This window comes from Triturus cristatus, chromosome 11 (assembly GCF_964204655.1).
Source record: "Triturus cristatus chromosome 11, aTriCri1.1, whole genome shotgun sequence".
In the NCBI taxonomy this organism is placed as follows: domain Eukaryota; kingdom Metazoa; phylum Chordata; class Amphibia; order Caudata; family Salamandridae; genus Triturus; species Triturus cristatus.
In genome coordinates this window covers 408,046,010-408,190,188 of record NC_140594.1, presented here as the reverse complement: position 1 = coordinate 408,190,188, position 144,179 = coordinate 408,046,010, and the positions used below count along the sequence as shown (strand labels likewise).

General features: G+C 46.2%; 2 protein-coding genes across 2 annotated transcripts; both read left to right on the top strand.

Annotated features, from left to right (window-relative positions):
* Window positions 1-15,405: 15,405 nt before the first annotated feature.
* On the top strand, window positions 15,406-20,133 carry LOC146784323 (peptidyl-prolyl cis-trans isomerase A-like). Its single transcript, XM_085636041.1, has 5 exons — window positions 15,406-15,746; window positions 17,247-17,277; window positions 17,531-17,619; window positions 17,982-18,154; window positions 19,795-20,133. The coding sequence occupies exons 1-5, from the start codon at window positions 15,681-15,683 to the stop codon at window positions 19,925-19,927; spliced, it is 492 nt and encodes a 163-aa protein (XP_085492167.1). The 5' UTR covers window positions 15,406-15,680; the 3' UTR covers window positions 19,928-20,133.
* Window positions 20,134-25,661: 5,528 nt separating this feature from the next.
* Window positions 25,662-108,014, top strand: LOC146784322 (peptidyl-prolyl cis-trans isomerase F, mitochondrial-like). Its single transcript, XM_085636039.1, has 5 exons — window positions 25,662-25,787; window positions 73,331-73,361; window positions 92,213-92,301; window positions 105,062-105,234; window positions 107,576-108,014. The coding sequence occupies exons 1-5, from the start codon at window positions 25,719-25,721 to the stop codon at window positions 107,709-107,711; spliced, it is 498 nt and encodes a 165-aa protein (XP_085492165.1). The 5' UTR covers window positions 25,662-25,718; the 3' UTR covers window positions 107,712-108,014.
* Window positions 108,015-144,179: the final 36,165 nt, after the last annotated feature.

Here is a 144,179-nt window from a genome sequence, read left to right as displayed (position 1 = left end):
AGCAGCGGAGTGGCGAAAGGTACAGATATATGTTTGGTAGACCGTGTGGACAAGAGAATCATGATGATAGAATGAGGAGATGGTGAAGTGCAAATATGACTGATGGATTGTTTCCTATGAGAAATCTTGAAGAGACTATTAGTAGAAAATGTACAAAAAAGAGAAATAATACAGGATCAGAAGGTTATAAGTATGGTGTGCATGAGTCGGAGGATGATGTACTTGAGGACATGTTTTATATAAATCCACCCCGTATCAACCAAATTCCACATTATTGACACCAAGTGCCCCAGTAAAAGAATCACCACAGAATATAAAATTTGAAACAGTACCACATGAGGTAGGAAGAAATAATCCTTTAAGAGAAACAGAAAATACTCAAACTAGTAAAATGGCAAATGAAAATTCAGCTGAATTAGCCAGAACTACTTTAGAGTTAACTGAGAAGATTAGGGAATTAACTAAAAATAAGCAAGCTGTAACTGTTCCTGTAACAATAGGACCTGTAAAGCCGATTTTTGATAAACAAAAGGATAGTGAGCATTGCCTGACGATTCCTTATAACAGTAACAGAGAAAATGAAATACAAAGAAGAGATACAAAAGACAATTTATGGGGAAAAACAGTAGGAATTTCTGAACAAAGTACTCCTAAAATTTTGGCAGTAAATCAGAGTTTTAAAAGTCGCTATATGCTAGGAAAATACTAACACATAAAGGGATTAGTGAGGGTATAACATTAGAATCATCATTTCTTTGTATTAATTATTCTTTTGTGTTTGTTTCGCTTAAGTTAGCATTTGGGCCTACCACAAAATGGAGTCGAAAATCGAGTTCAGAAGTGGCCACCGTCTCGTGAGCGCGACACCTACTGTGCAGACTCGCGTGTGTCCATGAACTTCCTGAAGACCCGAGCACCCAATGTCCTCGGTCAAGGATACATTGTAACATAAGGGCTATGTCATCTACGGAAGTGAACCAGCAAAATCCATGAGAACTTAAATAAGTAAAAATCGGACGTTTTCGATCAGCCAATCACAGACTTTCTCCGCCTAAAAATGTTTCATGTTATCCCGAAATTTATTATAAAAAGAGTAGTAGAATAGGGAGGGGTTGGCTGTTGTTCCTGAGTTGTTCCGGATTGTTCCAATTTCCTGACGTTTATGCTGGCGATGACAGATGCTTGCACGATTTCTGGTCCTATGGAGATCTTTGGGACTGTAACGTGCTGAGCAAAGAACTTTCGGACTTTGAGCTTTGGCCTGCTTTATTGGTACAATTTAACGGCTAATTCGATTATGCACAGCAAATGAATTAGAGAAAACCCAGATAGCAAGAATAGGTAAATATTATGACCTGCGATTTGAATTAATTGATCTAGAAATTCTAAAACTTTGATGAAACAAATGCTAATATTAATTACAAACAAAATTTAGATAAACAAATATTGATTAACAGAAATTATGAGAGTTTGTGGTTTTTCGTTAAGAGAATAAAGAATTCTGAGTCTTAAATGTGTTTTAGCTGGTTCAAAATTACCATCAACCAATCCAACTAATTGGTCCGTTGACCAAGTGGGTGGAGTGCCTTGATGTTCGGGATTAGGAATCTGTAGGTGGTGAATGTTAATGTATATTCTGTAAAATAACTTTTTTCTTCCCTATAGGTTATAAGGTACCCCCCCCACATGTCCAGCGCGATATCATCATCCCACCTGTGTGCAGATTCGTGAGTGGAGACGTGTGAGTGTTGGTGTTATGGGGACCACCAATGACTGCATGTGTGAATGAGCTAGTGTGAAGTTGGGTCTGCGATGCAGGGAGGATAGTTGTGTATACATATAAATTCCTCTTTTTCTCCGGTCTCGTGCTGGATCATTCTATACAAGGAAGCCGTAGATGTTGCTTATTCATTCTATGCAACTAATAACTACTGACAAAGCCAATAGTACTGGCTTGTTGTAGTATAATGTTACTTGATGTATTATTTATCTGGAGGCAATGAATGAAACAGCAAAATAACAGTCAGGCGGCACGCTATGCTATGCACAGATTTATATAGCTTACATGTTTTTAAGCCACGGCCTCAATTACGTCAGCCATGCCCCTTTGAAAGACCCCCCCAGTTTTTTCATCCCACTTAAAACCCTGCTGTCAGGTCAGTATGTAGGCTGTTTTTTTGGCTAGTTATTGACCTGCTTTCTGGTCAGATGAGCCGGTTTTTATTGTTGATTTTTATGGTATTAAAGCAAACATTGCGTGCAGAAAATTCATATCAATGCAGTCTTCCATACCTTACAAAAAACGTATACAGCATGTCTTTACAAGTTGAAAACTGCCCTAGTTTGCAAATATGGGGCACTTTTCTAGCTAACTAATCACTAATGGGGCCCCTATTATTTTGGAACATGGGCCTATTTTATGTCCCAGTCTGATGCCGCATGTTAGGCAGGGCCACTGGAATTATGCGATTGCGCAGTGGCATCAATTTCTACATAATTATGCATTTGCCACTAATCCATCATCTGCTGCATAATCTACTGATTTTAACAACAAAATTGCTTTCTATCTCGGTTCAAAAGTTACTAAAAATGCAGCGACACGTCTTGCCGCATAGGGGATGGCCCTTTCAAAAGCTGAAATAGTCAACTTTCTGTTCCCACTGCTACATTTGGGTGTTAAATTGGTACTAATGGGGTGCACCAATGCCCAAACAGTGTTATCAAGTTTAAAAATGGCAAAATAATGAAGTAATACTATTTCAAAATGTGCCGCATTATGCCGCATAATTTGCCTTTTCTTGCCACATAATTTACTCACCCTGCCACATAATTTAGCCCACTCCTGCCGCATAATTCCAGTAGTCCTGATGTTAGGGTCATTCATGGCAGTGGCTTTGTTCCTGTTTATATTTCACATGATTTATTAATCTTGCATTCCCCAAGAGTGCTAGCTGTTTCCCGGATGTGTGTTTCTGTATTTCATTTCACAGCATATTACTCTTGGATGATGTAAACCTTGTACTAAATCGCCTCCAGGTGTTCATAACAGGCTGCATTTGAGCACTATGGAGTTGAGGCTGCAGGCAGTACAAATTTCACACTGTGCCTGTCTGTGGATCAAAAAGGTGTTCAGAGTACATGATCATTCAAAATATGGCCTCTCTGCAGAGCACAAAGAGCAATGGTCCTGCATTCCAGTTGTGATTCTATGCAAATGTGTGTGAAGGAGCTACTTATTGGTCAAAACAACAAGGTGAAAGTGAGATCATTTTATTGTTGTCACTCATTTAGCTTAAAAAGCTAACAACCATTGGCAAAACTAATACTCCTGGCTGTTTAAGGTGTATGTCAGTTGTTGTGTTATATTTCTGGATTCAATCATAGAAAGCACAGCGAGGAACCAAAGTCTCAGTCAGATGGAACACTATGGGAATCACAGAAATTTAAATTATGTGTTAAAGCTACGCCCTTAATTACACAGTCCACCCCCCTTTTAGAGACCCATCCATTTTTTTGAGCCCATTTAAAGCCCTGGGCTCGTGGAAAGGGAGACTGGGAGAAGAGAAGAGATAGATGTAATGTGCAGAATCAATGCAAACAAGGTGGTGGAGAGATGAGGTGAAGGGCATTGCATGCAAAAGACAATGATGTAAGAGGAACAGAATCCACGCAAAAAAAGTATGAGGCAGGGAGACTGGTGAACTTTGAAATGCAAAAGTCCCTAATAAAACATCAAATAATTTGTGTTGTGCCAGGCGACCTTTACCCTTCACAGTGGTTTGGGGGATTCACCCTCCCCAAGAATACTTTGAAAAGTGGCAGAAGATAGTATTTGTGGCTCAGTTTCCATAAAAAGTGCTCATGAGGGCACATGTGTGATCTATTCTAGCCAGTCTGAATTGCACTCCTGTATTTTCCCTTCTTCCGTCTGTAATCCCCACTTTCCCATGTGCTCCATTTTACCTTTTCAATCAATACACTTTCCTGTCTGCAACATTCTCCCCGAGTAATCACCTCTCCTCATTGTGTACTGTTCTTTAGTGCGCAACCTTCTGCTCTTTAAGCTCCTTTCTCTTTGGTACACCATTATAACTCCATGTGTGCCCTACCTGAATTGTCTCCTATTTTCCTAGAGGACAAAACCAGAGCAAGAGCCATTTGCTTGCGGGTCCTAATGTAAACATTACTGCTAAATCGGGAGAAAATTATTTTTGCAACTATTTTTGCCATACCTGGGTCAAAATTACTTTGATCAAAGAGGATGCTAAAATTTATCTCCGTCTGGACTCAAAGTATATTTTCTACGTTAGACAGTGAAACCATCCAGGAATTCGACATTTCAACTTACATCAGGATGCGGATTTGTGTGGGGGATGAATCATATTTAAATTTAAATTGCAATGGTCAGCAGGTCACAAGTTTTCAGTGGCTTTCAACAAAACATATTTACAGAGCTTAGTACTGGTAAATGTATGCTATTAAACGCTATATAAAAAAGTTATTGTTCCATTTACTTTTCCTTTCAATTGATGTATTCCTACCCCTTGATATGTGTTCCTACTCAAGGGTAGACATTGCCATTCTAAAATAGTTCAATCAAATTAATATATGTCAGATTTACACCAAGGGCTCTCACTGTTTTGCACAAATTATAAGTTTATGTTGAAACTCGGAAATAAGAAATACTGCAGCACAGGAGGTACATGGGAGAATAGTGCCAACACACCACACTGATCCACTGTCCTAGCTTTTAAAATAAACTCAATGTACAATCATGGTTACTACTAAGAGAATACACCTTTATGTTCATGTGCAATAATACTGTTATTGAACACTCAAAAAGCTAACATGCTGTGACTGTCTTTTCAGGAATGTGACACCGCATGATCATAGGTGATTCCCGGCTCAAAGATTTTTGTGTGATCGTAGGCTAAGAAAGCTGATAAAATGGGAACAAAAACCTGGCCAGTGGAGAGCAAAACGGTCAGAAGAAACCACGAGCAGTGGGCAGTCCAACTTACTAACTGGCACGGAGACAGGTTTATACGTACCAGCTCTTCTCTTCTGGTTCACTTAGTCCTAGAGTCTGTGTCTCTGCACATGAGCTTGCTGACAGCCCTATCAGAAGACAGTATAGGATCAGGGGCTGACCCATCTACAGCCCCATTCTATCATGGCTTCTGACAGGGCTTTGAGGGACACAGCTACAAATGCATCACCACCCAAGCATACTCCTATATTTCACAGGGGTTCGTTTCAGGGAGCATACACTGTTTCTCTTTGGCTTGTGAATGTGTGAAGGGTGCAGAAGGAGCGTAGCACTGGTGAAACAAAACAGCCAACTGGCTGTTAGTTTGGGTGTTTATACTTTTTGACTTTCAAAGCTGTTCAAGTAGCTTCTTTTTGTGCCCGTCGATACTTTGCAGCGATGCTCTAGCGCCCTCAGGCACCAGCCGTAACTGGTAAAAGGATTGTGGAGACTGGGACGGTGGAAAGGTAGAGGTGGATGTAAAGGAGGAGAACAAACAAAACAAGATAAGAGACTGGGGAGAAAAATGGCAAAGATCAGCACATGGAGAGGAGAGGTAAATGTCATAGGGTCAGATTCAGTAAGAGGAGGGCAAAGGTGAGAGAGAGATGAAACATGAGTAGAACATGGAGGTGGATCTAAAGAGTGCCGAGACAGCGAAAAAAAGTTGAGGCTGGAAGGAAAGGTAAAAGGTGCAAGATAATTCATAAATGGCCACAGCAGATATAAAAGAAGCAGAATCATGAGGAGAACTTAAGTGGCGGGTAGAGGGAAGGGTGAGAGGTGGATGTAAGAGGTCAGAATCACCAATAGCAGGTAAGATGCTGTGTGGGGATGCAGAGGAGAAGTAGCTGTTACAGGGGCAAAACCAGTGAGAAAAATGTAGAGGTTGGGGAGAGATGAGTCATTAAGGGCCATATGTAGGTAAGTGAAATTTACCGATTCCTAAACACCGAATTTTACCGAATCGGTATTTAGAAATCGGTATTCCGTATGTACCTAATTTTTCGGTAAAGATTACCGATTCGGTAAAATTCGGAAAATGGTTACCGATTCCACAATACCGACCGGTATTCCTGAATCGGTATTTACCGAATCGGTATATACCGAATCGGTATTTACCAAATCGGAATTTACCGATTCGGAATTTCAAAAACACATCAATTGAGGAATCAGCCAATCATGTGCAACCAACACCCCTCCCAACCAGGAAGTGGCCACACCCAGGCAGGTTCACACAATCAGAACCCTCTGAAGAGGCTGGGAGTGCTGAGGAGTGCAACAGAGCCAGTGCCTGAACATTGTTAACTGATCCTGCACAATGGCCAGCCAGGACACAGATGGAGGTGAAAGGAAGAGGAAAGAAATTCAGCCAGAAGGAACTGCAGGTACTTGTGGAGGAGGTGGTGAAGCAGCACAATAAGCTTTTTGGAAAGCAGTCCCTGCAAGTTGCAGAGTCTGAAAAAAGAAGGATCTGGCAAGGAATCCAGTCGCAGGTAAATGCCATTGGAGTGACCCCCCGGGACATTGATGTGCTGAAGAAGCGGTGGTATGACATCCGGATCATCACCAAGAGGAAGATGGCTGATCTTAAAAAACAGGCCAGCCAGACAGGAGGAGGAAGGAACAGGGCACCTGCCCTGACAGACCTGGAGCAGCTCGTGGAGTCCACGATAGAGCCTGAAAGTGTCGTTGGGATTGGTGATGCAGACTGCTCAGCCAGAGCTGCTACCAAAAAAGGTAAGAAGCATGCGCAGCATTGTGCCCCCCTTCCCCTATCCCAAATCCCCAATTGGGCAATGTGATTCCCACTCCAGTACAGGTTTTTGTTCAGACCAGCAATGCATTATGGGTGATGTAGTCAGGGAAACCCCTATCATGACAGGAATCGCACCGAACAACAAGGCATGTGACACACATCTGCGATAATCAGTCACAGGACAATGAGATAGTGTTGCAGAAATGTATTATGATGCGAGCAATGCAGGGCTGCAGGTACACTGAGCTAATGTAAAGTTTCTGTCCACAGGCGACACATCGCGCAGGACTGCTCAGGAGAAGGGAGAGAGGGCACCCCGGAAGCACATCACTGAGAAGGCCACCACGAGTGCAGGGCACACAACACCACCAATGCCAGCCTCACCGCCACAGCCAGCCTCACCACCACAGCCAGCCACGCCACCACAGCCAGCATCGCCACTACTGCTAGCCTCACCAGCATCAACACCACCTGCAGTGGTGAGACCTAGGAGGCGTGCTGTTGCCAGACTGCATGTGTCCGAGTCCTCCTCAGACGACTCGAGGGGGGATGAATCAACCACTGTGCCACTGGATGATAGCAATGCTGGGGTGCTGTCCACCGTTGAGGGAGCACACACAGGTGCCAGACGACGCCGCAGGGCTCGTGTGAGCAGTCCGCCTCCACAGGGTGAGAGCCATAGTGTCTTCGGAGGGCTGGAGGCAACCATGGTGAAGGTGCAGTGCCTACAAGGCAGGGCAATACAGTCGGTAAGACGACAAATGAAGTGCCTCAATGATAAAATGAGCAACATTGACAGGGGCATTTCCTCAATGGCTGAGGGCATGAGGGAGATGGCTGCGGGCATGCGGGACATGTCTCAGTCTGTGATGCTGCTGTGCAGTAAAATGGAGGAGGACAGAGCAACACGGCGAAGGGAGAGGCAGAAAATGGAGCACCATACGAGGGCAGTGAACCGACTAGCTACTGCCACTTCTCTGCTCTGCAGGCGCTCCGTGGCCATGCAGGAGGGGCTTGCGCACTGCAGCGCTGATGTATCTAGGGGGCTGGTTAAGGTGACCACTGCTCTTGAGGTGCTGCTGACGAGCCAGTCTGTCAATACTGGTGCTGTGGATGTTGTGGACAGCGAGGACACGACTAGTCGGAGCAGCATTACCCCCCCTGTCACAGACACACGGAGGAGCAGCAGACGGCATGGGGCTGCCACTGGTCCCACAGCCAGTGAGGACAGTCAGTCACTGGCATCCCACACTGTAGTGCGTGGCCGCAGACGCTGATGCAGGCCACACTGCCAGGACAGAGTTGGGTGAAGTAACCCATGACTTCCTACAATGGATGTCACAAATTTGAAAGCCCAGTTTGGCTGTTTGTGTTGTGGCGTAGTGCCCACAAATTAAAACTACTTCATTGCATCCAACAACTGGCTGTGTCTCCTTACTTACTTAGAAATAGTGGCATGTGATCTCTTCCCGTCTCTCTCTCCCATCTGTTGCTGCTGGCACTCCTGTTGCGTTGGGCTCTGGCTGTGCAAAATCATCATCATCCTCCTCAAAATCTGTTATTTCCACTTCTGTACCTTTCTTTGTGGCAAGGTTGTGCAGCATTGCACAAGTAGCAATGATCTTGCAGCAGATGATGGGTGTGTACTGGCGTGCACCTCCGCTCTTGTGGAGGCAGCGGAACCTGCTTTTCAATAGTCCAAACATGCGCTCCATCACGTTGCGTGTTGATTTGTGTGCCACATTGTATCGTCTCTCACTCAGGGTTGATGGGTGTAGGTAGGGAGTGAGGATGAATGACCGCATGGCATATGCACTATCGCCTAGTTGAGAAAGAGGGTGCTATTAGTCACATACACCAATACACATTCATCTGCGGTAAGTATAAGGGAGTGTCACAGTGATTTACCTAGCAGGTATCCTTCTCCAAATTCTCCCGCAACCAGGCGTGTGTAGATCCCACTGTTCTGGAAGATGTAGGAGTCGTGGGTGCTCCCAGGAAATTTGGCTACGATGTCAGTAATTATGTTGGCAGCATCGCAGATTACCTGCACATTTATGGAGTGGGTGGACTTTCTGTTCCTGTAGATATACTCAGTGGCTGCTGGTGGGCAGATTGGAATGTGTGTGCCATCGATGCAGCCTATGACATGCGGGAACTGTGCCATCTGGTAGAAGTCTGTCTTGGTTTTCAGCAGTTCAGCTTGTGTGTTTAGGAAGCTAATGTAGTGTTGCATTCTCTGCATCATGGCATCCAGGAACTTCCTGAAGAAACGGGACAGGCAACTCTGGGATACCCCGACTACCGCAGCTATCACCCCCTGGTAACTGCCAGATGCGAGTAGATGGAGGCTACACAGCACCTGCACATGTGGTGGTATGGCGTGCGCCCTTGTTGTTGGATGGTCCAGGAGTGGGTGCAAGTCCCTTATCAGGTCCATGATGGTTTGGGGGTGTAGCCTGTACCTTTCATGTATGTCAGCCTCAGTCTGTTGGAAGAGTGTGATGCGCTGTCTGTAAATGCGCTCCTCCCGTCTCCAGATCCTCATTCCTGCTGCCTGTAGACGTAGGCGCCTTGCAATGACATAGAGAGCCGCCATGGTGATCACGCTGTTGCATTTTGGGATTGCCTATATGCACTGTAGCTGATTACCACCTGCTTTCACTCAGTGTTAAATACCGACTCTTAAATACTGAATTTCATGCAATTCGGTAATACCGAATTTATCTACATCTCTTTTCTCGTTTTACCATTTCCTATTTACCGATTCGGTAAATAAGAATTCGGTAATTCCGATTCGGTAATTTAGAATTCGGTAAAGATGAATCGGTATTTACCGATTCATAATTACCGAATCCTGCTTTTTGGCCTCCTACATCTCAATCGCCGAAATACCGGTCGGTAACGTGATATTTACCGATTTTCGGCCTTTGCCGGACGGTATTTAGCTACCTACATATGGCCCTAAGTGTGCAACAGGGAGGAGAGAGGGGGTGAAAGAGGAGCAGAATCAGTGAGAAAATCAGAGTCGGGAAGGATGAAGTGAAGTGTAGAGCATGGAAGAGGGAGATGGATGTAAGAGATTCAGAAACAGCGAGGCAAAGTAAGAGGCTGGAGGTGAAAGAAGGGAGGTGGATTTAAAGGGGAGAGGTGGATTTAAAGAGGACATATGAGCAAAAAAGGTACAAGGCTGGAGTGAGAGATGAGATGTGAAGGGTAGCACATGGATGTGAGTTATTCAGAGAGGCAGATCCAGCTGAGAACGTAAGTGAAGGGGGGGAGAGAGAGGGACTAGTGAGAGGTGCATGTCAGAGGGGCAGAATCAATGGGTACTCTAAGAGTCAGGCAGAGAGATGAAGTGAAGTGTAAAGCATTGAGCAGAGAGATTGCTTTATTGTTTAAAGTTTACATAAAACTACATACAAGAATTACGTTACACAAAATGCACCACTAAACACTGATTAAAAAGCACCATTAAAAATCGACGCATTTAAAAAAAAAGTAAATACTAAGTTACGTTGTTTTTCTCCCAGAGCTTAACTTTCTGTGTCACGAACTTCACAAGGTTTCTCACCACTTTTACAGAACCACATTTAAAGCACAACAATACACCCTCTGGTATTGTTCTTATGCCCTCAGCATTAAACATTGGCTTTGAATATTTTTTTGGCATGTCTAGTAGGGCTGGGCATAGGCACATTCTCTGTTGATTGAACTCTTCAACTAACTTGCATTTCCTACATGACCTGTGCTTGCTGCCTTTTAGTTTCCATGAACCATCAAAAGCCTTAAAAGCCTTAAAAAGGTGATAAAAAAAACTGAATCTCAGAAACATGGCCTTGTTCTGAGGCCACAAATTAAAATCATGGTAATGTTGCCTTAAGCTAGAAAAGGTGTCTAAAATATATCTGCTATGCTTATATCTGTCCCTACTCAAGGTTTGGCTTTTGTATACCTTTTTTACCACTAATTTGTGTGCTGATATAGGCATGGATGCCAGTGTCGCTATCGAGGGGAGCTTATATTCTTCCAGTAGTTCTTCTGTGGATATAAGGGACAGAACCAGTAGGAAACAGGACAATCCTGGGGCATAGGAGAGATGGATGTAAGAGGGACAGAAAACAGAAGGTAAGGTTAGAGTCTGAGGGAAAGATGAGAAAAAAAGCAAAGTAGAGCATTGAGGGGGAGGTGGATTAAAGAGGGCAAGAATCAAAAAGAAAAGATAAGATGCTCTGGGAGGATGGGAGGGGAGAGATGGATGTAAATGAAGCAGAGCAAGGAAAGAAGTTATGAGGCTGGGGAAGAGTTGAGCATTGAAGGGGAGCGAATGGATAAGATGTGTGGATAGAACCAGCAAGGGAACATGAGCAGAGTGGAGAGAGGAGTAATGATGAGAGGAGGTTAGAAGAAAGCAGAACCACCTAAAGATGGTAAGAGGTTGGGCGGAGAGATACCGGAGGGGAGAGGAGGAAGTTAGATAGGCAGAACCAGCAAGAGAACGTTGAAGCAATAAAGTAAGTAGAGTCTGAAGGGAAGGTAAAAATGCTCTAAAAATCTTCACCTGGCTTAAATCTTACAAGCATCTTTGGGCATATGTTGTTGCACCTTTCTCAAAAATGCTAGAAAAAAGAACTCAACTCCAAAAATGTTTTCATAAAAAGTAATTTACTAATTGACATTGTGCCGGTTACCTTCTGACAACTTTAGGAGATTGAAGTAGCATTTGGTGCTGAGTCAGATGATTTCTGGCTGACTCTTGATCATGGAGTTAGAGCAGCCTTAATATTAATAAACCGTAGTGTCATATTTGGCACTGGTTCCAGCCAGTGCTTATAAATCAACTAGTACAACCTGGAATGTAAGGTATTCTCCTGGAGTGGCTTACCTCTATCCTATCTAGGAAATCTGAAACAATCTACATGCCACCTATTTCTGTTATATACTAAACCTCTGGCTTGTGGATTTTATTGGGTCTTTAGCATTCCCAGTTAGCCTTACTCATACAGCCCTTTGGTTTCTTGCTGATATCTTGCGCATATTGATACCCAAACATGATTTTCCTCAGTGACAATCATGTCTCTGCCGAAGAATATGTTTGTACATGCATGCCAGCAGTTGATTTCTGAATGAAGATGCTCCAGCCGAAAAGGGCAAATTTACATATCCTCCCTGCGTCACAGACCCGTCATCACACTTACTCATTCACACACGCATTAATTGGTGGGGCCCATAACACCAACACTCACACTCACACGTCTCACTTGAGTCTGCACACCAGAGGAAAAGAAGCGCTGGACATGTGGGGGTACCTTGTTACCTATCGGGAGAAATTTCTTTACATTATATACATTATATACATCAGTACATATAGAATCCTAACTTTAACATCAAGGCACTCCACCACTTGGTCGATGGACCAATTAGTTGGACTGGTTGATGGTGATTTAGAACCAGCTAAAACACATTTAAAGCTTTGGAACCCTTTGGTTAACTCTCAATACCTTATTAAAGAAGCACAAACTCATTTCTTATTAATCAAAGTTTAGTTTATCTAAATTAGTTCACTCTGTGTTGGCATAGTCAGGATTCCAGTTCAAATCATATTTCTATTGAGCGATTTCCAATCTTTGATCTTGAACATAAATTGACATAACATTTATATTTACCTAAATTTGAATATTGGCGACCACTTCCAGGAGAACCCGTCAACCCACAGCAATAATCAAATTCCTTCAGATGGAATCGTCCTTTTATAATCAAAGGAAACCCAGGTAAGTCCAGGAAATCTCCTTCAGCACGACGCAGTCCCCACGATTTAGTCAAGGGACCAGGCGATCGCGCCAACGAACCAACAATCCAGCAAATCGACTCTCCACACCAACAGCCTCCCACAGCGAAAATGATAATACCACCCCCTCTTCCAAATCCCCCTTCTTTTATATTCTTTTTCCTCCTTACTTTTAGGACAATGCACAACAATTTAGGGGTAGAAAGGGTTCTGATTGGCTAAACCCTCTGAAAATTGCAAATCTCTTCAATATTCCCATGTTTGCCTGTTTCCCATGAGACCGGGCATGACATTTCTCAATTGTATTCTTTTTGGTAGTTTCACAGCAAAAGTTCCGAAGTAACAACATGTAAGCTTTCTTGTACAGGTCTTTCATTGTCCATCGGTCATTCACACTAGTTCTTATATTGGCAGTCCTCCATGTTCCTATCCTTGACAAGGAACATATTGGTTCTCGTCGGAGGTCGCTTGGCGATCTTTAGAGCCATCCGAGTCTGCGCAGTAGACATCGCGCTCACATGACGGTGGCCACTTCCGAACTCCATTTTAAGTACTGCAGCCTAGTAGTCCCGAATGCCAACTTAAGCAAAAACAAACATAACAGTAATTAATATGTAGAAATGAAGATTCTATTGTTAAACCCGCACTAATCCCAATATATATTAGTATTTTCAGAGCTTGTAGCAACATTTAAAGCAATAATACTTACCACTCTGCAACACTTAAAGCACAAACCATCACAAAAGCAACATGAATCATGCAATTCTCTATTTCACCACATTCTAAAGTTAATTTGCGTACCACAGTTAATCATTTAATTAGTTGCCATGCAATTAGCATTTTAGTCCCACGTGTATCTCGTGTTTATTAAGGTGCACTTGTTGATTAACTATACCACTCCACACAATTAGTACAAGTTAATATTTAGAATGATTACGTAATTAATATATCATGCAAAAATAGAGGAGGTATACAAAATTTTGCTTTACCTGCTCCATCAAAGACAAATTCATTAAAACCTTATAGTGACAAATCAAGGTGTTCTCTTTGGTGGCTGGTGGAAGTAAGTCAATCGCCCACATTGGCAGAGCCAGCAAAAAATCTTGGATTCATTTTCCAGCATCTTCTCTTGTTTTCAGAATATAATAACCATTTTTCATCCACTTGCCTTTGCTACATCCATAAGCAACACAAAATCATCCCTTTTCTGCCCTCTCACTACCGTGAGGCTGTTGTACAGTCAATTATCTTCTCACTAAATTAAGCAAATGTCGTTTTTCTGGGGCTTTATGCCTTCTTGCGTTCAGTACCCTTCAAATCATTCAGAACTGTGCTAGGCTCCTCATCTGAGATGGCTGCATTGCTATGCCATTTCTTCTCACCTTTCTGCTGGGTTTTTGGTCCGAAACCCTCTATCTGCAAGGCACTATCCATTTGTCGCTGTACACTGCTTTAAAAAGGATCTGTCTTTATACAGTACTCCTTACGTTCAGTCCAGAACCCCATACTCTGTGCCAACCAAACTCCTGTGCCATCCTAAACTTTAGATGGCCCTGATGGGAGGCAGATCCTTCTCCTTTCTAGTTGTGCAGGACTGGAACTATCTCACTCGTGAGCTATTGTGTAACTCTAGTCTTTTGGAAAAACACTCAAAACTGTATTTTCTTCACAATAGTAAAGTCTGCACCTCTCCTTGGACATCTCTTAGTGCCTGAATCAGAATGACCGGTTAGCATATTATTTTAAATCATCAGATTCAATAGAACATTAGCCAAGTTTAATTCATTTAAACTACATTTAAACTTAATTCAATCTACTTAATAGCGATTTGATATCTATGTACGTATTTTATTAGGATTATTAATGCTATTTTAGTCATGTTACTGATATCAAAACTAGGTAAGTAGCTTCTTGCAAAGCGGCTTCAGTAATGCCATATAAATAATGGCCAATTGATATTACTTCCTATGATCTCACTTCCTGTGAGGTTAAATCTTATGCAAATTATAGGGGCCTCGCATGTTCTTATTCTGCCCGGGGCCCCACATACCCTAGGACCGGCCCTGCCGCTTAGCATTCACTTGAGCTCAATGTTGTAAAAATGTATTCTATACTTGTACTAACCTAATTTTGCCACCTCTTGTTTTTACTTTTTTAACCATCCTGATTGTATTTGTAACTTGTTTCAGTATGTAAATCTCCTAATAAAACCTACTTGGTTCAATTGTAAAGCGATCTGACACCTTTAAGTTGGGCTATATAAAACTGCCTTAATTAAATAAATACATTGTGAAGCAATGCAGCTCTGAAATGACTGTTTTGCTCTATGGGGTGTCAGGACATTTAGTAAAGATGGTAGTGGTATTTCTATAGGTCAGTGCCAAAGGGTGTAAATGGATGGTTTTCTGGTAGGATTAGGGAGATAGTTGGTATAGAGAGTGGATTTGAGTTGGAAACTTGTTCAATACCAACGTGACAGAGTATTCAGAAATCCATTTCCCTATCAAGTATATAGGATAATACGCCCCTGGGTTGGCATACCAACAAAGCCAGAACAAAGTCCATTTTCTTCATGACACTGTAGCTTCTTTTTAGTATCTAAAATGGCGGCCATGTCTATCAGTCAATAGACCAACTACACCCCTCAAGAAAGCGATCAGCAAGTAGGCGCCGTTCTTAGGGGGTAGCTCCTTGGAAATGACTGGCGGGCACTGTTCACCCGGATAGAATTTTAAACGTTAGGGAAAGCTTGCGAGTAACAGTGACAGCCATGTTAGAATCAGGCAGAAGGTGGGACTAGCGCCCAACACCCTCCCCTATAAGCAGACTAGAACTACCGCGGACATCAGCGCACCGCCCCGACATCCTCTTTCTTCTACGCCAATTGGCCAATAGGAGTCGTCAATCTTTAATGTTCTACAGCTTCACTAAAGCGTCTAGCAGGTTTCCGATTAAAATTAGGCGGAGTCGTGCCATCGCGCGCGTTATTAGAGGGGTAGCACTTCCGCTCTGTGGTTCTTTCTCTTCGCGCTCTCAACCAGGCAGGAGCTTCGAAGCAGACGAGCAGTCACCGCCTACACTGTTCAACCCATATAATCGCCACCATGGTTTATAGGGTTTTCTTTGATGTCACGGCTGATGGCGCCCCCTTGGGACGCATCGAAATTGAGGTGAGCGTGAAGTCTATACCTACGAAGTCCTTCGGTACTGGGATGGTGGGCTCCTAAACGTGGTTAGTTTTTCCTGTTCGTGTGAATGTGAACGCATGGGTTCCTTGGTGTGAGTGCGGGACAGCGTGGAGCGTTTACTGCAGTAATTGTTATAGAATTCATATTTTACCGGTCCCATGTTATCGTTAAATAGCCCAATTAAGTGTAAAGTGCGCCTAATAAGTACTCGTTTCTTAAATATAGTGTTCGTTGTCCTTGCTGCTCGCACGCCATTGGTCTTTAGTATTTTAGTTTAGCGCTCGTATTTTTAAGCCTCCTGTAAAGATCATTTTCGATCGTTGGACTTGGCGTTTGCTTTTGTGTATACCCTCGTGGGCGCCATTTTAGGCTCGTTTCAAACACCCATCGCTGTGTGATTCCTCTCCCTTATGTTGCTGGAACACTCTAGGCAGGGCATTGTCTAGTTCGCTGCTTTGCTCTTTTTGGTAGGCGTCTCATGTTGGGCAGGCTTGGACTACATGTGCAATAGGAGGGCCTCCTGGAAACGTTAACAGGGCGGTGACCCGTCGTACTCTGGGAGTGGTGTCCAACCTAAGGTTGGAGCGTTCAGCAGTACCTGAATAGAAGTGACAACCTGGTTAAAATGTGCCACCCCCTCTTTTTCATTTTTAACTGCAGAAAATGATTTACAGGTTGTACTATAAGGCGCGTGTAACTGACCGTTAACCTCAAGCCTTGGTACATTATCCGATCGCAATGCATTTCCTATTGTGTGCTGCATTAATCTGCCACTATCCAATTGTAAAAAAAGAAAATATTTACCCGTAGTTATCGGCACCTTTATTTTTTAAATCCTGCATGGGTTGCGAGGTTCTGTGGTAGTTGATGTAACACTTCCACGAAGCCGGTGATCTGAACTGCTTGCATTAAAATCTGTTGTGGGCGTGACTTTAAATCTAGGTAGTTAATGCTTAGTTGTATTAGCATCCATCCGACCAGCGGTGTTTGTTGTCTGTGGTAGCCATGGTAGGCCTTCCCTTGCTGACTTACCGTTTAACACTGAAGTATGTTAACTGATCCACCCATCGCTCAATGCGCATTGTCCACGCCTGTCTACAATAAATAATGCACCGGGCCTTGTATCATTAGCCCGCGTTATCCTGTTAAGTACATAAAATAAAATGCCCCTTAAATCATCTCTGCACGTTTAATTGTCGGTGTGCCATGCTGAATTAGCAGCTGGCGCTATGAGCCACCTATACGCTAGTCTAGCTGTTTACATTCCTCCCAGGTTATTGTGCTATTGAAGTTTCCCTTGTAACGCATCTACTGGTTTGATTACAGCAATCGGATTTTGTTTTACCGTTCAAGCCATTCAATGTTCAGTTTTTGCTTTACTTGTATTTCAAACTGATTTTAAAACGGTGTAAGTAGTTTGTTAATGCAACGACAACCGATGTTATACTGTAATAAATACAAATTTTATTTTTACACCTGCAGCTCCGGGATGATGTCGTGCCAAAGACAGCCGGTTAGTATTTTTTCCTTTTTCCAAGGACGTCATGCCTACCTCGTTTCCCTTTATATCCAGTGCGGTCACACAGTTATTGGTATATCGCCAAGCTCCGAAGATTGAATTCAAGCCTGTTCATTTTCTGCCCTGGCCATACTATTAAAGTCCGTGGGCTTTTATGAAACCTCAGATTGTGGGAAGGGTTGTGTCATAAAGCAATCATGCCGTCAGCTGCACGCTTAACCTTTATTTCTATTGAATTTTCTTACAGAAAACTTCAGAGCCCTATGCACAATGGAAAAAGGGTTTGGTTTCAAGGGATCGTGCTTCCACAGAATCATTCCCGAGTTCATGTGTCAGGTAAATTGGACTCCTCTACGAATGTACAGTGCACACGCAACTTGTTTGGCTAATGTATTTTGCGCTTTAATTTCCTGAGCAAAATTGTGGCTGAGCCCCCACCCCATTTGCCTATTCTGGCTTTGGGGTGTGGCTGCATGTCTTCCCCGGTGTTGTAACAAATGCCGTCTCCACGTGGACTTTCATTGCGGTTCTTAACATGTGATTTACCTCGCTGGTTGATCTTGGCTCCGCCCCCGAACGAGTTTTCTCATCATGGATTGTATATTTCCGTTCAACATGAACTGCGTTTCTACAACTATAGTATGTTAAATATTGTATCCACGAGTACTGAATCTTAACTAGTCTGTTCTTCTACTTAGGGCGGTGACTTCACGAACCACAATGGAACTGGTGGAAAATCAATCTATGGTGCCAAGTTTGCTGACGAGAACTTCACACTCAAACATACTGGCGCCGGAATTCTGTCCATGGCTAATGCTGGGCCCAACACGAACGGTTCTCAGTTCTTCATCTGCACTGCCAAGACCACGTGGTGAGTAGGACTACGAACTTATTCCAGCGCCTGTCATCGGGTGCGATAGTAGCTCTAGTTTAAAGGCAGGTGTACACTCCAAAGCCAGTAGACATCCAGAATTATCACTTTCCATAGATTTTTTTTTTTCAAGCTATGCATCACGCCTGCCCCACGGATCAGATCTGCTTTCCTCCTTGCATGGCTCTTTACAACGGGAGTCCTGCGTTTCGCCGTACGAATCACTGCTATGGCTCACGTTTTGGTGAGATTGACAAGTGACTGCTCCTTGGTATGTTGCCCCAGGAAACAATGATTTTGTAAAGCACTCGCCTCAGGTGAGCCCATCCAACTCTAGTTTGCCGCAGTTGTGCACTGACAAGACCAACGTTGCAGCGTGCGCTTGTTAAGGCCTCAAACAAGTTGGTGTTGCTGCAGCTCTTGCACGTGGTGCATGACTAAAGCCTTGTAATGTGGAGCATTGGGTGGCCCTTTAGGGGAGCACTCCCATTACATTCCACTGTTCTCATTTGCCACCCATCACTACCCACCGCCTTCACCGTGTAGATATATTGCCATGTACTGATCTTCTACACAACTTAATCCCTTCTGGCAACGCATTTAAATAACCTCTGTTCCTGGTGACCTGTACCGATGCTTCATGAACTTTTTGATCTTTTCGCGACTCTCAATAGACGTGAGGCAGCCTTTTTGTAATTTAGTTAGCTCATAGTATGGTAGCGTATTGTCGTTTAGGCGGCATATTTTCCATAACATTGCCACAATTTTCAGACCTAGTTAGTGAACTATTGCTCACACGTGCGAAATTTGAATCCTGTTTCTATCATTTGTGCATCACAAAGTGAAGTGTCTTGTTTTGCTCCTGTTAAAATCGGTTCCATCAAGTTTCAAATGTACTGAAGTGCCTAACTTTTGCTTTCCTGTCTGCTGAAGGTGTATCGTTCATTTGCCTGTATTTGCATTTTGTGGTCATCCTAAAAAATCCTGCAGCCTTTGATTTCACACGTATACATACCTCGGCAAGATTTTCGAATATTTCACTGCACTTTCTCGGTCTACAAAGAGAAGCGTTTGAAAACAAACCCCATATTAAATCTGCAGTTTGTCTTTTGGAGCCTGACATTTGACATTGGCCCATAAAGCACAGCAAATGTGACGGATAAATACAGAATTTAAAGTCCTCTTTGTTGCTTGGACTCCACCAAAAATGGGCTCGCGAGTCACGTCCCCCAGTTCAGGAGTTCATTCGAGGTCTCAGAATGCTAAGGGCATACAGCTAACTCGGACACAGTGAAGAGCGCTAGAGACCATGTGAACACTGCAAACGGCCATTGGCAGTAGGCCAAAGTACATGACTTGTACTGTGTCCACTAGTTTATGTACTTTATTTAATGATTTTATATAGCGCGATCTTTACCCAAAGGTGTCAGAGTGCTTCACAATAGAACCACGTAAGTTCCGTGAGGAAATTTACATACTTCCACGTCAGATGCTGAAAGCTAGTGGTTTCCATTACTTGGTGTTGCTCAAAGTAGCTCAGATCGGTAATTTGTGGCTAGTAGCTGATCTTCCCGCGTGCCATAATCTGATTGTTTGCCTGTTTTTTTACATGGTGGTTAATGCACTGTTTTTCTTTGCAGGTTGGATGGCAAGCACGTCGTATTTGGCTCCGTCGTAAAAGGCATGGATGTTGTATGCGCAATGGAGAAATTTGGCTCCAGCTCCGGGAAGACGTCGAAAAAGATAGTGATTGCTGACTGCGGGATGCTGTAGTTTGTTTTCTGGCTTACCTCCGATCATTCCTTGTGTAGCTGGTGAAAAGACCACCCATGCCACTTGGTTTAGTTTTCAGTCTTACTTGTGCTCTCCAATGAACTGCATCTGTTGGATTTCTCTGGCTTCCCCCTCATTTCCCCCCCCCCTTTCCGTACATCAATGTAGCCTGCAGAATTACATGAAAATAAAGAGATTAAACAGTTTGTCTCGGAGCTGGTGATTTTGCATGCCAGTAACCTTATTTCAAATCGCTTTGAGGCCAAACTTGTACAGAGAAGCAACGTATGGTTGGCACTACCCCTTTAGCAACTTATCTTCCTGTGGGCAAAACTTGACCTATTGCTAACTCTGAATACTAAGTGGCAGGCTGACCTTTGCTGTGATACTGTGCCCCTTCACGTGGCACTTAGAGTGACGCAGGCAGTTTACTTTAAATCATTTTGGTGCATTGTGGCAAGAGGCTTCGTCTATAGTGGGGGACTATGGATGGTTAGTTTAATTTTGCTAGCCCTGCTTTGTACAGATCGATATACGTGATCACCTCCCAGTGCTCAATGTGACCACGAGGCCACAACTTGAATGCTATTTGGTGGTGGGAGTTGAACCTTGCAACCACCGACGATAGTGGTTGAACTGGAGGAAACTAAGAATATTGGCATGGGTGTCTCATCCGTTACTGCCCCGACCTCTGGATGTTGTGCTGTTTTAGCGCGCAGTTCCTGGTGTGTATGGGGCAGGCCAGTGCGACATATTTGCTGCTAATCCGAAATTCCGATTTCTAACGAGCGGGTGAAGCCTTGCCCAGTGGCTCCCCCTGCCACCCGTACATGTCAGCTATTTTTGAGATGGGCTAATGGGTAGGACTACTACTACATTGCTGCGTGTCTGGTTCCTTAGAAGCTGCCCTGCCCGGGCAGCTGTTACTGAACTGGATACGGTCTCGGTGCCCTAAAACACCACCACTGACTATTGCAGTGACTCAACAGTGGAGGGCTTGTGGGTGGGGGACGTACTATTCTACCGGAAACTAGCTCGAAATTCAGCCAACTGAATTGTCCTCGCTTGAACCCAGAGTTGGCCATTTAGTAGCTCAGTGAGCTCAGCTGTATTGGCTGGTCGGCTCTGCCCCATTAAGTAATCCCTTTGCCAACCTAAGTGTTTTGCTCGCGTCACTTGAACACAGCCCTAGAAAAGATCCCTCTGTTACATGAAAGCAACGTTAAATCCTAGGTCTTTTCCATAGATTTCACCTTTGTGTTAATCATTTCACTGGCCAGTTTTCCTGGATGTAACCAGGGCCACTGGAAGTATGCGATTGTGCGGCCGCAGTTTGTCAATCAGATTGGCCACACATTCCACCATCTGTTGCATATTCTGCAGACATTCACTATTTCTAGCTCGAACGATTCAAAGGCTACTTAAAGTGCGGCAAGATGTGTTGTGCAGAGAGGCTCTTTGCAAAGATTCCCTGACCCTTTTATTGCCTATTAAATTTGCGTAATCTGGAACAAATTGGGTGCGTCCAATTCGCAGACCGTGTTAAGTGTAAAAATGACTAACTTAATACGATCCCAAAATGTGCGGCATAAAGATGCATAATTACCTCAACCTAGCTACACTTTGACCCTCCCCTGCTGCGTAACGTCAGCAGCCCTGAGTAAATTACCTTCGGGGGGGGGGGGGGGAGGGTGTACTCAGCAAAGTTCTAGCACCTATCCCTTTGTGTATTAGTGACTTTATGTTCTATATAGAAACATGACACTTGGTGCTCTGGCTCGGTTTTGAGTATTTCGTTTCCAGCTCCTGCCACCAACTAGAAGGTGCCTCGAATGATACATTTTGCGGGTGCCCCAAAGGGAGTAACCTGGTTATCAAAGTTGAGTACTACCTTGTCTGGATTGGGACATTAGGAGAACTACTCGCAGGGTGCCAAGGAATGGCTTTGCTCTGTCCAAATTTATACATGTGATCCCAGCCCCCGTGAGATCGTCCCTGAGAAGCATTGCTTTACACAAATGCACTAAACCCTGTTCTCGTCCATTTTCATCAGATGGAAAGGGTGGTATGTCTGTAGCAGACATTTAGAATGCAATCCTATTCCATCAATTTTTGGGAAAATGAAACCATATTTAATTACTCATGGCGGTGTACAGTGGTTCTCGTGGGCTATTCTATTGCTACATGTACATGTGGTCTCATTCTCTGCAATATTCATAACCAGCATTGGTGGCACAGGAGATCTAGCTTTAAATGACTTGTATGTTAATATGAAGTGTTACACGTAATAGAATGGCAATAGAGCTGGTTCGTGTGGAAGCAAAGAGATGTAGCATGTTGGTGTAGGTTAAAAAGTCTGGTGGTTTGTATTGCCTAGCAAGACTTGAAAATCCACGTAGGTTAATGTCTGCACTTCCATCTGTGCAGCTGGAGAAAAACTATCTGGTTATCTAACAATTTAATAGCATTCCAATGTGTCCCTGAAAATCAAAACTTGAGCAGCTGGATAAAGTAACAAAATGGTTGTGTATGGAGGGCAAGCACTTTTTTATGGCGGCACACAACTTCTGCCCAATCAACTTGCACTGCTGACTTCCAGCAATTGGGTGGAGCCAAATCCCCTCTAGTGATACTTCGTATGGTCTGACAGCTGCACTTGCCAGACCATAAAAACCTTAATGAAAACTGGCTTCAGCTTCAATTTTCTTTCTTTCAAATGACTCCTTACAACCCTCTGCATGCCCCCGTTTTGTGGAACAGCCTACTATACATCACTTGCATGTTTGCCTTGATCTCTACCATTGTATCGCTGCTAATTGCCCACGCCTTATTTAAATCACAGCTTCTCCTTTTGCAGTGGCGGCTGGTGAAATTTTAAAATGGTGAGGCAATAACTTACGGTTATTGGATTAGGTGGGCGATGCTAGTACTCCAGAAGGAGGTTGGGAGGGATCCAGAATCTTTTAAAACTTGCCTTCTGGTGCTTGACAACTCGTTTCGCAAATAAATTGCATGATACCAACGTACCTCAACAGCCGAATCTGCCTCTGCACCCTCGCCACCGTCCCCTGCATCTGAAGAGTGCCGCCAGCAGCAGATCATTCTCCCACCTTTCTGCCAAGACATGGAACACCCTCCCCATTCGCCTGCGGCAGACTGAAGACCTTCAGAAGACTCAAAGACCTGGCTCTTCAATCAGTAGCAGCAGTTGTCTTCTCTCCGCCCCCCCCCCCCCCCCCCCCGTGCGCCTTGAGACCCTTGCGGGTATGTAGTGCGCTTTACAAATGCCATGATTGATAATGTATAGCGTTAAAAGGCAATTCTTAAGGGGCACTCCTTAAATATTTCAGTGCTTCAGAGTTTGTCCCTGAAGTATTATGTATTTGTAACCGTAAATACTTCCAGCAGCAATTAAAAATGGAATGTGGTAGCAATATAACACTGGCACAAAGAATATGCCTTCTCTTCCGACAAGGCAAGTGGGATGCTTTAAATAATTACCAACAGTTTCTGCTGATCAGGAAAAGCATTGCCAATAACAGATCGCCTGCATGGATTCTGTTGAATATGACATGGGTGAGGCACATGACGTATGATGCAGAGCTTCAGCCAGCAGTGCCCGGACAGGCTGCAATACATCAGCACAATGTGCTGCTACAGCACTTCCCTTTTCTGGTAATCAAGAGCTGTATAAAGGTTAGCCCTGTGTAATGGTGTCAACACTGCATATTTGACCTGCAAGGGCCTGGCTCACATTGGACTTCAAACCAGGCAGTCCAGCACCGATGGATGCCATTTTAAATGCAGGGCAAATGTTAATATTGCTTTTAGACCAGAGGTGTGTGTGGCCCAGCACTCTTAACAGCAGCCTGTCATACCCTGCACCCTAACCATACCTAATCTGCAGCTCCTTTGCTAATACTACCATCAAAAGCATGAATTCACATACCCCCTATCAATCACTCGGTTCATACTAATGTAATCTGTCACATAGAAACCGGAGTAAAGATATAGAATGCAGGGGCGGCTCCTCCACATGGATGGAGGAGCGTCGCCCTACTGCTTTCTTGCAGTGCGAGAAGCCGAAACCTAAAATGGGTTTTAAATACCTTTTTGTTTCTGCTTCTCGTACTGTGAAAAAGCAGAAGGGTATGCTGGGGTGGGCGGTCCCGCAGGAGTCTAGGGGAGGAGTGACTTGCCCGCACTGAGTGAGCTGGCTGTTTGGTTGGCCCCAGGCCCAATCAAACAAGTCATACAGCCTACATAGAGAAAATGGCCTCCCCTATAGATGCTTGTGGGGTAGGTGTCCTAGCCAATCACAATGCTGCCATTGTAGCGGCGTGATTGGCTTAGAGGAGGAGAGGGAGGCTGCCTGCTTCCTGTAAGGCGGGCGTTGCAGAGGGAGGAGACGGGAAGTGGGACTGGAGGCGATGGTAAGTTAAACATTTTTATTTTTTATTTTTTAAATAGAATGGCTTCGGTAGTGCACAACCCTGGGATCTGTAACGTCTTGCTGCCCAGCCTAAAAGAGCAACCGTGCCTCATCCTGGGTAGTAAGTGCTTTAGATTATAATGCAATTGTAATACAGTATGTAACCTACAAGAAAACTAATTCTATAATGCTTGACAGTTAGTTGTAGTTCATACAGACTGCTTGATATCCCTTTTACTGCTTGACACAAGACTAAACTGCTAAGGGGCATATCACCCAGTACTACACGGCCCTGTGCAATTAGGTACCCATCACCAATTCAACAGGCAACGAATAACTCAAGCCACATAACACTGGAAAACTGAAACCCTGCAGGTTCCGACTGGCAACATGCTTCTGCCACTTCTTGGCATATGACAATCTGATTTGGGATAAAGTCCTTCCTGGCAGATCATCACTTCTCTGTCTGCTCAGGGCTGTAAGCTTAAACACAGCATCTCCGAATGGCCACCCCAGTGCAGTAGCCAGCTAAGTGGACAATGAACACGACTTACCAAAAAGGGACCTTCAAAGCTGCCAGCTTACTCAAAACCGTGTGGCTGTTTCTCACACTGCCAAGTGCTTTGTCCCCTAACTGCACCTTGGAGGCCCTCGAGCATGACAGGGAAGCACTTCCCACCTAGGATCAAAACTGCCATCCAAACACCCTGCATAGTGCAGGGTACTACCCATGTAGGCAAGCGATTCAGCGCACCACACAGGGTGGTAAGTGCTATGTAAATGTTGCAATACAAAGGGCTGGCCATTCTTCTTACCAGTGTATGCACTTTGCTATCGTCAGTACACAGCATCTGAGCGGGCAGTTGTCAGGCCAGGAGTGGGAGAGGAGGCGCAGGTCCAGATTTGTGCTTTGGAAAGCTGTGTGGGTTCCAACACCGTCAGTGCGTTTCAGCAGGTCAGGGTCTTAGTGCAGCTGGAGAGTGGGCTCCATTGCTGGAATAGAATGCCACACTTCAGAGCCGTAGGTTGTTCACCCCGAATGCTCTGGGATATTTTCATTCCTGCCCCTTTCATGGATACGAGGCGAGATCAAGGGAGCAGACATCCCGTGATGATGTAATGGTCAATGATAAGCTATGGCTCAGGACCCCAAACATTGAAATTGGAGCCCCTGGCAGGGCTCTTCCATTCCTGGGTGTTCCCCGCCACCCTTAATCTAGGCCTCTACTCTCATTGGCCCTGAGCCCTAGCCACGCCTTCCTCGTTGGTGGGCCTGGCCATGGGGTACCTATATAACTGGTGTCTCCGGTTGGCCTAGTACAGTTCTGGTCTGGAGCAGTGGTACCCACAGCTGTCAAAATGGTCAACCCACGCGTGTTCTTTGACATCACCGCCGATGGCATCCCCCTTGGCCGGATCGTGATGGAGGTACTTGGCTGAAGAATGGGATGTTGCAACGTTTTGTATGGCTTTCATTTTTAGCAGTTATTCCACTGGAATTGTGTGGGGGTGTTCATCGTTTTAAGTATAGGAGAGGCAATGGTTATATTTCTTGTTAATTGTTGGAGGAAGGTTATGCGGGTTGCTCGTTTTACAATGATAGGGGCGTCTCGCTTCATCCACCAGAGCCATCTGATAACGAGCAGTGGGTATCTAAAGGTATGGAGGCTGTACTGATCAGTGCCTGGGTAATGGAGAGGTGTAATGTTTGGCATTGTTGGGATATAGGGAGCTACTTGTAATGATCCAAACAGGGACGGCTATTGACCTATTTATTGTTGGGTGTAGTGGTGGATATTGCAGTTTGTGAATGAGTGTATGTATATATATATATATATATATATATATATATATATAGCGCTCTGTGGCACATATGGGCTTCTGAACACAAAATGAAAGGAAGCTAAAAGGGTACCACTAACAGGCTCGAACACCCAGGTTTTCAGACATTTATGGAAAATATGTAAGTTTAATTTAGTGCGCAGAGGCACATGGAGGTCATGTCAAAAGTTTTAGGACAATAAATGATAAACGACCTGTTCTAAAACAGACCATCGGCAGCGTTTGTTTAGTGGACCTGAGAGCGTAGCTGAGGAGCCAGAGGCAGGGCGATGATGGAACATTGCTTTATGGCAAGTGCACTAGCGAAGGACTTTTCTACCCCTAACGAAGCCTCAAAGCCCCCTCGGCATTTCAGTAGCTTTCCCAGATCCATACAGGTCTACCTGCCCAGTACTTTTCGTGAGATTTCAGGGCTGCTTGTCCTGGTTTTATGATGGATAACACAAGACTACAAGTCCCACAACGCAAAGTTTAAAAAAAACTGGAACGAAGGAGCTAGCCACACACATATTTGGGAAACTTGACTGGGCTGTTTCTGAATAGTGGGGAAGTTGCTACTGAGTTTGCTATACATGGTGGTTAGTGTTGCCTTGCGGGGTGACTCGAGAATGGTAACCTTGCCGCCTGCATGAAGTTAATGGTACGCTCCAAGCACGTCATAGTGACTTGTACTGGCCTTTATGTGTGAATTTCGAAAGGGAACGAGAGACAGTACCTTAGTGTGTATACATACCTGGACATATTTTAGCCTACATCTGACACGTTTTAGGCCTGAGCTTACTTAATCTTTTGTGACTTGCTGGTTTCTGATGATCCTTGCTCCTGCTGTAGGGTCAGCCAGAGCTTAGCTGTCTGTACACCCAGGCATAAAGCTGCAGAAATGATGCGTTTATGAACGGACACGGAGAGGCAAGGTCAGTCAAGAATGTATATAGGAGAGAGGTTTTGTTAAATGTTTGCAGAATAGGTTATTTGGTTTACTGGTACTGTTTTCGAAGGATGTGTGAATATTTGTAGGGCGTTCATTTTTGTATTCAACGTTGGTGGTCATTCTTTCGGTTATAAAAGCAGTTGAGCTCCGAGTTGCAGCCTTCCACTCACAAACTCACCGAGAAGCTGACCCCAGTGATACTGGCACCGACGCACTCTATTAGAATACCCCAATATCCTTATGGAAGACTTGTACCTTTATTTGTCCTAGAACGTTCCCTCTTTTGGCCCCCTTTTGTATTCCAGCTCTCCCAAATTAGACTGCGTGTCCTATGTGGCAGCATGTTTTGTGCGCCGAATGAATCTTGCTCACTTTTGAAACCAGTCCCAAAAGTTGCATCTCTTCCTATTTGCTTTGAGAGGCTCTGAGTTGTCCAAACTTTAAAGGTTTGAACCTGAAGCATATGTATGCAGTTTTCCTGACACATTAGCCCAGTCCCCTCGTGAAAAAGATCTAGACTTGTGGCACTCTATTATTTGTAATTTCATGGCCTCCAAATGTTTCCCTTCTTCTGTAAACCAGTAGGGGTTGTAGGCACCACCTTTAGGCCAGGTTTCTATTTTCATCAGTGAGTTAATGCACCAGCTGCAGAGATCCCTTTAAACTTCAAGTTAAAGCTTACAAGATCAGTAGGGGAGCTTTTGTGGGTATGATATAAATCCCAGTGAGATCTAATTGCAGCTGGTGCTTTAACCCTCTGAGCTTGTATTGGATTGGAAACTGACAGTCAAGTTACTTCGGGGCAGCTGGTGCATTGACGTGTTGGGATAAAGGTGCGGAGGAATGCCCTGCTTTATCCCCGTGCACTTTTCCAAAGCCAATAGGCACGCGCACAGACAGTTAAGCGCATCTTAACAGGACACGTGGGGCGTCACTGCCCAGAAACTCAACCATGACACCAAAGTGTCCCCCCAGGCCAGGCTGCGTCAACTGTTCAAGTCGTGTTTGCAGGTCTTGGCGGCAACACACGTTTGAGCGCTATGAGTCCTCCAGCAGCGCGCTATACAAATGTCAAGTAACACATTGTAGGTTACCGGGTCCAAGCCCAATAACACCGGTCGATGTGATAATGAACCTGTGAGGTGTGTTCACAGGTTGCAAATGGAGGTTTCAGCTGCCACTGATATAGCTCAGTAGGTTGAGCACCTGCGTATGTTTCTGGTTAAAATATCAACGGGGCCAGCTCGGTGTTATCCATCCTAGGTTAACTATATCTATCCGAGCACCACGTCTTATGTGTGGTAGTGCCTCTCGTTACTTCTAGCTAAGATCTGCCCAGAAGTGTTATAAAAAAAATACATAGTTATGTGACATCCTATCACAGAAAAGCCGGATGCAGCGAAATTAAGACCCACACATCATAGCGCAGGCCATCTCAGCTGTGTCAAAGGATATTGCAAATTGAGAACTTGAAAAGACCTTTGAAGGCAAATTTTCAATTTGCAGTGTGCTCTTTAGCCCCATTTTTGCGCGTTGGTCTTTTTAAATTGAATTTTGAAATACAGGCGTCGGCTTTCATGGTGATTGGCGCACGCGCTCGCCTCCTATGAGCTAAAATGATTTTTTGTGGCTCCAAAACGTTCTCACTGTTATAGGTGCGCATCGATATCCTAGAGGGACGAGGACATTTTGAATATCCAGTTTTACGCACGCACTGTCAACATTATGACGGGTCCCGCAAAAGTCGTTGTTGAATTTAATCTAAAGCTTGACAGCCTGCTCATATTTCCTCAAAGTGTGATTTACACTCCCGTTTTATGAGCGTCAGGCTATGTAGCGTTTGTAGAAACGGCCAACGGCTTAAAACAATCTTTTGCCTACATGTCAGGGAGACCCGGGCTGGCCGTCTAGGGCATAGCTGTCAGTGCATCCGGTGCAATGGCACCAGGGCCGGACTGGGAACCAAAACCGGCCCAGGAAAAGTGCTCGGCAGTGCTGGAGCTGTGTGTGCATCGTATCTGGGGTGATTCATTTCAGGACAGCGATGCAGTGCTGGAGCTGTGTGTGTTTCCCAGTGCATCGTATCTGGGGTGATTCATTTCAGGACAGCGATGCAGTGCTGGAGCTGTGTGTGTTTCCCAGTGCATCGTATCTGGGGTGATTCATTTCAGGACAGCGATGCAGTGCTGGAGCTGTGTGTGTTTCCCAGTGCATCGTATCTGGGGTGATTCATTTCAGGACAGCGATGCAGTGCTGGAGCTGTGTGTGTTTCCCAGTGCATCGTATCTGGGGTGATTCATTTCAGGACAGCGATGCAGTGCTGGAGCTGTGTGTGCATCGTATCTGGGCTGATTCATTTCAGGACAGCGATGCAGTGCTGGAGCACAGCAGTGTGTGTTTCCCAGTGCATCGTATCTGGTGTGATTTATTTCAGGACAGCAATGCAGTGCTGGAGCTGTGTGTGTTTCCCAGTGCATCGTATCTGGGGTGATTCATTTCAGGACTGCGATGCAATGCTGGAGCTGTATGTGTTTCCCAGTGCACAGATATCCGGGGTGATTCATTTCAAGATTGAGATGCAGTGCTGCAGCTGCATGTTTTCCAGTGGATAGGGATCTATTTTTGGTAATTCATTTCAGTATGATTGAGATGCATTGCTGGAGCTGTGTGTGTTTTCCAGTGCGTAGGTATCTATCTTAGGTGATTCATTTCAGGATTGAGATGCAGTGCTGGAGCTGGAAGTTTCCCAGTGCATAGGTATCTACATTGGGTGGTTCATTTCAGGATTGAGATGCAGTGCTGGAGCTGGAAGTTTCCCAGTGCATAGGTATCTACATTGGGTGGTTCATTTCAGGATTGAGATTCGGTGCTGGAGCTGTGAGTGTTTCCCAATGCATAGGTATCTATCTGGGGTGATTCTTTTCAGGATTGAGATGCAGTGCTGGAGCTGCATGCTTCCCAGTGGATAGGTATCTATCTTGGACGATTCATTTCAGGATTGAGGTGCAGTGTCGGAGCTGTGTGTTTTTCCCAGTGCATAGGTATCTATCTGGGGTGATTTATTTCAGGATTTAGATGCAGTGCTGGAGCTGGGAGTTTCCCAGTGCATTGGTATCTACATTGGGTGGTTCATTTCAGGATTGAGATATAGTGCTGGGGCTGTGAGTGTTTCCCAATGCATAGGTATCTATCTTGGGTGGTTAATTTCAGTATTGAGATGCAGTGCCGGAGCTGTGTTTTTCCCAGTGCATAGGTATCTATCTGGGGTGATTCTTTTCAGGATTGAGATGCAGTGCTGGAGCTCCATGCTTCCCAGTGGATAGGTATCTATCTTGGACGATTCATTTCAGGATTGAGGTGCAGTGTCGGAGCTGTGTGTTTTTCCCAGTGCATAGGTATCTATCTGGGGTGATTTATTTCAGGATTTAGATGCAGTGCTGGAGCTAGGAGTTTCCCAGTGCATTGGTATCTACATTGGGTGGTTCATTTCAGGATTGAGATACAGTGCTGGGGCTGTGAGTGTTTCCCAATGCATAGGTATCTATCTTGGGTGGTTAATTTCAGTATTGAGATGCAGTGCCGGAGCTGTGTGTTTTTCCCAGTGCATAGGTATCTATCTTGGGTGATTCATTTCAGGATTGAGATACAGTGCTGGAGCTGTGTGTTTTTCCTAGTGCATAGGTATCTATCTTGGGTGAATCATTTCAGGATTGAGATACAGTGCTGGAGCTGTGAGTGTTTCCCAATGCATAGGTTTCTATCTTGGGTGGTTAATTTCAGTATTGAGATGCCGTGCCGGGGCTGTGTGTTTTTCCCAGTGCACAGGTATCTATCTTGGGTGATTCATTTCAGGATTGAGATACAGTGCTGGAGCTGAGTGTTTCCCAATGCATAGGTATCTATCTTGGGTGGTTAATTTCAGTATTGAGATGCAGTGCCGGAGCTGTGTGTTTTCCCCAGTGCATAGGTATCTATCTTGGGTGAATCATTTCAGGATTGAGATGCAGTGCTGGAGCTGTGAGTGTTTCCCAATGCATAGGTATCTATCTTGGGTGGTTAATTTCAGTATTGAGATGCAGTGCCGGAGCTGTGTGTTTTTCCCAGTGCATAGGTATCTATCTTGGGTGATTCATTTCAGGATTGAGATACAGTGCTGGAGCTGTGAGTGTTTCCCAATGCATAGGTGTTGGAAAACGAGGCAGCATCTGTGAGGCCTGCACAAATATCATGACTACATTTGTCCTTCACTGGGAACCAAACACCCAATTGTAGCGCCTGACTCCCAGAGGGTAGCGTTGCAGAGCAGTCTGAGGCTTACTCAAGGGAGGTGGTGTGGTCTAGTAATCGCCATTTGCAGGTGCGCAGAAATAACACTCAATAATTGATTGTCCAGTCTGTACTTTGCTTTATAAAAGTAAGAGTACATTTATTAAACACACACACTACTCAATACTATGCACCAATTTACAAATATACATAAGCTGTTGGAATTACTTTGTGACATTGCATAACATCTCCACCCCTCCCGCAGTGGGGGTGGGGTCTAGTACCACCACTCCCATGTATGCACATCAACTTGCCCCCAATGCAGTTAGTTGAACATAACCTGGAGCAAGGGCCCTGCGCACTGGCACCATCCCAGTGGCGACCCACCCCATTACCTCAACAAGCATTAAAAAGGGGTAAACCTGCCTTGGTGACACATCACCCTGACTGAGCATCTCCTACTTAAGGGCTAGCAGTCTGGGATCTTCACCTAAGCGCAGCAGCAAGAATCCATGTTTACGCATACTTTAGAATGACAGTACTCATCACCTTAGTTGATCATTTGAATGCATTGCAATCACAGCCCCTAAAGGCTTCACATATGAAATCACAGGATTACGCATATACAGCCAGACACCCTAGCAGGACTGTCTGGCAACATAACCCCACTTGGCTTATGACATCACCTTACACCAGCACATCACATTAAACAAATTAATTTCAGTCCCTCTGAAAGAAATAACCATTAGTAAATGCATTTCGGTGCAGTTACACCACTTCACCTCCAAGGGATGCCCATCTCCAGACATCCCCAACTCAGCCCTTCACTCCATGATGCACTTCGTAGTACACCCTCAGCTGTAGAACATAAGTTCCAGCCCAGAAGGTGATAAATGCTGGCTGAGCCTTTGAGGGGTTATTCTTTCAGATGCCCCATTAAACTTATGGGGGACTGTTCTCCTTTAGGCTGGGGGAGGCTGCGGTGCTCCTGCATCCCCCATGCACTTTCTTTCACACATGAGGGTGACCCTTTCCTCTGGGGGCCACCAGGCGCCAAAAACGATGTTCTCCCCATGCCTTGCAAGGCATTATGGGGCGCTTCCAGCTCCTTTCTATGCATAAAAGATGAGCGGCTCTCCCGCTGTGCCGGGGAGAGCCGCGCTGGTGGTGCAGCGGCTTTGCCGCATCTTCCTCCCTCGGTGGGGGGCCCGGTCCCACCCAGACCCCCAGGTGCTGCTAGGCGACTCGGAGAGCCCACCCCCGGGCGCTCCTTCTGGTTTCTGGGGCCCGGTCCCACCCGGGCCCCTTGCGCCTCCTCTCTTTGTGTTCGGGGTCCCGGTCCCACCCGGGACCCCCGCATGCCTCCGAGATGGGGGGCAGCCTGGGGAGCCCACCCCCGGCTGCCCTCGCCGGCTCCCCGCCCGGCCAGCACCCTCGCATGCTGCTGCGGGAGCCGGCACAACTCTTCTCGTCTGCCCGCTCCAGCGGGCAGACACGCCGCATCCTCCATGGAGCGGTTCTTCGGGGGGAGTGCGATGGCACTTCCCCCCACCTTCTCCACCCTCGGGCCTGGGGATGGGGTCCCGGGCCCCCGAACATCTTCAGGGGGGGCGCGACGGCGCTCCCTCTCACTCAGCATCGGTGGGGGTCAGGGTGGGCTCCTGGCCCCCTGCCAAGGGCCACCTTCCCGGGGAGCGCGACGGCGCTCCCCCTCCTCCTTTTTCGGCGGGGGCCAGGGTGGGCTCCTGGCATCCCGCGGGGGAACCATCACGGGGTGCGCGACGGCGCACCCCGAATTTCCTTCCTTGGGGGGCAGCCCCCGGGACCTGACCCACCCCGGGGGCAGTTTCCAGACCGGCGGCGGAGCCCCACGTGCTTCGTCGTCGGTCCCATCAAAGGTCGTGTACCTTCTGGGGCGCATATCTCAGCCCCCAGGGGTCCGATCTCCTCCATTTTCGCGTCCTCTTGCTCCTGGTGGCGCCCCCAGCCACTGAGAGCACTCTCCTTCGCCCTCCGGGTCTCCAAGAGGGTGCCTTCTGCAGGGAACGGTCTGCACTGGCTCCCTGCGCCAGCCTTTCGCCTGGCTCTCCTTTGGGGCCTCACTTCTCCCTGCGCAGAGGCCACTGCCCCTGCGCACCGGTCCTGGACTCTTCTTCTGGTGCTGTTTGGGTCCTGGGGGCAGTCAGGGGGTCTCTCCTTCCAACTGCCTATTGCGCCAGGCTCCAGCACCTTCAGCCTCCGCCGACCACACCCCAGAGAGAGCTTCTCTTCCTGTGCAAGCACTTTTTAAAAGTTGAGTAGGGGGCTGGCAGGATGTCCCTGTTGGTCCTATCAAACAGCGACACATCACTTTCCTGCCCCTGCTCCCTCCTTCTTGTCCAGCCTCTGGGTTTGTTCAAAATGGCGTCGTCCAGTGTCTCTGGCCACATGGCCACTGAAACCCAACTCCTTCACTCCTTGGTGTAGCCTGGTGCCTGGCACCCAGCGACAGCAGTTGATGGATTGGCCTGCAGCCCCACCCAGTTATCAATCCATCCAGCTGAGGTCAGCCCTCAGCCTGGGTCTGGTCATGGCTGGCTCAGAGAAATATGACAGTTCAGGATGACCCACAAGCAGTACAAATATGACTTTGGACTCTGCAGAATACTTCTTTTCACATTTGCTACAGTGGAGTTAAGTGCGTGTCTGGAATCTGAAGGCCTAATTGAAGTTAATCTAGCCCCTGGCTCCACATTCCCATAGGGGAATAAGGAAGTGAAAACACAGTAAGACACACTGACTTTCCCTGGCATGTCTCTTCCATCCTGAGTTCACTGTGGGTGAGTCCCAACTTATGAGGCTCTCCCACCGTAAAAGCTCAACAATGAGGTGCTCAAAAAGCGAAAAATCCGGGCGGCCCATAGTGTCAGAACCACCTTCTAACAATAGGTATCTATCTTGGGTGGTTAATTTCAGTATTGAGATGCAGTGCCGGAGCTGTGCGTTTTTCCCAGTGCATAGGTATCTATCTTGAGTGAATCATTTCAGGATTGAGATGCAGTGCCAGAGCTGTGTGTATTTCCCAGTTCACATGTATCTCTCTGGGGTGACTTGTTTCAGGATTGAGGTGCAATGCCCAGCCTATGTGGGGACCTTCTAACTGAAATAGCATTGGGCTGTTCAGGTCGAGACTGGGGTGCATTGACAGATCTTAGTTTCTCTGCTGGAAAAACAAGTGGTGCTTCAGGCCAGCATTGCTGTGCATTGGAAGAGCTGTGTGTGGGTCTCAATGATGTAAGACAGTAAGAGCATGTTTTCTGCAGTTTGCGGTCTGGTGTATCTAAAGTTCTTGTTTGACCCAGGAACTATAATAGGAGCGGTTGGTGCTAGTCGGGATAGGGGTCCATGGGCGCCCCAGAGTGTGTGTTCAAGCTTCTTTTTATTTTTAAGTTTTATATAGTGCAGACTTGACCCTATGATTCTGGCGCGCTTTATGAAAGAACCAGTTACATTACACAAGGTCACATTCTTTTTTTAGGCACAGGGAGATTAATAGATCTGCCCAGAATCACAGGATGTTGAGCGAACGATGTGACTCGAACCTGGTTCCCAAATTCCAAAGTTGGCAGCTCTGGCTCTAACGCCACTTCCTCTCCCCAGGGTCAAGGTCGTCTGGGGTCACAGGGACGAACTATCTGACCAGTGCGTAGTTCAGTTAGTCACAGTACACACTGGGAGGTGAGTCGTTCATTTGGTGGATTTAGAATCTCTCCCGGAGACCCCCCAAAAGGCCTTGAATGGGCAGGTCTATATGCTAATCGGCTGCATGGGGAAAAAGGCAAATTCAGAGGATGAAATTCGGTTCGAGGGCTCTTTAAGTGCAAACACAGTGACCAGAAGTCTGCCCACTACACAAGTGCTGCAGCCTCTAGCACGTCACTGTGGCGAATAAAGGTGTCTAGGCTGCTTTCAAGCTGGAGTTGGGCTCTTACGAGTTAATTACAGGAGCCAGCCAGGGATGACATGGGGGATCTAGTCAGCCCTGGAAATTCTATTAATGCCAAACCCCATTTTGTGATGAGTGACCATGTAACAAATGACTCCCAAGCGGTTAGGAGGATAGGGGGTAACCTGTGTTTACTCCAGAGTGTTTTTTGGCAAACTACAAAGACTGCTAATCTTTCTCCTCATTCAGCCCTAAAATCAGCCCCCTAGTCCTCAGCTACAGTTTTTTTTTACCCGTGTCCCGTATACCTAGTCCAGCCCTGGCCCCCTGTCTCCCTCTAGCTGTGCTGCAGCTGCCACCTTCTGTTGAAACAGCGCCTCAGTGTGAGCCCGAAAATATTAGTGAGTGCCATGATGCCACATCAGTAGCAATTTGCACTATACAAAAGGTAGATTACATAATACCAGCTGATTCAGAAACAAGGTCCCTAATACCACTTACTGGAACCAAAAACTGGAACTGGTGCTACGAATAGTATGGCTATGTTGAATGAGGGAAATCCTTTTTCAGTTTAAAATTTCTTCTAGCCCTGTTTTTATTAGATCGAGCCTGGGCAGCGCATGTGCTGCTCTGCGAGGCATGCTGTATTCGAGTATGCGCTTGAAGCTCCGCCCACTCTCTGTGCATATTTTTCATTGGCTTGTATCATTACCCTTTGTAAATGCTGGCTTCTGATTAGTTAATATGCTTGTTAGTCCCTCCTTAGTACCGCCTTGTTTTCATTTGTAACCTCCCATGAGGACTGGCAATTTTACTTCTGTTGTTACATGGTATGTCATATTTAGTCTGTAAGCACTATTTTATTTAATGAGTTTCTCCTACTCTAGCCACAACATTCTTTCCTGCAACATTCAGCGGTCCATGCACAATTTCACTTTCTAAGCAGCCTGGGACAATGGTGGCCGTTTCTTTGAAATGAAATAGATCTCGCATTTACAAGAGTTTGAGCTATTGGCATCGTAAATGACAATGCCTTTTATTTATGTTTTAATTATCACAACAGATAAATAAAAGGCATTGTCATTTACAATGCCAATAGTTTAAACTCTTGCAAACGCGATACCTATCGCATTGCAAATGCTTGGTATGTTCTTGTTCTCGATGTGATGCCTACCACAGACCATTAGCGGTCCTATGCCCATCTGAGTTCCAAGACCACATTACTTTGTCCGAGGTGAGCAATCCCTCTTAGGTTCACTGTGTCCACAGCATTCAAAGGAACAGTTTTATATCATTCCCCTTCCTGTTGAAAATTCGCTGGCATCATTTTACAATCCATCCAGTCAGGCATACCATCTAGCCATGCTCTTGTGGCCATAAACTTGAGATAGCCATGCTAAACTCATTCACGAGCATTCCAAGCACAAACTGTGGTCATGCTAATAAGATAGTTATATTTCATTCACCTCCAGTTAATTAGGCATGCATGTCTGGTGGCTGTCCACTCCGGTATCCGAACCGTAGTCAGTCAGGCTCACCAAGCGACCCTTCCCTTCTGGTGGCTGTGGTTTAATGTTCATAATCTTACAGAAAGCCTATTTTATTTCCTTCAGTCAGGTATGCTGGGCGTTCGACAACTTCCGGTAGCCATGCTTCAGGCAGGTCCACTGGGTGACCCTTCACTTCCAGTGCCTGTGTTTCAGCGATTACACTCATGGCTCATTTTTAAATCCTTCAGTGGTAAATGCCCTGCTTTTTAGGTTTCGCCTGACCCAGCGCATGCGCTTGTCTGGCGAGACTTATTGAGAGGGCTCCAAAAAGTGCTGCCAGCCTAGAGCTACAGTGCATGTGCGCGGGCACTGCGCTGCGCTTTACCGCGATTACTTTCACTTTCGCGGCCGCACGGCCGCTTTACATAGCCAATAGGTCTCGCTTTTGGGACCTTATAAGTATTTAGTTATGCAACTGTTGCATGGCTAAACACTTATAAGGTCCCAAAGGCGAGACCTATTGGCTATGCCAATGCTTGTTTATCCCCTGGAGTTAAAAAATATGTACTCAATTGCAATCTGAGGTCTAGGCACAAGAACTTCCTTTCAAGCAGAGGAGATTAGGCGGGATTAGATTTGCTGTGCTGGCCCCCCGCACCTGGAATTCTTTTCCCTCAGAGATCAGATCAGCTACTAATTACACACATTTATGCAAACTTCTGAAGACTTGACTCTTCCAACAAGCATATGATTAAACTATCTCAAGCCAAATGTTGCCTCCTGTTGTCCAGTGCCAAGGAACCTCCCTGGTGAATGGGCGCTCCGTAAACCTCTATAACATAACATGGCAATCATGGTTCATTTACTGTCAGGCCATTGGGCATGCTGGGTATCCATTCATTTTTGGTAGCTATGCCTCTGTAAACTAGGCACTCTGGGTGGACTTCCATTGGGTAGGCTTCACTCACCTTCACTTCGACTAGGCCTCCCATATGGTCACGCCACTCCCTATCTGTACTTGCTCTAACAACTGAATGTTCACCACCAAAGTTGATTGCTCCACCCATAATTTCGGAGTTCTCCCCAAAGCCATAATTTCTTGACTTGCTGTACATCCAGGAATGCTAGGTGATATAAAGTACAAGTACATATAGGCCTAATTGAGACAACTGAAAGAATTTAAAATGTGCCTGAATTTACCTAATGCATCCGTGCATTCAGCATAAACAGATATATGGAGCCATGTCTTCTCCGTTTTCTTCTTCCACTTTTCAAGTGCAGAAGGACTAGCTAGCATCCGGCGTGTGGTGATAATTGTCCCCGGTTAGGGTTCTTGTTGGCATGATGTGCTGCTCTGGATACAAATAAGTGCCTCATCACCCATACCTTTCTGGGGCTTGCAAGAAAAACATATCAAGATGCAATTATGGTGGAACTAATTCCTCTTATTACTTTGTACAAGTGAATTTACTATTAACACATTATACCACACCGTGGAACTCAAAGTTAAGGATGCAGGCATCTCTCCTTAGTGCCTGTCCTACAGTTTGGAACATCATTTCTACTTATAATTTCATTGTAAACCAACCAAAAATACCAATTGTTCTCATTACTAATAATATGCACCAATGAACTCCTGGCAAAACTTTCCTTCATGTTATGATTAGTAACTAATAAACATACACAAACTTCATTCGCGGCTGGCATGGATCGGGGGTGGTGGGGCAGAGAGATGGGGGTCGGGTGGGGGGGGGGGGGGTTGTGAGGCACCTCCCACGAAGCCCTGCCTTTGCCAATGACAATAGCTAAGACTCTCCTGAACTGGTACTTTCATAATGGGGAGCCATCCTTGAGCATACGTAGGCATCTCTTTTCCTTGTGCCTCCAAGTAGGAAGTTAACAATGTCACGGGCAATAAAAGTCAACAGATCCTAAACTATTTTGCATCAGAACCTTCCCTCTGCTCTATTGAAAGTTTCTCGACATGTGTAATCGCAGGTTGACACAAAGCTTCCCCATTTACACATCATTTGTATATAATGTTCTGTAGCTTGTATCCTCCTTCGGACAAGCCGCTAACTCTTATGCCCAAAAGGCATGAAAGAACAACAAAGAAAATGCATCACTGAGAAGGATTGGTTCGTAATGGGAGTTTGCACATCACCGTTTTCTGGTATAAGCTGTGTTGAAGTGTGTTGAAGTCTGTGAGGGCTCTGTTGTCACAAACCTTGGGCTCTTCTCTGACTCCAGCTTCCACTGCCTGATGCAATAGGCACTATTGGTGGTATCTACCAACCCAAGGAGCCTTTGGCAGTAAACTATAGCTGCCAAGTGTTACTGTGACGAAAGACCTGGATTTTACCAAATCCTAAAGGGTGAACAACTTTACCCTGCTCTCAGAGCTGTAAGGTTTGGGCCCAAACCCACCTCAGCTATATCCTTGAGTGTCTCCTCCAATGCACCAACTTCCACAACTCTGAGTTTGAAGGGGTCATTTGAATGTCTCCTACAGGCTTCTCAGCTCCAAGCCTGTCCAGGTGGGAACGAATGCTGCTGCCAGACTGATCAGAACTGATCACAATTCCCAATCCCTAAGATCTCTAAAGTGGTTACCCTATGAAGCAACAATACAACTAAAGATTGCATGTCTGACGCACAAAGACCTACACCTCAAAACCCCTGGTTACCTCGCTCAAAAACTAGAACTATCAGGTGGGGGCAGACCATCAGGAAGTGCAAATTCTCTACTACTGAAACCCCAGACTATTTGCAAAAAGAGAACAAGGCTCCGACTTTTCTCTGACTCTGCACCGAAGATCTGGAACTCGCTCCCTTCGGAAATCCGCAGAATTCCTTACACGACTGCTTTCAAACATGGAGTAAAAACACTCCTAATGAACAGGTTCCTGCCTTAAATGACCATTGGTCGTCTGCTTTCTACTTGTGTTTTTTTTTCTTCTGGCCTAACAACTGTAACACCCAGTATTGTTTACCTTACCATACCAAGCAATGTTTGTGCGTATACGTGTTCATATTTACTAGCTCATTATGTTATCCTCTCTTACTTCCTCAACAATGTTCCCCTTTTATCTTGTTCTCCCCTTCCATTATTGTGACGCGCTCTGATACCCCTCGGGGTCTTGTTCGCGCTATTCAAAACTTTAAATAAATAAATGAGAGAGAGTGCCAGCTGCTCTATTTTTAACCCCTTCCAAATGCCTAGCCATGATGTCAGTGTTCAGCTACAAGCTATGTAGTGTTAGCTTCCTCAGCAAGCCTAGGACAATGCGACAAGATGCATATTGCAAGATTATTGCTAATCCTGCCTTCATGTTGTTTGATCAAGGGATGAGCCTTCATTGGACAATTTATCAGGCCAAATGTACAGGGCAACTAGGTAAAGCAAGTAGTTCCCAGCAGGTTCCAAAGCCTTGGCTGCCGGATATGTGAACAGCTGCATGTGCTGACTGGACCTCTACAAACAGGACCCACTGAAATTTGTTAAGCATGTCAGCCATATATGCAGGTCATTTTTTAGGCCTGCCCTAGCCTGATGAAGTGGTGCTTTTGCAATGTGCCCACAGTTAAACATGAGAAGTTCCTTGCAAATACTCTATCTACTGGGATGATGCAGGCCACACCGTTGAGATTCCCTTTCATTTCCTAAATTGCATTCAGGGTGGCCTTGTCTTTTGAAAGCACCACTCAAACGGCCTCAGAGAAGGTCCTCACTTTGTCATATGGTAGGTGGAACAGGAATTCTTTGCTGTCTAGTTCTGTTTTTAGGAACATCAATTAGATGTGGGACTTTCAATCAGAGGGACCCATGGTGTCACTGTTAAGGCCGAGAAAGGGGCAAGATCAGTGGTACCATTTTGACCATAGAAAACAAAATCATCCACTGGCTGGCTTGGCTTGATCCAGCGACCTCTCCAAGAAGGAGCTGAATTTTTCAAATATAGCACAGGATATCGAGCATCCAATAGGCACGCGCTTTTTATAGTAAAATGTCCCAGGAAAATGGAAGCCCAGTAGTTGGGAGCTGGCAGGGTGAACCAACAGTGGTCTACAGACTGACTCACTTTCCACCTTTACCAAAAGGACACCTTTCCCCGCTACTCATCCTAGCTCCAAAGCTTCATGAAGTGAAGCCGGCGTGCTACCTGTACATATGGCTGGTGTTGCCAGCCTTGGAACCCTCCTCTATGTTGCTGTGGCTAACCCACATGTGCCTGCTAATGGGCTTGTTGGGGCTGTGACAGGCCACCTTGGAGCTGTTATTGAGCCTGCACTCTACTGTTGCACCCACGGTGTGCTGAGCGGACTAGGCGAGTGCAAGATTGCTGCACTGGAATGATGTTATACGATGTGGAAAGTCACAGGGCGTGGGCGTTGCTGGGACTGGTGCACGTGTGCGGTGAGGTTTGAACATTCCCCTGGGTGTGTACTGTTGGCTGTGAGCCATGACAGTTTGCGGCGCTAACGGCATCATCAGCCCCATTTTGTCTGTGCCCTTGTCCACAATGTCAAACCCACCACTGGTCTGGCAAGGTTGTACACCTTCCTCTTCATTTTTGTCGGCGTTTAGTTTGAGGTTACAATCCTTCATGGCGGGCACGCGCGCTGCTGTTCTTGGAACCGGTGTGCCCCCGCCACCCTCCCCCTGCCTGCACAATCTCTCTGCATATCCCCCGCAGCATGATATCCCTACATGGTTCTCTAACATTTTATGTTTTTTTTGCTGTGCGATGCTTCACTCTCCGGAAGGAGGTGGAGGCTGGGTTTTTTCCTACGCAGTTTTCCTCCCAGCCTCGCCTGGTGTCGTCCACCGAGGCAGACGTCGTCGCGCCCGCCCATAGATGTCATTATTATTTTTTTCTATTTCCTTACTGCAGTGGAAACCGCTGCGGAGTACGTGGGAGGTGTCTGCTTGGCATTCATTCGCCCTCGTCCAGCAAGGCTGCAACATTTTTCTGCAGAAATGCAAGAGTCGGGTAATCCAAAAGCAGCTGACCGACTGAACAAAGGAGTCACGTGGCTTAAACAGAAGATGTGGATGTATCCCTCGCGAGTAAACCAGGAGTTAGGGCTACACGTCCGCGGACGCGGAGAATGTTCTAGCAATATATCAATGGGTCGTTGTGTCTGCTGCAGCCTGGGAGTTCCAGGTTCAAATCTCAGGACACCAGCACGGTGGCTTCATGCACCTGCTCCACAGACTCGTGTTAGCTGTGATTGTAACTTCCAGACACAGTAAAATAGTCCACTTAGTTACTGTGCCAATTGCTGAGATATGCGGTAAATCGCTAATTACAAACAACCCAATATAGGTGAGGAGACAACCCCTGCTGCAGATAAGTTGCCAGCGACTCATATCATCAAGGTCACCATTTGGTTTTTTTTGTTGCAATTTCTATATAGCGCGAACTCGACCCGAAGGTATCGGAGCGCTTTACATGAGCACCAGTTGCATTACAGACGGACAACGGGGAGAAGAAGCGATTTTTTCGCAGAATCACAGGATGTTTGAGCTTCAAAGTCCGCCGCTCTAGCCGTTACAAATCGATGTTTTCAGGTGCGTTAGTCAAACTAAAAAGAATCACGACTACAACTCCCAGAAACGCAGGGATGATGTTCTTACTTAGTTGTAAAGATTTTTTGCATGACAGAACCACTTCCCTCCAGGAAGCAGGGGGCTATCTCTATTCATGGGCCTCACATGCCACCCGTCCCTGCGCATGCGCTGTCCGGTTGCTGCTTGGCGGGCGTTGGCTGAACTTTTTCTGCCAGTGTGTGCGTGGGTGGGAGCAAGGGACAGCAGCTGGCACCCGCGGTCTGTAATGAGTGTCTGATAACCTACATTTCCTCGCCCCGTTTCCCCCCCCCCCCTTCTTTGCTCTGGGTAAGACATTACTCGTGCTCAGGCGCGCACGGCACCACGCCGCTCCAAGGGATTTCAAACCAGGATCAGGGCTCAGGCAACGCTGTGTATCATGCGGATTTCTTTCCAGTGTTTGGCCCTAGATATCCCACAAAGCTGTTCAGCAATCAAAATAAGACATGTTTGTTTAGGGATCGTCTGTGTGATGTTAGTGCACACATGGCAACATTTTAAAATATAAAAATGGGAGAACTTGAAATAATAAATCGGAAGAATTTATTTTAGCCATTGACTTATATTGTAGCAGAGGCGATTTTAGGAGGGAGACAGCTAAAAAAAAAGCCATTAAAGATTCTAAAATCATTAGTCTGTTCTCTTGGCATGTATGTTAGTGTGCATTGGGGGTAAATGAAACGTTGCAGGATAACTGATCACAGACAATTTCAATATGTCAGCATTATTTATATATAGGGGTCCCGGTTTTATGATATTCTTTTGTCATTTACGTCTGTATTTATCCAAATTTTGTCAACTTTATCTGTATCCATATTTATTATGGGGTTTGTGAAAAAAATAAAGCTGAAATTGGTATATTTCCACATATATTTAACCAATAAATATGCAGTCATGCTTGAATACCTGCCAGGTTTCAGTTGCAAAAACAACAGTTGATGTACAGAATGCAGAACAATGTCATACATTCACCCCAGTACAGAGATCTGGTCCTAAATCCATTGTTTTCTTGCTCACCATGCCATTCCAGATTGAACCCAGCCATATGCAAATCAGTCTTGACCCTGTGCCTCATGGGAACAGACCAGCCTGAACTGCCAAGCCAGGTCCTCCCTGGACCGGAAACAAGCATCCTAAGACCGGTTTCGGGGTTTCACCCCTTTTCAGCCAGGATAGCTTGATTCCAGTGATATGAGCACCTGCAGAAGATAAATCAATGCACTTATATGAAAATATGTACATTTCAGTATTAGCCTTGTGCATAGCTACTGCTGTTTAAGCCTCTTTACTAAAATTCCTTTTTTTAAACTCCCTTACCTATCAATTCACACAGTTATTGGCCTGGTAGTAATGGCAAATAGTATTTAGAATCACTCAAAAAGCACCCAATTTCTGTTTTTATCCAAATGTAAAAATAAATACAGACAAGAAAATAAATGGTTTATTTGTCTATTTATCTGTAAAATCAGTAAAAATGGAAAACAGGCAGCCTTATTTATATAGTACGTTTCCTCAATCTGAATGGCTCCTTAGCGCTTTGGGCGTTTTGGAAAATTGCATTAGGTGCTATATTCTGGGTGATAGGAGAATGTAATCTCAGACATTTCAAATAGCAATTGTAACACTGTGGAATATAAATTCTGCTGGCCTTGTTATAATCATGTCCTTTACAGGTTTTCAAGACAAGGGATCTGTTTATGAAGAATTCAGTTAGTTTTTATACTGTCTTGATGAAGTTCTGGGGTATATTGTTTGGCGGAGTAAAAATGTGTTGCCTGTTATGTTATGTTATGTTATGTTAGGGGCATTTGTATTGCGCACAGCTGCCCCAGCTAAGGGGCGTCCTGGCGCATGACAAGGTAAACATAGCCGCACCTAACAACAACAGAAAGAAAAAACAGGGAGCACTAAAGGGGAGAAATTAGAATAATACGGTTTTTAAAGCTTTACGAAATGCCAGAAGGTCGTCCATCAGGCGAATCTCCAACGGGAGAGAATTCCACAGCACTGCTGCTTTCACCCGAAAGGACCGACCTCCCATACGACTAAGCTTAAACCTCGGGACCACCACAAGTGCTTGGCCCACTGATCTCAGAGAGCGAGTTGGTACATAAAAAGACAAAAGATTCTGAAGAATCCGAGGGGCTAAGCCCTTCAGGATCTTAAAGGCCAGGCATAGAACTTTAAAATTAATTCTAGTTTTCACCGGCAGCTAATGCAAGGATCGGAGAGTCCTGGAAACAGAGCAAGACCTGGGCAAGCCAACTATGGCTCTGGCTGCTGCGTTTTGTTCAAAAGTTTTTTTTGCAAATTAAAAACAACCATTTATTATTTTGCAAATCTAACTATAAAATGGATACCATATAAAGTATAATTAACATTTGGCTTCTCCTATTGCCCCTTTGGAATTCTTTATACTTCTACCGTTGGGTTGGGGGGGTCTATACAGATTCTTAGAATTTCAACCTACTATCCAGAATAAAATGATAAAGTTGCTAAAAAAAGAAAAGTACAGGGACTTCTTCTCTGAATTCTCTGCCTACTTTTTTCAGCCTCTGCTCACTCCTCAGCCATCCCTTATTTTTGTGGATTCCTCCATCTCCCTTGTCCCCTCTGTCATTACCGCCTTTCTCTTAGAATAGGAATTGAGCATAATTTGCGTTATGTACCCCAGATTCTTGCCTTGACTGTTTTTAGATGTCTGTAGATGGCATTTTACCTTGCTAACCAGTTGTAAAGAACCTGTGCTCCCCTTAAAATGAAATGAAATTGGTATTCATCGGATGGGCATATTAAAATGATCTGTAAGTTACATGTATGATACCCAGGGCCTGTAAGTTAAATAGCAATATTGGATTGCAGCACCCATTGAGCCGTCCACCACAGTGACAGCACAAACACAACTACAGTAAGACTATTTGTAGCCTGGCTGTTGCAGTTTTACACTTCAAATTAGACCTTTCAAAAAAACCCCTTTCAAAAACCCTGTCTTTGAAGGCCTTATTGCCAATAAGGCAGGGTGCCCGGTATTTATAAGTAGGACACGCAGGAATGTAATGTTAACATGTACTTACAGTGAAAAGGCCCCTAAAGCTTTTTTTCAGTATAGCTAGGCTTGCTGTTCCATAGGAAAACGCTGGGTTGTATTATTACATTTAAAAATGCTAATTTTGGTTAGGAAACTGCTAGAAAGATAATTAAACAACTATTTTAAACAATAAAAAATCCAGTCAAATGGTTGCATCAATTTTTCGATAAATATTAAGGAAAAGGTACTTTTAGAAAGTTAACACTTCCCAGCCTAAAACCTCTGGGGGCCCGTTTGCATTTGCTCTTCCACTTTTGCTAACCAGTAATTAGCATTTGAATACGTGTGAATGGGTGTGAAATATCTTCCAGGAGCAAACAATGGCTGACCTGACAGGGCAGAGATGACACTTCTGAAGCTGACAGACAGTGGGGCTCTGAAACATCCTTTATGACATTACAGTATCAAATCCTGCTTGAATTTCAAATCCTACCTAACGGGTATGCTGGGTTTTACATATAACACTTAGGGTGTACTTCAAAGAGGCTTCGACTTTCACAGGCAGATGTTAGCTAACACCTGAGCGGGGACCTGCCATTCTTCTCTCAGGCAGGGTACAATGAGTGGGCCTCATTTTAATATTACAGTGTAAAATCCTGCTTGAATGTCAAATCTTTTTTGACATGTCTGCTGGTATTGTACATACAACATTGGGGGCGCCTTTCAAAGGGCGAAGACAGGATGCCAAACAAATATTGCGTATCACTGTCTGGTTGCTGAAAACCCTTTTTGTTCTATCAGACTTCTGTCTTTGGATTTATTATGGGGACTGAAACTGGATTTTAGTTTAAGTTGTGGGAGGGCCTTAGAATTACCATAGTACACCCCCCCAGCCCTCAGAGCCCTCGTTCAGTGTGGCTGAAGACTTCTGCCATCTTTCAAATGCCCAAAGTAGGTAGGGTAGGCCCTGGAACTTTTTACCCCATTGTTAAGGGAGTGCCCAGGAATTGCTCCCACTCACAAGCTTGTGCCAGGCATAAATGTGGGACCTCCAGGCACACACATACTTTGGAACACTCCAGAACTGAACCTGTTGTCTGATACCTGAGAATAGCTCTAAAGGACTGGACCTGCACTCCCTCTTGCACCCGGACAAAGAAGTGGACTTCAAGGATCATAAGGCTGATCTGTTAAATCTACAGGGATACAACAAGCTACAGGAGGCATTTTCCTGTAAATGCCAGCTAAGCAGTGACAACTATTTCTGGACTGGACCCTTCTGTTTTGCCTCTGCCTGACAACTTGTGAGTTTCTAAGTGCCTCTCCTGAGGTCCTGCAGGGCATTAAAAGTGTACTCCTGTGGTTGATTGGGACTTAAAGGACTGAATTCAAAAAGTACAATCTTGGATCAAGATGAACTTGGTTGGTGTATCCGACCAGTGCTCCTTTGCAGTCAAAGTCAAATTGCTCCTAGGTTCTGGTCTACTATGGCCATTGGCCTTTCAATGTCACTTTATACTTTTTGGCACTATTGCACCTAAAACCTTTAAAAATCCATATCTCCTTTTCCACTCCACCTCCATCTCTAATCATCCTCCCCTCTCCATCACTGTACCCAAGTGATAAACATTCTTCAGTTCCCACTCCCCACCATCGAGCCCCATCCCCTTACTGAAACCAGCCTCCTGTCAAAATCACCTCCCCACTGACTCCCTCTCATCTCAGCCTCTTCTCCGATTCTCACTCCCAACAGCATTCTCCTTACACTGACTCCTCCCCACCTGCTTGCATCCCCTAGACCCCCACTCAGCAACCAACTCACCAATCGACCACCCACTACAACACAAAAAATCTCTAGACTTCTCAATGGACCATGTCCAAACCGCTCCCAGCGAGTAATTTTTAAATCTGCAAATGCCCTAGACCCTGACACTACTCTAAACTAATATGGGTAGCAACAGTCACCCCAGATCTGGAGACACCTGCAGTCCAGGCACCCATTTTCTGCTGAGAAAAACTCCTCATGCCCAGCACCCTGAGAACTTCACCCCACTTGTTCTAGTTCCACATAGAATTCAATTTCAGTAGCCAAATGGACTGTGCTTCTTGGAACTCACCACACACTCATGCATTCAAATCAGCATAGCCACAGGAATATAACCTGTGAAAAAACATGACACCCAGATTCCTCATAAACATGTATCCAAGAGAAGACATCTTCCACTTCCTTACATACCCTTCAGTGTCTACTATTAGACTGATGTCACGTTGAAGACCCTCTCCTTTACAAGCTGAGCATGCCATAGAAAGGGACCTTAACAGTTACCGGAAAATGTTAGCAAATTCCACCCAAACCTGTCAGGGAGATCTTCCAAGGGCATTGAGGTCTAGCTACCCTCTTGGTCATACCAATGCTTGATTATTTCGTCATTGCTTTTGTGAAACTTTATTGCTGGGGGAGCTGCTGGGCTTTCATCAATATATTTAAAAAAATGCCCGAAGGCTAAAATATGTTTTGGGTCTTAAAAAGCACACATTGCCATAGTAGCCTCCATGGCATTACGGGGATAACTTTATGTGCGGACACGCTCCGTATGAAAAAACAGAATGCCGTACCCAACATAAAAGTTAGTCAGTGGCTGAAGAGGACTGACCTATTGTTTCATACTGTATGCTGTAACGGGCAGAAGCAAAATGTGAAAAACACAACAGACCAATGGTTGAAGGCTGGCTGAAAGCCCCTGTAAATAAATGAATGCATATGTATATATATGTGGCCAATCCATTTATGTATCTTCAGAAAAACGGATTGAATGTACAGCATGAACATCTTACATGTACTAATATTGTCTAATTCTTCGTTGCAGTGTGTTCGTAAATATACATTCTGCAGTTCATGGTGTCATAACTCATATTCACAATAAGGATAATATCTATATTTCACAGTTCCTTAATAAATAGGGGGCATAAACATCACATTCCCATATAAACCAATTACACATTTTGCTATACAATGTATATTTTGAAGATCCATGCGTGAATTGGTATTAGATATTGCTTACCCACAGTGTTGTAATATGGTGGTCATGGGTCACCAAGCAGGTATTATATTCCAAGGTGAGCCTTTTTTTGTTTTTATAGCACTTGTGCACTCCTATAAGGATCTTCTGAATTTTAGGTTGTTATTTTAGTTGCAACAGTAGAACATTGCATAAGAAAATCCCTTGTGCATAAAGGGATCTGCCTTCAGATTTCTACTGTCGAGTTAGCCGAGTAGTAAGGAGATACCTATTGGTAGAGTCTAGGAGCTTGATTTAGAGTTTGGCAAACAAATTACTCCTTTACAATAGCGATGGATATGCCGCCTGCCTTATAAAAAATGCAATATATCCTATAGCAGCTATATTAAGGTGGATGGGATATCTGAGAGTTCTTATCTGTCAATCCCGAAATCAGACCCTAAGCATTTTCAAAGTTGGATCTTTCCTTTACTTGGAGCAAGCAGAGACATTTCAGTGCTGGTGTGATATGAACATTTTGTTTCCAGCCCAAAAATATGTGAGGGGCATAGTTCTGAACTCTTGGGTGGGGGGTTTACTAAGATTTTCTGCCGCGTTTGCTTCACAAAAGTGATGCAAATTGGGTTAAATCTTTTTTTACGATGTACCTATTTAGCGCTGGAAATAACATGAAAGTAATGCAAAGAAGCGCACGGCACTGGTTTGCATTACTTAGACCCATGGGGGCATACCATGGGTGGAGCATGGGCGTTCACTTGCAACCGCCCAAGATTCCTGAAGCTAAACCCTATTTACTAAATAAAGTAGACAGGGTTTAGCGTCAGAAAAGTGTGCCTTTTTGAAGTAGGTGCAGTGAAAGAAAAATACTTTAATTGCTCCTTCCTTTTCCGACTTTGTGCGTGTGCTGCAACTGTACGTGTGGTGCACTGTACAGCACAAATACAAAGAGGGAAAAAGGTTAAAGTCAGTCTATGCATAGTATTTTGTACTGAAAGGGTATCCTTCCAGTACAAAACTTATGCTAGACTCACGGAGACACCCTTGCACTATGGCACAAAGCTGTGGTGTACAGCCGCTTATTTCACTGCACAACACGTGCCACTGTGCTTCAGTGAGCTATTTTATGTTCTGCACACGTGTGTGCGGGAGCTCTTTATTTTGCCTTTCCGTTCAGGACGCTTGCGTAGAGTTCATTCTAGGTCGTTGGCCGGTTTCCACCTCTTCCTTCCAACAAATGCAGACATCTTGCCGACATCAGATACCTCGTTGTTTCTGTGCCAGACCAATCCTGTGCATACAAATCACAGGGGCTCAGGAATGGGGAAAAGAGCCCTGCGCATGCGCATACTGTGGACTTTCACCCCTTCCACGCGCATCTCAAACTGTCCCTGGTCAAATGTGAGGAGCTTATCCATTCAAGAGAGCTCACGCTGTCACTCGTCAGGAGCAAGCATCTCGTCATACTCCAAAGAGCTGCGTCTGTCGTATGTTAGGCGAGGACAGCTGGCACAGCACTGACTGTCAAGCTGTCCCTGGTCAGGCAGAGCATGTGTCAAAACCTGACCCGTTCAGAGGTGTCAGCCAGTCAGATGTCAGGCAGGGGCGTAGCTTGGTCAGTAAAAGTAGGGGGGGGTGAGCATCGGATTACCCGACCATCACCATGGCAGATACTGTTGAAATACAGTATGTGACAAGCAGGGTGCATGAGAGGGGCTTAAGAGGCAGTGGAAAGGGAGAGGAATATGGATTAATAGGAGTAATAAATGAGCGAAACACAATATTTTGTAAAATAATCATTTTTAGGGCTTTCAAAACAGAGATGAGAGAGTGTGTGTGTGTTTTTGTCTGTGTATGCAAAAATAACAGGTGAAATCCGACAGACACCTCACCATAACCCACTGAAAGCACTTGTACCCAACTATTCATCTGAAAATACATTTATTAGGGGGGGTGTAACACCACAAACAACCCCCCTAAAGCTATGCCCCTGATGTCAGGTTTTAGTAGCTTGCCCAATACTAATTTATTTATTTAATGCGATTTTATATAGCGCGAACGTTACACGAAGGTGTCGGAGCGCTTTACAAAAGAACCAGTTGCGTTACATAAGGACTTTGGATTACATGAGTTACATAAGAGATACAAACAGAAAAAAATTGCAATTGTACAAGTTATAAAGTCACTCAAGGAAGAGATACAAACGGCTAAACTCTAAAATCACATAGGAATGGTAGTAAGTACAAAGGTCTACTACATTTGCTAGTGGTTAGAGTTATATATATACAAATAGAAAATTCACTCAGGATTACATTTTAACAGCGATTAGGCTTGGACAATTATATATTACATATTTACAGAGTCATGGTCCAGTCATGGCGTAGAGAACTTCCATGGAGACAAAAAAAGGTTTGAGAAGGTAAGTCAAAACAGCCTGGAGGCTCAGAGGTGGTCAAGAAAGGTGTGAATGGTCAATTTGGTGAAAAAGGGTGCCGACCTGTGGCAAGGATCTGTAAGATGGTGAACGAGAACAAAAACCCCCAAAACAAGATGGCGGGAATGCTGGTAGAACAACAAAACCGAGTAATAAACAACCAGCAATGAAAAACCTACCTCAAAAGCGGAGCTGAATGGGGAAGGCGACAGTTGACTCAGGAGGGAGGAAATGATAGAGGGTCGCGGATCGCTCTCGAGGTCCTGCAGGTCCGGGGATTAGGACAGCCGTCCCGGAAGAGGAAGGCAGTGGCTGAGTCCGGAGGGCAAGCAACTCGGAGAAAAGAAAAGCGGGCTCAATGGAGCAGCACAGCAGCGTCGTGCAGCGGTCCATCACTGCTTCCATATTGATTCCACACTCCTGTGCAGCAGGGCGCCAAGAGACCGAGTCCCGACTCCCAGGTCTGGAAGAGTCAGCCGACGGCCGGAGGAGAGGGATAACCTCCGCCACGTCCCCAGCGGCCACCCGGGAAAAAAAGAGGATCCACCGTCCCTAGTGTCTCACCAGTGCTGCGGAGGAAAGAAAACGACACAGCAGAGACACGAGGAGAGCTGAGTCCGAAGTCACCTACAGCCGATCCAGCAGCTCCACCGGGCATCGGTCAAGACAGCACGGTCAGGACATCAATCATGCCCCACTCCAAAGATCTCGAGCCGAAAAGCGGGAGATTGGAGAGACGAGAACAGCAGTCAAATAAGGCCACAGAGGAAAGGGTCCCAGTCGGAGTTGGATAACAGGGGATTAGAGGCCAAAAGGCCATCCCTCTATGGGAGCTTCTGACTGAAAAAAAAGTGCCACATATTAGATCTGAGTAGTCCTGTATTTGTTTTTTTGTTGATATCTACGTTTTATTCACAGTCAATATTGGACAACTTTAAATGTGTGGGCTGGGTGAGTGACTTTTGCTTACCTAACTTGGGATAACTTTAGACCTTTGGACCGTGTAAGACGCAGCTGAAGCGGTTCAATATGAGATCCATGGTTAGGTTGGCCACCAACACCCGACATGGGACAGTGTGAGCTTTATGGACTGCGTGAAGTACTCTCACCTGACAATGGATGGTGAGCTCTGTGAACTGCGTGAAGTACTCACACCTGACATTGGATGGAATGAGCTCTGTGGACTCGGTGAGGTACTCCCTTTTAAATGAGACCTTGTGAGCTCTGTGGATTGGGTGAGGTATTCACATTTTACATGGGACCATGTGAGCTCTGTGGACTGGGACTTATATTTGCATTTCTCATATCAGATCCTGCAAAAGCACACTTGAAAGTCACATACATGCCAATAGACCTAAATCAGGCATCAACAGAAGTCAATGGGAGAAATACATTTGATGCAGCGTGGAATTTTAAATCTTCCCTTCGTCACAGACCAAATATCGCACTAGCACATTCACTCAATACATTCATTGGTGGGGCCCATAACACCAACCCTTACACATTTCTGATCTGCACTTACTGGAGAGATACGTTTTTCCAAACGCTGACATGAAAGGAATACCTTTTGACCTAAAGAACATACATTATAAATACCTTTATTAAACTCTGCTCTTCTAGATATTCCCTCCATTTAGTCGACAGATCAAATTAGTTGTTTTTGGGTAATGGTGACTCAATCCTCTTATCTTGTATTTAATCTCAATCTTTTCTCTATCAATGAACAGCCCAACACATTTGTTTGTTAAAATAATAATTTTGTTTATCTAATTAATTGCAAATTTTAATAAATTGTTAATCAAACCACGGAACATCATATTTACCTAATCTGGCTATTAGTCGTCCTCTAAGTCAATCAAGTCGTGAAAATCTTTAATTCATCAGAATCGGCAGCAATTCAGTCTGTCAAAGATTCAGGGAAGCAGCTGTCCAGCAGTGTCACCGTCCTCTCCGTCAGCATAATGTCAGGAAAATAACCATCAGTTTGCACGTCTCTCAGAGTCGAAGTCGAAGAAATCTCTCCGTCAGCGCCAGCATAGCATTAACTCACTATTCTACCATCTTTTATAATAAATTTAATGTCAAGATGTAACAAAATCAGTTTTAGGCAGTCCTGATTGGTGGGTTTGGGGTCGTTCGGTGAAGTTCTCACATAGTCTATTTGGTTAGGTCATCACACTTGCTGGTTCCGGTTTAAAAGACAGTCCCTGTTTAAAGTTCTGGCAATTCTCCCATTACGACCTTGATGGGTACATCTTGCATGGGGTCAGGACGAGGCCACTGTTGCTCGCAGTGGCGCAGGCGCACTTCACCCGAAACCTCGTAGAATGGTGACTAGTCCCGTCATGTCAAAAGTCGGCCATCTTGACGTAGGCCCAGTTGGTCATCTTAAGCCAAACAAACACAAAACGTAATTAAAACATGGAAATAACTAATAAAATGTTTAACCCTCATTAATTCCCCTATGTGTATGTAATTATCTAGCATAATAGCAACATTCAAAGCGTTTATATTCACCCAACGATGTCATCTGGTGCGACTTACAATTACGTCACAAAAGCAACATATATCATGCAATATTCTAATTTTCTAGCATTAGTATGCGTACGTATATTAGTTTACAAATTATTTTAGCCATGCAAATGCAAATCCCACGTGTAATCCTTTCATTAATACGATTGATTAGATATCACATCAAACAGATTAATATTATTACAATTAATAGATTATTTAGATTAATATGAATCATGCAGAAATGGGGGGTATACAAAATTTTGTTCTACCCGCTCCATCCCATTCTCCCTATTATTATTTTTAAATTTCCCAATTTACTTTTCTAAAATGTTGGCACCTGACATGGAACGGTGTGAGCTCTGTGGACTGGGTGAGGTACTCACACCTGACATGGGACGGAGTGAGCTCTGTGGAGTGGATGAGTTACTTGCACGAACATGACATGGGATGACTGAGCTCCGTGGACTGGGTGAGGTACTCACACCTGACATGGGGATGTATGACGTTACAACGCATGCTGTTACAACGCATGCTGTTACAACGAAAGTTTTACAACGCGAGTGCATTGACAACGCAGGACATTACAACGCAAGTCTTTACATCGACTTGCACTAGATGGCGTGCTAACATTAAAAAAGTGTCATTTACTATTCCAACTCCAGTCCACGTAACAGTAGGGAAGGTGTTGGGATAGTAAACTACACTATTTTTAATGTTAGCACGCCATCTAGTGCAAGTCGATGTAAAGACTTGCGTTGTAATGTCCTGCGTTGTCAATGCACTCGCGTTGTAACAGTTTAGTTGTAATGGTAGTGCGTTGTAAAAGTTGCGTTGTAAAGGTTGTTCCCCCCTGACATGGGATGGAGTGAGCCCTGTGGACTGGGTCAGGTACTCGCACCTGACATGGGACGGTGTAAGCTCTGGACTGGGTGAGGTACTTACACCTGACATTGGATGGATGTTAACTTGGTAGGGTACTCACACTTTACATGTGATGGTGTGAGCTCCGTGGACTTGGTAAGGTACTCACACTTTACGGTGAGCCCCGTGGACTGTGAAGTACATACACTTTACATGGGACGGTGTGAGCTCTGTGGACTGGGGGAGGTACTCACTCCTGACATGGGACGGAGTGATCTCTGTGGAGTGGATGAGTTACTCACACCTGAAGTGAGATGTGCGAGCACCGTGTACAGGTGAAGTACTCACACCTGACATGGGACGGAGTGAGCTCTGTGGCCTGGGTGAGGAACTCACAACCTAACACCGGGTGGTGTGAAAGCTGCTAAATTGGCGAGTTGTTTGCACTTCACAATATATAGTTTAAAATCTCTAGGCAGCGCAAGCAGCTTGCAGCTGACATCAGATAACAAAAGGTGTCCACCATTGCTAAACTATTTGAGTTGCGGCTTATTTTATTTAGTAAAGCAAATTTTAACATTCACACCACAAAGCAAATTGCCTGCAGGCACATACTACGATGGGGTATTGATTGGAAAAATGCCAACTATTTTAACAGCACGAAAGGAAACCTTTCAAAATGCTGGGGAGGGAGGGCTAGGCTAGTAAGGATTTGTGTAGAAGCTGATTTCACAGTTAGTGACAGGCTCTCTGAAAGAAGGTCACCTCTACTTACAAATAGGTGGTGGTGGAAAGAGAGTAGTTGCGTTTAGGGATGGGAGGGACTATTTTGCATAGATTGAGGAGTGCCAGGCTGGTCAGGCAATTAAAGCCCAGACAAAAGATATTTTAACCTCATCCTGGCACGACAAGGATGTCTGAGGCTTTTAAAAGTAGAAGAGACACCGCCCCTTTTTTAAGTCCATATATGGCGTTTTAGACATTTGGATGCGGATAGGTTTGCATATATGTAAGAAAACTACGAGAGCATCGACAGTACCAGGGTCTGTGTAGACCAGGGAAAAATGCTGATTCGGTGCAAATTCGTGGGGATGGATGAAGTGATGTGTTTGAGCCAGAAGAGCAGGAAGAATCCAAACTCACCGTTCAGCTGGCCTGGGAATGTAAAATTAATTTCACATCCAAATAAAGGTTGTGGTCTTTTTTCTAGACTTAGTATGGGGTTTAGTCTCTGCATAGTGTGTTTAGGGGCATGGCCCCCATTTTGAAGCCTTTAGTTTAAGCACACTATTGTCTACCTATCGCTTAATAAGGGCCAGGCTTTGGATTGGAAGGGGTGGGGGGCTACTGCCAGACCTTATGTAGAATGGTGGCAGAATCAGAGAGAAGCGACCAATTCTTATGCTTTGTTTCCTACCGGAGAGTAATGATTTGAGTCAAATAAGACATCAGCCCATGCTGCCTCAGTAGGCCAATGGGTAGTGATGGTAAGGCTTAGTGGCCGTTGCAACAGTGTCATCCAAGACTGCAAGCAAAGCCACCTAAGCCCTGTGACGATAGTGGGAACCGTGAGTGGCAGGAGTGAAGAACGTGATCTGATTCCAGACAGGACTGTTAAGTTTCGTGGACCACCACGGTTGCCATGTGTGGTGGATAAAGCAGATGGGCCTTATTTAGTAGGAAAAGAGATGAAAATGAAATGTTTGAAATAGTTAAGTCCTACATTTCAAGATAGGGGGGTGCACTGGCAAGTCATGTGAGGGTAGTCTTTCCTGTTTTCAGTTTCTATTATTGGTAAATTCTGGTGGGGTTTTTCCAGTGTTTTCATGTGATTTCAGTACCTTAAAAAAACTGTGGTTACACATTTTCGTGCCATTAAAAACAACAGAAACAGTGTTTTTCCAGTGTTTATGGAACATTTTGCTATTATTATTGCTTCCTTTCTGTACTGATAGTGCATGGTATATAGACAGTGTACGTACAGTGTATATGAGGTCCAAATAAATGTTTTACAAATCAAACTTGTATCAGTACACCATGAATTACTTCTTCAGTAAGTCTTTGGTCATGCACGCTCGCTCTTTCCTTCCCAGGTAAACTTTTATCTCTGAAAAGGTCCTCTCAACATTGGCACTTGAGGCGGGCATTGCCAAAACAGCCAGTACACAATTTGCTAACTCTGGCCACTGACCAAGCTTTCCATGCCAATACTGGTGCATCTGAAGATTGTGATTCTCTGGGAGTTATTGAAGTGGTCAAAAGTGAAGCAGCACTTTTGAAATTTTGGAGAAAATTCACCTGTACAGAAGGGATCTAGAACTTATGCAGAGTACCACAGTGAGGCTTCATTGACTTCAAATGCCATGGTTGGCGAAGGGACATTTCTATGCTTCATTGAAAGCCATTTCTCATACATTGTAAAATAAAAGTTCCTGAATTGCTCCTCAACATTTCTTTGCTTACCAAGTGGCAAGCACCCTAACATGGAACATGTTGCAGTGCCAAAGTCACTAAAAGTGTCCCCCAGCCTGCTCTAGAGATATTTCACATCTAGACCAATATGCTGAACACCTGGTAGACATGAGTATTTTCAGACTCTAGTTTTTGTATTATGTCCACTACAGCAGTCCTGTTTTCCTGTAAAAATCTAAGAATGCAGTAGAGTGTACTTTTTTATCACATCAATATTCAACGAAGATCCTCACCTTTGTTGCCTTTGGCATCATCACTCAGCAAAAATTCTGTATACGGTTGCCACATGGATAGTAGAGCATTCACGGCCTCTAGGACTGAAAACCATCAGCTAAATGACACAATTTGATGCCACACAAAGCGAGAAATATTTGCTTTTTAGTTCCTGCGCATAACAAAACAGTGTACCAGAATGGGCTAAAAAGTCAATATCATTCTTTATAACTCTAAAGATTGTAAAGATGCTTTCAGCATATCATCTAGCAAGTGGCAAGTATCTCTTACCAGGGAGAACTTCAGCTCAGGTATCGATTTTGACAGGTCATCCCACAACTTTTTCATATACGTAGCTGAATCACTGCAAATACAAACAATATCACTCCAATCTTTGTTGAACTTGGTAAGAACTTTTTGCAGCAGCATTCCAAGTAACACTGCGTTCCATGTTTTCCAAAAGTCAGGTGTCATGTTTTCACCACTATCCCAGATGCTTGGTGACAACACTCTTTTCACATATACCTGTCACTACACCTTGCATTGAATGTTTGAAGCCTGGGGGTGTTTGGCAATTCACCTACTATCAATACTGACTTGCTAGTAGAGGAGGCTGATGTATCAAGGTGATTTACCCATTCTCTGTGGATAAATGTGATGGTACACATTGAAAAAGAATCTTATGAAACCAACCATTTTACCTATCAGTGAACGAATCAAACATAGTGAACATATCAAATATGATTTTGATATTTTCTGATTCTCTACAGTTTATAAAATAATTCAACAAGACCTAAAACAAGCTTCAAAACCCTGCATCTTTAGAATAAAGACCTCAAAACTGAAAAAAAGCGAAAGGAAGAAGAAACAATATTTTAGTGACATCCCAAAACAACAAAACTCATGCAGAATAATGTTAGCCCAGTCTTTCTTGCCGTAACATTGTATACCAAAGTTGCATTGTACTGGCCCTTTCAGGAAGAAATACAAATGCTTCTTTTTTCCAAACATATTTGTAATAACTTTTAAGGTAACAATCATCTCGCATATCAGCTCGTAATGTTACCCATGATACAGTTTATAACATATTTCAACTGCGCATTATTCCGACACTTTCAGTACATATTTCCCAGGTGGTTATTCGTTATAAACTGTAATATGCCATCTCTACCACCCTTATAGGGGTGGCTATCATGTGTAATCCAGCGGTGTTGTAGTATTTCACGGTGCATATTGAAACCCTGCGCAGTTAGTTATTTACTTATGTTGGCAGCGTATCCTGGGAGAGGGAGATGCCATAAAGGGTGTCCCATATTGTGCAGTTCAGTGAGAAGAAAAAACCCACAAAAAACATGAACCAATGAACTGTGCTGTGGGGTGCTTTAATGTGTCTTCTAATCAGGGGTATGAAGAAAGGAAGGAGACCCGGGGGCGACCCATGTTGGGGGGGAGGGAACCACCACCCCTCGGGTGTTGTCATCAACCCAGCTACCAGGCCGGAGGTCAGTTGGTCCTAGAGGAAAACAGTCCGGGGGGTATTGTAGCGTGGCTCAGAGTGATGGGGGGGAAAAGGAAAGGGGGGTCATGGCATGACCCTCACGATAACCGTGACTTCCCTGCTGTTCAGCTTGCCTGGCTATGGTCACTATCTGGGCTGGGGTAGGATTAAACTTCACTCTTTTGAAACTGGTGTATCTCAGGGTGTTCCCAAAACTCCAAGACTTCACACCATGGGCCACCAAGGGGTGTCGCCGAATCCCATGTGCATCTTCCCTGACCAGGGCCCTCCCCTCTGCCCCCACCCAGTGTGTCCCGTCCTGTTTCGAATCCACTATTGTGGGTCCCCTTGCCGACTTCCATGCCAAGGCTATCCTCCTTTTGGCCAGGATCAGCGCTAGATCTAGAAACCTTGTGCCCACCTTCCGGTTGGGTGGTCTTGGGAAGCATCTCAACAGACAGGTTTTAATCATGTGTGTAAGTGTACACCCTACAGCTGCCGCCGTCAACCCCAGAACTTCATCTCAAAATCTGTTTACTATGGTACATTCCCAAGTCATGTGGATGAAATCAGTGTCTGCATGGTCACACCTCTGGCAGTTACGTATATTACCCCATATGCAACATACCTATGGGGTGACATATATGTCATATGGGGGTAATTGAATTGTATATATTTCATCCTGATATTGCGGGAAACTTTTTTAGGATATGCTAAGATTCTCTTCCAGTCTGTGTGCAAAAGGATCCTATGCAATACGAGCTCCCATTAGTCACAGAGATTTTGGAGGGTTGTACGGGATAAATCCACCAGTAAGACGTAAAACCATTTCACCTGGTGCTGCGCCCTCCCCAGAGTGAGTATGGACTGTAAAACTTCATTGTTCTCGGGTTCTTACTGCCCTTTACCCAGAGTCCCTTCAATGTTCGTGTCAAGGCTTCGTATTGCAGGAATTGTCCTGCTTGCAGCCCACTATTTTCGATCTGGTTCCCTAGGGGGGTTAGGATCAACTGCTGTTAGCAATCCCCTACTGTGTTGAATCCCACCTTAGTCCATGGCGACAGCTGGTCAGGGTTGAATATCCGTCTGGGGTTGCCGTGCGGTAAGCCAATTAGGGGCAAATGTGGGGCATATAGGGGAGTGTCCAGCCGCTTTGCCACGCAGCGCCTCCAACACTGCAGAGAAGTGGTCTGTAACAGGGATTGCTGGGGAATTACCACCGCCGCATCAAGTATTTTGGCCAGCAGCAGGGGAGTGTGGTTCCCGGCATTCGTCAGGTTTTTCCATTTGGGCGTGTACCCGCTAGCCATTGTGCCAGCCATTGTAGTCGTGCGGCCAGAAAATAGCGTTCAAAGTTCGGTACTCCCAGGCCTCCCTCCTTCATAGGACAGTAGTGCAGGGGCGATTTCTCCATTAGGGCTCTGGGGCAGAGCCCCAGCGCCCTAATTCACATTCCAAAGTAAAACTTTACAATATGTCAGGATGCAGATTAAACATGTATCTTTAAAATCTTTATTGTCAGTAACTGGCATCTCTTTCCCCGAGGGACAGCCAGGCACAGTAAAGGAGCACAAACAAAAGTGAGTTCTATGAGTATGACGCTCTAAAATTAACGCCATGACGCAGGGCTTACCTTTTCACAGCCCTCAGTGCAATGAAAATGGAGCTGGAATGCCATCAGCACCTCTTTGGCCGATATAATGCAACCCCTGGGGGTTTCCATACACAGCCCGGTCTGAGGCTGCACGTCACGTTGCTCTTCCTAGAAAATACCACCCTATATGAGGAATTACAGGGTAGGCACGCAATCTTGCACGAAGGTGGGGAGAGGATGTGATCCTGCTGCCCAGTCCTATATCTTCTTTTAAGGCTTCCCCTGATCTCGTGGCCCAGCTACCATAGGTCTCTCCACAGTTCTGGAATGGAAAATGCAGTGGTGCAGACATTGGTGCACCTGAATCGGCAAGGCAGCTTGCTGTGCGTCCGGGATTATGGTATATTTTCAATCCGAAAATGAAACGCGAGCTGCCAAGCACATAAGAGGTAACAACTTTCACCTTCTGCCAAAACCAGGGAACTGCTAAACCATACGGTTGAACTGAGAGTGAACATTCCGGTTCTGTTCTCCACTTTTCTTATCCAGCGCATACCACAGATTTTTAAGAGAAAGGAGCGCATGTTTAATTGGTTACACGGTAATACAATAGGTGGAAGAGAGCTTAGATCTATCTCCTTATCATTTCAATAATTAGATTTAGCTCGGGTTGCCTCTCTTATTGCTTAAGTTTAATTTCTCAACCAGTCACAGGTAAAATATAGTAAGTACTAAGCCTTGGGTGTTTCTCTCGCTGAATTGTTCAGTTAGTGTTTTGGAATTACAGCTATGACACCGTGTTTCAAAAAGCTTTTCATACTGAAATAACTAGCACAGTAAAAAACTATGAGCAGGTGTGGTGCTGGAGAAGCTATGTAGCACTAGATTTGGCCATGTAATGTGGTGTAATTGGATTTACAATGTTTCCCATTGGCTTCCCTAACTCTGTCCCAAGCTTTTCTTATCCCAGTGTCTCTCCCCCCATCATTGTTTTGTTTTCCTTTGTTTCTCTTCTCCCTCCCATCTGTCCTCTCGCCAAAGCACTTCTGTAACTTTATATATTATTTTACCTATCTCTTCCTGTTGGACTTGGCCCTTTTTCCCTGAATTTTTCGTTTTTCTCTCCCATGGTGGAGGAATGTATAGGCCATGTGTGGTGTGAGATGCAGTGATACATGCTGCGCAATGGCGTGCGCAGAGTCATCTTCCCCTTTGCAGAAGGGTTACTTTTAAAATGGACGCCATTGCTGTGTGCTTGTGCCTGTCTGCCGAAGCTGGGTTGCCAGTCTAGTTGTTTGTTTCCCAGCAACCCCAGCTTTTGGAGGAACGCCTGGCACCCAGGGTGTTTTACACCTCCCCCTAGACCAGTTAGGACCAGTTTCCCCAGACGCTTCTAGAAGCTTCTGGCACTGTCTGGTAGGTGGGCTGAGGGGCGTATAAATAGCGGAGCTGGGATGCCATGTGCTCAGTCTGAGCGTGGACTTGACCGTGAGGGGACATATTGCCAGGAGGTACCGCCACCAGGGCCTGTGTGGTGGCCCCTGTGCCCATCTGTTCCCCCTCTGCTGTCCACAGCGCCAGTGAGAGCCTGTACTGGAGTACGGACTGTAGGCCAGGAGGAGTGCCACGCTATGAGGGTTGCCTGTTTCCAGGAACAGCTGTGATATACTGATGAGTGCCCCTGACTGCTGATCTGACCCAGCATTACCTGCCTGCTCTCCCGCCCTAGCGCCTCGTGAGCGCTCTACTTTGTCCGCCTGACTGGCCAGGAGGTGAGGAGTGTGGGCGCTACACTTAAAGGACTGTACTCCCTGCCTGCGCCCTAGAGCCTTGTGGGACCCTGACTTCATGCCCTGCGTAAGGAGAGCGCTAGAGTCAAGTTTCCAGGGGTAGGTGAGCGCTATATTTGAGTCCCCCCCTATCCCTGCACCAGGAGAGCGCTTTAGGGGCACTGCCCAGGAGAAGAAAGAAGCTGCTGCCTGCAGCTCTGGGCTGTGAAGGAATCCCCGGTGAGTGGGAACCCCTCCTGCGCTCTTGGAATTAGCGGGAGTGTTGCCTGGGGGAACTGCCTGCTCATTTGGAAGAACAGCGGGTGCCCACCCCGCATTATTTTTGCTGCACTTTGCTGGTTTACACCCAGCGGGAGCCCACCCCGCGTGCCAGCCTAATTGGAAACCCAGCGGGGTTTTCACCTAAACTCGGGTGGTCTCTTTTTGTAGTGTTCCTCGTGTGTCGCCTGTGTGTGCTGCATGGATGCTTTACACATTTCCTCCGGAGTTTGGCCCACCCGCTCTGCACCACGCTACCCCGTTTCTAACACTTCCCCTTATTACTATGGCATTCTGCTCTTACTCATCCATGTACCATTTTCCTTATGTACTCTCTGCAATTTCTCACTTCCCATCCTCTCTTCCTCTCTACAGTTGTCTCTTCTGTGTCACCAGATTTCCACCCTATGTTTTCAGCCACTTTCTCCTCACCTTCACTTCTGGCCCTCTTACATGACTCGATCCTCTCTAGTATCAATGTATTATAATCTGCTTTCTGTTCTCTATGTCACTAAAGTGCCCTGTGTTCAACGTATATATCCTCTATGTGTTCTCTCCAGTGCTCCATTCCATGTTGTTCTTATAATGTTGTCTGCACTGGCCTCCCTGTGGTTTTCCTACTCTTATGAATGTCTCGCTCCATATTTTTTCCGGTCTCTTCTCTGTCCTTATCCTTTATCACTCTCTGACCTCTTTACTATGTCTGTCCCATTTTACTCTCTCCATTCTGCTGTATTTCACATTCAGGTGATCACATCAGTGTAAAGGTTCAAACTTGCTTGACAAAACTAAAAATGGTGTTGTTTCACAGAGAAAATATAGAAATACACTGTTCGCCCGTTTTTTGTTTTTTTTTCAGTTAAGGTTTGCCTGACCGCTAAAGATATGGGTGGGGTGAGGTAGGGTAAGGTGGGCATGCTTGCCCACCACAGTCCTTTTCTACTTGCTTTTTAGAGTATGAATTTGTTCCCCCACCACTTTGAGAATTCACCAGCCGCTACTGCTGTAGTGTGATCAAAGACACCCTCCACAGCCCCCCATCCCATATAAGATCTTGAAGCAGGGAGTCGAGTTGCTGGAACCATGCTGCGGGCACCCCAGTCCGGAGATTGACAAAGAAGTATAGCAGTCGTGGTAACATGACCATCTTTGACAGTGAAATTCTGGCCATTATCGAGAGACATAGGGTGCGCCAGAATCAAACACAGGTTCTGAGAGATCCCATAGGTCCTCCAATTAATGAAAACATGTATCCCTAAGTATTTAAAAGTGGGGAAGGCCCAGTTAAGGTCAAGCGGCATGTCAATAGGGCAGGGGGCGGTCGGGGACAATTGGGAATAGGTAGGTCTTGTTTCTATTGACCCGTAAACTGGACACACGTTCAAATCTGGATAGTAGGTCCGATGCCATTTCGAAGCCCCGTACCACATCATTAAGGTATATCAGGAGGTCATCTGCACAAAGCAAGATGATATGTTCATGACCTCCCACAGTCAACCCCACTCCCTCATCGCCTTGTCGAAACAACACCGCCACTGGCTCTATCGCTAGACTAATTTTCCTGTGTTGACCCTGGCTGTGGGCTGTTCGTAAAGTACCCTCACCGAATTCACCCAGTCCTTGCCTAGGTCCATACGTGTCATTGTTTCAAATAAGAAGTCCCATCCGACAGTGTTGAAGGCCTTCTCGAGGTCTATCGAAAGAAGGGCTCCCCCAGGGAAAGTTGCCTCACATCAGGGTGGTATAGCACTGAGTACAGTCTGCGTAGGTTGTTTGAGGTGTTCCGCTCAGGGATAAAACCATTTTGATCTGAGTGTGGACATACGTGGCTCTAACCGGAGCGCCAGGGCCTTGCTTAGGATCTTGAAGTCCATGTTGAGCATGGAGAGAGGTCAGAATCAGCTAATTGGGCCCCCTCCACCGTCGTCTTGGGAAGAGAAACGACCAGCGCATCCCTGGCAGATACAGGGAGTCGAACTAGGTGCAATGATTCTGCATAAATAGTTTCGAGGCGGGGAGCCAGTTTCAGTTCAAACACAGAGTAAAATTTTATTTCGCAGGCAGACCATCTGGGCCTGGGGTCTTGCCCGAGGCCATAGCCTTAATTGCTGCTTGGATTTCTTGGGATTCGATTGGACAACCCAAATCTGCCTGTGCCTGCGGGTCTAGAATGAAGATGGGTAACTGGGACAAGAAAGCTCTCTGTTCTTCCGTGAGACTTGGGAGGGGGGAGTCATAAAAGGTTTTGTAATAGTCGCGAAACAGGGTATTAATACCATCCGGGTCATAAACTGGTTGATTAGTTCCTGTCTGAATGTGCGTGATCGGGGAGCCCCGTATTTCTGATTTAATCAGCCATACCAACAGACGACCAGGCCTCCCCTCCTCTTTGTGCACCGTAGCAAGAAACCCCTTGTAGTCATAGCACCTCAGTTTCTCAAGGGTTTTAAAGTAGAACATTTGCGTCTCTTTAAGCAGTCCCTGACGGGGTCATCCCAGCCCTTTATGTTATCTAGCTCATGTAGTTTTGTTTCTAAGTCCCATAGCTCCTGATGTAGCGTCCGCTGCACTCCAATTGATTGTCCTAGACAATGACCCCTCATGACCACCTTGAATGCCCCCATTCCACTACAGCCGTGGAAGCTGTGTTTGTCCTAGTGGCAAAGCATGAGTCTATGACAGAGCCCAGAGACTCCTTAAAGCAAGAGTCTTCCAGCAACTGCGTGTTAAGCCGCCATAATGGCACCAAGGGGTGTGTCCCAGCTGGCCGGAAGGTCATCAATAAAGGGCTGTGGTCAGAGAAGGTACGGCCCAAGTTCTCTGTGTGGGTGATAGTGTGCCCCGAGTCAGAAGAGCAAAGAACCATGCCTATTCTGGTGTGCGGTTGGTGTAGCGGGGAGTAGTATGAGTAGTCTCTATGGTTCTGGTGTTGTGTCCGCCATATATCCACTAACCTCCAATGTCCCATCCAATTCCTCAATCCTGTTGCAGTATGGTTATCCTGTGCTCCCGGCAATGGTGGATGTGACTGATCCAATGAAATGCCAGCAATACAACTGAGGTAACCCCCTATGATTACCTCCGTCCCCCCTAGTTATGCTATGTGTGTGGCGAGGCCATGAAGGAAGGGCATTTGTTCCTTATTAGGGGTGTATACACTGCTAAGCATGATTACTCATCCGTTCAGTCTCCCTTTCAGGAAGACGTATCTGCACTCTTGATCAATTACTGTGTGGAAGTGTTTAAAAGCTACCTCTGCTCGTACCCAAATCAACACCCCCCTGGTGTAAGCAGAAGATTATGTCGCAAAGACTTGTCGTCTCCAGCATCTGCGTAACTTCTCTATTTCACCATGTGTGAGGTAGGTCTCTTGTATTAGAACAATCTGTACCCCCCCCCCCCCCTTCTGCACAGGTACTGGTGTATATTATGTCCTTTCACGGCGGTACCCATCCCCCTAATGTTCCATGTCATGAATTTCAGTGAATGGTGCATAGGTGTCATTCGAACGAGTGCACCGTCAATCCCAGCATTCTACCCCACCTCCTCCCCAGAACTGTATGACACCGCTTTTTCAACAAAACATAACCAAAACCCAACCAAAAGAATCCCCTTGATAGTGCAGAACTCCCCTTCCCCAGAGCAGCCTGGAAATGGCCAGCCGCCCAAACTGCATATAGTGCAACCGTCTCAGCAGAAGGCCCCAACCAGGACTGGGTATGGCTTCTGAATGAGGGTAGGCTGTTGTCTATATGGTGAAAAAGATCCTTCCGGCAGGCCAAGCACACATATATTGTTCCTATATTGTTCCTCCAGTTGCATCTTCTGCCCTGCGTTCCACGGTACAGTCCCGGTCCGTGAGCTCCTCGACTGTGTGAGCTAGAGTTTGTTGCGTGGGTTGAAGGTCCGCGATGGAGGTTTCCGCAGTCTCCACTCTTCATCAGTTTACGGTGTTTAGTGCGGAGCAGCCCAAGACCTACTGAAACAGTGCTGATGTCCTGGTGAAGAGTGGACTTAGTGTCCGCTATGGCCTCCAATATTTTAGCCAGTTGCTGTTGGACCGGGTCTGCCCCCACTAGTGCTCTAAATCTGGTGGTCAGGCGCGTCCTTCCCTCAGTCCATGGACACCTCTGTAGTTCTCACTCGGGACTTCCCCATCTCAGACTGCTCAGAGGTTACCACTGGTGATACCTCAAAGTTCTGCACTGAAGAATCTGGTCTTTGGTGTCCTATCACACCCCGGCACCTCCAAGCCCCACCAAGTGCACAACCGGAATTAGGCTGATGGTCTATTAAGGCCTGAGATTATTGGCCCAGTCAGGTCTGGAAGGGAAGTTCCAGAATGCCAGTTCCCACTGTCATCCGGGGACCCCACTGCAATCCGCGGGAGGGATCCCCTCCCTCCCTCAAGATTCTGCCAGGCCTCCTCTTTTACACCAGACAGGTTTTCGGTGGAGATCAAGACAAGCCAAAGTGAGGGTCAATCAGCTAATCAGCTGAGTGGGGTCTGTAGCGCCGTAGCGCCCCCCACCATGTCTTTACTAGCCCAGCCACCCACCAGGTCCAGACCACGGTGAATCCAGTCGTCACACACGCTTCAAAAGTCAATGCGACACTGCAGGTGGCAAGTGGGGGTAGGCCCATTCAATGACCGGCCTCCAAGTCTCCACTGCCCTCAGGTGCAAGCCCCTGGCTCTCTACAGGCCGGGTGTAGCACTCGCCCAGTGTCACAAGCCAAGGCGCCACCCGCTTCTTGGCACCAGTGGGCACCACCTAAGAGCCTTCCGTCTCCTCTCCGGGGGGGGGGGGGGGGGGGGGGGGGAGGGGCTTCTCGGTCACACACACAGCCGCACCCGAGTACTTCACAGGTCTTTAAAAGACCATTTGCTTATTAATGAGACGTTGTTGTTTTTTCTCCCCTTAGACCCCCTGCATCTCCACTCTGCCTATTGCTGGAAGAATTAGCCCACCCCCCCTAATTTTTTTCTTAGCCCCCCCTTCCCTAACGGGTCTCTACCGGGCTCTGTTTTGTGCCCTGGCACAGGTACATCATGTGAGGGTGCTCACACTGCTCACTTCTCACTAGTGGAGAACTTACGGCATGACGTCATGCCAGGTGAGCGTTGTAGGGGAAGGGAAATCCTTTAAAGAGTCATTTTCTCTCTGGATTTCCCTTCCTTTTTGGAAACTCATGAGCAGCAACATGGTCGTGGTGTCACCAGGGCTTTAAGTGGAAGCTTTTTCAATATTATATTCAAGCCATAGTTGCTGCTTATTTATCTTATGCAACTAACAACCATTGACAAAGCCAATAATCCTGACTTGTAGGTATAATGTTACTTGTTGTATCATATATCTGAATGCAATAACAGAAACACCAAAATACAAGACGGGCAGTACACTATGCTGAGCACAGATTTTTAGCTTACATGTTTTAAGCCACGCACTTATTTACATTGGCCCAGTGCTTAATTTTAGGGGGGCTTTCCGGTTAATTGGTTTGCGGTGGGGCACCGGCACCTAATTGTCAACACCATACTTAGAACAGTCCACGACCTGGTGGCGCTGCTCATCTAATTTAGAGATCAGCAGAATAACGGTAGTTTAGGAATGCAATATACATTAAAATAGCTAATAGCAGCCTCCCCAGCCACTCCTTTAGCTTTGGGGACCTGGAATAATCTGAACTGTCACATTTACATACAAGAGAGATGGTCAGTAGTTGTTTTGGCAGTGATGACGGGCGATGGGTGGAGCAAGCTGCAGTGGCCTCCTGGTCACAGCCGTAGCACTTAATATTTTACAAATTAAGCACTGCATTGGCCACGCCCCTTTGAGAGACCCCCCAGTTTTTTCATCCCACTTAAAGCCCTGTGTGTACAGCTGCTCAGTTGGGCACAATGGTCCGGTTCCAGTATGTACACGGCCCTGTAATACCTGCATTTTTCTCTTAGGTGCCATATATGCTATTATTAGGTGCCTTATATACTGCGTGCCAGTTTTCCTATTAGCTGGCCTTTCGGTGGCTCCCGCGGTCTGAACCCAGAGACAGACTCGCGCACTAGGCCCTGCTTGTCACAACAACCTGGGCTGACGCTCAGAATTCGGCTGTGATTCTTGGCGTAGGCCCCCAGATATGACACGGATTAACAGATCCCAAAGGCTGCTAACAGGCGGCGTGTGCAAGCCCCTGACAGATCCCTTCAGAGCCTGCCGCTCCTGGGTCTGCACATGCGCCGCCTAGCGCCTGGAAAAGACCCCACCGTCCTTCCCGACGCTCTGGCGGATTACCACTCGGATAACTATGGCCGACGTCAGGCCCCAGTTCAGAGATTTCCTCATACAGTTGAAACAACAATTTAACCACGTGCTTCGGCTGCCAGCCCGCGCTTTTAATGTCCTAATCCTCAGATTCGCGCTCCTCTATGTGCCGGCGCATACCAACCTCCTCCAAGCCCCCAGGGCCGCGTGCCGTCGGTGACCTACAGACGGAGCCTCTCAGGAATGACATGGCGAGATCTTGACGGGAGATTCTTGAGGCCCCGCGTGCCGCATGCGCGCCATTGTTCCGCCGCCAGCTGCTCTCTCTCTCCTAAACCTACGGCCAGCGCTTTCATGTCGAGGCGAGGGAATAAGCTGCTATTGTGGGAACGTCGGGTTGGCACCCAGGCCTTTCGCGCCATATTAGAATATTGACACATGCCAGAACGACATAGGTGCTACCGAACACAACCGCTGCTGTAGGGCAGAACTGAGGTACATTTGGCAGTGGTTTGTGTGGGCACGGCAGAGCAAGGAGAGCGAGCACCTCAGACTGATATGTGCCCTATCACAGTACCAAGGTTTGTGAGCCAGGCCAAGACAGAGGTGCTTAGACAGGGCTGAGGGAGCCCCAGTATTGTTGGAATAGGGCGTGTTGTTTGTTGGTCAGAATTAAAGTGCATTGGGGAAGGGTGTGTGAAGTGTCTGGAATGCCGTGTGACATAAAGGCATTCCATGACATAGCTACATTCTGTAATATGAATCACCACAGTGTGTCTTTCTGTGTGTGTTGCGTGTTGTATCGGTGTGCGACCGAATGCGAGCAAAATTGGTATAGTACAAGGAAGGCTGCAGCACTGAGGTGCATTGACAGAGATGTGTGCCGGCCCGTACCAGCTATTGTATTGTAGTTGCTTTTATATAGTGCTCCAGCCTTGTGACGATGCGACAAAGTGCACCTGCAGACATGCGCACTGCTCCTTCGGAGTGGTGGGTATAGAATGGTATGTGGCCTCTATGGGTAGGGGTTCGATGTGTGAGATGAACAGAGTTCTCCTCTTGTGTTTTGCTGCTGCGCCTTGGCATAGATTGAAGTTACAAGGAGTGAGCATCAGATGCTAGAGCAGGGATGGATAGAAAGTGTGTGAGTCCAATGTGGCCTATGTGCGCAGTGTCTTGATGCTGTACATGTATGGTAGAGACTGCTCAAACCGTGTCCCAGTGCGCTTGTAGCTGTGCATAAGCATGGGTGCAGTAGAAAAGTATTAGGCTACTTAAAATCACTAGAGTGGCTTGCATCCTACAGTTTGCACCACGTTGACCATGCGGTATAGGAAGTGCCAGGGGGTTAAGCGTGCAACCGTAGGCAGAAGCAATATCCAGCCACCATTGTACATGCTTTAAAGCTCCCACACAAATGGCAGAGAAGCAAGCTGTATACATGGGCATTATGCAGTTATCCAAGTGACATGGTTTGAGCAGCAAAGAGCAACACTAGGAATGGGCAGTCTATAACCAGCCATAATATGCTCTAATGCACTATGCACATATTACACAGCTGGCCATAGAGCAGGCCCATCCCAGGTGCAGCAGGAAACAACCCATAGGAATGGAAAATTATACAGTCAGCTGTGGCATATGCTTGGAAAGTTCCACTCAGGAACGCTAGGGTAGTAACACTTAGGAAGAGGCATTATACAACCAGTGGTGAAATGAGTATTATGTAACCAGCTGTAGGGTACGTGCAACCATTCATAGTTAATGATTGAGGCGTTCAATCAGGGCCAATAAACAATCCAGGCATAGAGTAGGTTTGAGGAGTCCACCTAGGAGCAGAAGATACTAGACTACAGCAGCAGCATCTCGGCCTATAATTTGAAGGAATAGTCGGGTGGACACAGTGCTTAGTTTGAGCCGGTGGTTTCTGGTGCTCAGCACCTGTACTTAATCATCAACACCGGTACTTTTCATGAGCGCCAGTTAAGGACACATTCATTTATGGTAGGTATGGGGAGATTACGTGATTTGCCCAGAATCACAGGATGTTGAGCTGACGCCGAGGCTCGAACCGGGTTTCCCAACTTTGAAGTCTGCAGCTCTGGCCATATTGACACACCCTCCCCCCACTTTCATGGCTAGTTGTTGGTTCTGCTTTAGCTGGTGCTAATAGGAGAAAGGGGCTGGTGCAAACTGCCTCCTGACGAGAGCCATGGAACTTATTTTTTTGCAAATTAACCACTGGGCGGATGCACAGGTGCACACGCTCACTTCCACCCATCCACCCACAAGCACACAAACACACTCACACCCATCCATCCACAAGCATACTCACGGTCCATTCATAAGCACACATAAATACTCACATCCACCCATCACAAGCACACTCACTCACACCCATACATTCAAAAGCACTTACCGGTCCACAGCAGGGAATGCAGGACCAGTAGGTGATGGGATGACGAAGCATGAAGGCTCAGGAAAGAGCTGTACGTTTGAGAGGGAAATAACTAGAGATCCCACCACTTTCTCTCAGTGGCTAACCTTGTGGTAGGTCAGCCAGTGAGAAGAGACCTGGCCTAACTCGTCACACAGTGGGGTGGGGACAGTGAGACTTACAGATCCCACCCTCCTCTTTGCCAAGTTGTGAAACAATGGTGTCTGTAAAGCGTCATTGATAGATCAGCCTTGGTCACTTCATGACTTAAACCTGACACACCCAGGGATGACTCAGTTGGTGAAGCTATCCCTCGTCATAAGGGGATGCAGTGCACTGCGCTTTGCCGGGCTGATGAGGTCACTGCCCTCCGCAACCTTGGCTCAGACTGCCATGCACTTGTAAGGCCCCTAACTGCCGGACTCTGACAGATGAGTGTCAGTCAGGCTGGCCTTTGGTCAAACTGACAGACACTTACCGTGCTTCGGAAAAGGGATGGAAGCAGAGCCTGGGGCCCATAATGACAGGCCGCCACTGACCCATAGAAGTGGGCATTTTACAACCAGTCATAGCATATGCTCTGAAGAGTCCACCGGTGAATGAGATGAAGCAGCTCACAGAGGTGGGCAATACTAGGCCAGAGGCGAGAGTAGGATGTTAACTACTTGTGTAGAAATATGTAGTTATATCAAGTACGCCACCCATAATCCGATCGAGGTCCGTCTTCACCTCCTGGAGCCAAGCGGTGAGTCTTCTACCTCTACCCCAACTGAGATTTCTCTTTCTTGCCTTCCTCCTACTCCTCAACCCCAACTATTCCACATCCCTAAACACCTCCACCCCTCCACTTCTCCCCAGCTGGACTGTCTTCTCAACAGCACACGGTCAATCACCAAAGACTGCTAAAACATCTATGACCTGGATTTCCTATCGTTTACTGAAACCGGGCTCGGTGAATATGCCTGGAATCACCCACACAGCTGTCCCAACCCCTCACCCGAACCCTCCACCAAGTACCCCAGAGGAAGAGGATTAGAAGTAATTTTCAAGGATACCTTGCAGGCTCGAAGTGTATAAGAATGCGACTGACCAAGTGAATTTATAATATGATTGGTTTATGACTCTGCTCTGTTGATGGTCAGGACTCTAGTAGTCTGATGTAGCACTGTGGTGGTAGAAGTGAAGTCTAAAGGCCAGTCTTTTTTTTTTTATTTTTTTTTTTATTCCTCATATACCAAAGTGGGCATTCTAGATGGAGAAAACCCGCCCCCTCTCCTCTTCCCGCGTTATTCCGATCTCGATGTTTTGAGGTCTGAGGAGAGATTAGAAGGAGATACCCCTCTAGTAGCAGCTGTTTTCTTATTTCACTCCATTCCATTCGAACCGTTAGACCCTTAGGTGTTTTGGAGACAAAGAACCAACAGTGCCCAGGTGAAAGTCATTGGAATATGCTCATCTGTTCCGCCATGCCACAAGGGCCGCCCAGATCGTATCTTGGCTTGCGCTATCGCAGGCCATATCAAGTTCACTTATGTAAATAAGGTATTTCAGACAATCTACAAAATTTGGGGCATTTTCACTCTTCCAGGCCTTGCATATTTCCCGTCGTGCCAGGATGATAACATAAAAAATGAATTTAGAAGCCGGATCATTCTGATCGCCATGAGGCCAGTCTTAACATAGCACCTGTATGTATATGTTGTAATGCCGCGTATGGTTTAGGGCAGGATATACAGCCCTGAACTGTGCATGCTTTCCTCTTCTGTGCTTGTGGACAGGAACTGGAATAAGAAGAGAGCTCAAAGACTGAGAGTTATTGAAAAACCTGTGTATGACCCAGTACTGGAATAGCAAGACGAACAGTCGGACTGAGTTGCAGTGGCAGGGGACCCGGGCCACAGTACTGGAGCAGGAGGGGGTGGTCAGATCAGGGTCGCAGGGAGGTCTGCAAGGCTGAGTTGAGGCGTGCTAACTAAGGTGCATTAGGAGGAGAGCTAGTGGTGGGTGGCAGTCCTGGAATTGCAGAGGTGCTGCAGAATTCCGGTACCTTGAAAGAGTTCTTTGTGTCGATAACTGTTAATAAGCCACTCTGGAAGAGTTACCCGGGTTTACGAATAGGAGAGAAACAGTATGTGTGGTTCTCTTCCAGACCATAAAAGTTTGGAACCTTTGACGACTTGTTTGCATGTCCGAACTTTTTGCTCCTCTGCTGAAAAATAATGCTCATTATCTTACCTGCTCACCCTGGAGATACCACTAAATCCATATTGGTAACACCTGGGAAGGGGTGATCTACCTTGACTTGGCCACATCTGGGCCTCTGATAATAAAGGCCTTGCACTGTTACCTCTCCTGTTAATAAAATAGGCCTGTAAGGCCCAGCCTGCAAAGTAATCTTGCCTACTTTTGGTTAAAAAGCCAGTACTAGTTCAGAGCCCAGGAGCAACTAGCTGTCAGTCATCTGAATGTCTTCGACGTATGGTTGTTTTCCAGCGCCCTCTAACACAGCTCTCTTCTCTCTCCACACAGCTGAGGTTTGACGTGGTGCCGAAGACCGCAGGTGGGTGTGTGTGTGTGTGTGTGTGTGGGGGGGGGGGTGTTTAGCCCCTTCTCAGGGCTCTCATGCTGTCCCGTGTCAGACTGAGCACCCCATTCAAGTCCTGGTTTTCGATTTGCATTCTGGGACTTGTGGCAAAACTGCAAGCAGCTAGAATGTAAAGAAAGAAACACGAGCCGGTGAAATCGACCCAGCTGACTGGGACAACTTGAGACCTCCCCCTCTAATCTTTTGAGCCTGGTGTGAATTACGTTTACTAAAGGAATGCTTCGTGACTAACTTTGGGCGAGGCCAGGGCGCGGCTCTCTGACTCACATATGAAAAACATCATATTAATAATTTTTTTTTAAAAAGGAGCGTGGCCCATGCTCGTTTTTCCTCCTCCTCATCGCTTCTCCTTATTGTCCTTGATAAACTCGAACGAGCAATTGTTTCTCGTCATGCTACTCATCTAGAGAAAGTTCTATTTCATTTCATAGGATTAATGCATCACACAGCGATGAAGCAATCATTCCCAGCCTGCGAATATTCTTGCAATTAGCTTGCTACATTTTGCTCTGACAGAGTTGGCATACGAATCAAGATGGCGCTGGCTACTAAGACATTCTCTGCTTCTTTCACCTTTTCAGCTTCTAATTGCCCCCCTTCCCCCACCCAATTAAATGTTTTCCAATCTGTTTTTGTACAAGAAGCCTTTCGTCTTCTTGACTGGACCAGCATACTTGAACAGCCGCATACACTTCTCCAATCCTGCTAGACACCTATGCTCAGCCTCACTGTCACTCGCCACACACACCTGCATCCACAAAATCAGCGCAGGAGGCCGCTCGCTCTCCTACATCGCACCCAAACCATGCAACGACCGCCAACGACATGTCAGAGCCTCCCCCGCGCTTATTGAGGTCTGCAAGAAGCCGAAGACCTTGCTGTTCAAATAAGTCTGCAGGGGCCACACGCCTGCACACCTGCTCAAGCGCCTGGATACCCTCATGGGTGATAAGTGCGCTCATAAATCAACACAACATAACGTCTTCAACTAGCACTGGCTGGCTTGTGGCTTCTTTCCCAGGCCTTTTTTGGTTTGTTTGCCCCATGTATCACTTCCATCATTAAAGCGGCCTTGGGCTCAAACTATCATCACCTCTCTGTTGAAACAAGCATTGGCAAAAGCCAGCATGTCTGGCAAGTTGATGCGTTGGTTAACTTTTTATTATTATTTTTTAATTGCAAGCATGTGCCACTAAAATAAAAACCAAACACGTTGCCACCTAAACATGGCATCTATATGCTTGCAATAAAAACTACATTTTAATATAGTTTGATGGGTGCTTCCTGCCACACAGGTGTACTTAGAACAGAAATCCTTTTAAGGTTTGATAGATATTGCATGGAAACATGACTTTAATTGGTACTATGAAACGGTTCTGTAGACTATTAATTACTATAACATGAAAATATAGTATAAAGAGAAAAGGACGACAAAAAAAATAAAAAGGGTATAGAGTGGACAGAAAAAAACACTGGGAAAGTCAAATATTGGTCTGCCATCCCTAACAATGAAGTACATTTTTTCCCCGGTGGATTTACGCATATGATGAGGCTAATTGCCTTCACTTATATTACAATAAAGGACCAGCTGCATTATGTATGTAAGTTATGTTATGGGTGGAAGCAAAATGGGGAAAGGCACTGTCAAAGCCAATCAGTCCTGCCTGCGACACCTGAGTGCAGCTCGATTGGCTTTGCCAATGCTTGTTTGTTTTTGCCTTTGTTATATATGTGCTGCAAACTACAAGTGATGCATAAGGTGCAGGATGGAGGAGAGCCTAGACAGCAGCTGTGAATTTCTGGACTCTTCACAGACATTCCAGACAACAGTGAAGTGGGTCAGACAGAGGAGTGTTTAGAAGTGTCAGAGGGTCCCTTGAAGGCAAGGGAGTCCCCCCTATCCTTCCCCGGCCCATTGGTCTCCACAAGGGCTACCCACACATTGTGGATTTCTGCAGTTTTAGCAGAATTTCAAGGGCTTCTGAGGCTTTTCACCATTTCTCCCATTGCGAACCACTGTTCTGTCTCGTTACAAGACTCGCTGGAGGCAGAGGTGTGTTCTCTTGGCTTCACGCCTTTCAAGAGGAAGACAAGGAGTCTTTGATTCTAGCGAGGAGTTTTCCACTGCATCGCACTACAGCGAGGACTTTGAATCTGATTTTCTTGCAGAATTTCAGGGCATCAAATTTATGCATAAAACCATGTCTGCAATTAAATAAGAACTTTGCTGAGAAGATGTTAACTGTTTCTAGTGGAGTCGCTCCTTCTAATGTTATTACGGACGCTCGATATTAGCCCTGTATTTATCAGCAGCTTCTAGATGGTTACTCTGCTTTTGGAGATGGTAAGTTTTTGGCAGAAAATAAATAGCATTCACTGATACTAATGGTTACCTTCATTAACTCAATGAGGGTGTTAGTGGTAAGTCAGGAGATCAGATCAGAACTCACGATGCCATGACCAAAGGCTGAAATGCAGATGAAAGGGTGAGTATACTTGTGATTCCTTTCACCCGCCTGCAGCTTCGGCAGCCAGAGGTCCTATTGGTGTTTGTTCTCCAGTTAGGTTTTTCTATTGTCACAAAGGTGATTTCTGACCATGGAACAAACTTCACATCCATCGACCTGAAAACCATATGGGATGAATGCACAGTCATTTGCACGTTTCCCACCTCCTACCACCACCCCATCAATGGGCTTTTGAAGCATGTTATCATAATTTCAGAATATCAGGAGGTGCCATAGAAAGGCGCGATTTTCATATCAGTTCAGTTATTTTGCCAATGTCAACCTTATGGACATCACTTTGGTATATGAAGGAGGTCTGGCAAGGCATGGCTTGGTAGACTGTGTAGTGGGCCTCAAAAAGCAAATGAACTAGTTGGTGCACAGAGCAAAGGCTAACTAACCTTTAGCAAGTCATTAGCTACTGAAAGACTGTTGCACTTGCCTGTGAGGTCCAGAAGAACTGGTCCTGGACTCCAGCAGTCTTTGACTTTGGAGAACAAATGGTGTGGCCTCTGCACTCTTCTGATATGATTTGTAAGCCTAACTACTTGGTTCATATTGAGGAAACTCAATGAGGCTAATGCTACATTCATATTGAGGAAGATCAATGAGTTTAATGCTCAGTGCACATTGAGGAAAGTCTATGAGTTAATGCTTACTTAATATTGAGGCAGATCTATGAGTTTAATGATCAGTTCACTTTGAGGAAGATCAGTTAGTTTAATACTCAGTTGATATTGCGGAAGATCAAGACATTTTTTTTGTAACTTGGTTTTTATTGGTAACATTGCATCACATCATAGCTTACACATTTGTCATATACATGTCGTATGGGATCCAGTATTCTCAAACAATGGTTCTTCCCATGTCAATTAAACATCAGCTATACTAATCCAGTGAATTTCCATATATCGCAATGTACTTTAAGTTTTTTATAAAACAGTAATACTTAACCAAAGATTAACCCCCCCCCCCCACCACCACCCCACCCCTCCTCTCTCTCCGGCAGAGACCGGCAGCAGTAGCATTCATTATCTGGGCAAGCAGACATAATGGCTTAACTAGTTTTGTATTGATGCGGGTTGGCTATTTGTATTCTCTACGCCAGGGAGCAGCGCACTGTGAGTGGACAATTGTGTGAGTGTAACTCCGTCATTGCTCTGGGCAGTTGTCAATGACATCTCTGTTAGCATATGTCCCCATTCTGTCAGGTCCATTTTTCAGCATTCTCATCCGTTCTCACAGCCCTGAGGCGACATTCTTCCACCACACCCCATTCACGCATATCATTGCACCATCTATCCAGCGAGGGGGGCGCGGGAAGAGTCCAGTTTATTGCGATACGTCGTTTAGCCAGAACCAGTCCCAGCATTGCAAACTTAAGACAGATTTGCGTCTCTCTCTTCGGCGTTGGGAGTACACCCACCAAGCATTGTTTTATAGAGACTTCTAATCGCACCGCTGTTACAGAGCGCAATGTCTGTACCACCTGTTCCCAAGGATCAATAAGTTTAATGATTAACTCATATTGAAGAAGATCAATGAGTTTAATGCTTCATATTGAGGAAGATTAATTAGTTTAATGCTTCATATTGAGGAAGATCAATAAGTTTAATGATTAACTCAGATTGAAGAAGATCAATGAGTTTAATGCTTCATATTGAGGAAGATCAATGAGTTTAATGCTTCATATTGAGGAAGAGTAATGAGTTTAATGCTTCATATTGAGGAAGATCAATGAGTTTAATGATCTACTTCACTATGCGGATGATCGATAGGGTTAATGCTCACAGTTCACATTAAGGAAGATCACTGAGTTTAATGCTTAGTTCACATGGAGGAAGATTCGTGGGGTGAATGTTTAGTTCATATTGGTGCTGCTTGGTAACCCCAGGGGGGTGTTCCACTTGAACCTGCTAAAGCTGTCCAAAGATCTACAAGTGCAGTACTCTCTGTCGCTCCAGAATAAGATGAATAGGATGGCGAGTTCTTCCTAGACTGTTACGATAACCTAAGGAGAATTTCATAGCAGAAGAAGTTAACCTTGCTTCCAATCTGAGTACCTGATCTATGACCATGAGGAACATTGGCAAACCGCCCTGGGGCAGCGTGCCAGCTGCTTACAGTCACTCCATGGAAAATGTGATCATGGAAACCGTCTTTCTGTCAAAAACAAGACCCACAGAATGTGATATAAGACCCTGGAGTGTTTCAAGGCAGAGGTGCCCCCTGTGCTGGATCTGTTTGAGCCTTCAGAGGATCCATAAGCAAACCTGGTGGTGCTAGTTCAAAAGCAAGGGTTGAAGGAACTATATTTTAACATGGAGCACCATGGGACATTGTTGTGATGAAGAACAAGGTTGAGTTTCCTCAGTTGACAAGATATCGGATTAAGCGGGTGCTATAAAAATCCTCAGTGCAATTGATCTGACCAAGGACGCTGATACAATACTCTCAAATTTGGTGCCAGGAAGAAGACAGTGTGCCTCATCCAAGGGCATTAACCAGTTTGGCATAGTGTCCTTTGGACTATAGAATGTCCCTACCAGCTTCCAAAGTTGGGTGAGCAGGGATCTGGAAAGACTTTACAGCATCTGTGCCAAATACATAGATGGGATTTCAATGTTCAACTTAATCTCAGTGGGCAATGCAAGCACTTCGTAGACTACTTAAAGACAAGCGCTGCCCCATGACTATCCTGCCCTTGACTATCATGACCTTTAAGAAGCAGCCAAAGAAGGTGACTTTTGAGTGTTTGAAAGGCTCTGTTCAGAAGTCTGAAGACTACATTTAGCCCTTAATGAATATCTCATGTAAGGATGTTGGTGCTATCCAGCATCAAGTCACTGAGAAAGGGAAAGAGCATCGATGTCACCTGCCAGACAGCTGAACTAGACAACGATTGAGAAAAATACCTTACTGTCATTAAGGCTGAAGTGCTTTTGTCCATACTTGTTGTTTATTACCACCTTCAAAGTCCAGAGAGACCACAAACCCCTGAGATTGCTCAGATTCATGAAGAGTGAAAATCCCATGCTTTTGAAGGAGTCAATTTCCTTGCAAAAATTGGACTTCTCAGTGGAGGATAAGGCTGAGCCATCACATGAGAATTCTGTTGGACTTTCTACTTTACCCTTGCCTTGGAGAAAACCCTTGTCAGTCTGATCTAGGAAGAGTGAGCAATGAAGAAAAATGTCTCTGCTTTTAAATTCACCTGCTCCTTCTTGCGCAGATTGCCATGTATTCTTGAATTCCCTGATACTTTCACTCTGCAGTGGCTCACATCTTGATTGATTAGTTTTATGATTTGTTTTGCATTTGGTTCCCACCAAAGAAGTCAATTGACTTTTATATCGAGCTTACATCCAAAAGACTACCCCACTATAGTCAAGGAGGCTACGCCCATCTCACCAGGCAATGCGAGACGGGTGATTGGTCAGTGAATCTGGTTATCCTGTCCAGATCTTTACATCTGCATCTCTGGGAGAAGAAACTGCTGTCACTCATTAAAATCTAGGCTTTCACATCTCCTCCACCAGAATGGTGTTATGTGTTGTGGGATCTATGTTCCGTACCTAGAGTGTGTATACCATTGCAATGATTCCCTCTGCAAGGACAGAGTGACTGTGGCACAAGACAGTGGTGCCCACTGCCGCTGCCATGCAACTGACTCTGAGTCTGCACAAAGGATACCGCATTGTCGTACTTTGCCTGTCTGTGGTTGTTCTGCAATCTACACCTGGCCATTCGTCACTTGCAGTACTCGGACTTCACTTTGGAAGTATAGGTACAAATACTAAATATTCCCATCACTGGCACTGCATGGTGTTTAAATCCTAAGGCCATTCGGGTGATGTGAGTTGGATGTATTTGTAGCTAGTGAACCAATCTTGTGTAGTTGATTGTTACAAGAAACACTTCTTGTGCAGTATTGCTCAGCGGGTAATTTATGGGTTGCAGTCCAATTGGATTTCTATTGGTGCATTGACTCAGTACTTGCACCAGGGGGTTAGAAATCCTACCCCTGCGGCTCTATGGGGAGCGAGGGGCAGATCGTTTCCGTATACAATGGCAATATGTTTTTTTTTAAGGGAAGGCATGTAGGCACCACAGTGGCTGGGGTCTGCTCCCGAAAGACTCACCAGAGGATGGGGTCGAAACCTGTTTGATGCTGTCCCTGGTCTTCTTCTGGAAGACTGGGAGTGTAGTGTGAGAAGTTGGCCTGGCATATGCTGTCCACTAGTTATAGTGGGCACCTTGCACCAGTCCAAACAACCCTTATTGATGATAGGTTTAAAGACAACCTTTATTGAAAGCTATCCTAGTGGTAGCTAAGGAGAGCAGCCTTCGGGTCAAGTCTTGAAGGAGTGTAAAGCAGCTTGGTTTACCAGATTATAACCTCTTGACTCACTAAATGAAAGGAAAACCACACAAGGTATATATAAAATATATGTATTTATTTCTAAACACTCACTACTAATCTCTTTATGAGATTAGAGTCCAAGATCCACAATAATACAGTTCTAAAACGACAGTAAATAGCACAATATTCAATGGGCGCTAGGGGCGGACCAAACCATATATTAGGAAAGTGGTATAAGAACCACATATTGACTAGACACAGGGCCTAGAGCATGTAGAATCACTGGGACCCCAAGGAACCACCCAAGGTAGTGACACAGGAGACCCACGGGGGACGTGTGCAGTGTGAGAACACAGCCGCGAGCCCTGTACTATTGTGTGGGAAAGTAGCGGTTGGAATTTTAGAAGTTAAGGACACTTTGGAAAGGACTTTGAGCAAACCCCTTTAGACTTGGGGCGTTCTAGGGCCAGCACCCACAGGAGCACCGTAGTACTCGAGTTACATCACCCAGGGAAGCCGAGTGCATAGGTGTCAAATGGTGTCGGGAATCATCATTGATTTCAATGGCGATCTGTTGCAAAGTGCTGCTGCCGGGAAGAGGAAAAGTGTCCGGGGTGATCCAAACCTGGATCGAAGATCAGAAGAACCTGAAAGCAGAGGGGACAGAGTGTGGGCCATTTGCCAGTGACCAGGGACACGATAGGCGAATGCCAACCAATGTTGGGTGTTTCAGGTGCGAAGAGGTGGAGCTTGACTCTGCAGCCACGAGGACCAGGAGGTGTCGACGACAACCAGGAGCTGGATTCGAGCTGTCCCACAAAGGATGTCGAGTGCTGCGGTGTCGGTGCCCGTATTAGACCCAACAAGCCTTGGCAACAGCAACCAATGCAGCAAGAGAAAAGAGGCTTCGGTGCAGACCAGGAAGGTCCTGGGGACTTCCCAAGCAATGGAGAGTCAGGACACATCTGGAGCAACCAGGTAAGCCCAATTAGAAGTAAAGTTGTCTTCACAGGGACCCACCAGGGACCCACCAGTCGAAGGACTAGGGATCGCGAAGGGACCGCGAGAGAAAACACAAAGGGTCAGCTGACGGAACACTCGTGGAGTGTAAGCGGGCAATCTTCAGTGCAAATGCTGCTCGGGGCTACAAGTAACCCAAAGCTCAGCTGCAGGAGTCGCTGGAAAGCTGATGCTTCTTCAAATAGTGGTGGTGTCCAGGGGTTCGGGTTGCACGGTCTTCCGAGAGGGATACAGCCTTCAGAATTGCTGAGTGCACAGATTGACCTCAGAGACCAAGGAAACCAACCTCCTGTGTTGCAAAATTCTTCGGAGTCCGGCGGGAGCTTCGGAGATGCAAACCGGACAGATGCATCTTTGGTGCCTGCCTTGCAGGGGAGTAACTCCTTTACTCCAAGGGAGATTCTTCCGTCATCTAGTTCAATATAGATTGTCGAAGTTCCATGATTCAGTATCAGAGGTTCGTCCAGGTGTAATCTAAAGTCCTGTTGCCAGGGGTTCCTATCTTATACCCAAGGAAGGGGTCGGACAAACTCTAGGGACCCACCTATAGGAGGGTCAGGAAAGAGGGATGGCTACACCCATTTCCTTTGTCCAGTTTCACGCCAGAGCAGGGGCTGGTAGCCCCTGCAACCGGTTTGAGCTGGACTATGCACAGGGACACCAAATGTGCCCCCAGTGCAGACTTCAAAGCACTCTTGGAGTGCACCCACCCAGCCCCAATACACTAAAACCTGTCTGGGAGGTGGTGACACCTCCCTGTGACAGGAAACCTATTGTCCAGGCCTCACCTGCCGGAGTTTCGTTCAGCAGCAGGAGGGCAAACTCGTGTCTGTGGCTGGCAGCATCCATTTTGTGATGCCAGGGCTCTGTTAGCTGGTACCGGGTATACCAGAGCTGTCATATGTCTCCCGCTAGAAGGGTGGGATCATACTCCCACACCAGTTACTGGTGTGGGGGTATGATTCCAAGGTGTTTGACACCAAACACTGCATGTTTCCGTGCAGCCATCCCAAAGTTAGCATTTACCGTTTGGTTATAATGGACTTAAGAGTATATTGTTTGGTTGCATCACAACCAACCCCGGAATAAAGGTTCCGAAGGCTGCAGAGGGGCTCTGCTCTTGCATTGGCACCCTCTCACATAAAACCCAGCACCTTGCCTTCAGGATTGTGAAGGCCTGCCATAGGGGTTTCTAATAGGTTTACATGTGCAGTGATATGGAGAGATATAGGTAACCTATATCTCAGTAAGGGGTGCATACACCACCTTACCCAGGCTGCAGTAGCAGACCTGTGGTGTCATTTTGGAAGGCTTTCCAGGGGTGGCATAATACATACTGCAGCCCCTGGTATGCCTCTGGGGTACCTATGCCCTGGGTACATAGTATACCATATACTAGGGACTTATAAGGGTATCGACATCAAAGGAGCGGAAGCATTATTTTTTTCGCTAGGCATCCATGATTCATTGACCTTTTCGGGTGTACTTGTTTATCGTCCTCCAGGCCCCCCGAAGGAGTTTTTAGATACTGTGGGGGAAGTCCTAAGTGATCTATCGCTTAGATGTTCTAACTTCACTATACTGGGCGATCTGAATTTACATCTTGACTCTCCTAATGCCCCAGGAGTTGATCATTTTATGGACACCATTAATATATTAGGACTCACCCTTCTGACGCATCAACACACACATTTGGGAGGGCACTTATTGGACTGTGTTTGTTCTAATTTTACTGGACTTACAGTTCAATCCCCTTGCCCCCAGATCTGGTCTGATCATTTTTTCATTCCATTTTGTGTTCCTTTACATCATAAAAATTTGGGTGCTATCACTAATAACCCCCTAATATCAAATCTGACATATAAACCGAATTGGAAACAAATCTCTAACCGATCTGATGTGCTGGACTCCTGTGCAGCTTATACTCCAGTACTAACAGGTAGTACTTCTATAGACTACCATAATTTCTGTGATTGGCTAACCATGGTAGGCCAGAAATTAGGCCCCACGAGTCTTAAAAATCCTACTTCAACCAAAATTAAAAGGAATGCCCCCTGGTTTACTCGGGAGTTGAGAATAGAAATAGGTAAACTAAGAAGATTAGAACGACAGTGGCGCAGACATTATGAAACTACTGCCCGTGAGACATATAAACTTGCTAGGAGAAAGTATCATGCAGGCATAAAATCAGCTAAAAAAAGTATACTATCTTCAGGCCATAATGATGGCCGATCAAGAGCAAAAAGAAATCTTCCAGATAGTTAAAGGTTTCATGAATCCATCAGCCCTCTTGCAGGAAATTCCACCTTCCTTAAAACTTTGTAATGCAATTTCAGACTACTTTGAGAACAAAATCCTCAATATTGTGAAGAGTTTTCCTCCAGTGTCTCCCACTTTAGGAAATATAGAAAGAGGGGAGAGGATGAGCTCTCTAGTATGTCTGGATACTTTTGCTCCCGTCTCTCTTGAAGACTCCTTTAAAGCTATTTCAGCTTGCAAATCAGGATCCCCCTTCGACCCATGTCCCCCTCTAGTATTACAAACCTTGGTAGAAATTATGAATCCCATCATCAACAGTATTATTAATTCATCCCTAGCCACGGCAGAGGTTCCCAATGACTGGAAGCTTGCCGCTGTTAAGCCACTTTAAAAAAAAAAGCCCTTGCCGACCCTACCACTCTTTCTAATCTACGTCCGATCTCCTTATTGCCGGTGATGTCCAAGCTGACTGAGAGGTTCGTGACTAAACAACTTACGAGCTTCCTGGAAGTAAATAATATCTTACATCCACATCAGTCAGGGTTTCGCTCAAGCCATTCCACCGAGTCTGCTCTGCTGTATACAGCAGAAACCCTTCGCATGGCCATGGACCAAGGAAAGGAGGCGGTCTTAATTTTACTTGACCTGTCGGCAGCCTTCGACACGGTTTCACATTCCATCTTAGGGGACCGGTTGGCTGCCGCAGGAGTGGCTGGGATGGCTCTGGCTTGGCTGGATAACTTTCTTAGAGACAGGCGTCAAATTACAGTGCTGGGCCCCTATCAATCTGAAGCAAAGGCGCTCAGTTTTGGAGTTCCCCAGGGATCAAGTCTGAGCCCTATACTTTTTAACTTGTATATGGTTCCCCTGGTAAAACTGATCACCTCATTTCAGATCAGTACTATTTCGTATGCTGACGACACTCAGCTTATTTTAGTACTGGATAGGGAGCAACCTGATGCTGAGAAAAATCTCAAAGAGTGTCTAACAGCAACATTTAAGTGGATGACTGACAATCACCTTAAATGTAACGCTGATAAGACTGAGATTTTGCCATTTGGAAAGCACAAGTTGTTTTCCCCAAAGAGCTGTTGGCCTGAGGATGCAGTAGCTCCCCCTAATACCATCACCTCAGCTCGGAATTTAGGCATTAAATTTGACAACCAACTGTCTTTTAAGCAGCAAGCGGTTGCGGTAGCTGGCACTTGTTTCCATATGATAAAAGCGCTGAGAATGTTTTTTGATCTTTTGCCTCTGTCAGCTAGGAAAACAGTTGCTGTGGCACTAATAAACTCCAGGCTCGACTATTGCAACAGTTTATATGCTGGAGCAAACAAATCGGTTCTCCATAGATTGCAAATAGTCCAGCACGCAGCAGCTCGTCTAGTTTTACGTCTGCCGCGTAAGTCGTCAGCCTCAGCAGCATTGAATGCGCTTCACTGGCTTCCCGTTGTTAAGAGGATCCTTTTTAAGATCCTCCTAATTACTTTTAGGGCCTTCCACCACCAAGGACCTAAATACCTACAGAGTGGTTTTAAACGTTACCATCCGGCACGTTGCTTAAGGTCTGCAGGGCAGAACCTGCTTTTAACCCCCAGATTTAAGCTGGTGACTAGAGGCGGTAAATCCCTTTTTGTACTGGGGACCAAAGCGTGGAATAAGCTTCCCTTTGCTATACACTTTATGTCTCATGAAACCCAATACAGGAAGGCATTAAAAACCTGGCTTTTTTCAATGACTGACGCTGCATGTATGGCAATGGTTTAAGTATGTAATGTTTAGCGTGAAGTGTGTTTTCTCCCACCAACCCCTTTCATCCGGGTTGGGCGAGCGCCATGATACTCTTCCGAGTGATAATGGCGCTATAGAAATACATTTTACATTACATTACATTACATCCCAAAATCCAATCTGGAGTGTACCTAAAGTACTTGTAATCAATTTAAAGGGGGAAGCAGGTAGGCTGGGGTCCTGAATAGCAGGATCCCAGCCAAACTAAGTAGAAAACCAGCAAAACACCAGGACAAAAGTGGGGGCAACCATGCAATCAGATTCCACCTTCCTACATGTAGGACCTGGACAAGCATTAAACATAAGACACAACCTGCACACCCAGTTCTTTCAACCTGTGTAACCCGAAGGATACGTGGACGCATCTTGGAAGGTGGTGCCCCGGGAACCGTGTGTGCTTCTTTTATAATGAAGGGGTCGTTTTTTGTCGTATTTGGAGTTGCTTCTCTTGCACCTCAGTGGGTGTCCGTTAGAGCCAAAAGGTGTCTAAAGTAAGCTGTACATGCGCTTTGACTCTCCCACATTGTTTCCTCCCTCACCCCACCCCCCCCCCCCACCCCTGGACCTTTTACTTTTCCTGTACCTCAGGCTCGGTTCTAGAGGGTGGGCCAGGCCCTCATAAAATAGCCCTGTGGCCCACCCAAGACCCATTTATAACAAGAAAACCAAAATGTCCTCCTTTACTTAATGAAAAAACATAACACAGGACTGTGGCCTCGCTATGAAAACCAAATTTTGCAGCTTCCATGTGTAATGCCAATGCCTTGGGTTACCACAAGTGCCTGGGGAGAGGGGTGAGGTCACAGGGGGTTATTGCTATTGCTGTGCAAGTGTAAATAAAAAGAGTATGTGATACATCCACACTATATGGAGACCGCATGATCCCATGACACAGTAATTAAGAGATGCAACCAGTTTTATGGCAGAAATCGTGTGAAGGATTTTGCCATTTTAAGAAAAATAAGTGAAAATGTGCATATAAGCAGGATATCTATCTTAGTAGTAGTTTGTTTTATTTTCTTTCTGCTGTGCCGCTCTTCCTTATTTATGCTGGGGCCTCTGGAATCACGTGGCCGGGGAAAATCAAATTATGCTGCAGGATTGACGAAATTATGTGTCAAGAAAAGACAAATTGCACTGCGTAACGAGGCACATTTTGTGAAAGTATTACGTCTTTATTTAATTTTTTTATAGTTTAACACTGTCTTGGCAAAGGTTACACCTCGTTACTACCAATTTAACACCAAAATACAGAAATAGGAACTGAAAAGTGGTCAGCCAACCTTTGCAAAGGGCCTTCCGCTGCGCAGCAGCACGTGCCACTACAGTTATAGCAACTTTTGATCCGTTTGAGCTACAATTTTTTATCACAATCTGCAAATTATGCAGCAGATGATGGTTTATGTGACAAATGTTACAAATCCATACCTATGCGGAACACGCTGCAGCCACAGAATTGCATAATTGGAGTGACCCTGCCTATGGCACTATATGAAGTAAAACACTGACAATGGATATGTTTTGACTGTTCATAAGTGAAAAGATGTCAAATTTCACTGATGCAGTACAGATAGGGAAAGGAAAGGAGCAGTGCAAGGGCCAATTATAGAAAGAAAAGCACCTGCAACAATTCCATGGCAGCACTGGCATCACGTGCTGCCTCTGTCCAGCCTACTCGCAATCTCCTGAGGTGCTCGCAAAAGCCGAAGTTGGCTATTATCAATAGAAGGAAGTTTTTTTTTTTGGATAATCAATTTTATTGAGTTTTCAATGTAACCAAACAAACAGCACCATTCAGAATTACATCGCATGAGATTAGTCCAGGGTAAGCACATTCCGCATTGATACAAAAAGTGACGTACATGCAAATCAAAGGTCAACATATCCAGAGGCAATCTGTAGATCCAACCAACCCACCTTAAATCTCAATAGAAGGAAGTTAAATAACATTCACTCCACTTTGGGGCACCGGTGGCCCTACATTTATTCTTTCCCAACAAATTCTCTCATTTTGTCACATGAACAGACAGAAATGGATTATGGTGAGGGTCACTAGAATAATGCGATTCTGCAGCCGCAGTGTTTTATGTGTAATTATGGATTTGGCACATTTGCCACATAATCCACCATCTGCTTCATAATTTGCAGACTTTAACAAAAAGCCCTCTTAAACGGATGAAAAATTACTCAATGCGTGGTCACATGTTGCTGCACAATTGAAGGCCCTTTCGGAAGGTTTACTTGTCACTTTTCAGCTCATTATTGCGGTACTTGGATTTTAAACTGGTACTAATGAAGTAAAACCTTTTTCCAGATAGTGTTAATGTGTGAGAAATGACAAAATTATAAAGTAATACTACCTCGCATTAAGCTGCATAATGTATTCAACCCTGCTGCATAATTTGGTACTTCGTGTTGCATAATTCCAGTGGCCCTCATTATAGTGCTGTTCTTACCCATTGGGCTCTAAACTGATAGAGAGAAGGGTGAGGTGGAGAGAAGGGAAGGAGAAGCAGAGGAATGGAAAGGGAATAGGGAGGAGGCTGAGGCAGAAGGGAGGAAAGTGAGCAAAAAAGGAGAATGGTGAGATGGAGGGTGAGTCGCAGAGACCGGAGGGTGAGCAAGGGTAAGGGACAGAGAGGAGGGGAGGAAGAGAGAGAAGGGGGAGGAAAAGAGAGGGGTGAAGTGGAGGGAGAAGGATGCAGTGGAAATAGAAGGGTGAAGTGGAGCAAGAGTAAGTTGGCGCACAGTGAGAGAGTGGCGAGGTCAGTAGAGAGCTAAAGTAGGATGAGAAGGAAGAGAGGAGGGTGAGGTGAGAGAAATATGAGGGTGAAGTGGAGAAAGAGAAGGGCACGGCAAGGGAACAGGTGGATATGGTGGAGAGAGAGTAAGATGGTGTACAGAGTGAGGTGGAAGGAAATCAAGGGTGAGGTGAGTGGGACAGCAAGGACGACGAAGTTGGGAGAGAGGAAGGTGAGACACCGAGAAAGAAGGGTGAGGTGGAGAAAGCAGAAAAGATCAAGCACAAAGGTTTAAACCTCTAGTAAAACACAGGGTAAGCATGCAGATTTTATGAATTCTCTTTTATGTATTGATAACTTTGATGGTTTTATATGCTGAAATCGAATAAAGTTTATTGATTGTTTGAGGGTGTGGACCATCCAGCATGCCTAGAGCCAGTTCTCAGACACCTAGGAGTCTCTGGACAGCCCCATGCATCTCTATGGCCCACCCATGCTTCTTCATGGCCCCCCAGATCCCAAAGCCTGAAACTGGGCCTGCTGTACCTCCCATTGCTTACCGATCATCTGGGGCTTTCCCACCCTATCGGGCTCCTGTTTTCCCAGTACAGAGTTCTGTCCTGAGCTATCCAGCAAAGGTCTGAATCCATGCCGAAGTTCCTGGATAGGCTCTGATTAAGCAAATTAGATCAACTGAGTTTTAATGCATGCGCATCTATCTTGTGGGGGGGGGGGGGGGGGTGGCGATATCTAAAAGATCTGGCATAGATCTAGCCCTTCTGACCCGAACACTGACACCCTGCTCTAATGCTTTAAAAAGCTTACATTCATGACAGCTGTTCTCGGAAGAGGATTTTCCTGGGGCCTTCCAACTCCGGGTGATCACGAGGCAGCTTGTTACACATGGTATTTATTGGAATAGGAAAACTACTGTGTTTTCATTAAAAAGAATATAGCTGTAGTCCGTGATTCAGAATACAGCTGACCTCTCGTTTTGCACTCACGCATAAAAAAATTTCAGTTTCATTTTGCACATTTTTTCTCTTCATGTTCCTAACCCGCATGCCGTGCATTTATGTGTGCTTTTATATGTGTGGAGGCAAACCATGTATTAAACCCTTGGCCTCCTCGGAGCGGCTGAGCGTGGCGTGCTTGTGAGAGAAAACATTTGCAGCGTGCAGCATTGCACATGCATGAAAGGCATAATTAAAGTGGGGAGGCAGTCCAAGCTGTGCACATCCATGACCCACCCGCTACTCCCCTCTTTCACATGACATAAACACCACGGGGCAGATTTATCATTATTCCACGCAGTGCAGCAAGCCTCCCTGCTGTGCTGTGCTGTGTGGAAGTACTGGAATGGCCCGTGTTTAATATTCTTTCCTTGCGTTGGTGCACAATGTGCCGTCTAATGTCAACACAGGCCCCCCTATGTGCAGTGGTGCAAGGGTACCTACCTGCATTGCAGACAGGATTGTTTTTTGTGAAGGAAGGGGTTCTTTCCTGCACAAAAACAATCGTTAGAGGCATTTTCCTCTTTCTATGTTTGCTGCAGAATGCAGCACACATAGAGAGAAGAAAAAACGAGAAGAAATACAAAATACTTCTCCTCGTTACGCCTCACTTGGGGAGGCGCAGCACTTTGACGCATTCCCAGGTCTACCAGTTATGGTAAATCTGGGAATACACCAAAATCCATGGATGTATGCGTGGGAACATCTATGCTCCACCCATGGAACGATTTGCGCTGCATTGCGTTACTCTAGATCAGGGTTACTCATAGTACGGCCCTCGGGCCGCCAGCGGCCCGGCAAGCCTTCCTTGGCGGCCCGCGGACCTTTCAGACATCGTACCGGTGTACGAGCGAGGAAGAATGAAGTTCTGCAGGCAAGAGCCCTATTATGCACTCGCAGACGGAGGGCTGCTCTGGTTGGCTGAAGCTCCTGCCCCACGTTCGAAAATAGCCCGCGGTGTGCAACGATTGGCTACTCAACCGAAGGCTGCAGGCTGTCTCTCCAATGAGCTGTGGAGAAAAGGGAACCCTCCGGTTGGATGATGTACGTTGGAGCCGAAGCCCGCGCTTCGGTCAGCCTTTCTCTCCGTGTCCATCCATTCGGTAAAGCACCATGAAATCGTGAATTGTTTGGTTTTACAATCAGAAAATACAGTCCTGTGTGGTAATTTCCCATCCGTTGGGTTCTACCCCTAATTGCATGCTACTAGTGTGAAATCACTAAAGCGTATCTGTAAGGTTACCTGCGGGTTTACTGATATCCCAGTACCATGCAACTTCTGATCAGGGCCAGGGTGGGGAGTCCAGCAAGATTCCTATGTTTGATAGCTCACTATAGCCCTCCTCCTTCGGTCAGCCTTTGTCTCCGTGTCCATCCATTCAATTGTAGTCACACGGACCGCTCGCCCCGGTCAACTGGGTGAGGAGCCCAGGATGTTATGAGTGTACCGCCCTTGGTCACCCTGGAACACGCCGCCGTTAACTGCGCTCGATTTCACGTTCACATCGTCTGCTTTATGCAGACACCATTTCGAGTCTTTGGGGTATTTCCGTTTTGCGAGGGGTGTGCAGGGTGCCGGTGGATTTAGAAGCAAGGCAGGCTTGTAGAAACACAGCATATTCCTCCTAACACTGCTCGAGATAGCTGTCAGTCAGTGCCAGATGCTGCTGTTGCTACTCTGGTTGCGGTGCATGTGTCATGTCACTGAAACCCCGGATGATTATGACTGATTATACAGTTCACTATGTTCCTTAATCATATCACCTACATGTCTGCAGAGCACTACTGACAGGGGTTTGAAAGGAAAAGATCACAGCTGTCTAATAAAAATAAAATCAGATAAGAGAGTCTGTGTTTGCGGACACGAGATTGGGAGAGGGAGGGAGATGGAGGAAGGGAGGGAGAGGGAGGGAGGGAGGAAGATGGAGGGAGGGAGGGAGACAGGGAGGGAGACAGGAAGGGAGACAGAGAGAGGGAGACAGACAGAGACAGGGAGGGAGACGGAGACAGGGAGGGAGACGGAGACAGGAGAGAGGGAGAGGGTGGCGGAGAGAGGGAGGGGAGGGGAAGGGAGAGGGTAGGGAGAGGGTAGGGAGAGGGAGAGAGAGAGAGATGTGAGTATGCCGGGTCTGGTGGCACAGTGGACGAAGGCGTCTGCTGCAGGGACCTGTGTTCAACCTCATGGTCACAATTTTTTTTTGCTTTAGCCCCGCCCCTCCCCCTTTGACCCCGCCTCCACCGGTGCGGCCCTCAGCCACAAACCACACTGTAAATTTGGCCCCCTAGAGAAAGTTTGTGAGTACCCCTGCTCTGGATTTATCAAGCCATACAGGGCCATACAAGGTGGCCTTCTGTGGCCTCATAAATCTTACTGGCGCAAGGGCGACACAAAACCTTGATAAATCTGCCCCCATGTTGTTTTCCCTTTAGTGACTCATGCATCTCACATGTGTCCTTGGAAAAATGCATCAAAGTGAACACACACGCGTGCCAAAGAACCCCCTGTGACCTGGGTCATCTTCAGCTTTGTTGGCAGCAGTGAGAGGTATTCTGGGATTTGCAGTTTAGCTACAAGCATTGCAAGTATGGGCACAAAAATCCGAGCATGCAATGTGCTTCTGGCTGAAATGTTAAGCCTGGCTTGATGTGTCAGGGTTGACATGGAAGCATTTTGCAGCAGTGAGCATGGTGCTACCACTGTATTTCCACATGTGAAATGTCTTACATATGTATGTCCCTTCTACATCAGGACTGCCTTACATCTGTCCCAGTTTAGGAAAGAGTTGAAGACACATCTCTTTAAAGAACACTCCATTGCAAGGCATTAACTGTTCACAGACCAGCTACCTATCTTATCAATCACTGACTTTATGCTCATCTTTGACTCTGTATAGCAATTCGCTGCCTTTTGGCTAGGTTTGAGCTAAATAAATACCACATTGGGGATTTCCCAACTTGAGTTGTATGCACCACAAACCTGGTACTTATATGACCTATTCAATACTGTGGGAACCTTTGCTGACCTTTCGTCCCTAGGTCAGCAGATGCCACGGAAGGTCCCATCGTCCCCACTGAGTATTCAATAATGATGATTTCTTTTTTATTTCAATAGAGAACTTCCTGAAGCTGTGCACTGGAGAATTTGGTTTTGGGTACAAGGGTTCCATCTTTCATCGGATTATCCCAAGTTTCATGTGCCAGGTGAGCATACTGCTTTGTCGTCCCGCTTAGGGCCCCATTGTTATATTGCAGGTCTTACACAGTAATATTTGGGTTTGGATACGGGGCCCTTGGGGATGGATGTATGACGTTACAACGCACACTTTTACAACGCATGCACTTACAACGCATTTTTTACAACGCATAATCCATTACAACGCACTACACTTACAACGCATGACACTACAACGCATTTTTAAAAACTACCTTTACAACGCATACCATTACAACGCATAATATTACATTGCATTTAAGGTAAGTATTAGATAGTATAGGGGTAAAAATTACTTTTCTAACTCCAGGGGGTGCAACAGTAGGGTAAATGTTGGATAGTATAGGGGTAAAAATTACTAATCTAACTCCAGGGGGTGCAACAGTAGGGTAAGTGTTGGATAGTATAGGGGTAAAAATTACTATTCAAACTCCAGGGGGTGCAACAGTAGGGTAAGTGTTGGATAGTATAGGGGTAAAAATTACTATTCTAACTCCAGGGGGTGCAACAGTAGGGTAAGTGTTGGATAGTATAGGGGTAAAAATTACTATTCTAACTCCAGGGGGTGCAACAGTAGGGTAAGTGTTGGATAGTATAGGGGTAAAAATTACTATTCTAACTCCAGGGGGTGCAACAGTAGGGTAAGTGTTGGATAGTATAGGGGTAAAAATTACTATTCTAACTCCAGGGGGTGCAACAGTAGGGTAAGTGTTGGATAGTATAGGGGTAAAAATTACTATTCTAACTCCAGGGGGTGCAACAGTAGGGTAAGTGTTGGATAGTATAGGGGTAAAAATTACTATTCTAACTCCAGGGGGTGCAACAGTAGGGTAAGTGTTGGATAGTATAGGGGTAAAAATTACTATTCTAACTATAGGGGGTGCAACAGTAGGGTAAGTGTTGGAAAGTATAGGGGTAAAAATTACTATTCTAACTATAGGGGGTGCAACAGTAGGGTAAGTGTTGGAAAGTGTAGTGTAATATTATGCGTTGTAATGGTAGGCGTTGTAATGGAATGCGTTGTAAAGGTAGTTTTTAAAAATGCGTTGTAGTGTCATGCGTTGTAAGTGTAGTGCGTTGTAATGGATTATGCGTTGTAAAAAATGCGTTGTAAGTGTAGTGCGTTGTAACAGTTGCGTTGTAAAGGTTGTTCCCCCTTGGGGATCAGCCATGATTTCCTAAAAACATAGGGGCATGTAGATTCATTAGGTGCAAATTTACAAGAAACATATGCATCAAAAGACGGTTCATTATAAAGGTAGGGAAGGAGGTTTGAAGGAACTAGTGCACCATGACTTGCCTTTTCTAAACAAGCATTGGCAAAGCCAATAGGTCTCGCCTATGCAAGACCTATTGGCTTTGCGAATATGTTCAAGCCATGTTGTACACCAGTGTGGCTGGTGTTCAGCATGAATAAAAGTTAGTGGGGTAAAGGAGAGTGGAGTGGAGTGAAGCGAAGTGTCGTAAAGTTGCTTGGAGTGGCATAGAGTGGTGTAGAGTAGACTTGGGTGGCGTGAAGTGTAGTGTCATGGAGTGGTGTAGAGTGTTGTGGAGTGTCGTGGAGGGAGTAGAGTGTCATAGTGGGGAAGGGGATAGGGTTGAGGGGCATAGAGTGTCAGCGTGAGGTAGTGTTAGAGTGGAGTAGGGTGTTAAAGACTGGGGTGGCAAAGAGAGTCAGGGTGTAGAGCAGAGTGGAGTGGTATAGAGGGTGTTGCATAAAGTGGAGTAGAGTGTTGTAGAGTTGAGGGATGTAGAACACAGTGGTTTGTTGTAGAGTGAGGTCACATAGAATGGAGTAGTGTAGGACAGTGGAATGGCAAAAGTGGAGTAGAGCGTTGTAGATTTCAGTGGGGTAGAGTGGAGTGGCATAGAGTATCAGAGTGGAGTGATGTAAAGTGAAGCAGTGGATTGGAGTAGTGCGTTGTGGAATATAGTGGAGCATAGTAGTATGGAGTGGTGTAGAGGGAGTTCTTTAGAGCATAGTAGAGTGGAGTAGTGTCGTAGAGGGACATAGAGTGGAGTAGAGTGTTGTAGCATGGAGTGGCAAAGAGTGGAGTAGTTTGTCATAGAGTGGAGTAGAGTTTAATGGAGTAGAGCGTCAAAGTGGAATGGAGTGTTTGGGAGTGTTGTAGAGTGGACTAGAGTGAAGTGGCATAAAGTACAGTGGTGCAGAGTAGATTAGCATAGAGCGCATTGGCTTTGAGTAAAGTTGTGTAGAGTCCTTTGGCGTAGAGTGCAGTGATGTAGAGTGATACAGAGTAGATTTTAGTGGCATAGAGTGAAGCGGCACATAGTGGAGTAGAGTGACATAGTGCAGTGTCTCAGAGTAGAGTGTCGTAGAGTGCAATGTTGTATAGTAGAGTGGAGTAGAGTGCACTGGTGTACAGTGCAGTGGCTAGAGTGGTGTGCAGTAAAGTAACGTAGAGTGCAATGGAATAGAGTGGTGTAGCATGCAGTGTGGAATGGCATGGAGTGGCATAGGGTGAAGTGGTGCATACTAGAGTGCAGTGGCGTGGAGGGGTGTAGAGTGGAGTGGGGTAAATTGGAGTATGTATGGTGTGGTAGCGCACTCCAATTACAGACAACACATATTCAATTGAAATGACCATTACATTTGCACAGACATGCAGTTTTAGTGATAAAAGTTTACAGCACACAAACCATGTGTGGAAATGTCATCACCTAGTGTATTGATTTGTTGAGAGCGTATTAAAATATTCCACCACACTCAGAATTAGTATTATACAATAGGTATACTATATGATTTTAGGGGGAGTCACAAGTCAACAAATATTAGGTTGCACGAAAAGCTTGATTGATATTACTTAGACAAAGCACATAGGCACGCAATTGATCTCATCAAAGGAGCATGTTGCCAAGACAAATGTAAAATACAAAAAATAAAAAGATAAATGAAAACTAATGTATGAAGCGAATAGAAATGAATTCAAAGATGTTAATACAAATGTCTAAACTAAGCCGGCTGTTCGATAAATATGACATAGATAAAATAATCAAAGATAACATCTACCAAATAACAAGAATGTTCGCAATAGTTGGGATGCAAATTCTTTCCGGGGAATATAACTTTCTTTGCTTTGTAAATCCGCTACAGTATGACATAACCAATGTGCATGCGTTGCCACACACAAAAAGTCACCTGAATGAAAAGTAAGATTGATATAGACACATATGTCACCTATACTTCTAATTGTTAGAATTTTTTTATCATGTTCTAGTAGCAAATACATATGTTTGTATCTTTTAGCCCTGAGGATGTCGCGGCCACCAGCCATGGGCGACAAAAAATGTTTTGGCTAAAAAGAGGCTTAAAAAAGAATTAACAAGAACATATGAGAATAAACCTAACAAATACAAAGAAAGACAAGAATTGTTGATATGTGTTATTTATGTAATACATGTTGACATTAGTGTGTGCTGGGGAAACTAATTTTTTGTACAAACTGGTGATTTTGGTCGTCCAACTGGGGAGTGGGTGATCTCTCTACCTCCAAGCACCGCACGTACATAAGTTCACAACAACTCTCAAGTGTACTTCTGTAGAGCGCCACAGAACCTTCTGTAATTCTCACCCGCGCTAGCGCACTTTGAATGATAATCAATCATTACTAAAGCAAATCTGCAATCACGAGGCAAAAAATGTAATGGTCCTGAAATGTCAAAACCCACTTTTTGCCACGGAAACTCAGGCCATTCCACAGGAACTAAAGGAGCAGGATTAATTTTCTGCATCTTTTCACTGCGGCACAATCAGAGCATTCCCTTACTACTCTGTCCACAAATCTGTCCAGCCCTGGCCACCAGAACACAGTTCTAACCAATCTCTTCATGGAGGACATTCCCAGATGACCCTCGTGAGCCACAGTCAAAATATGATCTCGAAGAGATACAGGTGGTATACATTTACCTTGCCTGAAAACAAGATCTCCCTCCATTTCCAGTTTACCCAACACTATCCAAAATGGAAACAAATCTACAGGGATTTCTCCCTCAGGAGGCCATCCTTCTCTCACATACTCCGTAACATTAAAAAGCAAATTATCGCACTCCATGGCATCTCTCCACATCTCTTCGGTAATATTACCAAAGCTCCCTGACACCACTTCCTCAATACGGGCCACAATCTCCTCATCACCCATCTCCTCACTTATGTTACAAGGCAACCTGGAAAGACAATCTGCTGTCACATACATTTTTCCTGGCACGTGCTCCAGTAGAAAATTGTACTCTTGCAAGCGAGACATTAACCTCGCTATGCGATCACTAGCTTTCTGCCAACCGTAGGGGACAAAATGGTTACAAGCGGATTGTAGTCTGTCCTCAAAACAAAACGAGCTCCCCAAACATAATTGCGGAAATGCTCCACCGCCCACACACAAGCTAGTAACTCTCTCTCAATAGCTGTATTACGCCTCTCAGTTCCATTGAGGGTACGAGATGCGAATGCTACATTCCACTCTTCTTTACCAGCACGTTGTGACAAAACTCCCCGCAAACCATATAAACTTGCATCAACTGTAATTATGCAATTCTTATTGATACAGTATGGTTTTAAAGTGGAAGCTGTCACCATCTCAGCCTTGATTCTTTCAAAAGCTTGTTGCTGTCTTTCTCCCCACGCAAACTCTATGTTCTTTCTTGTTCATTCTCTCAAAGGTTCCCTCTCGGAAGCAAAATTCTTTATAAACTTACTGTAGTACTCGCAGAGTCCTGAAAAAGAGAGACGTTTATCTCTTGAATCTGGAGCCGGGGCTGTAAGAATTGCTTCAACAAGAGATTTTTTAGGTACAATTCCTTCTTTCGACAATGTGTGTTCCAGGTATTCCACTGAATCTTGGTACAAGTTGCATTTATTCCTCTTAAGTGTCAAACCATGTTCTCTGAAAACATCATACACTTTCCTCAGATGACCAGAATGTACTGGTTTATCACAAGAAAATATAAGAATGTCATCCTGAAAACACTTGACGAAAGCTTGCATCTCTTTGAAAATTTGACACATAGACCTTTGGAAGACAGGTGCCGCCAATGCAAGTCCAAAAAGCATCATTTTAAATTGATACAAACCCTGAGGAGTGATAAAAGCAGTCATGTGACGCGATTCTTCTGCCAGTTCGATTTGATGATATGCAGAACGAAGTTCAAGTGTAAAAAATATGGTGGCTTTGCGTGCTTAAACAATCGGAGAAACCCACTTCGACTATTCCACTTCCTCTATAACACCTCCTTTCAACATCTCCTTAAAAACACCACCCAACTCATCTCTCACATTAATAGGAAGATTCCTGCGCTTTTGTTTAACTGGAAATGCTCCTTGTTTAAGTTTGATCAAATGAGTAAAACATTTTAGTTTTCTCACCTTTTCAGAAAAAAACCTCAGGAAATTCACCCTCAATTTACTTTCCACTTATGTTGTCTTCTACTATCAAAACAGGTTCTTTACTGTGAGGATTAAATATCATTCCCAATTTCCATTGGTATCTCCAACCCACCACAATAAAACTCTTATTAGCCACATACAATTTGATAAATGCAGAACTCCCTTTGAAGGAAACATTGGAAGCTACATAAACCATTAAATCTATTATGGAACCATCAAAACTTTGTGCTATAACATCAGAGGCACACATATCACTATGGGCTAAAATTTCTTTGAATTTCTCATTGAAATAAGTTTCAGTGATAATCGACCCTGGTGACCCAGAGTCAGCCATGGATTGCAAATCTTTCTCCAGGAACTTAACAATACATCTAGGAGATTTCTTAACTTCACCTTCCCCATCAACAGATACAACAATACCATTTTCTTTCCTGGATAAACAGTCCTGGTCACACATACATCTCACACACGAGACTTCATTAGATTTCATGGAAAAATGCCCTTCCTCTACTAAGGACTTTCTTCTTGTCATCCTTGCACACTCAAGCAAAATGACCAATCCTGCCACACTTAATGCATTCCTTACCTATAGCTGGACAATGTGGAAATGATGCTACATGGTTGACACTACCACACCTATAGCAAATTATATTTTTGTCAGTTTTCCTCCCTGGTTGAGGTAACTTGCGAGGAGTATTCACCACACACACATCGTCTACACTCTTCTCACTTTTAGATCCAACCTCTTCAACAGTCTTCTTCCATCTTTCAGATTGTTCAAAAGCTTTGGCAGTAGCAATAGTATCATGCACATTGGGATTACCCAACACCCAAAGTTGTTCTTGTGTTTTTTTACTCTTCACATTCACAATAATTTGTTCCCTGATAATCTCATCACAGATAAACCCAAAATTGCATGTAATAGCAAGCGCTCTAAAGCCAGTCAAAAAATCATCAAAAGATTCATTTTTCCTTTGTTCACGAGTATAAAATGTATACCTATTTAGTGCAATACTTGTTGTAGGTTTAAATCTATACTCCATTCAGGCCAAGGCTTCTTCAAAACTACTTAAATCCCCTTGGACAGTTGGTAAAGTCCTAAAAACTGCTTGACCCTCTGCACCCAAACAGTGTAGTAAAATATTTTTTCCCTTTTCATTTCCCATCCTGTCCCGATCAATTGCTTTCATATAAGTTAAGAATTCTTCCTTCCATCTAGACCAAGGAATGGGAGGATTACCCTTAGCTTGTAAAACATTTGCAGGAGGTTCAAACTTCATATTCGCACTGGAAAATATTAAAACTAAGTGAGTGAAAATATAAAGTAATATCTGTCCCAAGTGATGATCGAAAAATGTGAGTAAAATGCACCTTAGAAGCAACTAATTACACAAATACAGTTTGGTTTCCAGCCGTGCACACCTGCGTGTAGAAAACCGTACACTTAACTTTCCCAGTAGTGCACAACAGTGTAATAGCAAGTGGTGTAAATGAACAATGTGAAGATACATGACAATTTAACTCGCGTGTTGACGGTTTGCAGCCGTGAACATCGGCATAAAAGTACATATATAATTATGTCACGAGCCGTGCACAAGCTTGTTTTTTTTCATCAGGCATGCACATCGGCGTGAAGAGACTTGTATATTCAGTTCCGAAACGATGCTTGAAAGTTGTCACGTAACAAGTGTGTATTGGCGTGTTCATGCAAACAAAAACCCAAACGAAAATGGCGGAGCGTTGCCACGCAACCAGCGTGTGTCAGCGTGATGATGCAATTGGAATTCCCAATGAGCGTGATGGTGGAATAAGTAGAAAGGACTTCTCATGTTAGCATGCAACCTCAGAAGAAAACACGTACCTTAGACGTGACTGAACAACTTCAGGAGTTCGGAGATGATGAAATAAGGTGCCCCATAAACAAAGCCGTGTGAGCCGTCATTGGGCTTTTGAATAATGCAGTAAGGAAACAAAGTATTACAAAGTAGTAAAAAATAACTCACAAATTAAATCTTTGTCTTGGATAGTCGAAGTCCTTTAGAAATCTCTGTATCGTTGTAATGTTGTATGTTCTCCACGATATCCAACCAATCCAGGAAAATTTCCACACAAAAGAATCCCAAATGTACAGGTACCGCTCTTGTGCCAAAATAAATAGCCAGTACCCTGAAGTAACTCGTCACCAGTGTAAGATTCTAAAATAAGATATCTGAGTCCAGGAGTAAGGAAACAGGAGTTTAATCTTCAATGGCACAGTCCCATTTCAGCAGCCAGCAGATTAGTAATGTCAAAGTTCTGGTTCTGTTTAGAACTTCTACCAAGAGCTGATAGGTGCCAGAATCAAATATATACAAAGATTAAAGGGAAAGTGACAAGGGACAAATATATACAGATGTAATAGTAGTGGTATCACAATATGTGCTCTATTACGCTGCATAAGTTACCTTTGCTTGCTGCATAATTTATTCAATCCTGCCACATCATTTGGTTTAGCTGTGCCCCATAAGTCAAGGGGCCACAACTATTAGTCAACAAAGCACAAATAAAAAAGAAACACACAAAATGAATTGTCCAAGATAATGTCAACAGCATAAAGGAGAACACTACCCGCCATTCTTGCCAAATCAGGCTTTCCCTGTGTGGAAGTTGTGAAAATTCCAGACAGGCCGGTGTTTGTGAAACCTGAAAAGGCAAGTGGTATATCAATTGGATGCACTGCTCAGGCCTCCTGTACATTCAATTGCAACTTGTTGCTGGAAATTGTTCCCATCTTTCTCATGAGGCCATTCCACAGCTGTAACCAGCGAAGGGTAGTTACAGACTTCTGGCTAGCACCTAAAAGTTCTACACCATGAACGCAGGCATTTTCAGGAAGTACCTGAGGTTTCTAGAATATGTGGGTACGGTACAGAGGGGCAGATTTTAGAGGTTTTTTATTGCAGTATACTTTTAGAGAAGGTCTTGCAGATAGTTCCTCTGTGGCATTGAGGCGTTTGTGAACGGTTATTCTAGCATATTTCGGTTGGGTCTTGTGTATGTATAGGCTTTCCTGTTTTCAGTTCCTATTTTTGGTAAATTCTGGTGGGATTTTTTTCAGCATTTTCAATAACTTAAAAAAAGTGGTAATCAGCGGTTACATATTTTCACGCTATTAAAAATAACAGAAACCATGTCTTTCCGGTGTTTATGGAATGTTTTGCTTTTATTATTGCTTGCTTTCTGCACTGATAGTGCATGTGTATGGATAGTGTGGGTACAGAGTATATGAGGTCCAAATACATTTTTACAAATCAAACTTATTGTAGTGCACCATACATTACTTCTTTAGTGAGTCTTTTTTCATGCGCACTCGCTCTTTCCTTCCCATGTAAATGTTTATCTGTGAAAAGGCCCTCTCAACCATGGCACTTGAGACGGGCAACGCCAAAACAGCCAGTACACAATTTGCTAACTCTGGCCACTGACATAGCTTTCCATGCAAATACTGGTGCACCTGAAGATTGCGATTCTCTGGGACAGGTTCTGCAACATCTGCGTTGAACTGGGCGCATATGCCCTCAGTTATTGAAGTGGTCAAACATGAAGCAGTACTTTTCAAAGTCTTGGTAAAATTCCCCTTTACGGAAGGGATCTAGAACTTGTGCTGAGTACCTTAATGAGGCTTCATTGACTTCAAATGCCATGGCTGATGAAGGGACATTTCTATGCATTATTGCAAGCCATTTCTTATGCACTGTAACATACATTTTCTTGAATTGCTCCTCATCATGTCTTTGCTTACTAAGTGGCAAGAATTCTAACATGAAACATGCAGCAGTGCCAAAGTCACTAAAAGTGTCACACTGCCTACTCTCAAGGAGCTGTTTCACATCTACACCAATTACGCTGAACACTTGTTAGACAAGGATGTCCACTACAGCAGTTATGTTTTCCTGTAAAATCTAAGAATGCAATAGAGTGTACTTTTTTCACATCACTATCAATATGTGACCAAAGATCCTCACATTTCTTGCGTTTGGCATTATCACTAAGCAAAAATTATGTAAACGGTCGCCACATGAATAATATAGCATTCACTGCCTCTAGGACTGAAACCACCAGCTGAATGACACAGTTGGGATGACTTTCTTTGATGCCACACAAAGCACAAAATGAGAAATGTTTGAATTTTAGTTCCCACGCATAATGAAACAGTGCACCAGAATGGACTAGAAAGTCAATAGCACTCTTCATTAACTCTGAAGATTGTAAAGATGCTTTCAGCATACCATCTAGCAAGTGGAAAGGATCTCTTAAAGGGAAGCACTTCAGCTCAGGTATTGATTTTGACAGCTCATCACACAACTTTTTAATATACATAACTGAATTATTGCAAATACAAACAATATCACCCCAATCTTTGTTAAACTTGTTAAGAACTTTTTTTAGCAGGATTCCAAGTGACACGGTGTTACATGTTTTCCAAACGCCTGGTATCATGTTTTCATCACCAACCCAGATGCTTAGTGACAGCGCTCTTTTCACATATACCTGTCACTACACCTTGCATTGAATGTTTGAAGCCTGTGGTGTTTGGCAATTCAACTACTATCAATGCTGAATTGCTCGAAAAAAGGGCTGCTGTAACAAAGGGCTTCACCCATTCTCTGTCTGTGGGTAAATGTGATGGTACATAGTGGGAAATGTTCTTATGAAACGAGCCATTTTACCTATCGGTGAAAGAATCAAGTGTAGACAAAATATCAAATATGATTTTGATATTTCTGGATTCTCTACAGTTGATAAAATAATTAAATAAGAACTAAAACATGCTTCTAAACCCTGCATCTTCAGACCAAAGACCACAGAACTGAAAAAAGCAAAAGGAAGAAACAATATTTTAGTGACATCCCTAAATAACAAAAATCAATCAGAATAATGTTAGCCCAGTCTTTGTTGATGCTGCCTTATATAACAAAGTTACATTGTATTGGCCCCTTCAGGAAGAAATATAAATGATTCTCCCACCCACCTTTTCCTTTCTTTGAATGGCATTTAGTTTGTGGCTATGAAGGTGTTTTTATTGAGTGTTTATAAGCTTACACTGGTGAGGGCTATTTACCTTTTGGTGGGGTTTTATCAGTTATTATGAGTTTAAACCTAAAACAGGATGGTTTTATCAGTTATTATAGGTTTAAACCTAAAACAGGATAGCCTATGTATGTGGTATTCTGGGACAAGGATGTTTTTTTAGAGCTAGGACACGTTTTAGCTCCCTCTAGGGTATCAGGGGTTTGAGTTTTGGGATGGGCCAGGTTTACTTTTCAAATCCAGTATTGTTGGTTAGGTTTCAGAGATGGGTTATGGTTCCATTTCCTGTACAGTACTTTGGGGGCAGGTTTCAGGTATTTGAAGGTCATTTTGTTTCAGGTCTGGGTGGGTGCGCTTCCAAGCGACAAAGTCTGAATGAGGGGCACATTTAGTGTCCCTGTGCATAGTGCAGTTCAAACCAGTCCTGGGAGCCGTTGGCTCCCGCTCTGGCGTGAAACTGGACAAAGGAGAGGGGAGTCACCTCCCCATTGTCCAGACCCTCCCTCTGAATCTGTCCAACCTTCTACCGTGGGTACAAAAAGGGCTTACCTTGCTGTGGGACCCTAGATTCAACGTGGACAAGATTCTGAGCCAGAAACCACTGAACATCGACCGCCTAGATACTTTGGACACTTTGGACTTCGCTGGACTTTGTTTGGGCCCGACTTCATCTCCCTCTCAGTCTGAAGCATCGTCTGTGCACGTGCACTATACAGGCTATGTGCAGGACATGTGGAGCATCAAGGACAACTGAAGATATCTCCCTTGGAGTGAAGGAGTCAGTCCCCTGTATTCGCATGCACCACAACTCCTGTCTGTTCTGCTGACCCTGAGCTCCTACAAACTCCGAAGGCTTCAGCAACACAAGAGGTGGGTTTCTCCGCCTCTTGAGGTCAAGCTGCCCTCTCAGCAAGTTTGAGGTCAGAATCCCTCGTGGGGGCTGCAATACTCAAACCCCTGTGCACCGCATACATTTGCAAGTGCACATTCTTGTTGGCGTTTCCCAAACAAGTGCACTGGGCTCTGAGTAGTCCTAACCTCTGGCAACATTTCCTACCAAGAAATCTGGCCCCCTCACACCGAGTGCTCCGTGGGCTGTTGTTTGGTGAAATCGCTCAAGGTCCTCTCCTTTTTTTGGGCTCCCCTGGTTGCTCCAGGACTGCCCTGACTCCCCTTTATGTGGTGAGTTCCTGGACCTTGCTGGTTTGACCCGTAACCATCCTTGATCTTCTGTGTGGGTTGCCATTGCCAAGGCTTGTTGGTGCTCCCGCCGGACACCATCCCCAAAGCACTCAACATAGTGGGACAGCTCGTATCCAGTTCCTGATCGTCCTCGACGTCTCCCGGCTGCAGCGTCAAGAACTCCTTCAATGCACCTGAAGCACCCGACATCGGTGGGCATTCGTCTACCAAGCCCCTGGTCACCCCTGAGAACCCAGACTCTGTCCCCTCTGCCTTTAGGTACTCTTCAACAAGAATCCACCTTTGGATTCCAACGGACACTTTTCTACCTTCCAGCAGTGGCTGTTCTTCGAAGTCCTCCATAGGGTTCGACAATGGTTTCCGACGCCACTTCAGACCTATGCACCGGCTTCCCTGGGATAGGTAACTTGGGTACCTCGGTATCCACAGGTGGGGTGGCACTCGAACCTCCTATCTTCCATGGGGTTTCTTCAAAGTCCACTCGGAAGGGTACTTAAAATCTAAAACTTCAACCGCGACTTTCCCATAGAATTGTACGGAGCAGGCGGTCGTGTTCCCTCCATGGGGTCCTTATCTACTCACCTTGGGTGATTCCTTGGGGTCCCAGAGCTTCTACGTCCTCTCAACACTGTCTTGACTCGAGTCATGCTTCTTATACCACTTTTTTAGTACATGGTTTTGTCCCCCCTTGGGGCCCACTGTGTATTATTGCTATTTACTGACATTTCTGTGCTTACATATTGTGTGCTTTGTGATTATCTCAGAGTAAGAGATACTGTGTCATATAAGATAGTGTTATATCAATAAATATATATTTTTATAACTACTGTTTGGTTCTCCTTTCATTTAACCAATACTATAAGGTTAAATTCTGGTAAAACAAGCTGCTTAACATTCCTTCAAGATTAAGCCTGAAGGCTGCTCTCCACAGCTACCACTTGGATAGCTTTCTAAGGTTACCTTTGACCTCTTAAATTGCCATAAGGGTTGTTTGGACTGGTGCAAAGTGCCTACTTTAATTAGTGGACAGCATATACCAGGCCAACTTCTCACAATCTGTCATTCCTTCCCTACAGGGTGGCGATTTCACAAACCACAATGGGACAGGAGGCAGATCCATTTACGGAAATAGGTTTGCAGATGAGAACTTCACTCTAAAGCACAATGCTCCTGGCGTACTGTCGATGGCCAACGGCGGCCCCAACTCCAACGGCTCCCAGTTCTTCATCTGCACCCACAAAACTGACTGGTGAGTGTGATAATTCACATGTTGTTGGGCAGGGCGGGAGTTCAGTAAAATCTTAGTTGGGGTGTACCTCCGGGCAGACGAGAGAGTTCCAACACCTGCAGCAGTCTGGAGCGGTCGTCAGTCTGTCACGTCACAATGCCTTGAGGGATCGTAGAGTCAGATGTGAGCTATCTGAATGTCTGTTGGACACATTATAAAGGTCTTCGTGGAACTTTATTGTGGTCTGCTAGAGGCTTGGTCAGGGTCTGCTGATGCATATGTGAGGATTTGTTGGAAGTATGTGTGAGGGTCTGTTGGAGACTGTGAGGTTTTATTGGAAGCTATGATGACAGCCATATAGTAGGTATATGAATGTAGTTTGGGGATTAATGGTGAATCCGTTGACAATACTTCTAGAGTCTTTTGTGAGTGATGTGAGGATTTTCTTAAAGCTTTAGGAGGATCTGATAAGTCTGGGTGAATGTTTTTGCTTCTATGTGAGAGTGAGCAGGGCTAGGTTATGCTTGTTTTTATGTATGTGTTGGTTCTATGTGAAGATCTTACAGGAAGTATGTTCGGGTCTATCGATGGCTATGTGAGGTCTGTTGGGGCTATCTCAGGGTCTTTTGGTTGCTCTGTGGGGTCTGTTGGAGGTTTCTTTTAGTCTTGGGGCTATGTGGGGGTCTACTGGGTTGTTTATGGGGGTTAGAAATGCTCTCTGAGAGTTTGTTAGGAGCCATGTGGGCATCTGCAGGGGAAAATCAAGGGTTCTTTAATTGCCTTGTGGAGGTATGTCGGGGGCCATGTGAGGGTACGCGAGGGTGCATTAGGAGCTACAACATGGTCAGTACGGAGCTACTGAGGCTGTGTTGGGGCTGTGGGCAGTTCTGTTGGGGCTAGGCGAATTTTTGTTGGTTATATTTGAAGCTTTGCTGGGATTAAGCACAAGTCTGTTGGGCATATGTGAAGGTTTGTTGGGACTATGTGAAGGTATATCGAGGGCAGAGTATGTGAGTGAGGGCCTATTGGGAGCAATGAGCGTGTCGTTGGGGGCTATGCAAAAGATTTTTGATGGCTACGGCATTTGTTTTAATGATCTGTGACATTTTATTTGGAGCTGTGTACGAGTCCGTGAGGGGCTATGTGAGAGTTTCAAGGTGTCTGTTGAGGAACATGTGAAGGTCTGTGATTGTCAGTTTGGCATAGGGTCTGTTGAAGGCTATGCAAGTCTCTTGGGAGGTGAGTGAGGTTCCTATTGGACTGGGGTACTGGATGTATGTTTTTAGTGTAGTACTTTCAGCAAGTATAATCTACATCAGCAATCGCCAACCCAATTGAGTACATTGAGATCCGGGGGTCTACAGCACCTTCAGCAGAGCAGGTTTCTGTTTTTCTGAGCTCGTTGGAGGATGGATAGAGGTAGGCTAAGCCCTCATGCTAAGGAGGGGGGCACTTGCTTTACATTGTGTGGGCACCGACTTAACAATAGCATGGAGTAATCACAGAAGGGCCCACACATGTTTGAGGCCCCTTACTTAGTACTAGAGTACCATTGCAGCATTGGTAGAGATGTGACTCCGGAGCACAGGGATCACGGTTTGAACCCCGGCGCCGGTGGCAGCTCAGCTCAGCATCATGTGACTCTGGGAAATAGCTCACTTAATCTCCTTGATGACCCGTAGCGCCTTGAAACCTTAAGAGGTGATCAGTTTGCGCTTTACAAATCTGGATTACAAAATATGGACTATTATAGCAGGAAAAAGTTGGTTCAACCTACTATTACATCCATGGGAGAGCCTTTGCTTATATATTGGGTGGCAGACTGTTACCACCACACTGAAAGTGCCCTTTAGGATGAGGTAAGGAGAGAGCCATCCGGGATCCTCCAGATTATCATTGCATAGAACGCCTCATATGAGGGGTGACATAGCCTTTCCAAAGGGAAGGCAGAGGGATGCCCCTGTAAAGATGCATAAAGTACTGCACAGAGATAGTTATAGTATTTGCACAGGGGCAGCCTGCTTCTGTGGTCCCTGGGCGTGCACATTAAGGCAGGGAGAAGGTTCTGCTGAATGAGGGCGATGAGAGAAGGTCTGTGGTTAGGATACAAGGGGGAAGGCCTGCTCTTTGAGAAGAATATGCTGTATACCTCAAATATTTTATCTCTGTGTGAATAACCTTTCTTTGGTGAAGTTGCAGATTCCTCTTTCCTTCACACGTGGTAGTTTTGAGTCATTGGTAGGGGCCGTCCACCTGTTGGTTGCTCTTTATGGTGCCTTTTTTATGAATGTGTGGCACTGATTTCATTGGACCCTGCCACCCTTGACCATGTGGTTCATCTCTCCTCTCTTCTCTAAACCAGGTTGAATGGGAAGCACGTGGTCTTTGGCCACGTGGTGGAAGGGATGGACGTGGTAAGGAAGATGGAGTCCTACGGCTCCAACAGTGGTAAAACCAGCAAGAAGATCATCATCGCGGACTCGGGCCTCCTGGACTGACCTCGCCTTCGTCTTAGCCAACGCGACCATTCCATGTGCTGCTGGCGGGGTCCTCGATGCGTGCAGAGCTCTCCAAGACAAGCTCATCCCCTTCGTCCACCCAACTTGCTGCTGTGTATCTACACCCTCCACTCGAACTTTAACCCCCCAATCTCTTCTCTGGAATCTCCCTTCCTTCCTGTCTTCCTCTCTACGTCACTCACCTTTGCCCTCCCACTACTTCCCTCTCAGTATAATCCGCTCCCAAAGCTCCTCTTAGACAATTTTAAAGAAGAGATATCATTGAATAAAGCTTTCACTGAACCAAGCTGTGGTCTGACTTCATTTTAGTGCTACCCCAATTTAAAGACATTTATACAATGGCTTCTAAAACTGATACCCTGAGGAAGAGACATGCCTTGTCTATGAAGAGATGTTCTTGTCAGGGGAATATTGGTGTTCCAGATCTTATGTCCAGAGGGAGGGGTAAAACTAGATGTCGGAGAGTTGTTCTAAAGCAGCGGTACCTTCCAAGTAGGAGGGTAAACTGGAGATGTAAATCGATGGTGTTGCCTGTGAGATGTTCTGATTGCAGAATTACTTTCACTGTTACTTGCGTCTGTCTGTGTTTGTGTGCGCGCATCTAGCCTGGGACAGTCAGGGCGCTGTCTCGGCCCACTTCCGTTTGTACCGTGGTCGGCTGTCTTCCTCCCCCACGGTTTTACAGTCATAACCCCACACAGTGGGTTTCGGAAACCCTCAATATCTCCAACTTCACCTGCTTTCCACTTGTATCAGAACTAACACTGCACTGTTTTCAGCGAGCCCCCCCTCAAGTGGCCTCCAGTGGCTACATTAACAGGCATCTCTCATGTGCTGATGCAAACAGGGGTGTGGTTGTGATAGAATACAGACTGAACACCATCAATGTGCAGACATCTCTAGGTCACTATCATCTGTAATTCTCTGCAGGTGACTCTTCTCTGACCCTTTACTAAACCAGAAGCGCAGCCAGTCCTGGGCCCTAATGCAAAGGAAGAAATGGGCCCCTATGGCTGCGGTTTGAAATATAAAATACAGCAACCAGGGGTCAATGAGCCCTCGGGTCTCTGGGCCCCGGTGCACTGCACCTGCTGCACCAATGGAAGCTAAGTCCCTGTACGTAATACTGTAACGGATAGTTGACGGGGGTACCACCTGAATCCTGTATCTGAAAATGGTTTTCATAGTCAGTCAAAGGACTACTATGCATGCATTCCCCTTCCATCATCCAGCTATAGGCGTAACACATTCTGTTTATTAAGTACTGAACTATGTGCACATAGTTGTTTATGCCATGAGAATGAAACCCCCTTCATGCCAGATTTCAGAGGATTCTGGGAAAGATTACCAGTCTGTGGCTGCTTTGGGTTCTCACACTTTCCCAACTCTAGCTGGATATGGCAACAAAGTTCTATTACTTGAAAACATACTCTGCTGTAGAGAAGCATGCTGCTCATGCACAAAGGCAGAAACGAATCTATCTGTTAGGATCAGATATATTACCAGCAACATACAGTTTTGTATCATTCTGTTATAGCATTTTAAGTGTTTTCAAATTCTTTTCCCAGCAATTCTGCACGAAGAGCTAAATATGCTTGACTGTACCGGAGCCCATAGAGCTGAGGCCCACATAACTCCAAAGTGTTAACATTAAGATTGACATTTGTAAGTCAAGTCAAAGATCTCTTACAGCTAAATATATAGAGAATCTTACTGGCAACTCTTTGGTCAGACACATTCTGCCGCACAGTCCTGCTGGCTCTTCTTGGCACAATCCTTGGGGTTGTGGCTTCCATTGATGTGGCTCAATGGGTGATCCAGGTGGCTCCCAATAGATTTCCAGGTCCATCTTTCACCTCCACAGTAATTCTCTAATTTATTATTTGTTTTCTACTTGGTTTAACATCTTACAGCTATGTCCGCCAACAATTCAAACCAAGCAGTGATGAAATCCCAGACATGACGTACATCCTCAGTTGAAATTGAAGGTTGACTCTGGATCCAAGCTAAGGACGTAACTCCAGTCCCACCCCGGGGGAGGTGCCGGAAGCAGTGGGACAGAGAGAAATGGACCCCATAGCTGCTGTTTGAAAGACAGCACTAGGACAAAAGAGAGGGGAAGGAAAGGAATAATAAAAAGGAAAAGACCAAGTAAGGGACGGAGACCCTTAGAGAAAACAAGTATTGTCAAAGGCAATAGGTCTCGCCTATGCAGAATGTATTTGTTTTGTTATATGGTATGGTATAGTTGCTATGGTGTGGTATGGTATGGCCTATTCTTGTATATGGTTCAGTGTACGGTATGGTAGGGTATAGTTCAAGTTAGTCTTCATTGGATATTTTTCAATCATAAAAGACACAAATACAAACATACAATATTATAAAATACCAGATGAAGGTGTATTAAGAACAAAATAATCATTCCAGTTAAAATTCCTATAAAATATCAAATGAGAATATATATTTATTTTTTTACACATTAAAACCATACGGTTCTATAAGAAATTCAATAGCATCTAATGATAATAACATTTTTGAATAAAGTTAGTATCCATTGTATAAAAAAAAAGTTTCAAACACCATATATTAGACAAATTCCCAAAAAGATACAATGCTTGGGGGGTACGCCACCTGATTATATGTGCCGGCTAGTTATTGCAAAGACTTACTATGGTAGCTTCCAAACTAGTTCTTCTAAGTGCCCATGTCCAGCTAAGAAATTTCGCCATGGCTATGTCCTTGCGTGTATCTGATATCAGAATACGCAGGGCTGTTTTACAGGATCTTGTGCCGAGATTTAAACAAATCGGCTTAAGCCACTTGTGTCGAGGACCCTTACATGCTGGGCACACAAACAATACATGGGCTATAGACTCTTCCATGGCTGGGCACATATGACATTTAGTATCTAAAGCATCATGCCACTTCGACGTGACAGATGTTAACGGAAGGGTGCCCACTCTGAATTGATGATATAATTTCCTATCGTAGGATCTCGTAATAAAGTCCCAATAGGCTTCAGGTCTCGATACATACTTAAGTTCTAAAAAGATACCTGTTAGGGAACTACGACTCACCAGTGACATGGACTTATTACTGATCATATCCATGTAGAATGCTTTATAATCGTTTTTATTTGGAAACAAGTTCCCTACCGGATCATCCCACAGGTGGCTAAGCCCCATATCAAATAGTGTGCCCTTGATCTTTTGTAGCCATTTGATATTTGAAGACAAATCTGCTTCTCTAATGCTCTTTACTGCGTTTGCATATGGTGCTAACTCTGGTGTTGTCCACAGCCGTCTCCAGTAGGCAAGGGGTCTAAAACCCGCAGCTTCCTCAAATGAAATACATCCCAGATCTAACAGTAAGGGTTTAAGAGGGGTCGATTGGGGGAGACCGTTAAATGATCTCAAGAGCTTGTTTTGGGCAAGGACTAAGGGAGATAGATTTTCGAATCCCCAGAGCTCTGCACCGTAAATTATCGACGCCCTGATTTTACCTTTATAGATTGTTAGTGCTGGCCCTACCAGTTTGGTGTAAGAGAGTCGATGTTCTTTTAGTAGGGCACCTGCTAATTGATTGTGCCTAAGAACTAACAAATCTATCTGGGGTTTCCAGTTCATCTTCTTACCCATGGTTACTCCCAAATATGTAAAGGTATCTGTTTGTTCCAGGGACGCATTGTTCATTTCTACTCTGCCTTTAACTAATTTATGTTTATGTAACACCATGAACTTGGTCTTGTCGACGTTAACTACTAGTTCATGGTCGTTGCAAAAAACAGTAAATCTGTCGAGGGCACGTTGCAGACCAGATTGAGTTTTAGACAAAGTTAAAGTATCGTCTGCAAACATTAAAAGTGGTACCCTCGAACCGGCAAGAGTCGGAGCGTCAGTTGGATAAGCGGTGTAGTATGAAATAACCTCATTTAGAAACAGGGAGAATAAAGTAGGGGCCAGAACACACCCCTGCAGAACACTCTTATTAACTGGGAAACGATCCATTAATTCGCCCTGTTGTCCCCACCTTACCCGGGCATAATTAGCCTAATGCATTTTCATAATGAGTAAGAGCTCAGGGGGCATCCCTGCCTCCTTTAGTGTATCCCATAGCTTGTATCGGGGCACCAAATTGAATGCTGACTTAAGATCAATAAATGCAGCATATAGAGTCCCCCTGGCTAAGATCACAGTGCTCCAATAAATCATCATAAATCTAAATACTTGATTGATGGTACTGACATGGGGGCGGAAACCCGCTTGATAAGTGGATAGGATTTCCTGGTCAGTTATCCATGTATTTACTCTACCTAGCACGAGTCTGGCCACAATCATTTGTAAGGTGTCAATAAGGCTTATAGGCCTGTAATTGCTTGGGCTGGCACGGTCCCCTTTTTTATATATTGGGATAATTTCAGCCCCGCGCCAGGATTCTGGTATGGGGGCACCTCTAGCCAAGGCATTAGAGATGATGTGAATGTATTTAAGCCAATTCTTCCTGTCTTGTTTAAATATATCAGCCGGGATACAATCCACACCTGGGGCCCTGCCTGCTGGGACGCCGTCCAGGACTCTTTCTATCTCCCCTATATCAAATGTTAGGACAACATCAGAGATTATCTCAGGATAGTGTGTTGGGGTGCCTATTGTGGAAGCAAACTGGGCCTGATAGTGTAAGACCCATTGTTTAGGTGGCACATTATTAACTGGTACAGGCCCTATGTCTCCACTACCCCATTTGACAATTTGCCAAAATGTCCTCCAGTTCTTCCCATTACTTGCGTAAATCAGGTCCTTCCATCTACTTTCGTTGAATTTCTTCTTTGCCCTGTGTTGTGCTTTTTTATATTCTAACCTAGCAATTTTGACCTCATGTGGAACACCCAGCCTGATTGTTTGGGAGAGATGCCTAAATGCAATCCTGCATGCCTCATCATACTATTTTGCTGATTTTTGAATTACATGTCTTGTAGCCCTTTTATTTTTGGTAAAAAGGACTTTCAACTTTTCAAACAGTTCCTCATGTATCTTCGTATGGGCAGAGAGTGAGTCATCCTGTGTATCTAGGGAGGAGAGAGCTGTTAAAGTGTCTTCAAGGGTTAGCTTTATCAGTTCTAAAGTACTTTCATGTTCTGATACCACTGCCCATTTTAGCTGCCGACAGTCTACGTACATAGTTACATCTGCTGTCACTGTTTCGATACTAGACCTAGGTGGATCCTGACCCTTCCTTACCAGAGTTAGCAGTAACGGATCATGATCACTCTCCGTTCTATGTAGGACCTTCATATTCATAAGTCTTGGCCATAGTTCTAAGCTAGGGTAGGATATAGTGTATCACTGTATAGTATGGTATGGTATGATCTGTCATTGTATAGTATGGTAGTCAATGGATATGACCTTTCATTGTATAGTATGGTATGGTATGATATGCCACTGTATAGTATTGCCCGGTATGGTACAATATGGCCTGATATTGCATGGTCTGGCCAGGAGTTGTATGGCCTGAAATGGTGTGGCGTGTCAATCTATGGCAGTGATACTCAAAGTATGGCCCAGGGGCTGCATGCGGCCCTCCTGACCTTCGCATTCGGCCCCCAGCCGAATGGCTGTACTTGGCTTCTGGGAGCACTAATATTCATAAAGATGTTCATTAAACAGGCAAGTGTTTATTTACATTAACAGAAAGAAAAGAAGCTAATAAGGTGTCCTGCACCATTTAACTTTAGGATCATATTCATTTGTAAGACACCTCGCAACAAACGTGTAAAAAACAAAATCTCTTCAAAATTAATAAAAACGTGTATTTCATGAACATTCAATCCACCTTAATACATCAGATTATATCACTGTTTTCAGATTTTGTAAAAGTGACAGTTTTCAAAATGAACATAGAAACAGCCATGACTCCTCTCCTCCTGGCAGCAATGCTAATACTGAACTAAGAGACAGGTCAGCTACCACAATGAACCCTCCGGGTGGCGGGTTGTTATTATAGATGGACAACATCATATTTTAATGAATCAAGCAGAAGAGAACGTTTTACACAGTGTGTACCTTGAACACATGTATTTCAAGAAGCTCTTATAAGTCAAAAAGAAGAAAAAGGATACAAAGTGAAATTAGACAATTACCTAGGATCACACAATGTGGTCAAGTGGGCAAGCCATGATTAATCCTGGGTTTTATGGTTTCACATTGTACAATTCTATTTCATTACAATTCATTAAGTTACTTTACGTGACTTCCCAAGGTAGTGATGGCAAGCAGAAAAGGCTTAAACCAAGGTGTGATAGAGGGATTGCAACTCAGGGCCATATTCACAAGGAGCTATCGCCGAATTAACGGCACTTTATCGCAGCCAAAGTCGTGATAAATTTATCTCCCCATTCCCAAGCTGGTGCTAACAGCCCACAGCACCAGTTTACCCGTGATAGCAGCTGCAAAAAACATCGCCACAGAGGATCCCCGCAATATCGCTAATGAGATGCAGAGTAGGCGTTCCCGTGCCATAAGCCGCAACAACACCACACCTCAGCATTCTCACCAACCAGCCCGATCGGCGATAAGAACACAAAACCGGCAATAAGGCGGGTTAGCACCAGGAAATCTACACCTGCCCTGACCTGGTGTAAAGTCGGAAGGCAGCCAGCACCACAAAAGGAAGACCAGCCCAGGGCCACATCGGAAGGGCAACAGATGCCATGGAGCCACACATTATGCGGCCCGGACACCCAAGAGGGCCACAACATCCACCGACACTACCCCCCGGACCACCCCTCCCTGGCACCCCCCGCCAACAAAGACATGCCACATCAGCTACACAAAAACAATGCACAAAATATTCTGCATGATGTCGCACAATCACAACAGTTAAAATGCATGTGTCCTCACAGAAATGAGCATCACACATTCACTTTCGAAGCAACAAATAAAACTTTATTGAAATGAACACCGAAATTAAATGAAGACACATGGCTGCTGCCGGCGAGACAGTCCTTAGGTCACAACCTGCAAGACAAAAAACATGATGAGAAGGTGTGTCCTGTGCACATCAAAGGACAGAGAGAGAGCAAAGGAGAGAGAGAGAAGAAGAGAGGGAGAGAGAGAGAGAAGAAGAGAGGGAGAGAGAGGGAGAGAGAGAGAGGGAGAGAGAGAGAGAGAAGAAAGAGAGAGAGAGAGAAGAAGAGAGGGACAGAGAGAGAAGAAGAGCGGGAGAGAGAGAGAGAGAAAGAGAGAGAACCGCCCCTGCGCACCCAGGTCACACTGTTCACCTGCTGCCACCGGTGTGTCTCCAACCACGGGCCGGTATGTAAAGCAGTACACCAGGACACACATCTGATTAAGAGCCGTCATCTGAAACAGAGTCCAGATACATGACTGGCACAGTACACACACTTGCACAAGATAACATCGCCTACCCGCCTATGCACACCCAGGCAGAGGCATCACAAAGGCACCCGCCGCCCATGAAGCATGCCCGCCCATGCACACCCAGGCCTGTCTGCTCACCTTCCGCCACCGGCGTGTAAACTGGATGTCCCACCACGTGCCGCTGCAAGCCACAAGCATGGGGCCTGCGGACATGGCACCCTCCACACCATGCAGCCACGCTCCGCAGGCCAACATGTCTCACGTTTGGTGCTGCGTCTTGAATACTCCATGGCAGAGGACATACCAGTGCACCCGGCAACATCGCAGGCTGCACACCTGCTCAGTTTTGATTTGTTCAGCATTACGTACATGAATTGTGTGTCTTTTGCACACCCAATCAGCCCAATGGGTGCCACTAAGTATGTGAACCGGAAGCAAGGCCACGTGGCGGTAGGCCCGCACTGCCCGCTGGCTCTGGCCTACACTGCGGTCCAGCAGGGCACACGAAACCTGAGTTGCCAGGACCGTCGGGACAGGGCATCATCGCAGGGTGTCCACCCGCTCAGCAGCTTAAGGTGCCACTGACTCAGTGCACCAAAAGTCACCCTCCCGTGGCGGGGTGCCTTTGCCTGCCGCAATGCGCCGGGTGCAACTAACCCTGTGCAACCCCAGTCAGCGCCACGTGGTGGTTGGCCCATGCCGTACGCAGGCCTGGGTTCCCACTAATCCTGTGCGCAACAACATTCTTGTGCCCTTCATGATTAGGAACCGTGGCGTCCGTCATCCAGTCACCATGGGCAGAAGAGAATGTGACGTCGTCGGCCCCTTATGCTGGTGGAGTCACATGGCCTGTGACGCCTGTGCCAGATGGGTGTGGTGTGCGTGCAAACCTGCCCTCAGGGAGGGGCTGTGACATGCTGACAACTAGACCAATGACCTGCACACCACCAGTGAGTTCGCCTGCGACGGGGAGCAATGAGGGCCCCCCTCTGAGCGTAAGCGGAGTGGTCTGGCCTGTCGTACACCGGACCAGCGAAGGGTTTGCCACAATGACACGTGGGCTCTAGGTGTGGTTCAGTCCATGTCCGGAGAAGGAAGTGAATGATGCGTGTGTCCCTGTTGTGTCCACGGGAGTCGGTACACAAAATGCAATGTAGCATCCTCTGACTGGCATCCCACAGGATGAGCATCATTGACGCAAGGGAAATCACTGCCCCTACATTCCTCCACACATGCATACATGACTGATGAAAGACATGACACAGCAGTGCGTCAATGGATGTTTATTGCACATCCAGTGCAGTTATGCAGCTGGAGCAGTTCAGGGCAATGCCCAGCACACTACACAATATAGGCCCATGGAGGGCCACCCAGAGTCCATCCGGAGATGACAAGTCCTGCTGAAGGGAAGGGTGCAGTCCGCAGCCTGGTCACCGTGTCATTGGTCATCAATCCGGAAGTGGCAGTCCATGTCGCTGTCCAAGGTGAGTGCATCGGAGTGTATTGTGGGTCAGTGGAAGGTCATGAGGCCATGTGCGGGACGAAGCAGAAACAGGCCAGGTGTCCTTCTGACCACAGTCCCATCCTCGTCCTCATCCCCGGGTGTGTGCCCTGCCCCATCTGTGGGTGTTGCAGAACCGGCTGCCGCACTGTGTGCCACTGACACATCAGGGGACTGAGTGGATCCGGCTGCCGCACTGGGTGGCACTGACACATCAGGGGGCGGGGATGTGGATGGTGTAGGGGCAGCAGCATTCATCAGCGCCAGGCCTTGTGGCGGCAATGCCATGGTGGAGGTCTGTAGGGCATGATAGATCCCAGCTACATTTTGATGATGTGCAGTGGTGGCTGCCATCCTTTCCGCCTCCATTCGCACCATGTCATCCATGAGCCTCCGTATGTGTTCCCGCTCACGGCTGGAATCGCTGGAGCCACTCTGAGCGGACAGCTCTTCTTCTCCCCGCGTCATGACTCCAGCAATGTCAGTCAGTGTTAGTTGGAGACTATGGGGCGGACATAGACACCCAAGGATGGTGTCCAATTTGGCAGCCATGATGCCAAAGGCCACCCGCACCTGCTCAGCCGTCTCCATCTGGCACTCCAGCACACGGCATTGGAAGGCCATGTGTTGTTCTTGGAGGTCTTGGGAGGGTGCCGGGGCTGTGGGTGCCTCCTGCTGGGTGGTTCGGTGCTGGGTGGGGTCTCATCGATGTATCTGGGCTGCCTTGATCCTGGTGGTGATTGGCAGATGAGGTCAATGATGTCTTGGATGGTTTGGGTGTCGATGCTGGCGTTGTCCTCCTCGTCATCCGTGAAGAGTGGCTGGGACTGCTCTGCAGGTGTTGACGGTGCCCCTACGATGTGAAGGGTAGATGGTATATTACAATGTGTCCACATGTGTGTAGACGCATGGTACAGGTTGACATTCAGACAGCATGGCATTGTACATTGTGTCAGTCAATAGATCTGGGCGATGACCCAGAGTCATTGTGGGTGTGCACTGTGCTTTGCTTGATTGTGCATGTGTGCCATTGTGCCCATCTCCACCCGACCCCCAGTACCTGGTGGTCACTCACCCTGTTGCAGTTGTGTTGTGTGCTGTCGAGCAGTGTCTGGTCTCACGACTCCGGCCACAGTCTCCACAATGATGACTGTCAACACCAGCTCCTCCATGTCATCCAGCTCCAGCTGTAGTGCTGGGCCCCCACCTCCAGTCTGTAATGCTGCCTTCTGGTTGGCGGAGAGTTTCTCCTTGGTCTTCCGCTTGATGTCATTCCATCGCCTCTTGACCTCGTCCATTGTCCGCTTGTGCTCTCCGACGGCATTCACCTTGTCGACGATGTCCCGCCATATTGCTGTTTTGGTGCCCAGTGACACATTGGAGGTGACGAAGAGTTTTTGATGGTGTTCCATCACCTCCGTGACTATGATCCTGTTCGCCTGCGGACTGAACTTCGTCTTCCTCGTCTTCTTGTCCTTGTCCTTGCCCTTCCCTGTCCCCGAGATCCCAGGCTGGTCGTCCAGGGTGCTTGTGGAATTGTGCTCGTCCTCTGCGCCTGCTCCGGCTGCCTCCATGGTGCTTGGGTGTAGGTCAGTTTGGGTGTGGGTGTTTTTTCTGCTTTTATGGAGATTTTTCCCACCTGCCAGGTGTGTGTTGCAGGCCTGGCGCTGCTTATCGCTGATTTCCTCATCGCGCTTTGGCCCACTGCAGGTCTTTTGGTGTTGTGGTTTGTGTTTTAACTCCATCGAGGTGGTTTTATCGCAGACATTGTCCACGGTTTCGGCAGACTATCGCATGCTACCGCCATGTTGTGAATCCCACGTTGTCACAGGGTTATTTTCCCGCGATGGGCTGTGATATTGAAAGTTGCATTACGCTACTCTTACGGTAGTTATCACACGTTCTTGTGAATATACCCCTCAGTTGCTCCATAGCAAACAGCCCCACTGCCACTGAGCTAGCATCAACGCGGCGCACCACATACCTTAGTTTGTAGCTCCTGTTTGAGAGTACTCATGATCTGTGGTATGATATGGTATGGTATGGCCTGTCACTGTGCAGTATAATAACAAAGCTGTGCTCTTTTTGCACCTTGTTCGGCGGGAAATGCTAAAGAGGGGTGTTTGGGGAGGATTTCCAAGCACCCGGGCTGTGCTCGGAAACACCTCGCTCTCCACCACCAAGCTGCCCCCCCACCTGCACATTATACTGCGGGAGATGCAAAGGAGGAGTATGGGGGCATCTAGGCTGTGCTCGGGAAATACCTCGCTCTGCAACTTATACTGTGGGTGGAGCCAGTCATTGTCAAGATAGCGCCCTGGGTGGAGAGATATGTGGCGTCCTTGCTGATGCCAGCGAAATAAATGAGGCAACAGGCGGCCCCTTTTGAGTTCACTAGTCAGTCCCTGGCTGAGCAGTCAATGGCCCCTGAACACAAACCTCTCTGGATCTCCCACAGCTCACCTAAATCACTGATTGCTCAGCTGCCTCACTCAGATGATTGTTTTGTTGGTATGTGTCAGCAGGAAGTGAGACGGCGAGGGAGGGCTAAGAAGGGGGCAATGAGGTGTTAAAAACATTGACCACAGTATGATAATGAAGGATTAAAACCAGTTTAAACTGGCAGATAAGACAGAAACGAGAATGCAGGGACCCTGACAAAGCTGGTGCAAGATGACAGGGGTGCTGCTGTTGGCAATACCTTAAAACCCACAGATCCATGCCCCCCTCAGAATATTGGCGCCCTGGGCGTGGGCCCAGCTTGCCCATGCTAAAGGGCGGTCTTGACTGTGGGAGATGCTCAAGTGGACTGTGGGGGCTTCTAGGCACCCATCCTGTGCTCGAAGCCACTAACAGTGAACTGGCCCCCCCGCCCCTTATTTGGTGGGGATGTGCTAACATAGAGTGCATGTATGGCGAGGGATTTTAGGCGCGCGGGCAGTTCTTTAAACAGCAGTCTGTACCTCTGCGCCCTATACTGTCATTAAGTGTCAGTCCCAAACAGAAAATGAAAGACATTTGGCAAAGTGATTTTTAAAAATGTAAAACAATGCGTCACAACAACTTCTCGTTCCCAGCCCTGACCCCTAGAAATGGGGCACAATCGCCCCACACCCCAAAAGAAGACGATGCCTCTGGACGGTCTGACTGTGACTAGAACACATGTATCATGGCCAAATAGTAATGGTTTCTTCGTGGGGGTGAGTCAGGAACTCCAAGAATATTCATCAGTCACCCCATATTTCACGCCATCAATCAATGACTTCAGCTGCTGCCGCTGCGCTGTTCGCAACCTGTCCACGCGCTTTAGTGACCGTCGCCATCATGGCAACAAGATCTGTCTTCAGCCTGCTTTATTATTGTCTTTGTCAGGCCCTAATCTGTAGGTGGCAGGCTTGTTTGTTTGCGATCATGTTTTTTATCTGGGGAAATAGTGTTACTGGGCAAAAGGGGCGTTGCCCTGCCACCCTTGGGATGGCGAGGCTTTTTCGACCTGCAGGCACAAGCTACAGCAGTAACAGTGGCCCTGGGAGGCGTTACAAAGCTCCATTCACTCATGAGGACAAGGAGGGAATGGGTGTCAACAATTTGTTAATTGCACAGAGAGGAAGGCTGTAGGAGGGATGCATTGGACTGCCCTCCTGCAGGCTGTAGGAGGGATGCATTGGACTGCCCTCCTGCAGGCTGTAGGAGGGATGCATGGGACTGCTCTCCTGCAGGCTGTAGGAGGGATGCATGGGACTGCCCTCCTGCAGGCTGTAGGAGGGATGCATGGGACTGCTCTCCTGCAGGCTGTAGGAGGGATGCATTGGACTGCCCTCCTGCAGGCTGTAGGAGGGATGCATGGGACTGCTCTCCTGCATGCTGTAGGAGGGATGCATGGGACTGCCCTCCTGCAGGCTGTAGGAAGGATGCATGGGACTGCTCTCCTGCAGGCTGTAGGAGGGATGCATTGGACTGCCCTCCTGGCAGTAACACAGCAGCAGACAACAATTGCACTTGTGGTCTAGGAGATAACTGTGCAGTTAACCTTCTGCCTGCATCAGGGGCAGTGTCAGCCCCCTCCCCTTTTAGCAGCTATGGTGGGGTGGGTTCTTAATGGGCCTCTTCTGTCTGCAGCTCGACAGACAAAGATTCATAATTAACTTGGTGTGTGAAAGGAAAAATGGATGGATGAAATGGAGGATGGATAGATGGATGGATGAATGAGTGGTAGGATGGCCGTAAGAATCAATCAATCAATCAAAGGTTGGTAAAGCACAACTACTCACCCGTGAGGGTCTAAAGGCGCTGGAGGGAGGTGGGGAGTAGATCCGTCTAAGTGCTGTAAGAGTAAAAGTAAGAGAGGGTGTATGGGTGAAAGAGAGAATGGATGGATGAGTGTAGTGAAAGAGTGAGTTGATGGATGATGAGAGAAAGGAGGGATTGATGGTAGAATGAGTGAAAGGATGGATGATGAGTGGAAGAGTAAATGGATGGATGAGTAGATGGATGGATGAATGGATGAAGTGAAGGTATGGAGGGATGAGCGGAAGGATGGGTGAGTGTAAGGATGTATGTAAAGATGCATGAGTAAAACAATGGATGTAGAGAAAAAGGCAGAGTAGATGAATGTCTGAAAGTATGGATGAATGGATGAGTGAAAAGGTGAATTGATGGATGAGTGAGTGAAAGGATGGATGGCTAGGTGAAAGGGTAAATGGGGCAAAGTATGAATGAATGGATGAATGGGATGAAAGGTGGATGGATGGGTGTAAGGATGTATGGCTGAGTGAAAGTTGGATAGATGGATGAGGTAGGGGTGGGTAGCCTCAGGAGTCCCCCAGGGCTAAGTGTTTTGCCCCGAGGGAGCTAGAAGCAAAGTGGAGCGCACTCCAAGATTCCTGCGCCCTGAGAATGTGAGCCCTCACGAGGGCTCCTGCCGGAGTACGGCAATTGTGGAGGCAGAGAGAGCCATGGCGCTTTAGTGAGAGCCCCGAGTCACCTCTCACTGTGGCTGTGGAGAGGAGTGGGCCCCCGCTGCAGTAGGGCGCTTGCAGCGCACCACGTTAGCTTCTCCTTTTGTGCTTTTGTGCTCGAGACGGAGAGACAGCCTGGAAGCCAGGCGGCTGTTGCCTGGTTCTGGGCGTGGCGCCGAAGAAGAAGCCACAGGAAGTCAGGCAGCATTGAGGCCTGGTGTGTGCGTGGCCCGCACACGGAGACGAGACACGGCAGACAGGGGACCCAAGGATTCCGGGACTCCAGAGGCTGCGGGAAAGTGAGCAGGGTGGCATGAGTGGTGCGGGAACCGGCGGAGACTGCCTGTTCCTGGTGCTAGTCAGCGGACCGCCAGGTGTGTGGTCCAACAGGAGGAGCTCTACTGCACAAAGGTGAGCCGGGAGCAACGGCGGTACAGTGAGCTGGTGGGCCGCTCCCCGAGTGAAGCCTGGCAGGGAGGTGAGTTCCCCGGGGCAGAGCCGGCCAGAGGGGAATCACCATCCCTCATTTTGCAACCAGAAGGTAGCCGCACCGCAGGGTAGCGGCCGGCCGCTTTGGGGGCTATTCCATTGACTTCACAGGTGGTGGGGGAGACCCAGGGAGGTCGTCCGGCCCTCAGGGGCTGTCTCTGGAGTAGAGAACGGCATCGCTTGTGCTAAAGGCACGGCCGGCCCTATTTGTGTGAGCCCCCACCTTGGGAAGGGGCATTTCGGATTAAGCCCAGGAAGGGGCCCAGGTACCTTACCGCATTTCCCCAAGGAGAGCGGAGGTTCCTGTGCTCCACACAGAGTGAGGATTGATTTCCTCCCAAGACATAATGTGCAGTGATGGTGCATTGACACCCAGATGTATTGACATAACATGCAATACGGTGTCCTGTGGTGATGTTCATGCCTAATGCTCTGCGCTAGGAGCAGTTATGATGATGCCTGAGAGGGGCATGAGGTGTAGGAATGATGCACTGCACTATTGCTGATATTTCTTTTATGCCAATGTGATTTATGCAAAGTGTCTGCACCAGTAGTTACTGGTTGTTTACTACTTACCTGTTCTGATGGTTCTGACAGTGGCCATAGAGGCCCTGTCCTGTGTATAATCCCCTGTAAAGTGACACCTAGGTGCCAGATGGCACAGTGTACATTTGTGATTATGTTCTAACGTGTTTTGTAAGTAATAAAAAGGCTAGTTTTTATATAAACCTTGTGGAGTTTCTTTTGTGGTGTGCCTAGTGTGTCGCTGCTGTGTGAGTGTATTGCACAGATGCTTTACACATTGCCTCTGGGAGAAGCCTGACTGCTCTGCCAAGCTATCAAGGGGGTGAGCTGGGGTTATCTTTGGTGTGTAACTCCCTTGCCCCGACTAGAGTGGTAGTTTCTGCCGGCTGAGGCGCGTGCCCTAGCCAATTATTATTTTCACTCTTGATATAATAAAAATATAATGCAGACCTGCTTCGGGTCCAGCAACAAACCGAGGTAGCCATAGACATTGTTTGATTGCTGACACAGATGCATGAAGGTTCCTGTGCCTGCCATCAGAGACACAGTTCAGAGCTGGTGACATTCCAACACTATGAGCATGTCTGTGTGACTATGTGTGCGAGTTAAAGTGACAGAGAGTCATGAAGAAGCGAGTCAGTGTGAGTAAGAATGAGTGACAGTAAGGATGAGTATGTGCGAGAATGAATTTAGTGAGAGAGGGAGAATGACAGTGAGTGTAACTGAGTGTTACTGTGTGTGAGACACAGTAAGACTGAGTAATTCAAAATGAGCAAGAATGAGTGGGACTGAGTGAGACAGAGTAGATCAGAGTAAAATGAGTGGAACTCCTTGAATTAGAGAGACTAAGTGGTGAGTCTGAGTGAGACAGTAAACGTAGTGCAAGAAAGTGTGAGAAAACCCTTCTAGAAAAAGCCAAGGATTACGCCTCACCACTTTTAAAGGTCACCAGCCACCACTGTTTTTTTTATTCTGTAAAGTAAATATAAGGCGGACGCCCTGGCAAAGCCCTCGCTCTGTTGAATTAAATTGTGTAAATGAGCAGCACCTGGCATCCTTTGCCCTGGTGCCTGTTAACTCATTCTGCCAATGCTTGTTGGTGGCACTCATAAAGAAAAGCCTCAAAGGCAGGCTCTGCAGGTGCACAGAGTCAATGCCCAGGTACACAAGTGGCGCTGCAGCCGGCAAACATCTGCACGTAATCTTTTGAACAATCTGTAATGAAATGGATTTAATATATCTTTGAAGTCAGACCGTCGCCACCCTATGAGAAATCAGTTTCGTGATGAAATATTCTACTATTACATCACATAAGATAAACTTAATTCCCTGCTTCAAGATTGCAATCTGAACTTTTGCCCCAAAGGCATTTGGTGCCAGACCTCACGTAAAATCCGTACACATCCATGCTGTCCTTAAACAACCAAAAATATTAAAACCAGTTTACACTTAGGGCCATATGTAGGTAGCCTAATACCGGTCGGTAACGGCCGATTTTCGGTAAATATACCGTTACCGACCGGTATTTAGGCTTTTGCTATGTAGGGGGAACATTTCAGGATTCGGTAAATACCGAATCCTGAAATGAGATGTAGGTGACACTCAAATGAGTGATGTGTAGGGAAAATAATTCGGTATTTAGCACCAAATATATGTTGGTGCTAAATACCGAATTCATTGCAAAAAGCAATATTTTGCTGGACTAACAGTGCCATGTGGCAGAGATACATGCCCTAGGGCATGTATGTGCGCCACATGTGCACACATGCAGGAATCAGGGGTGCAACAGGGTGTCAATGTGACACCCTGCCACCCTTGAATGTGCTCCCCCCATTACCGAATCGGTATTTACCGATTCGGTAATGAGGCATACCTTCCCATTGATTCAATCAATGGGAAGGCATGCCTCATTACCGAATCGGTAAATACTGATTCGATAATTACCGAATTTCTCCGATTCGGTAATATTTACCGAATGATTACCTACATACGAGTTACCACTTCTTAAATACCGAATCGGTAAAGTTCGGTATTTAAGAAGTGGTAACTTGTATGCTACCTACATATGGCCCTTAGTGCGTTAAAAAACAGCAATTTTAGTAACAAGCATTGGCAGAGTCAACAGGTCTCAGCTTAAAGACCTGTTGAGTTTTCTAATTAAAATTAACTGTAAAGCGGGTGGGGGAAGGGTTAATGGAGAGCTCTTCATGATGCTTCCAAAAATGGATTTACACCTAAGAGGAGCACGAGACCCTGCGCATTGTCCACTGTATTCTCCTATCCTTAACCACTTCAATGATCCTCTTCCTGCCAAACTCCTCAACCAGACATCTCACCTCTTAATCCCCTTATGGAGTAAGATCGTCAATACTTTACTCACCTAAGGCTCCTTACTTGATTGCCCAAAAAGTGGCAGTGTTCCATTTTAAAAAAAAAGACAACTATGACCTGTCTGACCCCAACAACTACCGCCCTATCTCCAACATCCCAACCTTGGCCAAACTCCTGGAAAAATGTGTGCACCTACAGCTTCAAAATCATATTGAGCATTTCCAACTCTTCAACCAATATCAGTCTGCTTTCAGACCGGGCCATAGCACTGAAACTGCCCTCGTACACATTGTGGATGATGCATTACAATCATTCGACCAGGACGAATCATGCCTCCTTAGCCTATTTGTCCTGTCATCTGCATTCAACACAGACAATCATGAGAATCTTCTTAACCTATTAGAACGTAGGATGGGTCTCTCTGGTACTGTCCTAAAATGGTTCTCTTCATTCCTACACAACAGATCTCGGTGTATTCTAATCAACCATGATTTATCTGATCAATCCCCTGTCACGGTGGGCGGCCCCCAAGGTTCTACTCTGTCCCCAACTCTGTTTAACTTGTACATGGAGCCCCTAACCAAAATCCTCACGCTTTCACACATTCCCTACCATCTCACTCATAACTGGTTGACCCGTAATCACCTCAAACTCAATGCACAAGAAACTGAATTCTTATTTATCTCACTGCTCAACATCGCCCCTAGGTCTGGCTACCATATCTTACTGCCTTGAACTGCACCCCACATTTTAGTGACTCAGCTAAATGTTTAGGAATAATCCGTTACAAGAACCTTACCCAGAAAACTCACATTAGTGCCTGCACCAAAGGAGCTAACTATCAACTTCAAGCACTGAGGAAACTAAAACCTTTCCTTTCAACATCTGATCTCAAAACAGAGGTTCAAGCCCTTGTTATATCCAAGATAGATTATGGTAGTGCCACCCTTGTGGGCCTTCCGAAAATTAAACCTGCACTGCTGAATGAAGGCAGCCCTGAATGCAGCAGCAAGGCTCATCATCGGCTCCAAATAAAAGGACCATATCACCTCTGATCCCCTATCCTTATATTGGCTCCCATTTGACACTAGGATACATCTCAAAATTACCTGCATGACTCATAAAGCTCTTCACCATAAAACCTACACTTACTTGGCCCAGAAACGAACTCTTATCTGATGGAAACAGATCTTACTGAAGTACAAGCTCCTTTCTACCTAAGCAACAAAAATTCAACTAAAACAACATCTACAATCAAGCATTTTCCAGAATCGCCACAAAAATCTGGAACTCTCTTCCTCTGGAGATCAGGTCCAACCCTTACACTTCCTTCTTCAAAATAGAAGTAGAACATCTACTATCAAACAGATTCCTCTCACTGTGAAACTTTACTTCCCTCTCCTCAAGCGTGACGCTATTTCCTGCTCATCGGAGGTCATCATGACATACATTGGCGTTTATCCACTCCAATACTTACAAGTGACTATTTGCCGTATCTCCCCTCCCATTACTTGATTATGTAATTTTGCCTACTTGACCAATCCTGTTGAACTCTATTGTTTATCGTTTGTACTATAACTACCTTTCATGTTCCTGTAAAGTGCTCTGCCACCCTTTTGGGACTTACCAATACCTTGTTTTTTTTCTACATTGTTTTTCGTGTGCACTACAAATACCTCTTGTTTTTCTTGTAAAGCGCTCTGACACCCGACTGGGTCTTGTTCGCACAATATAAAACATTAAAAATACATGAATAAATATCCTTCAATGTGACAGTGGTCACCGGGGCACCATTTCACGCATCTTTCAGAAGCTCTACCACATGGGCCCTGACATGCCATCCCCAGGGCGACACTTTGAGCAGCACTCTGCTGCAGGGTCTTCCCGTTTGTTGTCTGAGTGGCTGCATGGCTTAGCAGATTTGCAGATGCATGGCACCATGACAGCATTTAAGGGGAAACTAGAAGTGACAGCTCTTTTACCTTCTACAGTCAGCTTCTCATTATCACCTGCCCATGGGGTGGATGTTTTTATAGGTCCTCACATACTTCAGTTATCAGTCACACATCAAGTACAATTCTAGGGAGTATTATTTGCTGAGGTGCACTTGCTTCAACGGTAGATGAAGTGCTCAGACAGTTAGAACATTGCCCATCTGAATGTTGATTTTTTCATTTCTTCGGGAAAGCATACTGTACACTTAGCAATAGTGACACTATGGCAGAAACATGAAAGAATTCAAAATCCCAAATTATTGTGAATGTTAATTCCTGTAGGTCCTGCAAATGAGGGAATTTCCTTGCATTATGGAGGCTAAACAACTGAAAGACTACACTTCCTTCTAGACACACACTAGTAAAAATATAATATAATAAAATGTATAACACATATGTGTAATATGGTTATCTAATCTAATGTTTGGGCCCCTGTCACTTATAAACCTGTCCCATCATTATGTAACCCCCGTGGGTCCCCTGTGTCACTACCTTGGGTGGTTCCATGGGGTCCCAGCGATTCTACGTGCTCTAGGCACTGTGTCTAGTAAAGTTGTGGTTCTTATCCCACTTTCTTAATATATGGTTAGGTCTCCCCTTGGGGCCCATTGTATATTGTGTTATTTACTGTTGTTCTAGTGATTCAATATTGTGTATCTTGTTCTCTAATCTCATAAAGTGGTTAGTAGAGAGTGTTTAGAAATAAATACATATATTTTATATATACCTTGTGTGGTTCTCCTTTCATTTGGTCATTCAAGAGGTTATAATCTGGTAAACCAAGCTGCTTTACATTCCTTCGAGACTTAGCCTGAAGGCTGCTCTCCATAGCTACCACTAGGATCGCTTTCAATAAAGGTTGTATTTAACCTAATCATCAATAAGGGTTGTTTGGACTTGTGCAAGGTGCCCACTATAACTAGTGGTCAGCAAGTACCAGGCCAACTTCTCACAGGCTCTACATAGACAACAGTTAACCGTTCATTTGATCATCAGCAAGGCCAGATAGATACACGTATCAATATTCTAAAATGCCCTCATCAACACACATCAAATCGTGAACAGCTTGTACCATCATAGCGGAGGGCTTAGCAGTTTGTTTGTGGACTCTGTGTTGGGGTGTTATCTTTTGTATACAATTAGTACAGCAGGCAGGAAGGCAATTAATACACAGGCAACAAGTGAAGAAAACACCTGCTATGGCTACTAAGAATAAGAGTATTTTACAGCCCCAGGGCGCTACCAGACCCCAAAACCATCCGGACAAGGACCAAGTGCCATTCTCTTGGTGGATATCAGATGCTATTCTGTGTAACTTTTGTATTGCTGCATAGACATTCAGGGAGTGGTCCGGTATGTACACACAGCAACTACTACCTATGATGCGACAGGCCCCACCCGATCAGCAAGGATGACGTCTAACACCATCCTGTTTTGAAGGGCAACAAGTCTCGTAGCCTGAAGCTCAGCTGTGATGTTGGTCAGTATTCCTGCTATTGTGTTGACAACTGCTTCTACAACCCTTGTGAGTCAGCGTATACTACGGCTCTTGTGCATGGGACCCAGAATGGTAAAATACCCTTCATGGCATCTGTAAATTGCTGCTGGGCAGTGTCTGTCTGAGCTATATCCTTCGTGTCAATAACCCTTCTATCTCGGGCCAAATACAAACTCCTGCGTTGTAACCTGTGGTCTCTGTGATAATTAGATGGTGCAATATATACGGGGGCAAAAGGAAGGACCCATAACATACACCAGACTACCCCCTAGGAAGCCATACATAAGCCTGGGACCCACAAACAAAATACACATTATGGGGCGGAAGCAACAGTGGACTCCTAGTGGTGTTCAAATCATAAGTATAGTTGCAAGTACTCTTTCCCACCTGAACCTTTCCAAAACCTTGGGCACAGAAACTAGCTGTTGTATTAACTACTGGTACTGGCTTTGCCTTATCCTGAGTAATATTACGCACCTGAAAGGACCTGAAATATTCAGTGACGTTAAAGTCCTGGAAGTCCATCATTTCATTCTGGAGCCATGTTACATTCTTTTTGGCCTCACAGACATTCATACAGTGGTTCCCAAAGTTTTGACTCCTGAGGACCCCCATTGAGTCACCACTGGAAGCCGGGGACTCCCAAGCAATTTGTAGGATTTAAATTTCAAACATTAAAACAGTAATTCGAAAAAATAAACAAACGTGTGCACATAAAACAAATACTCAAATTACTAAGGATTTTATGGGCATATTTACAAGTCCTTATCGCCATGGGAACGTCACTTTTTGCAATGTTCCTGTGGCAATAGGGGTTTTGCCTTATTTACAAGGCAGTGTTAAGCCACTTATTGTGGCTTAACGCTGCCTTGTAAATAAGGACCCCTTTCACGCAATGCTTAGCGTGAAAAAGGTGGGCGGTGGGAGTTGCAGTGGGCGTTTCACTCCAACACCCATTGATTTTGACGCTGCCCTCTATTTACAAGGTCAGCTTAAATAGGAGACAGCACCAGAACTAAGACCATGAAAAACCTGGTCTTAACTTGGCGAAATGAAGAGAAATGCCTTATTTCTCCTTGTTTTTGTTTTTTCCAACGGAAAAAGCAAAACACATTTGATTGTTTAAGTTAAGGATGGTGACCCTTCCTGCACATAAACAATCTTTAATAAAAAATACGTTTTGTAACTTCCATGTGTGCTGCATTAGGCAGCACACATAGAAGTTACAAAACGGCATTACAAAATTGTTCATGTGCAGGAAGTGGGAATATAGCAGCATCAGGATAATGATAGACTGGGAATAAACATATGTTGCTAACCTTTACTGTGCAGTTTGCAGGCAGTTCTTTGACAGTTTATAGTGCACTGTGCTAGATTACGATTGTCCCTTATGAATTGCACAGTGACAAAAGAATCTCTGTGACAAAATCAGTAGCTAACTGACCTATGCACATAAAATACTGTTTTTTAAAATGCATTGTACACGTTCTTTGCAGTAGGCATATTAACCCTCTGTGTCACATTAGATAAGTCAAAGCTGCCACTAGACAAAACTCTCATCTCTCTCCAGCAGGTACATTAATCACTGGCATTTTCTTGACACTTTTATAGTTGCTCAAAAACTGCTAATTTTAAAAGAAACTTTGCAGTGCTTTTAAAACTGCTGCCTGCGGACCCCCTGGGAATGTGCCACGGCCCTGGGGGTCCTCGGACCCCAGTTTGGGAAACACTGCATACAGGCATCTGGGTGTAGAGTGCCAGTAGTCCTGTCCCTGCCTGGGGTAAATCCTTGGTGTGTCACTATATATCCTAACACAGCCTCATAGTCGAGGTCAGTCATGTTCATTGCATCAGCGTGATAATGGATACACACCATGGTGAACAACTGAAACCTGGTCTCACAACTGGCCAAATAAGAAAAGGGCAGTGACAGTAACAGATCATTCTTATGCATCACGGAAGGGAGTAAGCCACAAACCCTGCAATTAGTGATATTGGTGGTATGGTGAGCCTGATGGAGCATCTGTAGAAAAACATTGTCAACATATGTCTGATGGTGCCAATCCTTATGAGGGGCTAAAGTGACAAATACATGTTCAGGGGGAAAAGGAGTAGTACCGATCAAGGAATGCGCAGGATGTCTTTCTTCATGGAACTATATGATCCCAAACACTGCTACTAAAGCGACAAAAAGTATTATTAGGAACACTGTCTTAGTTTTGGTAGACCAGCTCGACCAAGTTGGGCTATTTTGCTCAAAACGGGGGTTGCTAAAAGCTGTTTGTCTTCCATAACAATACGGCCAAAGGGGTACATTTGTATATATCAAACTACCAGAGGAAGGTCCGTAATATGGAGCTAGGTATTATAAAAAATAAAAAAAAGGAAAAACACACAGTTCAGTGTCCGTAGACTATTATTGTTCATCAACGATGATGCTATTGAGCACTTCACGGTAGGGTTGTACGGTCACAACCCTTTCTGTCTCTTCGCTCAGGATAGGGCACCCTCCCTCCTGGGAAGACGCCCTCCAACTTATCCTGTTCAGTGTCTCAGACAATGCAACAATCTCCCTTTCCCTGATCTATCGTTGGTACCGCAGACAAGGTACATATAACCGATTCTTCATCCATGAAGTCCATCCTTACTAATCTGACTTTTCCTTTGGTGCACTGTCCCTCCGCCGGGGACACAAATTGTACCTAGCCTCTCCAGGCACCGTCTCGTCACGGAAAAGAATCTTAAATTCAGAGGGGGCAAGGGACCGAAACTCAAGCTACTATGGGTCAGATAGAGGGGAAGCCTGGGCAGCTCTTATTTCTGGGGGGGCCGCCGCATTCAAAGCAGCATCATTCTCCTCCTCCATCTGTGCCCAGGTCAGTCGGGCATCAAAAAAAGGAACAAAACGTGGCACCTTCTCTGTCTCGTGGTCCCCTATGCCATCAAGGACCCACTGGTCGTAGGGGAGAGGCAGCAGGACTCGCTGGCAGTGCGATGAGTGAATCCAGTGCTTCTGGCTGTCCACCTTCACCGCAGTCCGAGTGGCAAGAAGGACCTGCAGAGGCCCTTTCCACCTTGACTCCAAGCAACATTTCCTCTGAAAGTTGTGGACCAGCACAAAATCACCAGGCTGAATGCTGTGACCAGGCCCCTCAGTTGTTGGCGGCAATGCTTCATGGATCTGTTGATGAAAAGAACGCAAGTTTTTAGTCAACTCACATAAGTAATCTACAAGTAACGGGTATTCAATTTCGGAGAAATGACGGGCCGGGGGACGCCCCAAACATTTGCAGGGCGGCCAAAAACAGCCTCATACGGGGACAATCCTTTTCCAGAATGAGCTGTCACCCTCGTGGACAACAGGGCACGGGGTAGCGCATCTGACCATGCAATCTTGTGCTCTCCTTGATCTTTGCTAGCTTCAACTTGAGAGTACCATTGTACTTCTCAACCAGACCTGCTGAATGGGGATGGTTTGCTGCATGAAATTTTTGCTTAATGTGCAGACCGTCACATACTAACTGAATAACCTTTGAGTTGAAGTGACTTCCGTTGTCACTCCAAATCAAATGGGGCAAGCCAAAGCGTGGGAAAAACTCCTTCAAAAGGGCTTTTGCCCTTGCTATGGCTGTGTTCTCTTTTGGGGGGTAAGCTTCAATCCATTTACTGAATGCACAAACAACCACCAGCATATATTTCAAGTTGTTAACTCGTTCCATTTCGATGAAATCCATCTGGAGAACCTCGAACTGTAAGGAAGGTGGTGCAAAATTACCCTTCCCAGGATTTTGCGTCATGCAGACCATGCAGTACTTCACTAGATGGGCAGCTACTTTAGGGATATTGTGATTTTGCCATACGGGATCCAGTAGCTTATATGTCCCCTTTGCACTAATGTGAGCTGGGCCATGTGCCATTGTAACTACAGGGAGTACATATGCATCTGGTAACATCCATCTTTGCTTTTCTTACTTATCGCTCCAGCACCCCTCCTCATCTAAGCATCCTGTACTCTCCTGCCACGTTGCCAACTCCTCAATTGTTGCCTCGCTCTGTATCTCCTTCACATTTTCCAGTGTGTCCTCAAATATCCCATTTTCAGGCACCCATCTAGCTGTTACCGCCACAAAAATTCTCTTCATCTTAGACCTGGCTGTCTCTCTAGCTGTCTGAACTTCAAATGCATTTCCCTCCCCACATCACCAGTAATCGCCTTATGGGCACTACACTTCACTATTGCCAATCTTTTGGGAAGTGTCAGAGCTGATAAAAGCCTGTGTATCAGGGGGCCGTGTTGTATTTTCTTACCATGGAAAGTCAGGAATCCCTTCTCCGCCCAGAGCCGCCCAAATAAATGGGCTACTCCAAATGCATATTGGCTCTCAGTATAAATATTGACAGCAAATCCCTCACTTAACTCGCATGGTCGCAAAAGAGCAACTAGCTATGCAGCTTGTGCTGATTGGTTGGGCACATGTGATGTCTCAACTACAGTGCGCAGCGTAGTAATAGCATACGCTGCGGTAGTGGTGCCATCTGACAATTTGAAACAGGAGCCATCGACATATAGTTTCACTTGCAGGTCAGATAAAGGACCATCAGTCAGGTCTACCCTTCCCTTCGTCTCCTCTTCCGTTTGAATAAGCAATCATGAACATCTCTGTCCTCATTTTCCGTAAGGGAGGGGTAGTAACATGGCTGGGTTTAGAGTGGCACATCTTTTTATGGTGAGGTGTGGTGCAAACAGAGTCAATTCATAGCCAGTCAAACGAGCACTGGTAAGGTGCTGCATCTTTGTCTTGTTCAGAAGTGTGTCCACAGCAGGAAGTACCATTACTGTGAGATCAGTATTGAGAACAAGCCCTGCCAATTGTCGAATAGAGACAGCCACGGCCACAGCTGCTCTTGAACAACTCGGGAGGGCTCTGGTGACCGTGGGCCCGATTCACAGAACTAACTTAAGACAAAATCCTAAACTTACTACCATTTTTGGTATTCACAGAACGCACTTACTCATTTCGGTATTCACAGAAGTTAGGAGTCCTAACTTTAGGACTCCTAAATGCCTTCTGTGAATACCGAAAGTCTTAAAGTTAGGATTTTTCTCAGTTTAGGAGTAGTAAAGTTAGGACTCCTAACTTTAGGACTCCTAAATGCCTTCTGTGAATACCGAAAGTCTTAAAGGTAGGATTTTTCTCAGTTTAGGAGTAGTAAAGTTAGGACTCCTAACTTTAGGACTTCTAAATGCCTTCTGTGAATACCGAAAGTCTTAAAGTTAGGATTTTCTCAGTTTGGGAGTAGTAAAGTTAGGACTCCTAACTTTACTACTCCTAAACTGAGAAAAATCCTAACTTTCAGACTTTCGGTATTCACAGAAGGCATTTAGGAGTCCTAAAGTTAGGAGTCCTAACTTTACTACTCCTAAACTGAGAAAAATCCTAACTTTAAGACTTTCGGTATTCACAGAAGGCATTTAGGAGTCCTAAAGTTAGGACTCCTAACTTCTGTGAATACCGAAATGAGTAAGTGCCTTCTGTGAATACCAAAATGGTAGTAAGTTTAGGATTTTGTCTTAAGTTAGTTCTGTGAATCAGGCCCAGTGTCAAGAAGGGCAGAGAAATAAGCACACGGCCTCTGTTTACCTCCAAAGGCTTGTGTTAACACAGAAAGTGCACATCCAGCCGTTTCCTGTACGTACAGCACATAAGGCTTCTGATATTCAGGTGTGCCAAGCACCGGTGTAGGGCAAAGCGCGACTTTTAATTGCTCAAAAGCTTGCTGACATTCATGCGTCCAGGGTAAGGGTTCATGCACATCTTTAGTTGTTAGGCGTAGCAAAGGCTTCATTAGTAAAGAATAACCAGGTATCCAATGACGACAATATGAGGTGATGCCTATGAAAGCACTCACATCCCTCTGAGTCACAGGGACGGGCATCTTAACAATAGCATCAACTCGTTGAGGTGTTAGCCTTCTTCGACAGTAGGTGACCTAAATAGGTGACCTCCTGTCGACAATATTGAAACTTTGAAAGGGACACTTTATGTCCGTGCTGTGCCAAATGTATTAATAATTTGAACATGGAATCCTTGCAACCCTCTTCAGTATCGGAGGCTACCAGAAGGTCGTCAACATATTGTAGAAATACATTACCTGAGGGAAGAGAGAGGGAATCCAACTGACTTTTCAAGGCTTGTCCATGTATACTAGGACTTTCAGTATACCCCTGAGGAGCTCGACAGAATTGAAAACTCCTGCCTGCCAAGGTGAAACAGAAAAGGTGCCTGCTATCCGGGTGAATGGGAATGCTAAAGACAGCATTTTTTCAGATCAAGCACAGAAAAGAAATTGGCTGTGGAAGGAATCATTGTTAAGAGAGCAGTAATGTCGGGGACCACCGGGAACTGAGGGATCACTATTTTGTTAACTTCCCGCAAACCAATCACAAAATGATAGACATCGGGGTGAGCATCAGAGGAATCCAAGGGTGCCTTTTTAAGGATGGGGAGAATAGGGCTATTATACACATTCGCTACTGTCTCCTCAACCACCCCTGATTTGATAAGGTCCTGTATAATCTGCAACAAAGCCCGCTCCCCTGCCTGTGGTATTTTGTACTGGGGAATACGAGGTAGCACAGCGTTGTCTTTAACTGTAATAGAGACTGGTGGTATCTGCAACAACCCTACGTCCGGATCTCCTGTTGCCCACAACGTGGGCGGCACATCCTTAAATTCAGCAGGAAGTGGCGCATCTTTTGAAAAACACTGTTTGGTACTAGCTACATTCGGTCCTATTGTCATATAAATGCCATCTGGAGAACATGAAATTGTAGCATGCACCTCCTTCAAAAAATCTAATCCCATTAAATCCTCTCCGCAATTCGTTGTCAATAAGAATGGCGAGTCCACAGTGAAAGGGCCAATAGTCAAAGCAAGGGGTTCGGAAATGGGGCTCACAACTGGTACGCCTGAAAAACCTACCAAGACATTGTTATGGGCAGACAGAGCTGCCCCGGGGACCAGTAAATGAGAAACAGAGCTATTCATTGCACCTGTATCCACCAATTGTTTTTTAGCCGAGCCATGCAAATCTGCTGTGACATAAGGACCCCGCTGATCTCCAGGTATTTGAACTGGTCCCTCAGCCTGTCCCTGGCTGTCCTAGCTATAGGACATCCCTGTCACCTCGTCCAGATCATAATCGTCGTGATAGTACTGCCATCCCCGGGGGTCATCAGATTAGTTCTAATCAGAACGACCCCATGAGGATGCACCAGCCTGGACCTCATCTCAAGCACTCTCACCATGACCCCGTCCACTAGAACCCTGACCTCTGGGGGCCGTGACTTTCTGCAACAACTCCGGACACTCACTTCGCCAGTGTCCCTCCTTTTTACAATGCGCACACTGGTTCGGCCTCACAGGTACGCTGCTTTTGCCAGTGTCACGCGACCGCTGGGCCGGACCAGTGCCACGTCCCCTGTCAAACCCCCTTGTTGCCTGCTGCATTAGTACCTTAGTCTTCATCTCCTTCTTCTCCACCTTTTCCTTCTTCTCATTTTCCCTATGCTCATAGTACTGAGCCATACTCAATATCTTTGAAGGGGAGGAGGTAGTCCAGGTGCTCTCAGAAGCCTGCAACGAGTCGCGATCTCGGGAAGCAGATTCGTAACAAATCGGTTAACAAACAACCGGACACCTCCTTCTGCCAACAAATCTTGTCCACTGAAATCCAGAAATATCCCTTCAAACCGAGTGAAAAAATCGGACACACTTTCATCTTTCTTCTGACGACATGCTGCTAATTTATCCCAATCTACTCTTCTGGGTGGGATAAGCGAATGCATGGAAGTAATGATACGACTCGGCAAAGCTAATATCTCAGCCTTAGGCTTTTCACCAGGCTTTCGCTCCTGATCCCATGCCCTAATCTCATTCCAAGTGCCACCCAACTCCACAACATGGTCCTGCATATGCACCTGCCTCCATATGTCCACTGGTACCAACAACCCGAAAAACATCTCAATATCTGCCAGCGTCATCACTGTCGATGAGGCGGCCTCCGTTAATTCTTTTTTTTTCTTTTTTTTTTTTAAAGACCTTTATTGAAACAAAAAACCCACAGTTTGACACAGCTGTCTTCCGCCTACAACCCCGTCGGGCCGGCAGCAGCATAGGAACATCATGAAGTTACACATTGTGCAAATTTAACACAGCATGCCGCCTACAACCCAGCAGGGCCGGCCGCGTACAAAAAAACATATATGTCAGGTAATTCCAGGCAACCCGAGAGGCAGTCAAAAAATAATTATGGCATCTCAGTATTAAAGGACAAAATAAATAGTAGGGAAGCAATAAGAAGGTGGGAGGCTAGCATATGTTTCACACCGCACAACCCTCACCAGCACGCATTCAAAGAGGACCCCCCGGACAGGCCAGGCATCACCACTCCAAACGCAACATACCTACGGGGACGCCCCACGGCCTCCCCACATCCCCGCCCGCCGCCCCCTGCATAATACGGCAATAAGAGGCCCTCGGGATCAGACAGCCCACGCCTATAGGAGAGATCAGGCACCATAGTCTCCGAACTCACCCAGCGCACCCCATTCATCCCCAGTGTGCGGCCAGCCTAGGAAGTGATAGCGTCTGTACCAACATGTGCCTGAGGGTACTAAAGCAGGTACCCCCTCAAGGGGTCCCATATGTCCCTGGGCTTGGAAGCAGTCGGCAGGAGGTCCGCATACAGAGTCAATTGATCCTGCCATCTAATCAGGTCCTCCAGCCAGTTCTTGAACTTGGGGGCCCGTCCTCTCCCCCTTCTGCAGGCTACCTTACGCTTGGCCAGGAGGAGGCAAAATGAGCCGAACTTCCTGTGAGGAGCCGGTATGCCCTCCGTACAACCTAAAACACCCATTAGTGGGGTCGGCGGCAAGGGGGCCGCAATCATCTTCCCCACCGCATCAAACACAAGCAGCCAGAACGCATGCTCTGAGGGGCAGGCCCACGCCAGGTGGAGCATGTCCGCCCCCTCGGCCCCGCACCGAGCACACCTGGTATCCTCCCTCAGCCCAAACCTATGCAACTTCATGGGGGTGTAATAATATCGCTGAACGAATTTGTAGTGTGTGACCCGAAGCCTGCTATTAGCCGCAATCTGCTCTGTCTGCCTGCAACTAAATAGCCAGTCACGGTCAGTCAATGGCTGTCCTAGCTCTTCCTCCAACTTGCCCCGTGCGACACATTGCGCATATTCCGACCCAGAGTATATGGATCGGTAAAGTATCGATACCAGATGAGAGGCAGTAGTAGCACGTAGCAACGCATGTAGCTGGGGCGAAGTCTCCGGTTCTGCCGGATAGTCCGATGTGACAGCCTGAACCCCGGCTCGGAGCCGAATGTACAGGAAGGTTTCCATGACGGTGGGGGCAGGGTCAGCACACAGCTGCTGTAAAGTAATGAACCTGCCGTCCCTGTATAAATCACCCCAGGTACGGAGCCCCCTGTGCTGCCTCAGTTTAGTGAAAATACCTTCCTGCAACAGTGGTATGCGAGGATGGTACACAAGCGGGAGCAGCGGGGAATACAATAAAGGCAGCCCCGTCCGCTGCATGATCCATTCCCAAGCGCGATTCGTACACTTCACAGTGTCGGGACTGCGTTCTCGGCGGGAGGTGGGCCTCCACAATGCCCCACCCAACGGCACAGGATCAGCCAGCCAATGCTCCGTGGCAACATGCGCCGTGTACCGCGGGCCGCTCGTCCAGTAGTGCGCATAGTGGGCCTGGGCGCACTGATAATACAGTTCAAAATTTGTCAGGTCCAAGCCCCCCGCCACGTACGGTCGAGCAAGCACATCCCACCGAATGCGGGCCTGTTTCCCTCCCACACCAGCCGCAAGAGCTCAGTGCGCAGGGCGGCGAAGAACACTCTGCCCGGATGATAGGGAATATTCATGAAATAGTAAAGCATTTTTGGGAGAACAACCATCTTTATCAGAGACGCTCTGTCTGCAAGAGACAGCGGCAGGGCTATCCATCGTGTGATAGAGTCTTTCATGGCATCGAGCGCTCGCCCATAGTTCTCTCTCATTAGTTCCTCCCGGTCCGCCGAAACATGCACCCCCAGATATCGCACCGTAGTGGCGCACCACTCTAATGGAAAGTCAGCCTGAAAACGCGACACCGCCGCAGTAAGGGGGAATATCTGGGATTTGGCCCAGTTAATGTGGATACCCGAGAGCCCCCCGAAACGCACAAACTCCCTCAATAATGGATTCAAATTTGTCTCCGGATCCTTGACATAAAGCGTGATGTCGTCCGCGTAAAGCGAAATAAGGATGGGGCGTAGAGGGCAGATAAGCGCTTTGTCCCGGTGATATTGCCGCACCCGAGCCGCCAAGGCTTCCACTGCCAATGCGAACAATAGAGGCGATAACGGGCACCCCTGTCTGGTACCCCGGGAGAGCGCCACGGCAGCAGAGGTGTGGCCATTTACCATCACCCTAGCCACTGGTGCAGTGTATAGCAGCCGTATCATGGCCGAGAAACCCACCGGGAACCCCAAGTTGCACAAGACCGCATGAAGATATTCCCACTCGATAGAGTCAAACGCCTTAGTGGCGTCCAAGAAGACAGCGGCCAATGGGAGGTGCGGGGCCACCTGATGCATGATGGAGAAGAGAGTGCGCAAATTATGAGACGTTGCTCTCCCAGGGATAAATCCCGCCTGGTCCGGCAACACCAGCTTATCCATGTGGAGATTTAGTCTGTTAGCTATCATTTTAGTAAAAATTGTAATATCCACGTTGATTAGCGAGAGAGGCCTATAGGAATCACACTTATCGGAGGGCTTCCCGGTTTCAACAGGGAGATAATAAGGGCTTCCCTCATCGTGGCCGGCAATACCTGCGCTTCCAGCGCCTCCGAGTAGACCTCCAGCAGCACTGGCGCGAGGTGTTCAGCATATAACTTATAGAAGTCAGCCGGCAGACCGTCGGATCCGGGCGCCTTCCCCGCTGGCAGTTGGGCAATAGCGTCCCGAATCTCCTCAAGCGTAAACGGGGTAGCAAGGAACTCCCTCTGCCGCCCACTTAGATATCCCAATGTGATGTCGCCAAAGAAGGCAGCAAAGTCAGTAGAGTTTACCTCTTTGGAGGAATATAGTGACTCACAGAAGTCGGTGAAGGTATTCAGAATCTCCAAGCCATCCCTGTGCCTATCCCCATTGGCATCCTCGATTTCCAGCACGTAGTTCGTATACCGTGGTTTACTAATGTCGCGAGCCAAAGCGCGCCCCGGCCTGCCTCCCTCGCCATAGCGTCGGGCAGTAATATATTTCCCCCGAAACCGGGCTTCTTGCTCTGCCGTGGAGGTGTAGTCAGTGATGATGTCTCGCATTTTAGCCCGCCCCTCGCCAGAGTCACCGCGCCACAACTCCCCCTCAAGCACCTTTAGTTGGCCCTCAAGCAGGCAAAGGCGCCGGCGCAAGTCACGCAACACTCCATAGCTTTTCGCCATGCAGGTGCCCCGAATGGTGTCCTTCAAGGCCTCCCATACCGTACCCACCTGCGCCACAGACCCCCTATTGCGGGCAAGGAAATCAACAATCTCTTCCTCTAGTTCCTTTTTATTTATTTATTATTATTTATTTTTTTTGAAACCGTTTATTACAGGTCTTAAAAGTATACAAGTATGGGCCCACAACCTTCCGGCCGGCCGCTAGCAATGGTAGGAACATACGACATACATTCATGGAACACGTGGTATTACAGGAGGAGCATTTCTCAGTAGATAACAATGTCAAGAACCACATCATCCAGGCCCCATTATGCGGTTTCATTTTAAATTAAGAACAACAAAAAGTAAAACCACACCCACAAGGCAACCCACAATCAAAAATAGCAGCACGTGCTCCCCAAGAGGGGGGGATCTCAACTATACACAGACGTGTGAAGAGGGGGAAGAGAGCAAAGCGAGGACTGGGGGAACCCAATGCCCGGCAGCGGGGGAATGAGTCGGCTAAGGGGATGGGGCTGGCGAGGGATCAGGCAGCAGCGGTGGCACGCAGATACCCCCTCGGTAGGCGTTCCAGGGGCCCCATACTTTCACCCATGTCCCAGGCTTACCCCTCGCCACATACACCACTTTTTCGCGAAACATGCACCAGTCCATGTGTTCTTTCCAGGCCGAGACCGTCGGGGGCCTCTGGGATCCCCACAGTTGAGCAATATCACGCTTGGCTACCATATATCCCAGAGTCACCCACCATGTCTGCGGCGCTGAGTAATCAGTCGGTTCCCACACATTCAACAGGCATCTCCTCGCTTCAGGCAACAGCGCCACATGCGTAACCAGACGCAGCACCTCATGTACACCACGCCAGAACCCCTCTACCTCCGGGCACTCCCACAAAATATGCATAAAGGTCCCCAAAGCACCACACCCACGCTTACATAACCCATCTCCGGCATAGCCCATACGCAGAAGCTTTGGCCCCGTCATGTAGACCCGGTGGAGTATCTTGAGCTGGACGAAGCGAAGGCGAGCAGGTATGGCCACCTCCTTCGGGGAGGCCACCGCGGAGGTCCAGTCCTCGTCGTCCAACTCCAGCCCGTCGGCAACCCAAGCCGCACGAAGGGCAGTCAACAGGCCAGAGCGGTCGTTTATCAGCTTTTTGTATATAAGTGAGATCGTGCTGTCCGGGACGTGCCCATCCAGCACTCTATCTTCCAGGGGGGAATATTCCGGGATGGAGGCAACGTCCGTGAAGACGGAGCCCAGCGCATGACGGACCTGCAAATACCGGAAGTATTCACTGCCCTGCAACTGGAATTCCGTCTGCAGCATATCGAACGATTTAAATCCTCCTCTCGTCCAAAGATCCCCCACTTTACTGATACCTATTATGTCCCACTTCTCGAATCCCTTAGAGGTCCACAGGGAACCCAACCGCTCAGACGCGTATAGCGGTGACGCCCGGGTCAAACGGTCCTTCCACCCCATAGCTGCATTGGCCGCGTGCCAGACTTGCACCATGACACGCGTGGGGCCCGTCAGACGAGCGTCGGGCGCGCTAGAGTAGAGCGCTCGATTGTAATCGCCACCTGGCAGGAGCATCTTGTCCATTTCAAATGCCGGGTTTAAGGCGGGCCCGTAGAGGCCATGGTTAATGGCAGCGAGCTGGGAGGCCCAATAGTACCGTTTAATATCCGGGAGGGCAATCCCCCCATCAAACCATGGGAGCGTCAGCTTAGCCAGAGCAATACGCGGCCTCCCGTCCCAGAACAGGCGGCGCTGCAGACTCTCCACCTCACGGAAGTAGCGCGCCGGGACCAAGTCCATAGTGTTCTGCAGAGCGTACAGAAAACGCGGCAGAGACATCATTTTGAACAGTGCTGCCCGGCCGAGCGGCGAAAGCGGCAGGCGCCGCCAGTGTGCGACATCTACCCGCAAACGCTGGAGGGGGGGAAGCAGATTACGTTCATACCGGGCCTCCGGGTCCAGAGTAATGAAGACACCCAGGTACCGAAATCCCAGCGGGGCGATCTGGATCGGACAGCCCCGCGGGAGAATAGGAGCCTCCCCAGAGAGAACATACACACACGATTTAGCCCAATTGATGACGAGACCGGAGTTACGACCAAACGAGTGTAAAACATCAACTAGGACTATAAGTGATTTGCGTGGGGAGGCTAGGTACAGAAGGATGTCATCAGCGTATAGGGATACGCGATCCTCATACTCGGGGGTCCAACGGAGACCACGGATGGAAGGCTCCCACCGCAGCCACTCCGCCAGGGGCTCCAAGGCAAGCGCAAAAAGAAGCGGCGACAGGGGACAGCCCTGCCGCGTGCCCCGGCCCAGCTCGAACGGGGCCGATACTCTTCCGTTCACGACCACCTGTGCCAATGGGCCCGCATACAACAATTTGACCCAACTGATGAATCCTGGGCCAAACCCGAACTTAGCAAGCATCGCCCAGATGTATGGCCACTCAAGCGTGTCAAACGCCATGGTGGCGTCTAAGGACGCCAAAATGGCCGGTTCCCGAATGAATGGGACACGCGCAAGCACCCCATGCAAACGCCGCAGATTAAGGGCTGTATTGCGATGGGGAATGAAGCCAGACTGGTCCTGATGAACCAGATCTCCCACCACACCGACCAGCCGATTGGCGAGTACCTTAGCGAGAATTTTGGGCTCCGCATTCAGTAGTGAGATAGGCCGATAAGAAGTAACCCGATCCCGAGGTCTCCCTTATTTGTGGATCACCACGATTGTAGCCAGACGCTGGTCAAGCGGGAGGGAGCCCAACGAGTGGGCCGCGAGGAACATTGCGCGGAGGTGAGGCGCCAATGTATCCGGTCGCAGCTTATACAGCTCGATAGGGATACCATTCGGGCCCATGGCCTTGCCAGAAGCGACCGAGCGTATGGCGAGGGCGATTTCGTCGGAGGTGGGAGCGGCGTCCAGCGACACCCTGTCCTCCCCGGACAGGGAAGGCAGCGCGATATCTCTGAGCAGGGCACGGGAATCCTCTTCCGAGCAAGAAGAGACCGGGGAATACACCTCGCGGAAATACTCCGCGAAGCAGGAGACAATTTCTTCTGGCTCAGTCACACACACACCATTCGTTTTCTCAATCAGCGGGACCACACGATTCGCTCTTTCCTTTTTATCCAACCACGCTATCAGTTTACCAGCCTTATCGCCCACATCATACAGCCGCCCCTGTTGCTTTCTACTAAGGCCCCTGGCCGCCTCCGTAACGAGGGCCCTATAAGCCGCCTGCTTGAGCTGGAGGACATGTAGTGCAGCGTCCGTCACCCCATCTCCTAGATTACCCTCCAGCTCCGCTATTTCAGCCTCCACCCGGGTCACCTCCTCCCGCTCACGCCTCCGGGCGTGGGAAATAAGGGATAGGGCCTCCCCTCTAAGTACTGTTTTGAAGGCCTCCCACAGGGAGATAGCTGAAGGCACTGACCCCACATTCTCCTCAAAATAGCGCTGGAGGGATTTAATCAAGTCAGCGCGAATGGTGGGGTCGCGCAGGTACCAGGAATTGATTGGGACCACCCTGCTCTCAGCCCTCGGAAAGACATCAACATGCAACAATAGCGGGGAGTGGTCCGAGATACCCCGTGCCAAATGGCGCACCTCCCCCACCCTCCCGACATGGGCCGCCGGGACAAGGACGTAATCAAGCCGTGAGAGACTACCATGGGCCCCCGAGTGGAAAGTGTATTGCAACTGCGTGGGATGTTTTAAGCGCCAGCAGTCCACCAATCCCAGTGTATCCAAGAGGCCGGATAGCCACGCCTGTGCCCGGGGGAGGTCCCTAGGGGGGTGACGATCCACAGTCCCAGAAACCACCACGTTGAAATCCCCCCCCACCACCAGAAGCCCCCCCGGAAGGCCAAGGAGGAGGCGCCCCAGATCTGCAAAGGTGGTCGACTGCAACCCCGGTGGGACGTACACTGACACAAAGACAACCACTTTGCCCTCCATTCTCCCCACCAAGACAGTGTAACGTCCCCTGTCATCGTGGAGCACCTCATCAATTTCTAACGGGAGCGAGTTCTTTACCATGATACCCACACCCCTCGAGCCTGACGTGAAGCGCGAGTGGGCCACGAGGCGGTAGCCACGCCGATTCATGGCGCAGAAGGAATTGCCAATAAGGTGTGTCTCCTGCAGGAAGACCACATCAGGCGAGAGTCGCTTCAGATACTGTAGGACCACACCTCGTTTGATCCTGTCCCCCAGTCCATT

Excerpts from the sequence above, each read along its gene's own strand:
- LOC146784322 (XM_085636039.1), top strand. The coding sequence starts at position 25,719 with ATGGTCAACCCACGCGTGTTCTTTGACATCACCGCCGATGGCATCCCC. Across the intron at positions 73,362-92,212 it reads CGTGGTGCCGAAGACCGCAG|AGAACTTCCTGAAGCTGTGC; the intron begins GTGGGTGTGTGT and ends TTATTTCAATAG. Across the intron at positions 105,235-107,575 it reads TGCACCCACAAAACTGACTG|GTTGAATGGGAAGCACGTGG; the intron begins GTGAGTGTGATA and ends TCTCTAAACCAG.
- LOC146784323 (XM_085636041.1), top strand. The coding sequence starts at position 15,681 with ATGGTTTATAGGGTTTTCTTTGATGTCACGGCTGATGGCGCCCCCTTG. Across the intron at positions 15,747-17,246 it reads TGGGACGCATCGAAATTGAG|CTCCGGGATGATGTCGTGCC; the intron begins GTGAGCGTGAAG and ends TTACACCTGCAG. Across the intron at positions 17,620-17,981 it reads TTCCCGAGTTCATGTGTCAG|GGCGGTGACTTCACGAACCA; the intron begins GTAAATTGGACT and ends TCTTCTACTTAG.